This window comes from Anser cygnoides, chromosome 17 (genome assembly GCF_040182565.1).
Source record: "Anser cygnoides isolate HZ-2024a breed goose chromosome 17, Taihu_goose_T2T_genome, whole genome shotgun sequence".
NCBI lineage: Eukaryota > Metazoa > Chordata > Aves > Anseriformes > Anatidae > Anser > Anser cygnoides.
In genome coordinates, this window is record NC_089889.1 from 15789691 (window position 1) to 15927530 (window position 137840).

The 137840-nt window shown below is 44.5% G+C and overlaps 6 long non-coding RNA genes across 18 annotated transcripts; 5 read left to right on the forward strand and 1 right to left on the reverse strand.

The window, feature by feature from the left end:
- The first annotated feature begins 19047 nt into the window (after positions 1 to 19047).
- On the forward strand, positions 19048 to 24319 carry LOC136786577 (uncharacterized). Its single transcript, XR_010825598.1, has 2 exons — positions 19048 to 21678; positions 22130 to 24319. It is a non-coding gene; the product is annotated as an uncharacterized lncRNA (long non-coding RNA).
- A 790-nt stretch (positions 24320 to 25109) lies between these two features.
- LOC136786575 (uncharacterized) lies at positions 25110 to 30381 on the forward strand. Its single transcript, XR_010825596.1, has 2 exons — positions 25110 to 27740; positions 28192 to 30381. It is a non-coding gene; the product is annotated as an uncharacterized lncRNA (long non-coding RNA).
- Positions 30382 to 31171: 790 nt separating this feature from the next.
- Positions 31172 to 35125, forward strand: LOC136786576 (uncharacterized). The gene is made up of 2 exons (XR_010825597.1): positions 31172 to 33802; positions 34254 to 35125. It is a non-coding gene; the product is annotated as an uncharacterized lncRNA (long non-coding RNA).
- An 18930-nt stretch (positions 35126 to 54055) lies between these two features.
- LOC136786579 (uncharacterized) lies at positions 54056 to 62669 on the forward strand. The gene is made up of 2 exons (XR_010825610.1): positions 54056 to 54860; positions 60341 to 62669. It is a non-coding gene; the product is annotated as an uncharacterized lncRNA (long non-coding RNA).
- A 12839-nt stretch (positions 62670 to 75508) lies between these two features.
- Positions 75509 to 115306, reverse strand: LOC125180551 (uncharacterized). 13 transcript variants are annotated; one of them, XR_010825602.1, is made up of 8 exons: positions 114297 to 115306; positions 111358 to 111448; positions 110401 to 110991; positions 109740 to 109848; positions 98206 to 98372; positions 96657 to 96765; positions 89121 to 89262; positions 82180 to 83516 (listed from the first exon to the last, which is right to left on the reverse strand). It is a non-coding gene; the product is annotated as an uncharacterized lncRNA (long non-coding RNA). The 13 variants fall into 13 exon arrangements; XR_010825605.1 differs by lacking the exon at positions 114297 to 115306 and having other exon boundaries at positions 110401 to 110516; positions 110869 to 110991; positions 111358 to 111718; XR_010825604.1 differs by lacking the exon at positions 114297 to 115306 and adding an exon at positions 75509 to 75707 and having other exon boundaries at positions 83367 to 83516; positions 110401 to 111718.
- LOC136786578 (uncharacterized) lies at positions 105979 to 107924 on the forward strand. Its single transcript, XR_010825609.1, has 2 exons — positions 105979 to 106125; positions 107066 to 107924. It is a non-coding gene; the product is annotated as an uncharacterized lncRNA (long non-coding RNA).
- Positions 115307 to 137840: the final 22534 nt, after the last annotated feature.

The window sequence follows — 137840 nt, forward strand, 5'->3', positions numbered from 1 at the left end:
TCCAAACACTGCCCACCAACCCCAGCACCTCTGCCGGCAAGGGCACGTGTCCCCAGATGGCTCGTGCCTCCTGTGCTCCTGTCACCACAGGGCACACCCAACCCCAGGACAAGGCACGGTGCCCCTAGAATTCATTCATAATCACCAAATGCCTTTCACAGAGCACACAGTGACTGTCACTGGGACCCCAACCCTGCCGCTGTGAGGTTAATTAGGGATGTCCTCCCCACCAAGCCCTGCTCAACCCCACAACTGCAGGTCTGACCATGAACCTATTGCAGTTTTGATGAGACAGATCCCACTGCCTTCAGCTGTCAGGTCCTGCTTCCTTTCCAGTTCATTGAGCTCAGGATCAAACTTCGGTGCTTTTTCTGTCCAAATCCATGGTGTGGCAGATTTCCTACAGAAGAGCAGAATTCTGCTGAAATAACTCACTTTTGGAACAGAAGTTTCGGGTCATTATATTTTTTTTTCAGTCCACTGGGAGTACACAGCACAGAATCTGAAGTCCAGAGTTTCATAACAAACATGCAAAGAAATGTGTAATTATTGTCTAGAGAATTACATGATTATATTACAAAATGGAGATTTCCTTGTCATTAGCAAATCTCTCCATAGGCACTTTTTTACTGGGAAGCTTTGAAACTATTAGCATAATAAGCTGTTCCTCAAATCCTGATTGCTAATTAAAGCCATATATTATTGTCAGCTCCCCTATTGGTATGTGAGCTTGGTTTTACCTCATTATAGTGTAATAAATGCTTCTTTTTTCCTAGTCTTTGTTTTTTGTTTCCTTTCTTCTTCCTTTTTCTTGCAAAAACAAAGTTGCAGAAAACTGGCTACCACATAAAATTGGACTTTTTTTTCCCTCCTCCCTTATGGAGAACTATACAGTTTATTCTGCATATTTTTCATGTCTTTTTCACAAATAAAGGAAGCCCAATGGCTGTATTGACTGCTCCTAAAGATATCACACAGCTCTGAAGCTAATTAAAAGTCAGTCTCTGTGCAATTGTGATGGAATAGGGTAAGCACAACTGAAGTGAGCAGCAAAACGCTCAAAAGATTTTTCTCTTTGAAACCCAGCCCCAGAACTGCACCATGCAAACACTAAATGAGGAAGTTAGTTCAAAAAAGCAAGGAAATAATGGTTGTTCTCCTCAGCACAGAGCCTATTTAAATATCTTGAGAGTCCCAGAAGGGTTACATGACCCAAAATTACAAAGACAAAAGAAGATCTAAGATGTCAGACTACAACTCAAGTGGGACAGGCCTAGAGCGGCAGAGCAGCTTCCTGAAGTGGCACTACAGCCTGGTAAATGTCGCTGGAAACAATCATGAGCTTTGCAGTCAGAGGAAGTAGAAAAGACAACAAGAAGCCATGAAGTGGTGCAGAGCACAGTAAATGCATACTGGCCAGGCTGGAAGTAGTCTCCCTATGCTACAAAGAAAGATGTGTGCCTGCCCCACATATCTATGACAAAAAATGCTCCCTGATAGCTACAGAAGGTATTTCAACAAAGCCCTGAGGTTCCTGGAGAGAGGATTAACCCTTTATATGTATGCATGTTATATTGGGATACAAATCTAACACGAAGGTAAATCCTTGCAAAAGAGTCTAAGCGTCATCCTCTGCTCACTGTCTCGCGTGAGACAAGTGAGACAAGTACAAAAGGGTAATAAAAATTCCAAAGAGTAGAGAACTGGCCTCTCTGTTCCTAACAGCAATGTGCATGCCATGTTTCGGATGCCCTGGGGCTCAATTACTGGTGGTTTTGTCCTTCTCCTACACCTGTTCACCAAGAAAGAGAGCTTCTTCAGACTGTCCTAGGAGTCCCGAGAGAAGATGCAACTCTGCACCATGGTTAACATACTGGTACAACCCATCTATTCGCTGGCTCCATTCTTGAGGAGTCCCAGCATCTTCACTGGAGATTTGTTCCTCACGTTGCAGCTTGTAACTTAGGAGTATTTTCTCAGATGCAATAAGGAATACACAAGGACATCCCTGATTTTTGTTTACGTGAGTTGGCAGGAGTTGGCAGGGCTGATAGATAGGGCTTTAAACTAGAGTCGAAGGGGGAAGGGGCTAAAACCAGGCACGCCGGTGAAGACCTAAGGGAAGGTACGCTAGAATCAGAGGGGCTGGGTGCCAGTGAGGTCCTTCGGGCAGATCCACAAGGTGCTGAGTGTAAGGAGACGCACCTGAAGTGCTTCTACACGAACGCACGCAGTATGAGGAATAAAATGGATGAGCTAGAAGTCCTGGCCCAGTCCTGCAACTACGATATCATCGGCATAAGCGAAACCTGGTGGGATGAGTCCTGTGACTGGGGTGTTGCGATAGATGGTTACAGGCTCTTCAGGAGGGACAGGCAGGGTAGGCGAGGTGGTGGGGTGGCGATATATGTGAAGCAGGGGCTGGACTGTGTGGAACTTCAGGTCGGCGATGGCAAAGTTGAGAGCCTCTGGGTAAGGATCAAGGGACGAACGAATAAAGGGGATGTCGTTGTGGGAGTCTATTACAGACCGCCTGGCCAGGACGATAGCGCCGATAAATTATTCTTTACAGAACTAAGAGAGGCCTCGAGATTAACTCCCCTTGTCCTTATGGGGGACTTCAACTTGCCAGACGTTAACTGGGAGTGCCACACGGCTGACACGAGCAAGTCCAGGAGGTTCATGAAGCACCTAGATGATAACTTCTTGGTGCAGGTGCTAACGGAGCCAACTAGGAAAGGTGCCCTCCTAGACCTGTTGCTAGAAAACAGAGAGGGTCTGGTGGGAGATGTGGTGATTGGTGGCCGCCTTGGTCAAAGCCACCATGAAGTGGTTGAGTTCAAAATTTACGGTGACAGAAGGAAAAGTGCCACCAAAACCTCATCCCTAGATATGGGGAAAGCGGACTTCAGGCTGCTCAGGGAACTAGTCAGCAAGGTCCCCTGGGAAACTGCTCTTGAAGGCCTCGATGTCCACCAGTGCTGGTCATTCTTTAAACGATGCCTCCTAGAAGCACAAGATCAAGCAATTCCTAAATATCGCAAGTCAGGCAGGCGGGGCAGGAGGCCGGCGTGGCTGACCAGGAACATTCTAATGGAGATTAGGCGGAAACAGAGAGTGTTTCGCTACTGGAAGGAGGGCCAGGTGTCATGGAAAGAATACAGGGATGCCGTTCGTGTTTGTAGGCAGAAAATTCGTGTGGCCAAAGCACACCTAGAGTTGAAGCTGGCTGTGTCTGTGAGAGAAAATAAAAAGGGCTTTTTCAGATATGTGAATGGAAAAAGGAGAACTAAAGAATACATAGGGCCGCTCCTTGATAGGGAAGGTCTCCTCACAGACAATGACATAGGCAAAGCAGAGACGCTTAACGCCTTCTTTGCCTCTGTCTTCAACGCCGATGATGGGCTTCGGGACCCAGGGTGCCCTGAGCTAGAGGACCGGGATGGTGGGGATGACAAACTCCCAACCGACCCTGAACGTGTGCGGGATTTGCTACTCCACCTGGATCCCTACAAGTCCATGGGTCCGGATGGGATTCATCCCCGGGTGCTGAAAGAGCTGGCGGACGTCATCGCGGAACCTCTCTCAATTATTTTTCAATGATCCTGGGAATTTGGAGAGGTCCCGGTAGACTGGAAGCTGGCAAATGTTGTGCCGATTTACAAGAAGGGTCAGAAAGAAGACCCTAGCAATTACAGGCCTGTCAGTCTCACGTCAGTGCCTGGTAAAATCATGGAGAAGATGGTTCTCGAACTTATTGAGGCTCACCTGGGGGACAAAGCAGTCATTGGTCCCAGCCAGCATGGGTTTGTGAAGGGCAGGTCCTGCCTAACTAACCTGATTTCCTTTTATGATAAGATCACCCGTATGATGGACCAAGGGAAACCAGCTGATGTGATTTTTTTGGACTTCAGCAAGGCTTTTGACATGGTTTCCCATAGGATCCTACTGGACAAAATGTCCACCATACAGCTAAATAAAAACATCATACGATGGGTGAGCAATTGGCTAACGGGCAGGGCCCAAAGGGTTATGGTAAATGGGGCTGCGTCAGGCTGGCGGGCGGTCACCAGTGGGGTCCCTCAAGGCTCCATATTAGGGCCGGTACTTTTCAATATTTTTATAAACGATCTGGATGTAGGAATAGAAGGTATTTTGAGCAAGTTTGCTGATGACACCAAACTTGGAGGAGTTGTGGACTCGAATGAGGGTGGAAAGGCCTTGCAGAGGGATCTGGATAGGTTGGAGAGCTGGGCGATCACCAACCGCATGAAGTTCAATAAGAGCAAGTGCCGGGTCCTGCACCTGGGACGGGGAAACCCTGGCTGCACATACAGACTGGGCAATGAGACGCTAGAGAGCAGCCTAGAAGAGAGGGATCTGGGGGTCGTGGTAGACAGCAAGTTGAATATGAGCCAGCAGTGTGCCCTGGCGGCGAGGAGGGCCAACTGTGTCCTGGGGTGCATCAAGCACGGCATCGCTAGTAGGTCAAGGGAGGTGATTGTCCCGCTCTACTCTGCGCTGGTGCGGCCTCACCTCGAGTACTGTGTGCAGTTCTGGGCACCACAGTATAAAAAGGACATGAAACTGTTGGAGAGTGTACAGAGGAGGGCTACGAAGATGGTGAAAGGCCTGGAGGGGAAGACGTACGAGGAACGGCTGAGGTCACTGGGCCTGTTCAGCCTGGAGAAGAGGAGGCTGAGGGGAGACCTCATCACAGTCTACAACTTCCTCGTAAGGGGGTGTCGAGAGGCAGGAGACCTTTTCTCCATTAACACCAGTGACAGGACCCGCGGGAACGGGGTTAAGCTGAGGCAGGGGAAATTTAGGCTCGACATCAGGAGGGGGTTCTTCACAGAGAGGGTGGTTGCACACTGGAACAGGCTCCCCAGGGAAGTGGTCACTGCACCGAGCCTGTCTGAATTTAAGAAGAGATTGGACTGTGCACTTAGTCACATGGTCTGAACTTTTGGGTAGACCTGTGCGGTATCAAGAGTTGGACTTGATGATCCTTAAGGGTCCCTTCCAACTCAGGATATTCTATGATTCTATGATTCTATGAGTTCTTCTAGTGGCAGCATCAACTGGAGTGAGATGAAGCTGGGAAGCATCTTTCAGGCCATACAGGAAGAAGAAAGCTCTTCTCTTGTGCCATACCTGTTGTCATCAGACCCCCAGCCAAAAGCAGATGGAAAAACAGTGCCTTTTACAGAAAATGACACAATAACTCCAGAACAGCCCACACACACTGAAATTTGTAATCACAGAAATGCACATTTTTTGTATGGTTTGTATGCAGACATTTTATGCTCCTCTGTTATTATATTAAATAAGTTCATCTGATACAGCTAAACGAGAAATTTGTTGGGATTCCTTCTCAAAATAACCATCTGGAAGCCCCCTGCCAGGGGTGATGTCTCTCGGAGGGAGGACTGCCTTTTATAACTTGCAAATCCAGTAAAACTAATGCCCCTAACAAAATGAAACTCACATCAGATTTTAACTCATTTTGAAATCCCAGGTAAATGTCAATTTGAAAATAAAATACTGACACACATTACATTTTATGCAGGAGGGAATAGCAATGCTTCTTGAGGGGACTAGGAGGGTTATGCATAAAGGAGAGAACGAAAATTAATTGAAATGATTCCCAGCCTGGGGGCCTACTCAGAAAGACGCCATTCATCAGAGAAACAATAGAGAGACTCTTTGAAGTAATCTCTAAAGATTAAGTGTGTTTGGGAGGAAGAGTATAGATGCCATATGAAAATTTACTTGGCCTAAGTAAGGGAAATTTCACAGAAGAGGGTTGGTCAGCAATGGAGCCTTATCTGCTGGCTGGGGTCAACCCACCACACCTGCCATTTCCAAGACCTTTGGCAAGATATCCTCCTGGACATCCCTGTGGTCCCCACTCCACCATTGGAAAAGCCCCTTTGACCGATGCCTTGTAACAAACCCTGGTGTGCTGAGCCTCAGCTCCTTCGCCTCTGCTACCCCTGATGTCAAGAGGCTCTTTCCAACTTGCACTAAATGCATTCCCTGAGCACTGCTCCTCTTCACCCTTCACCCTCAAGACAACGTTTCTGGTGCTTTATTCTCCTTCCTGGAGACGGATGGTATTATGTGTGCAATTTGTCTGTCCTAACTTGGATGCTGGGAGTTGGGCAACGTGGCTCCCGAAGGCATGCGTCAGACTTGGGCAGAAGGCTTTGAGCTGTTTGTGGCTGGGTGAATACAGCACGGGGGATGTAAGGGATGTCTCCTTTAACATTGACAGGATTGCAGGGGTCACATCCAAATGTTTAAATACCTGAATGCTATCAGTGACTTCTGTCCTGGCTGCTCTCACCAGCTACCTGCTGCGGGTGTCCGCCTGCTGCCACTTGGATGGATGCCCAGCAGTTTCAGCCCTGTGTTTTCCCTCTTCCTGGGTCTCATTTTCCTTCATGAAATGCAGCTCAGTTTCCGCTGAAAGGAACATCCCAACCGAAACAGCCAGGATTTTGGAGTATCCCTTTTTGTCACTGGGAAAGAATCTCCCATGGCAGAGCAGGAAACAGAACTGAAATCTTTCCCATCCTGGGATTAAATACTCTTCCCATTCTCAGCAGTGCTCCTCAGACATTAATACCACTTTATCAGAAAGACATGATCCCACTTCACTGCTTGATGGAAGCTCCTTGGTTGGTGCAACGAGGATTTCAGTCCACGAATCCCACTCCTCTTGCTGATCTGAGCATTGTACCTAAACCATGGGGGATGTTCAGGACAAACCCTCATCCCAGGGTTTCCCTGGGATGGGCTGTTCCTACCCAGGACACCCTCTCTCCCACCCCCAGTTAGAGATACCAGTCTCCCTTGCAGCACCAGGGTACCAATTCCTCACCCTTGAGCTAAAAACTGATACTAAGCTGTATATAACATTGCAGATTTAAGCATGTCCTCTTACAAGTGTACGGCTGGTGCTGCTGCATCCCAGACCAAACTAGGGACCGCAGCAGTGCCCTGCCATGCCAGAGGGCTATGGGGCTGCAAACATTCACAAGTCTGGGAGGTGTCAGCAATGCAGGGACAAACACAGGAATTGAGTGATTAACGCAACCTTAACCTTAAGACAAAAGTTGAAGATTCCTAAACTGAGAAATGCCAACAATGCTGTGTGTTTTTATTTCAATTCCTCACCTCACCAAATTAAATTAATTAAAAAGCATTAACTGGAGTTATAAATCTTTAAGTAATTATTACCTCAATGATAACAAATTGATTAATGGCTGCGCTAAGAATTATAATATTTATTATTAAAATTTATACTATCCAGTTATTACTAATACTTATTAAATGCCTGCTAATAGGTGGAATACAATCATTGAGCTTTCCCTCTGGGAGATGGGAAAGTGATACAACTGACAAAGTTTTTGGAAACCATGGGACTGACTCCAGATGGGTGTTCTTTGCTCCAAACCGCTCCTGACCTTGGTGCTGCAGACAGCAGTGGGGAGTGCGCATCGAGGGACGAGATATCTGAGACACAAGGGAGTAAAGACCTTGCTACTTGGCCATTAGGAAGATGCTCTCTCAGTGCACTCCATATCTTCAGGGCTTTTGCAAATTGCTTTTATTTAGTTCTGTTTCACAGGAGGACTCAGCTGGCTTTGGAAGCGGGCTAGTGAAATGCAGAGGAAATCTTTCAGGCAGTGCTATAGGCATGTTTGAAATTCATCCAGATGGCAAGACCACTCAGTTTGGGGTGTTTGGCATGGGGTGGATTTTTCTGGAGATTTTAAGGAAACAAGAAATGCACTAGTCTTATTTCTTTAGCAAAGAGTTACAAACAGATTGCCCCAAAGGCAGAGGAACCACAGAAGCTTTTCAGAGGCTCGTGCACTTTGCCTCCTGCTCCCATCAGGGTCCCCCTTGGACATCTCCTCTGGGCGAAGGCAGCAGAACCACGGCTCACCTGGAATGGTTCTTCATGAGGAACAAGGCAGTACTAACTGGCTTTAAATCAACATTTCACTGCCACTTTCTCGCCCTTCCTATACTGCTATAAACCACTGAACCTGAGGCATCTGGTGAAAATTAGACTGTCTCTTTAAGTGGACTTCTGCTGAAGACCTAGAAGCCAGGCAACTTTTTAAGGCTCAAAGCTGGGTAGTTAAGCGTGCCTAAAATGAAAGGACTCCTCATATGATCATTTTAAACTTAATATTTAATAACATTTCTAAAAATACCTGAATGGGCACAGTGATGCAGCATCATGGTGCAAGCCCCATGAAAGCTAGATTACAGAGCCTCCAAAAGGCTGTGAGAGGAAAGCCCAAGAAGCTATTATTTGTTTTCTAAAAAACTGCAGATATCCCCTTAGGGACAGTATTTCTAACAGACAGCTCAGGTGTCCGTGTCATCCTCTTGCTGCAGTCAGTCTTAGCATGCAAGGGCTTTTTCTTTACCTCATTTGCCCATGTTAGAAAATACACATGGCACAGTTCAAATAACATTAAAAACATGGTATTTGTACCATCGGTGTTGTAAAACATGAGTTTTCCTTTCCACTCTGGATATTCTCTATGTGTGGCAGGTGGAGAGGAAAAGGCTGCATCCAGCTGGCCCAGTTCAATCCTTCATGGTCTTGGGTTGGATCTCCACCCTGTGCAGAAGGAGACGGAAAGCAGCCACTGTGCCATGAACTTCAAGGCTTCAACAGTTGCTGCTGAAAGGCCAGACACACTGCAGAGGGTCTCCAGCTGCCTTGTAGCAAGAAGAAAAGAGCACATTTACCCACCTTGAAAGAAAAATGAGGCCCTGTTGCTGTTATAGAGCTATAATTTTTCTTGTAAGGCAATGTCTCACAGTCATGCTACCTTCATTAGCCTTTCCTGTCTTATCAACGTAAGTGTGTCACTAAAGCTTTCCCTGAGCCCTGGGAGAGGCTACAGCAGAGTCATTTTTGCCTGTCTCTTTAACAGCAGAGAGTCCAGCAGCACTCACAGTGCAGCCCTTTTCCCACTGATTTTGTTCAGGTTCACTCTAACACTTCAGACCTGTGCCAGTGCTGGTTTTCCCCAGGATTTTCACCTCCATGTTTTAGCATTCCTTCCAGGTAGGTGAGGAGATGGCCAGTCTGACCGCTGCGGAAGTGCCCAGCATCTGTATCAGGCAGATTTTTTTGTTTTTGTTTTGTTTTGTTTTTTTTCTAGATTGCCAAGTAACTCCCCTGCAGCCTAACACGATGAAGTCCTACCAGATGGTCACAGCTGAGGTCCCCATGGGAACTAGGCCCAAAGAAATGGGAGGTATTTCTGACTTGTGCATGCCTTTGAGAAATGTGCCTGGTTTAGCCACATTCTCTCCTTTCTCCCAGAGAAATCAAAGACTGTAAAGATTTGGGACAACCCTCCATCTGGCTTGTTGCCTCAGGCACGTCACCAGAGCCAAGTCCTCCACCCTCTTTGCAGAAGCCCATGTCTCTGCTGCCATCCCATCGCTGCCTATTTTCAGATGCTGTCCTCAGGCTGAAGAGATTCCCTGATGTAGAACCACAGGGCAAATCCTTTCCTTTCTGGTGGCACTGGGGAATCCACACTGCTGCAAATCTTTCTGCTCTTTGAAGAAGGGAGGAAAGATGAGGACAACAAGTAGGAGAAAGAATGGAGTGAGTAAATGACAGAAGAATTTCAACCTCTGCTTCTTCCCAGGGGTGACACCAGTGACAATAAGGTCCACCCTAAATGGGGATTTCCTACATGGCTTCGTGGACCACGGTGTATAGGTCAACAAAAAAAGAGAATTGGTCACCCGAGGTCATCTGGAGGGTCTTCAGGACTAGCACAGGCTTCACGAATAGATGATGGCTATGAGCATTCATATTGATCTCCCAAGGCAACCCCATTCATTTTAGGCTCCAAAAGACAGTTAATCTTAGTTAAGAATAAATACACTCAATTATCGGGAAGGAAAAGATAGCAGTGTATTTATTGTGAGGAAATCGAAAGTAATTACTCTGGAAAAAGTTGTGTTGGGCCTGGAAGCGCAATACATTAGCTGTCAGGATTTTTAAAGCAGTCGGCAAAGACCATTCCAGCGTGTCCATCCCTGTGACCCAGGAGGGGCTGAAGGAGCGGTCTAGAGGAGACAGCACTGCCTGGCACGTTATTTGCTGGTTAGCAAAGCCCCTCGGGCTGCAGGGAGCCATAGGGACCCCCGTCCCATTGCTTCATGTGCCATGGCAGCTTTCAGAGGCACTTGCACCACTTGGGCAGAGGAAAACCTTGCTACCTCTGGGCCACTAAGGTGGGGAACCGGGCAGTGGTGTGGTCTCCTGGTCCTCTGATTTTAGGGCTCCTTGATATGAGCCATTTCCCTTAAAATGAGCCCCAGTTCAAGCCAAGATAAAAGAAAAATGAACAGGAATATTTGATAATGAAATTCAAAATACATGGCATAATTCTGCTGGGATTATGAAGAATCTGGTAGCTGGACTGAAGGTAGATTATATTTATCTCACACTTAATAAGCCAATACATTGCTGCACCTGGGTGTGCTCAAGAGCAATGTACTAGGTGTCCTAGTTGGAGCGTGGCTGCACAGTTAAGTCCCGTCTGTCCTCACAGAAGGCATTTCTGTACTGCTTTTCCATTTAATACTGCAGGCCCATCCTTGAGATGTATCCAAACAAGACCTTCTGAAACTCCCACCATCCCTCCACCTGTGCCCCCATCATCCCAGTTACTTTACTGCAGCGAAGAAGACTTGCCTTTCCTGTGACTACAACGTTGTCTGCTCTTGATGGCTTTGAACATGCCCATGGCCCCTGAGCCTGAGCTGCTGCTCTTCTTATTTTCTCTGAAAACAATTGGTAAGACTATTCCCATACTTTAGTGAGGTCTTAGCAAACTGTCAAAGAAAAACACTCTTTCCAGCGGTTGTGGCAAGCTTAATCTGATTTTAAAATGCTTGCAACCACTTGAAACTCTTAGGAAATGGTAAAGCTGATGTTCTAGCACCCCTTGTCCAGCCATCCCCCTACCACCAATATCACCCACTAAGCCATGTCCCTAAACACCACATCCAACCTTTCGTTGAACATCCCCAGGGACGGTGACTCCACCACCTCCCTGGGCAACCCATTTCAATTCTTGACCACTCTTTCTGAGAAGAAATTCTCAGTGTAATTCCTCTGATCAGTTGTCTCAGGCAAGTCATTCACCGAAAAAAAAAAAAAAAAAAAGTATTCTCTTTCTTTTCAAGCCACAAAATAACACTTGTAAGATAAAGCTTTTCAATGTACCCATCAACCACTCAGGATAACATTTGCAAATTAGGATTTCACTCTTTGACTTCCTCTAGGTTTTCTCAAATTTCTGCTTCATAATTGAACTTCCAAATAATTACTAGAGGGACTGCCTTCAGTCCTCACTCACTGTGTCAAAGTTAGCACATAACACATGAAGCAAAAGAAACCCCACAGATAAAATGACCAGGAGGCCCACCATGATCATCTATAAATGTTATTCCAGGGTATTATCTGTTCTTGTTCCTCTTCAAGTGCTGGTGAGCCCAAACCAGCCTTTGATAAGGTACTGTGGTGATGCTTACATCAGCTTTTTCTCTTCCACAGGTGTGAGTCTCCTCTGCACTGATCCCCAACCCTGTTGTGCATCCCGCAAGGATGACAGTGGAAAACCTGTGTGCCATCACCTCACTGTCAGCCTCTTTACTGAACTATTTCACTGTTTTCTATTAAACAGTGGTAATTATCCTGTCTATGAGCTTTAATCAGTGGGACGAGGACAGAGGCCACCTTTGCTTGCTCCCCCTTCAAGCATGTGGAATTGCTGTCCCTCACCCCAGGATGCAAACGGTGGGTGCTGTTACTCTTGCAGGACAGTATTACAAAACACCAAGTCAAGTACTGTCCAGAAGGGTCTCGTATCAGCACAGTGCTATTTGTTCCATCAAAAGAAAAAATATTAATCCCAACCAAATTTCTATAAACCAGAGCCCATCATCGGTTATGATTAGTCCTCCTTAACTCTGCATTACTCAGCTCCCCTGTTGCTTGTTGTGGTTTTCCCCATGGGTGGAGTTGGCTGTGTCATTCATTTAGGCTTTCCCCCAGCTCTCAGGAGCTTCCCCCTTGCTTTCAGTTTACTGGAAAACTCCAGCAAATTCCTTGGCCCAATCTTGTTAAAGCCTTTGATGCAATTATCTGGAAATGCTGATTTTAAAAATAACTGCATTTGGCAGTCGCTGTTAAACAACACCTTTAACTACTGCTGGGATAGAGTACAATCCCTCTTCAGACAGTGATTGTTGTCTGGCATTTCCAGACCACGCTGAGAGAAATGCCCTCCGTCCCCAGAGCCATGGTGCAGGTATCGCCATCACCCCACCACGGACAGTGCTGCAGATGGGCTCCTCTGCCCCGCTCTGCCAAAAATATCCCTGCGCTTGGCCAGGGGCGGTCCATCAGCATCTGACCAGCAACATCTGTCCTCACAACCCAGTGTTTGAAAGCAATACCCCACATTTATACCAACATTTCCAAGAAGGGGCTTCTCGAGGTTTAAAAGCATTCAATGTGCAGGGAAGGCCTTGGAGCTGCAGGCTCTGTGCATGTCTTTGGAAAGGCAAATCTTAGCCAGTGTTCCTGCCATTAAGGGAGTGCAGTGGTTTTAAAGGTTTGTGTCTCTAACGAAGGCAGCAGCTGAACACTACAAAATTTAACTCATGTTGAGGAAAAAGCAGGTGCTTTTGTGGAAACAACACTGTCCTGCCTCAAGGATGCTGCCAGGTTACCCCCAGGTTGGGAAGCACAGCAAGAGAAATAATTTCAGACCAGCTCACAGAGCTAAAAGTTTACACAGCGCCTCGCCAGGCATTTACTCACAGCTCACATTGCAGGCTAAAATGGGCACAACCACAGACACAAAATGGTAAGGCAGTTACAGCCAGCATTAAGTCACACCATTATTACGGATCTGATTTAGAGCAATGCCAATGGAAAGTGGGAATTGTGCCTGGCTCAGTGCTTTGCATGAGCACTGCAGGTAGAGCATTATTCTCTGAGATAGCTCATATCACGCAGTCTGGAGCAAGAGTCACACAAAACCAGGAGCCATCCAGGTTGGAGGGGAGCTCATGAGGTCTCACAACCTGGTGCTTTAAGCAGGGGGAACACTGAATTCGGACTAGGTTGATCCAGGTTTTGTAATTCCCGTGCCTAATAATACAGCTGTGAGAGCACCAGCGTGCTGAAAGCTTGGCTTCTGCATACGGTGATTAGTTAATTTAGTGGAAAGTCCCCTTCAGGAAGACCCCATAGGAATAATAATTCCATGGGACAGTGTTGGAACAGTAGCTATAATCAACATTTAGGAACGGTGCAAAGCAGGGTAAAGTGATAAATGAGTAAACTGCTATGCTTGGTGCAAGGAGCTATTCCACTGCAAAGACACGTTCATAAAGCATGAAGGATAGCATCTCTGTGTGATGTTAGTGTCATTGGTGAGACAGTTAGTTACAGAAATATGTGTCTGGGAAATGCAATACCTACATAAGGCTTCAGTGAATAAAAGTGTATATAAAGGCTGTAATATCAATTTTCTTTGGATTAGATTTTAAAGCTATATTCTCCCCCTGGTTAGGTAATGCGATCACCTCAATTGTCATGCTAAGATGAACATATCTGACTGTATCGTTAATGCAAGTTTGTGCATTTGCATCACGTTGCCGCAGGAGCTGGCCATGCCCCTTGGAAGCACCAACACACTGCTGGAACAGCTCTCAGTGCCAATATCCCCTAGTTGTGAGGGGATCTTGGAGAATTGAATTAAAACTTTGTGCCAGCTCAGCGGTTCTCTGCTACCTGAATGCGTACACTCACAACGCCTCAAAGTGTGTCACTTATCGAGCATAGATTATTTTTAGTAAATTGTCTGAAGACTGAAATCTGGGGCTGCTTGCACACGGAGGATTGCATCCCCCTTGAGTGCTGTGCTGCCGTGCCTGGCCTCCGGCCAAAGTCAGGGCACTGGCCACGTCCCTGCTGGGTGCAAAGTCCACCTACACCTCCTGCAGTGACAGCACCTCGGAAACAACTGGCTGTGTGGATGAGCTCTTGCACCGAGCCAAAATTCAAATCAATTGGCACCCCTCCTGTAGACATCATGTTTCCTGCTCCTTTCAGTACAAAGATAAGTTCTGGTAAAGAATGATGTCTTTGCAGAAACTCAGCTTCTGAGTGGGTCTTGCTAGCAGTGGTGGTAGGGGCAGAACTTCCCCTCAGGTGGACCTCATGGAGCTCAGCGTTTTCACATACTGAAGCAGTATTTTTGCAAAGGTAGCAGAGGCCTGACAGTTGCATTGTGTGTTTCCATACTCTACAGAGATACGCATCAGCATTCAACTCTGGGACCCAGGGTCTTCTGGAGAATGATATTGTGATAGAAAACACTCCTGGAGCCCCAAAAAATAACTTGCAGGCTGTACTAAAGTATATTAGAACAGTAGCTCTGCCGTTCAACATGACCAGATTGTCATTTGGGAGGACCACCGTCTTTTCCTCAATGTAAACACCTCCAGCAGAACAGAGAATTTACGCCTGTTAACGCATTTCTTTCAAGTTTAAAATTTCCCTGTGGGAGAGGTTTCTCAGTCCCCACTGCACTGACCGCAGGCCGCCAGAGAAGCAGATTGGAGACATCCCCTGGGTGAGGGGGAGATGTTCAGCCTGCAGAAGAGGAGGCTCCAGGGAGACCTGATAGAGGCCTTCCAATACCTAAAGGGGGCTACAAGAAAGCAGAAGAGGGACTCTTCTATGAGGGAGTGCAGTGATAGAACAAGGCATAATGGCTTTAAGCTAAAAGACGGTAGATTTAGATTAGATATTTGGAAGAAATTCTTCATGATGAGGGTGGTGAGGTACTGGAAGAGGTTGCCCAGAGAAGCTGTGGATGCCCCATCCCTGGAGGTGTTCAAGACCAGGCTAGATGAGGCCCTGGGCAACCTGATCTAGTGGGTGGCATCTCTGCCCATGGCAGGGGGGTTGGAACTAGATGGGCTTTGAGGTCCCTTCCAACTCAAACACAAAATCTGTGATTCTATTATTCTGTGAGCCACATGGATGGACTGTGAAACAGCTGGGTACTGAGCTTTGTCTCTGCATAAATGGGGACAGCACTGAGTCACCACCCTGGGCTGGGACATGATCAGAACTGGGTAGGCAAAGCATGTATTGCAGCACCTCTTAGAAAAAAATGTAGGTTTTAAAATGACTAAAAGCAGAATCATCTTTATTGTCATGACTGCATGAATACAAGCCTGCCAAAGTAGCCTCTTTCCTCCAGTCATGCTCCAGGCCTTAGGGGTTACCTCTCTTCCTTTGCTCTCATTATAAGGAAATCACATGCTGAAAACCATCTTAGACAAAGTGTGGCATTCTGATAAACATCTGCTGTAGAAACGCCTGAGGTCACAGACTGTTTGGGGCAATGCATTTAGCTGCAAATCTACTGATTTGAAAGATCCACAAGAATTCGTGGCAGTTTCCTATTCCACAGATCTTTTTCTTCTACTCTGGCACTCCAAATCCTGTTCCTTTTTTTTTTTTTTCTTTTCTTTTCTTTTGGCTGCTCCAGTGGAGCTGCTGTCTGTACCAGCAGCGGGTACCAACTACTTAATTATTATAGTAGAACACAAAACTTCTTCCCAAAATTGTTTGCTTGGCCTAGGGTCTCCTCAATGCTTCCCTGCTCCTGAAAGTAGGCCTCTGGCTCTGAGTCTCCTGGAGCACATCCTGTCCTCCCAGATAAGTGCTGTGCCTAGACAGTATCCATATGGATCAACAGAGATCAGACCAACTGGGGGTTGATTCAGGTTTAATGCTTACCCATGTGTTGTTTATTCAATTAATTTGCCCCTCTAGCTCTTTGCAAATCATCTCTCTAAGAGCTCCATGAGTTTTACAAATATGTTCATGATTCAGAGTTGCTTGACAATTCAGTTGTGCTTCCCAACAGTCAGCCTTAAGGATGCATGATAATTTTCCAGATTGAGTATTAGTCTAATCACTCACTAAAAGTTCATTCATTATCTGCCTGTGTTACAGAACGCTGCCACATTTCACTGTATTTCTGCTGGTAGGGCAGCCCTCCAAGTCACTACCATATGTCATCTCCAGGCCTCTTTACAATCCTGACTGCTGTAAAGACTTCTGCAAACATAATATATATGCTTCCGTTGGGGTCATCAGGCTGGTGTGGTGTTCAGTGATTAAGCTATGGGGCATCCTTTCTGCAAACAGTTTTACCTTTTTGCTAGAAAGTCCAGCCACAGCAGTCACTCCTGGAACGGACTCCTGCCTCTCCTAACACTGATGTGTGTGAAGACCGCCACAGTGTCCAGTCTCAGGTTTCCTTTTAGGATTCGATGGCCCCAGCTCTTCAGTCCTCCCTGGTAGGCTGTGTTGCCCAGACCTTTAATGATTCTTGATGCTTTCCTTTGTATTTAGTCTGGCTGATCCACATTTCCACAGTATGGTGCTGAGTGACAACACTAACAATGGGCTGTGATTCAAAACTCCCTGGAGTCACTTGGTCTTTCTGGTGATACTGAATAATTTATTTTATTTTGTAGGGTTGTGGGTCTGGGGTTTAGGGGTATTTTTGGTTTGTTTATTTTCTTTCTTTTTTTCTTTTTCATTTTTTTCATTTTTTTTTTTCTGAAAGAATCTGTATTTTTATACGGAACAAGGGATTTCTGTGATCACTGATGTCCTATGTTCCCATGTAGGGGAACTTCTGTGGATAAAAGGATTAAATGCTGCTGAACTACTGGATCCTGGAACAGCCTGTTCTGCACAGGAGCAAAGAAGAACAAGGTTTGTAAAGTATATAAACAGCATTACCCCAGTAGAAGATGAGGTGGAGGCAGACACCCAGAAACTTCAACTGTGATAAATTAGCGGGTGTTTGTTCATTGTCTTTAAAAGGAATTCAGAGGATCTGCTGAGAAGATAAGGTTTTGCAATTTACGACCTTGTTAAGGGGGAAGACTAAGCAAGTAGATAGTGGGGTGGGGGTGTTGGATAAACATCCTTGGTAAAACAAAGACTCTGTGAAATACTGTTTCCCGCTTCACTACCCTCCCCCTTGAACACGAGCACAACGCATGATCATTGAAAGAAAAACAACGACCCCCAACAACGAACTGCACAGCTTCAGAAGGTCCAACAAGTCCTGACAAGCCGAAACTTGGATGCTATAAAACGGCGACACTGAAAAGGGAAAGTTGCGTGCTGTGGTGGAGCGGAGACTCCCCAGCCGCCCAGCGCTGTTTTGCTTGTGCCTGCTTACTTAATTAATAAAATATTTCTGATAGACCAAGAAATTTGTATGGTCTCACTTATAACAAATTTGGTGCCGTGACTCGGATGAAGACGGATTGACTGGGAATCCCTCTAGGGGAGGCGCCCCGCCGATTCTGGTGGCCCCGGGAACGGGAAATCCCGCTCGAGCCCTTCACCGACGAACCCAAAATTAGGCACAAGCAAATAAAACCGGTAACCCCAAGCAATCTTTGTGCACGAAGACCGAACGAAGACCCACGGGGTGGGTAAGTATAGGCCGGTGATCCGTTCGGTTGGGGTTGGTGATCCCGGAGTGCGTCTGTGTGAGACGTCCAATTGCGGACGAAGTGAGTGCGGACCCCTCAGTAGTGCGGTTCCCACATCCTGCGAGGGACTGGGCCACGACCAGGGGGAAGCGGCTGTGTGTGTGTGTGAAGGCACTCCGGAAGATGGGACAGAAGAAGAGTAAGCCTTCTGGTCCCATGGGTGGGGTAATGCCTAGTGCTAGGTTGCCCCCTATTCCCCCAGATAGTCCACTGGGGTTAATGATTAAGAATTGGAGTGATTCCCCTTTTAGGCGGGGAAAGGATAAAGTAAAAATGATTCATTATTGTGTTGAAGTTTGGGGAGGTAGGCAAATTATTGGCCCATATTTGGGTCGTTTGAAGACTGGGTTTGCCAAGCCTTAAACATTTATGTAAATGCAAAGGAACCTTTTTGTTTAGAGGGGAGCGAATATGCGAGCCTTTGGATTGGCTCAGAGAATCGAGTTAATCTGTACCCTCTGTACCCTTTAAAAGAAAAAGGAGGGGCAAAATTACAAATTGTGGAGCAAGAGATAAAGTACCTGGGTCACCAGTTAAGTAAGGGGACTAAGAAGTTAGACCCAGGCAGAATCAGTGGAATATTGGCTTTAGCGTCCCCGCGAACTAAAAGGCAGGTACGGCAACTGTTAGGGTTGACCGGATACTGTAGACAATGGATAGAAGATTATAGTGGAAAGGTTAAATTTTTATATAACAAGCTGAATAAGGATGGATTACTCAAATGGACAAAAGAAGATGAGGAACGACTGAACAAGTTAAAGGAGGAACTAGTACGCCCCCCAGTGTTAAGCTTACCAGATTTAAGGAGGCTGTTTTGTTTTGTTTTGTTTTTTTGTGAACAGCGCAGCAGGCACGGCATACGGAGTGCTGGCCCAAGAATGGGCAAGGAGTTAAAAAAAAAAAACAAACCTGTGGCCTATTTGTCTAAATTATTGGATCCGGTTAGCCGGGGTTGGCCAAACTGTTTGCAGGTAGTGGTAGCTGCTGCCTTGTTAGCGGAAGAAGCACAGAAGATCACTTTTGGGGGGGAAATCAAAGTAATATCTCTACACAATATATGCGGGGTACTGCAACAGAAGGCAGAGAAATGGATCACTGACGCCAGATTATTAAAATATGAAGGAATTTTGATTTCCTCTCCAAAATTAACATTAGGAACAACCTCCCTACAGAACCCTGCTCAATTTCTTTATGGGGAACCAAATGAGTCCTTAGGACACGATTGCCTCCGAAATATAGAAGAGCAAACGAAATTGAGACCTGATCTAGAGGAGGTGGAATTACCCATCGGTGAACAGATATATGTGGATGGTTCCTCGAGAGTAGTCGAGGGAAAGCAAAAATCAGGATACGCGTTAGTAAATGGGAAAACATTTGAGATAGTGGAATCTGGACCTTTGAGTCCTAGCTGGTCCGCCCAAGCTTGCGAGCTATATGCCATATTGCGGGCCCTAAAATTGTTGAAAAATAAAAGCGGTACAATATATACAGATTCAAAATATGCTTATGGGGTAGTACATACATTTGGTAAAATATGGGAAGAAAGGGGGCTCATCAATTCACAAGGAAAGGGTTTAATACATCAGGAATTAATTACCCAGGTTTTACAAGCTATCAGAGAGCCCAAAGAAATTGCCATAGTACATATAAAAGGGCATCAAAAAGGCCTCACCCCTCAGGTTAGGGGTAATAATCTAGCAGATCAGGAGGCAAAAAGGGCAGCATTAATGAGTATAAGAATTAGAAGAACGAGGGAAGATTGCCCAGACTGTGGGAAATACTTAATACTTATACTTAAGATATAGTAATTAATATAATAATAATATAATAATATATAATAATGCTTAATATAATACTTAATACTGTGGGAAAGACTTAAAGGAATTTCCATGTTATGATTGCTGGAGTGAATGGGGAGTTGATGGGATTGAATGCAATTGTTCTGAGGAAGAAAGCCCGCCTTATAAAAACTGCTACAAGTGCGGGCCGACTAACTCCCTGTGGTCGAATGGACTCATTCCCCTCCCCTTACTCTGTTTCACTATTACAGAAGAAGACAAGATGACACAAATGGGGGTTCGAAAAAAAACGATAAAGGGAAATGGGTACTGCCTGATGGACGGGAAGTGTTACCAAAATCAGTAGCTATGAGGGTGCTACGGAGATTTCATGAACAGATGCACTGGGGAACCCAGGCATTGGTGGATCAATTTGCCACAAATTATATGTGTATAGGGATTTATAATATAGCAAAGAGGATCGTAAATGATTGCATAACTTGTCGGAGGGTAAATGCTCAACACATGAGAAAAAGGGTCCCGGGAGGAGGACGAGAATTGGCACATCGACCTTTTGCAAAGATTCAATTAGATTTTACTGAACTTCCAAAAACGGGGCGATATAGATACTTGTTAGTTATTGTAGACCACCTCACAAACTTTGTTGAAGCATTCCCTACGGCAAGGGCCACAGCTCAAACCTTGGTAAAGATATTATTAGAAAGCATCATACCCAGATACGGGGTAATAGAAGCAATTGACTCTGATCGAGGCCCACACTTTGTGTCAAAGGTATCCCGAGACACGATGAAGGCTCTGGGAATTAAATGGGAATATCACACTCCCTGGCATCCTCAGAGTTCGGGAAAGGTAGAACGAATGAATGGTGAAATTAAAAAGCAACTAACAAAGCTTATGATAGAGACAAAAACCTCCTGGGTGAAATGTTTACCGCTTGCACTATTGAATATCCGGACATAGCCCCGAGCCGATGTCGGAATCTCACCTTTTGAAAGGCTGTATGGTATGCCTTATGATTTAGAGATGCCATCTGATCACCCCCAGGTACAGGATATCCAATTAAAACCTTATTTAATACAGCTTATGAACCGACGGAGGGAGTTGCAAGCGAAAGGCTTGGTGGCTAGATATAGCAATCCATAGGATACAACCTGGAGATAGGGTTCTAATTAAGACATGGAAAGAAACGTCTTTAACACCACGGTGGGAAGGCCCCTATGTTGTTTTACTTATCACAGAGACGGCTATCCGGACGGCTGAGAAGGGGTGAACGCATGCCAGTCGCGTGAAAGGACCGATCCAGACAAGCGAATGGGAAGCGGTCGCAGGCCCTGATGACTTAAAGCTCACGTTGAAACGAACTCGATAAGTATGTTCTAACTGTCTATGTATCGTAAAAAAAAAAGGAGGAGAGGGGACCCTGTTTGATCAGAAAAAGGTCGCGGTTACCTGAGAAACTCCCCTGAAGAACACTGCTGCTGCCGAGAAGAACCTGCACCTTGTAGTTCGCTGCAACCGAACTGACAAGCGAGGCAGAGAGTGAAACGGTGGGGAATTACGTGGCCAGGTAAAGAACTCTGGAAAATGGGCCCTAGCCATTTTTTTTTTTTTTTTTTTTGCGATACATAGTAATGGGTACGATTGTTTACACTGTTCCTGGGTCTGCGCACCCTTACAAACCTTTTAAATGGAGCCTGATTAGATGGGAAGATCACCAAGTTGTTCAGCAGATAACTACTGCTGGGGGACTGATAGGGGAGGCATCATCTATATAAAGAAGGAAGAGACTAAGAGTCCCCAACGGGTGGGACCAAATCAGAAACTGTCGGGGAGTGTTTTGAGGATTCAGCCTACACAAGCTTTTAGAATGCTAACTCCTAATAGCCCTAAACCACTGGAGGTTGCTAATAAATCAGTAAACCCGGAGTACGGGATTAGAAATGAAGGGGTGACCGGGAATAACATATGGAGAATCATGAATGCTAGTTATCAGTTGTTGAATCAACCAAATCCAGACGTGCCTAGACCTTGCTGGTTATGTCTTGATATAAGGCCCTCATATTACGACGCCATTGGGGATCTGGGAGAGACCACCCGTTCAAACGAAACCGATCCCCCACAATGCAATTGGGGAAGGGATGTAGGAATAACGTTAACGGAAGTAACTGGGAATGGCAGATGCGTAGGCACGGTCCCTGGTGATGTGGGAATAGAAATGTTGTTTTTGCAGTGTTGCATTGTTTAGAAGGAGGGAATGTGGTATTGAGATATGCTTGCAGTGATGGGAGGGCTCAGCAGGTGACCTCGTGGAATGCAGACAACCAGACTCCTTGGAGCAATCAGGTGAAGATCGCTGTGTTGGGTCGGGCCAGATGGGGGGAGAGGACATTGCCATCTCGGGAGCAGGCCGGCGGCTGAGGGCCGGGCATTGTCTGTGGGGCATCGGATGGATTGTGAACCTGGATTGCCCACTCCGGTGGGGAGGCGGGGGAGGGTCCTGTCATCGGGAGGTGTATGGACTGTGTTTTTGGGGCTGGTGGGTGCGCTCTCCTGCTTGTGGGGCGCCCGCCATTGCAATCGCGAGTGGATTGCTGCTTCGCTGAGGTCCCCGCCTGGGCCTGGGTTGTTGGCTGCGGAGTGTTTCTCACAGTAAGAAGTTCCATCTATGCAATATTACAGAAAATGTTACACAATTAGACAAAGAAAAATGGTTAATACCAGCAGATAACACCAGATGGGTATGTTCGTCTCTGGGGGTAACTCCATGCTTATCTTTGAAATTGTTCAACTCGTCTCATGATTTCTGTGTACAGGTAGTAATTATACCTAGGATTCTTTACCATTCTGAGGAGTATATGTACATCCAACATGCTATGGCAAAAAAAACACTTAAGGAAGAGAGAGCCTATTACGGCTGTCACTTTAGCCACTCTGATGATTCTGGGGGCTGCAGGAGCCGGAACTGAAATTACCTCTCTGGTAAAACAAAGCCAAGAATTTACCTCTCTACGCATTGCTGTAGATGAGGATTTGGCCCGTATCGAGCAATCTGTATCAGCTTTAGAGAAATCTGTACGACAAAATCGTAGGGGATTAGATGTGATTTTTCTACAACAAGGAGGATTGTGTGCAGCCCTACGAGAGGAGTGTTGTGTATATGCAGATCATACTGGAGTAGTAAGGGATACAATGACTAAATTGAGAGAAGGGTTAGAAAAACGAAAAATAGAAAATGAAGCCCACCAGAACTGGTATGAATCCTGGTTTAATTACTCACTTTGGCTCACTACACTGCTATCAACTATAGCAGGACCTTTGTTGCTGCTCATATTAACACTAACTTTTGTACCATGTATATTCAATCGAATAATCGCGATTGTAAAAAAACCGATTAGAGGCAGCTCACCTTATGCTTGTGCGTGTGAAATATGAATCTCTTGAACAGGAGGAGGATGAAGCAGAAACTTTAATATTGAGCAAACAAGTGCTTCAAAAATTCATCAATGAACAAAATATGTTAGAAAAAGAAAAAGGAGGGATTGTGATAAATTAGCGGGTGTTTGTTCATTGTCTTTAAAAGGAATTCAGAGGATCTGCTGAGAAGATAAGGTTTTGCAATTTACGACCTTGTTAAGGGGGAAGACTAAGCAAGTAGATAGTGGGGTGGGGGTGTTGGATAAACATCCTTGGTAAAACAAAGACTCTGTGAAATACTGTTTCCCGCTTCACTACCCTCCCCCTTGAACACGAGCACAACGCATGATCATTGAAAGAAAAACAACGACCCCCAACAACGAACTGCACAGCTTCAGAAGGTCCAACAAGTCCTGACAAGCCGAAACTTGGATGCTATAAAACGGCGACACTGAAAAGGGAAAGTTGCGTGCTGTGGTGGAGCGGAGACTCCCCAGCCGCCCAGCGCTGTTTTGCTTGTGCCTGCTTACTTAATTAATAAAATATTTCTGATAGACCAAGAAATTTGTATGGTCTCACTTATAACAAATTTGGTGCCGTGACTCGGATGAAGACGGATTGACTGGGAATCCCTCTAGGGGAGGCGCCCCGCCGATTCTGGTGGCCCCGGGAACGGGAAATCCCGCTCGAGCCCTTCACCGACGAACCCAAAATTAGGCACAAGCAAATAAAACCGGTAACCCCAAGCAATCTTTGTGCACGAAGACCGAACGAAGACCCACGGGGTGGGTAAGTATAGGCCGGTGATCCGTTCGGTTGGGGTTGGTGATCCCGGAGTGCGTCTGTGTGAGACGTCCAATTGCGGACGAAGTGAGTGCGGACCCCTCAGTAGTGCGGTTCCCACATCCTGCGAGGGACTGGGCCACGACCAGGGGGAAGCGGCTGTGTGTGTGTGTGAAGGCACTCCGGAAGATGGGACAGAAGAAGAGTAAGCCTTCTGGTCCCATGGGTGGGGTAATGCCTAGTGCTAGGTTGCCCCCTATTCCCCCAGATAGTCCACTGGGGTTAATGATTAAGAATTGGAGTGATTCCCCTTTTAGGCGGGGAAAGGATAAAGTAAAAATGATTCATTATTGTGTTGAAGTTTGGGGAGGTAGGCAAATTATTGGCCCATATTTGGGTCGTTTGAAGACTGGGTTTGCCAAGCCTTAAACATTTATGTAAATGCAAAGGAACCTTTTTGTTTAGAGGGGAGCGAATATGCGAGCCTTTGGATTGGCTCAGAGAATCGAGTTAATCTGTACCCTCTGTACCCTTTAAAAGAAAAAGGAGGGGCAAAATTACAAATTGTGGAGCAAGAGATAAAGTACCTGGGTCACCAGTTAAGTAAGGGGACTAAGAAGTTAGACCCAGGCAGAATCAGTGGAATATTGGCTTTAGCGTCCCCGCGAACTAAAAGGCAGGTACGGCAACTGTTAGGGTTGACCGGATACTGTAGACAATGGATAGAAGATTATAGTGGAAAGGTTAAATTTTTATATAACAAGCTGAATAAGGATGGATTACTCAAATGGACAAAAGAAGATGAGGAACGACTGAACAAGTTAAAGGAGGAACTAGTACGCCCCCCAGTGTTAAGCTTACCAGATTTAAGGAGGCTGTTTTGTTTTGTTTTGTTTTTTTGTGAACAGCGCAGCAGGCACGGCATACGGAGTGCTGGCCCAAGAATGGGCAAGGAGTTAAAAAAAAAAAACAAACCTGTGGCCTATTTGTCTAAATTATTGGATCCGGTTAGCCGGGGTTGGCCAAACTGTTTGCAGGTAGTGGTAGCTGCTGCCTTGTTAGCGGAAGAAGCACAGAAGATCACTTTTGGGGGGGAAATCAAAGTAATATCTCTACACAATATATGCGGGGTACTGCAACAGAAGGCAGAGAAATGGATCACTGACGCCAGATTATTAAAATATGAAGGAATTTTGATTTCCTCTCCAAAATTAACATTAGGAACAACCTCCCTACAGAACCCTGCTCAATTTCTTTATGGGGAACCAAATGAGTCCTTAGGACACGATTGCCTCCGAAATATAGAAGAGCAAACGAAATTGAGACCTGATCTAGAGGAGGTGGAATTACCCATCGGTGAACAGATATATGTGGATGGTTCCTCGAGAGTAGTCGAGGGAAAGCAAAAATCAGGATACGCGTTAGTAAATGGGAAAACATTTGAGATAGTGGAATCTGGACCTTTGAGTCCTAGCTGGTCCGCCCAAGCTTGCGAGCTATATGCCATATTGCGGGCCCTAAAATTGTTGAAAAATAAAAGCGGTACAATATATACAGATTCAAAATATGCTTATGGGGTAGTACATACATTTGGTAAAATATGGGAAGAAAGGGGGCTCATCAATTCACAAGGAAAGGGTTTAATACATCAGGAATTAATTACCCAGGTTTTACAAGCTATCAGAGAGCCCAAAGAAATTGCCATAGTACATATAAAAGGGCATCAAAAAGGCCTCACCCCTCAGGTTAGGGGTAATAATCTAGCAGATCAGGAGGCAAAAAGGGCAGCATTAATGAGTATAAGAATTAGAAGAACGAGGGAAGATTGCCCAGACTGTGGGAAATACTTAATACTTATACTTAAGATATAGTAATTAATATAATAATAATATAATAATATATAATAATGCTTAATATAATACTTAATACTGTGGGAAAGACTTAAAGGAATTTCCATGTTATGATTGCTGGAGTGAATGGGGAGTTGATGGGATTGAATGCAATTGTTCTGAGGAAGAAAGCCCGCCTTATAAAAACTGCTACAAGTGCGGGCCGACTAACTCCCTGTGGTCGAATGGACTCATTCCCCTCCCCTTACTCTGTTTCACTATTACAGAAGAAGACAAGATGACACAAATGGGGGTTCGAAAAAAAACGATAAAGGGAAATGGGTACTGCCTGATGGACGGGAAGTGTTACCAAAATCAGTAGCTATGAGGGTGCTACGGAGATTTCATGAACAGATGCACTGGGGAACCCAGGCATTGGTGGATCAATTTGCCACAAATTATATGTGTATAGGGATTTATAATATAGCAAAGAGGATCGTAAATGATTGCATAACTTGTCGGAGGGTAAATGCTCAACACATGAGAAAAAGGGTCCCGGGAGGAGGACGAGAATTGGCACATCGACCTTTTGCAAAGATTCAATTAGATTTTACTGAACTTCCAAAAACGGGGCGATATAGATACTTGTTAGTTATTGTAGACCACCTCACAAACTTTGTTGAAGCATTCCCTACGGCAAGGGCCACAGCTCAAACCTTGGTAAAGATATTATTAGAAAGCATCATACCCAGATACGGGGTAATAGAAGCAATTGACTCTGATCGAGGCCCACACTTTGTGTCAAAGGTATCCCGAGACACGATGAAGGCTCTGGGAATTAAATGGGAATATCACACTCCCTGGCATCCTCAGAGTTCGGGAAAGGTAGAACGAATGAATGGTGAAATTAAAAAGCAACTAACAAAGCTTATGATAGAGACAAAAACCTCCTGGGTGAAATGTTTACCGCTTGCACTATTGAATATCCGGACATAGCCCCGAGCCGATGTCGGAATCTCACCTTTTGAAAGGCTGTATGGTATGCCTTATGATTTAGAGATGCCATCTGATCACCCCCAGGTACAGGATATCCAATTAAAACCTTATTTAATACAGCTTATGAACCGACGGAGGGAGTTGCAAGCGAAAGGCTTGGTGGCTAGATATAGCAATCCATAGGATACAACCTGGAGATAGGGTTCTAATTAAGACATGGAAAGAAACGTCTTTAACACCACGGTGGGAAGGCCCCTATGTTGTTTTACTTATCACAGAGACGGCTATCCGGACGGCTGAGAAGGGGTGAACGCATGCCAGTCGCGTGAAAGGACCGATCCAGACAAGCGAATGGGAAGCGGTCGCAGGCCCTGATGACTTAAAGCTCACGTTGAAACGAACTCGATAAGTATGTTCTAACTGTCTATGTATCGTAAAAAAAAAAGGAGGAGAGGGGACCCTGTTTGATCAGAAAAAGGTCGCGGTTACCTGAGAAACTCCCCTGAAGAACACTGCTGCTGCCGAGAAGAACCTGCACCTTGTAGTTCGCTGCAACCGAACTGACAAGCGAGGCAGAGAGTGAAACGGTGGGGAATTACGTGGCCAGGTAAAGAACTCTGGAAAATGGGCCCTAGCCATTTTTTTTTTTTTTTTTTTTGCGATACATAGTAATGGGTACGATTGTTTACACTGTTCCTGGGTCTGCGCACCCTTACAAACCTTTTAAATGGAGCCTGATTAGATGGGAAGATCACCAAGTTGTTCAGCAGATAACTACTGCTGGGGGACTGATAGGGGAGGCATCATCTATATAAAGAAGGAAGAGACTAAGAGTCCCCAACGGGTGGGACCAAATCAGAAACTGTCGGGGAGTGTTTTGAGGATTCAGCCTACACAAGCTTTTAGAATGCTAACTCCTAATAGCCCTAAACCACTGGAGGTTGCTAATAAATCAGTAAACCCGGAGTACGGGATTAGAAATGAAGGGGTGACCGGGAATAACATATGGAGAATCATGAATGCTAGTTATCAGTTGTTGAATCAACCAAATCCAGACGTGCCTAGACCTTGCTGGTTATGTCTTGATATAAGGCCCTCATATTACGACGCCATTGGGGATCTGGGAGAGACCACCCGTTCAAACGAAACCGATCCCCCACAATGCAATTGGGGAAGGGATGTAGGAATAACGTTAACGGAAGTAACTGGGAATGGCAGATGCGTAGGCACGGTCCCTGGTGATGTGGGAATAGAAATGTTGTTTTTGCAGTGTTGCATTGTTTAGAAGGAGGGAATGTGGTATTGAGATATGCTTGCAGTGATGGGAGGGCTCAGCAGGTGACCTCGTGGAATGCAGACAACCAGACTCCTTGGAGCAATCAGGTGAAGATCGCTGTGTTGGGTCGGGCCAGATGGGGGGAGAGGACATTGCCATCTCGGGAGCAGGCCGGCGGCTGAGGGCCGGGCATTGTCTGTGGGGCATCGGATGGATTGTGAACCTGGATTGCCCACTCCGGTGGGGAGGCGGGGGAGGGTCCTGTCATCGGGAGGTGTATGGACTGTGTTTTTGGGGCTGGTGGGTGCGCTCTCCTGCTTGTGGGGCGCCCGCCATTGCAATCGCGAGTGGATTGCTGCTTCGCTGAGGTCCCCGCCTGGGCCTGGGTTGTTGGCTGCGGAGTGTTTCTCACAGTAAGAAGTTCCATCTATGCAATATTACAGAAAATGTTACACAATTAGACAAAGAAAAATGGTTAATACCAGCAGATAACACCAGATGGGTATGTTCGTCTCTGGGGGTAACTCCATGCTTATCTTTGAAATTGTTCAACTCGTCTCATGATTTCTGTGTACAGGTAGTAATTATACCTAGGATTCTTTACCATTCTGAGGAGTATATGTACATCCAACATGCTATGGCAAAAAAAACACTTAAGGAAGAGAGAGCCTATTACGGCTGTCACTTTAGCCACTCTGATGATTCTGGGGGCTGCAGGAGCCGGAACTGAAATTACCTCTCTGGTAAAACAAAGCCAAGAATTTACCTCTCTACGCATTGCTGTAGATGAGGATTTCGCCCGTATCGAGCAATCTGTATCAGCTTTAGAGAAATCTGTACGACAAAATCGTAGGGGATTAGATGTGATTTTTCTACAACAAGGAGGATTGTGTGCAGCCCTACGAGAGGAGTGTTGTGTATATGCAGATCATACTGGAGTAGTAAGGGATACAATGACTAAATTGAGAGAAGGGTTAGAAAAACGAAAAATAGAAAATGAAGCCCACCAGAACTGGTATGAATCCTGGTTTAATTACTCACTTTGGCTCACTACACTGCTATCAACTATAGCAGGACCTTTGTTGCTGCTCATATTAACACTAACTTTTGTACCATGTATATTCAATCGAATAATCGCGATTGTAAAAAAACCGATTAGAGGCAGCTCACCTTATGCTTGTGCGTGTGAAATATGAATCTCTTGAACAGGAGGAGGATGAAGCAGAAACTTTAATATTGAGCAAACAAGTGCTTCAAAAATTCATCAATGAACAAAATATGTTAGAAAAAGAAAAAGGAGGGATTGTGATAAATTAGCGGGTGTTTGTTCATTGTCTTTAAAAGGAATTCAGAGGATCTGCTGAGAAGATAAGGTTTTGCAATTTACGACCTTGTTAAGGGGGAAGACTAAGCAAGTAGATAGTGGGGTGGGGGTGTTGGATAAACATCCTTGGTAAAACAAAGACTCTGTGAAATACTGTTTCCCGCTTCACTACCCTCCCCCTTGAACACGAGCACAACGCATGATCATTGAAAGAAAAACAACGACCCCCAACAACGAACTGCACAGCTTCAGAAGGTCCAACAAGTCCTGACAAGCCGAAACTTGGATGCTATAAAACGGCGACACTGAAAAGGGAAAGTTGCGTGCTGTGGTGGAGCGGAGACTCCCCAGCCGCCCAGCGCTGTTTTGCTTGTGCCTGCTTACTTAATTAATAAAATATTTCTGATAGACCAAGAAATTTGTATGGTCTCACTTATAACAAATTTGGTGCCGTGACTCGGATGAAGACGGATTGACTGGGAATCCCTCTAGGGGAGGCGCCCCGCCGATTCTGGTGGCCCCGGGAACGGGAAATCCCGCTCGAGCCCTTCACCGACGAACCCAAAATTAGGCACAAGCAAATAAAACCGGTAACCCCAAGCAATCTTTGTGCACGAAGACCGAACGAAGACCCACGGGGTGGGTAAGTATAGGCCGGTGATCCGTTCGGTTGGGGTTGGTGATCCCGGAGTGCGTCTGTGTGAGACGTCCAATTGCGGACGAAGTGAGTGCGGACCCCTCAGTAGTGCGGTTCCCACATCCTGCGAGGGACTGGGCCACGACCAGGGGGAAGCGGCTGTGTGTGTGTGTGAAGGCACTCCGGAAGATGGGACAGAAGAAGAGTAAGCCTTCTGGTCCCATGGGTGGGGTAATGCCTAGTGCTAGGTTGCCCCCTATTCCCCCAGATAGTCCACTGGGGTTAATGATTAAGAATTGGAGTGATTCCCCTTTTAGGCGGGGAAAGGATAAAGTAAAAATGATTCATTATTGTGTTGAAGTTTGGGGAGGTAGGCAAATTATTGGCCCATATTTGGGTCGTTTGAAGACTGGGTTTGCCAAGCCTTAAACATTTATGTAAATGCAAAGGAACCTTTTTGTTTAGAGGGGAGCGAATATGCGAGCCTTTGGATTGGCTCAGAGAATCGAGTTAATCTGTACCCTCTGTACCCTTTAAAAGAAAAAGGAGGGGCAAAATTACAAATTGTGGAGCAAGAGATAAAGTACCTGGGTCACCAGTTAAGTAAGGGGACTAAGAAGTTAGACCCAGGCAGAATCAGTGGAATATTGGCTTTAGCGTCCCCGCGAACTAAAAGGCAGGTACGGCAACTGTTAGGGTTGACCGGATACTGTAGACAATGGATAGAAGATTATAGTGGAAAGGTTAAATTTTTATATAACAAGCTGAATAAGGATGGATTACTCAAATGGACAAAAGAAGATGAGGAACGACTGAACAAGTTAAAGGAGGAACTAGTACGCCCCCCAGTGTTAAGCTTACCAGATTTAAGGAGGCTGTTTTGTTTTGTTTTGTTTTTTTGTGAACAGCGCAGCAGGCACGGCATACGGAGTGCTGGCCCAAGAATGGGCAAGGAGTTAAAAAAAAAAAACAAACCTGTGGCCTATTTGTCTAAATTATTGGATCCGGTTAGCCGGGGTTGGCCAAACTGTTTGCAGGTAGTGGTAGCTGCTGCCTTGTTAGCGGAAGAAGCACAGAAGATCACTTTTGGGGGGGAAATCAAAGTAATATCTCTACACAATATATGCGGGGTACTGCAACAGAAGGCAGAGAAATGGATCACTGACGCCAGATTATTAAAATATGAAGGAATTTTGATTTCCTCTCCAAAATTAACATTAGGAACAACCTCCCTACAGAACCCTGCTCAATTTCTTTATGGGGAACCAAATGAGTCCTTAGGACACGATTGCCTCCGAAATATAGAAGAGCAAACGAAATTGAGACCTGATCTAGAGGAGGTGGAATTACCCATCGGTGAACAGATATATGTGGATGGTTCCTCGAGAGTAGTCGAGGGAAAGCAAAAATCAGGATACGCGTTAGTAAATGGGAAAACATTTGAGATAGTGGAATCTGGACCTTTGAGTCCTAGCTGGTCCGCCCAAGCTTGCGAGCTATATGCCATATTGCGGGCCCTAAAATTGTTGAAAAATAAAAGCGGTACAATATATACAGATTCAAAATATGCTTATGGGGTAGTACATACATTTGGTAAAATATGGGAAGAAAGGGGGCTCATCAATTCACAAGGAAAGGGTTTAATACATCAGGAATTAATTACCCAGGTTTTACAAGCTATCAGAGAGCCCAAAGAAATTGCCATAGTACATATAAAAGGGCATCAAAAAGGCCTCACCCCTCAGGTTAGGGGTAATAATCTAGCAGATCAGGAGGCAAAAAGGGCAGCATTAATGAGTATAAGAATTAGAAGAACGAGGGAAGATTGCCCAGACTGTGGGAAATACTTAATACTTATACTTAAGATATAGTAATTAATATAATAATAATATAATAATATATAATAATGCTTAATATAATACTTAATACTGTGGGAAAGACTTAAAGGAATTTCCATGTTATGATTGCTGGAGTGAATGGGGAGTTGATGGGATTGAATGCAATTGTTCTGAGGAAGAAAGCCCGCCTTATAAAAACTGCTACAAGTGCGGGCCGACTAACTCCCTGTGGTCGAATGGACTCATTCCCCTCCCCTTACTCTGTTTCACTATTACAGAAGAAGACAAGATGACACAAATGGGGGTTCGAAAAAAAACGATAAAGGGAAATGGGTACTGCCTGATGGACGGGAAGTGTTACCAAAATCAGTAGCTATGAGGGTGCTACGGAGATTTCATGAACAGATGCACTGGGGAACCCAGGCATTGGTGGATCAATTTGCCACAAATTATATGTGTATAGGGATTTATAATATAGCAAAGAGGATCGTAAATGATTGCATAACTTGTCGGAGGGTAAATGCTCAACACATGAGAAAAAGGGTCCCGGGAGGAGGACGAGAATTGGCACATCGACCTTTTGCAAAGATTCAATTAGATTTTACTGAACTTCCAAAAACGGGGCGATATAGATACTTGTTAGTTATTGTAGACCACCTCACAAACTTTGTTGAAGCATTCCCTACGGCAAGGGCCACAGCTCAAACCTTGGTAAAGATATTATTAGAAAGCATCATACCCAGATACGGGGTAATAGAAGCAATTGACTCTGATCGAGGCCCACACTTTGTGTCAAAGGTATCCCGAGACACGATGAAGGCTCTGGGAATTAAATGGGAATATCACACTCCCTGGCATCCTCAGAGTTCGGGAAAGGTAGAACGAATGAATGGTGAAATTAAAAAGCAACTAACAAAGCTTATGATAGAGACAAAAACCTCCTGGGTGAAATGTTTACCGCTTGCACTATTGAATATCCGGACATAGCCCCGAGCCGATGTCGGAATCTCACCTTTTGAAAGGCTGTATGGTATGCCTTATGATTTAGAGATGCCATCTGATCACCCCCAGGTACAGGATATCCAATTAAAACCTTATTTAATACAGCTTATGAACCGACGGAGGGAGTTGCAAGCGAAAGGCTTGGTGGCTAGATATAGCAATCCATAGGATACAACCTGGAGATAGGGTTCTAATTAAGACATGGAAAGAAACGTCTTTAACACCACGGTGGGAAGGCCCCTATGTTGTTTTACTTATCACAGAGACGGCTATCCGGACGGCTGAGAAGGGGTGAACGCATGCCAGTCGCGTGAAAGGACCGATCCAGACAAGCGAATGGGAAGCGGTCGCAGGCCCTGATGACTTAAAGCTCACGTTGAAACGAACTCGATAAGTATGTTCTAACTGTCTATGTATCGTAAAAAAAAAAGGAGGAGAGGGGACCCTGTTTGATCAGAAAAAGGTCGCGGTTACCTGAGAAACTCCCCTGAAGAACACTGCTGCTGCCGAGAAGAACCTGCACCTTGTAGTTCGCTGCAACCGAACTGACAAGCGAGGCAGAGAGTGAAACGGTGGGGAATTACGTGGCCAGGTAAAGAACTCTGGAAAATGGGCCCTAGCCATTTTTTTTTTTTTTTTTTTTGCGATACATAGTAATGGGTACGATTGTTTACACTGTTCCTGGGTCTGCGCACCCTTACAAACCTTTTAAATGGAGCCTGATTAGATGGGAAGATCACCAAGTTGTTCAGCAGATAACTACTGCTGGGGGACTGATAGGGGAGGCATCATCTATATAAAGAAGGAAGAGACTAAGAGTCCCCAACGGGTGGGACCAAATCAGAAACTGTCGGGGAGTGTTTTGAGGATTCAGCCTACACAAGCTTTTAGAATGCTAACTCCTAATAGCCCTAAACCACTGGAGGTTGCTAATAAATCAGTAAACCCGGAGTACGGGATTAGAAATGAAGGGGTGACCGGGAATAACATATGGAGAATCATGAATGCTAGTTATCAGTTGTTGAATCAACCAAATCCAGACGTGCCTAGACCTTGCTGGTTATGTCTTGATATAAGGCCCTCATATTACGACGCCATTGGGGATCTGGGAGAGACCACCCGTTCAAACGAAACCGATCCCCCACAATGCAATTGGGGAAGGGATGTAGGAATAACGTTAACGGAAGTAACTGGGAATGGCAGATGCGTAGGCACGGTCCCTGGTGATGTGGGAATAGAAATGTTGTTTTTGCAGTGTTGCATTGTTTAGAAGGAGGGAATGTGGTATTGAGATATGCTTGCAGTGATGGGAGGGCTCAGCAGGTGACCTCGTGGAATGCAGACAACCAGACTCCTTGGAGCAATCAGGTGAAGATCGCTGTGTTGGGTCGGGCCAGATGGGGGGAGAGGACATTGCCATCTCGGGAGCAGGCCGGCGGCTGAGGGCCGGGCATTGTCTGTGGGGCATCGGATGGATTGTGAACCTGGATTGCCCACTCCGGTGGGGAGGCGGGGGAGGGTCCTGTCATCGGGAGGTGTATGGACTGTGTTTTTGGGGCTGGTGGGTGCGCTCTCCTGCTTGTGGGGCGCCCGCCATTGCAATCGCGAGTGGATTGCTGCTTCGCTGAGGTCCCCGCCTGGGCCTGGGTTGTTGGCTGCGGAGTGTTTCTCACAGTAAGAAGTTCCATCTATGCAATATTACAGAAAATGTTACACAATTAGACAAAGAAAAATGGTTAATACCAGCAGATAACACCAGATGGGTATGTTCGTCTCTGGGGGTAACTCCATGCTTATCTTTGAAATTGTTCAACTCGTCTCATGATTTCTGTGTACAGGTAGTAATTATACCTAGGATTCTTTACCATTCTGAGGAGTATATGTACATCCAACATGCTATGGCAAAAAAAACACTTAAGGAAGAGAGAGCCTATTACGGCTGTCACTTTAGCCACTCTGATGATTCTGGGGGCTGCAGGAGCCGGAACTGAAATTACCTCTCTGGTAAAACAAAGCCAAGAATTTACCTCTCTACGCATTGCTGTAGATGAGGATTTGGCCCGTATCGAGCAATCTGTATCAGCTTTAGAGAAATCTGTACGACAAAATCGTAGGGGATTAGATGTGATTTTTCTACAACAAGGAGGATTGTGTGCAGCCCTACGAGAGGAGTGTTGTGTATATGCAGATCATACTGGAGTAGTAAGGGATACAATGACTAAATTGAGAGAAGGGTTAGAAAAACGAAAAATAGAAAATGAAGCCCACCAGAACTGGTATGAATCCTGGTTTAATTACTCACTTTGGCTCACTACACTGCTATCAACTATAGCAGGACCTTTGTTGCTGCTCATATTAACACTAACTTTTGTACCATGTATATTCAATCGAATAATCGCGATTGTAAAAAAACCGATTAGAGGCAGCTCACCTTATGCTTGTGCGTGTGAAATATGAATCTCTTGAACAGGAGGAGGATGAAGCAGAAACTTTAATATTGAGCAAACAAGTGCTTCAAAAATTCATCAATGAACAAAATATGTTAGAAAAAGAAAAAGGAGGGATTGTGATAAATTAGCGGGTGTTTGTTCATTGTCTTTAAAAGGAATTCAGAGGATCTGCTGAGAAGATAAGGTTTTGCAATTTACGACCTTGTTAAGGGGGAAGACTAAGCAAGTAGATAGTGGGGTGGGGGTGTTGGATAAACATCCTTGGTAAAACAAAGACTCTGTGAAATACTGTTTCCCGCTTCACTACCCTCCCCCTTGAACACGAGCACAACGCATGATCATTGAAAGAAAAACAACGACCCCCAACAACGAACTGCACAGCTTCAGAAGGTCCAACAAGTCCTGACAAGCCGAAACTTGGATGCTATAAAACGGCGACACTGAAAAGGGAAAGTTGCGTGCTGTGGTGGAGCGGAGACTCCCCAGCCGCCCAGCGCTGTTTTGCTTGTGCCTGCTTACTTAATTAATAAAATATTTCTGATAGACCAAGAAATTTGTATGGTCTCACTTATAACACAACCATCTTCAATCATCTTGGGTCTGCCAGAAGGGTGGAAGAGGCTGGGACTTGGAACATGTCACTGACTTCCCGCCATGCCAGGAAACCTCCTGCATTGCCCGCTGCTCATTATCAGTTAAGCCTTGATATTTAGGGCAGAGGAAACCATCCACTTCCAGCACTTTTGATTGGCACTTATAAAGACAGTATTTTTATAGATGAGCCTTTACCAAACCTGTGATCGTGTGTCAGTTCATTTCAAGCCTCTCTACAAGCTAGGGTTTTGCTCTAAAAATGTTCACTTTACTTAGCCTACTATTACTGTTTATGCTCTTAAACTTTTATTGAAAAGCAGTTTACCACCTCCTGTAAGGGCTTTGCATGCCCTAACAGGCACTACAAACACAATTTGCATGTGAGCTGGGTCCTAGGTTCCCACCAGGCATCTGATGTATGACAGGGAAATTTGTATTTCTGTGCCTGATGCACATCTGATGCTTCTGCTAAAATGAAGCTAAGAAAACTTATATAAAAAACCTACTTACAAACATCATTTTAGAGCTGACCAATTTTCTGTAAATTCTAGTTTGATTAGGAAAAAGGGAGAAGTTAAATGAGCAACCCTGCTAGCAGCTGGTCTTGGGAGCAGTACGAAGCAAGTCTGCCGAGCAGAGCAGGGAAGGCTGGAAGGGAGGCATCAGGCACCCAGGGCTGTGCTGCTCCCACTGTGATGCGCTTACCCTCAGTGTTTATGCTGAGCATTTCCAAAACAACGCTGCAAAGAGTGTGCGTTCCTCAGTCAGAGCTTTTCCAGAGGAGACTTCAAATGTGGGTCAGGTTGACAACGGGGTCCCAGCTCTGTGAAGAGCTGTCTTTGGGGCTGTTATAAATGACTGGGTCCCAAATAGGATTACAATCAAAGTTTACAATTTATTAAATGAATAGAGGCAAGCAAACAGCGCTGGGTGCGCCGGGAGTCTCTGCTCCACCAGGACGCACACCTGTTACGTAAGGCGGCTGGTTTTTATGCTCCTAGGCTAATACATATTCATTACTACTTCTAGAAGAGGCAGGGTTATTATAATTGGTTTCCCGAATCCGAAGTCCTCCCAGGTGCGCCTGCTTATCAGTCTCTGTTAGTTTCTCGGGGGCCGCTCGGACAGGGAGGCTCATATTCTTCCTCCTTATCTAGTGGTCTCTTGGCCGGCTGTCAGAAGTTACTGCATGTCCGTGCAAAGTCAGCAGTTTTTCTCTGAAGAAATCCCTTTGTTCTCTTCTCGCCTAAACCCAGGCCTCAATGTTAACCCTTCACACCCCTTAGTGGCACGAATTGCTGGACTATTCCTTACAATTCCTCCCTTTTTTTTTTTTTTAATATCATCAATTCGTGTCTCTTCTTCAGCTTTTGTTAGTAGCAGTTGGATTTCATCAGTCAGTTCTCGGGGTGTCCATTTCTTAAGCATCATTATCGACACATCACCTTTTCTCTCCCAAAGTCATCACAAACTGGGTGCTATTTATTATCCGCCGTATCAACAACGTAAAGCAAGGTATCATACAAGGTATAAACAATAATGTCATTACACCACATAAAAATAAAAATAGCATCCTTTTAACCCATGGTCCACCGGGCAACCATGAAAAGAAATCCCAATCCATACCCTTCCAAGTTTGTACTGGGACGTGGGCTAGCTTTTTAATTTCTTTTGTTATCTGCTTAACCACTTTTCCATTATCATAAATTTGTAAACAACAATTAGAATCGTTCAGTTTTCCACACACTCCCCCTTCTTCTGCTAGTAAATAGTCTAAGACCATTCTACGTTGAAAGATAGCATTCCTCATCTGAGTGGATTGATCAGCCAGAAGATCCAAGGTCGTCGCTGTTTAATTGGTTACAACTTCGAGGATAGCTTGCGACCTAATTATTTGGTTCAAATTATAAATAGGTTCTCGGGCTCCTGATACCAACTCATTCGGGTTCCAGGTAGCTGGCCCATAATGCTGTATGATTCTTTCAGGAGGCCATTCATCCTTTCCCCATTTTTGGGCACTATCCCCGGATAAGGAAGTATCAATAGATCGTTTTACTCTGTTCAGGTCATCATATAATCTTATTCCTAAATGATTTCCTTGTGTTTGTGACAATAAAAAGAACAAGGGTCTTATGTACCCCCCATAGCATATTCCCGACCAGTTTCCAGGTAGCCTCTTGTAAGCATGTTTGCCACACACCCAATAATGTCCCTTTAGGGCCCACGTCCCGTTTGGAAAATGACCATCCCATCCATCTTTACCCTTCGGGGCGTGATAATACAGAGTGTCCTTGTTACCGAGTGGTCCTGTTACAATGTCTGCCCCGTTTGTACTCGTATATGCACGCTTCCAAGCTCCCACGTTGGGTTTCCACTTACAGTCACAATTCAGTTCTCTTTGGCGACCTGTCATATTATAAGCCTTTTTCGCCGTCCAATCTTGAGAGTGTGGGAAGCGCCTTCAATCATGGGGTTGGGCCCGCTTTCAGAGCTTGTGTTACCATTCAGCCCTTCGGGGTGATCCAGCTCCTGGAAAAACTAATCACAATTTTATTATGGGTTTAAAAGGTTCTCATGTTATTTTTCTCAGGACAAACTGATCTTGGTGTGGGAGAAGTCCGGTTGAGGCACTCTCACTCGGCGGTCAATACCCATAGGGGTTGCCTCCCTCGGTAGACCATACACGCTGCAGTGGAGGGTCCTACCCCGGTCTTGCCTTCTCCCTTTCCTCCCTTCAGCCTTGTCCTCTTTATCCAGTGCCCTTACTTCATGCAGAACCTCATTGCTGGGATATCAGTTCCTCTTTAGTCTCAGTTTCAGTTCCCCAGGAGTGGACTCAACCCTCCAGGCTTCCGTAGTTATTGGTCCTTTTATTCTGGATGCGTGGGTCCAACCCCTTTCTGCTGTTCTCACAGCTGTTTCAGTAGTAAGTAAAACAAGGTACAGTCCCTCCCATCGGGGGTTCAATGATTCTTCTCTCCAGGTTTTTATTAAGACCTTGTCTCCTGGTTGTATTTTATGAATAGCAAATCCTAAAGGTGGTGTCTGAGTCATCATCCCAATTTCTCTTATCTCCTGTAATCTCCTTCCAATGGTAATTATGTATTTCTGGATACTACGATCCTCAACTACATTGTTCCCTAGGGGCATCCCTTGAGAATAAGGCATACCATATAACATTTCATATGATGATAATCCAGTCTCACTGTGTGGTTTAGTTCTTATGTTTAAAAGTGCCAATGGTAAGCATTTCGTCCAGGGCAGCTGTGTCTCGATCATTAACTTAGCCAATTGTTGTTTTATTGTTTGATTCATCCTTTCTACTTTCCCTGAGCTTTGTGGGTGCCACGGAGTGTGGTATTCCCACTGAATACCTTTCAAGGGGTACATCCTTCAAATCTTTGTGGCTGGCGTATGTTCGATTATTTCCACACAATTGTGTTCCAACGGTCCTTCTTCTGGAACGGTTCCTAGAAATACTGCTGGATATAACAGGTTAGTCGTTTTCAAGGTTATGTCATCTTGTTCAGTTAGGATTGCCTGATATTTCATCATCCAGCTGGGTGATAACCAGTGCCCCCCCCCCCCTTTGTTCCAAAACGGTTGTTACCATATGTGGTCCAAAAACTTCAATACGTTTTCCCATTTGAAGGCAAATAATTTTCTACTATCTTTATCAAGAGGTATGCAAAAGAAGGCATCCTTTAAATCTATCACGGTAAACCATTTATATTTCCCTTTCACAGATGTTAACAATGTGTAAGGATTAGCTACTACCGGGTGAATATCCTTTGTTATTTCATTTATTGCTCTAAGATCTTGTACAAATCTATACTCGCCATTCGGCTTCTTTACTGGAAAAATTGGAGTATTGTATTCCCATTTACATTCTTCCAGAATCTGATATTTGAGAAATTTGTCAATAATTTTCACCATTCCCGTGCCTAGCTTCTATCTTAAGTGGATATTGTTTGATTCAAACAGGTTTGGCTCTTTCCTTTAATTCCACCTTTACCAGTTGTGCCAGTTTCGACTTCCCTGGTACATCTGTTTCCCGTACTGTTGCTATAACTGCATTTTCTACTTCTCTTGGAATATTAACAAAGGGTTTATCTTTGATCATTAGGATTTGGCCTACTTTGGACTCAGGTACCTTCATTATTAATTCTCCATCCTCAAAGGTTATTGTTGCATCTAATTTGGCTAATAGATCCCGTCCCAAGAGTGGCATCGGGCATTCTGGTACATACTAAAATTCATGGGTTAGTTCCTTACCCCCAAAACGCAAATCAAGGGGTTGTAAGAATGACCATTCCTCCTCTTTCCCTGTGGCTCCAATTATTGTAGTTGTCTTAGTTCCTAATCGTCCTTTTAAACTATTTAACACTGAATATGTTGCTCCTATTACATTTACAGCCTAATTAACACAGAGAAAGAAGCTCCCATAACCAACAAAAAATTCAAGCCTCTGTCTTCATTTCCTAGCTTTATTTCAACTAGTGGACCTGCTAGGGTAGATGCCCCAGGTCCCCATCATTCCTGACTGTTGTAAGTTTGTCCTGCAGCCTAAGACAATTTCTTTCTGATATCAGGGGCTGATTGCCCTGGAAAGAGGCTAGCCAGTTGCCTCTCTCTCTCTTTTTTTTTTTTTTTTTTTTTTTTTAAGCCAGGTCCATTTTTTTTTTTTTTCATTGCATTTCAAAGTTGGTCCAGAAATTCAAAAATTCCATAAATTCCATAGGGGTTTCTTTTGGACCTTGTTGGAACAGATTCTCAATTCCCAATAGCCAATTTAACCAGATTTTAGTATTTACATAATTTCCGGGGTGATTAGGGTCTCAGTGAGGGGGTCGGTCAGGGGAATGCAATCGTTGAAAGTTCCCTGAGCGGTCCCATTGGCAATCTGAGCTCACACAGGAACTCAGGTTGTTTCAAGAGTTAGCTGCTTTTCTGTTTCCACGACAACTCTCTCGGACCCATCACGGTCCCCCTGCCCCAGAGGGCTCACACCCGCGATTTAGAGATCTCAGCCTCGGGTTGAGACGGAACTATTAACATTCCTACATCCTCTTTCCCTGCTCATTCAACTTCAAACAGCTCTGTTAAATACTACATGCCACACAACCTTTAACACCTTCAACAACCCTTTTAACACTTCCTTTATCTTTCTCCAGCCCGTACTTTTCTAATGCCAACACCAAAGGCTCAGTCAGGGGCCAACTTAATTCCAAACCTTTTCCCTCCAACATGCTGAAACAACATATCACTATACAACATTTCATCCTATTTTCCTTCTCTCCTCAAAAACATTAATTGTAAGACACTGTTATAGTCGATTGATCCATAAAGTGGCCATTTAGTTTATATAGTGGCCACCATTGATTGCAATACTTAGTGAAAGTCCTCTTGCTTTCTGTGCCCCCATTTCTAACAATATCCTTCCAATGTGCCAATATGCACCCAAGGAGGCTTTTTTTTTTTTTAGGACGTCTTTTTTTTTTGGATTTTCCCCTTTTCCTTGATTTCCCATTCCCTTTTATTTATTTATATTAGTTACTGTCCCTTGTTTCAATTTCCACGCAAACCTTTTTATTGCAGGTTTTTACTATCTTTTCCTAATCTTCTTCCCAAATGTCCCAATTCTCTGGGATTAAACTCTTCTTTCCACATACAAACTTTACTATTTCAGATTATTAATGAGCCCCATTCCAATCATAAATCCACAGGACTTCGGAAAAACACCTGAAGCACTCAGCCTTCTGTCTTCTAGACAAACAATAACACCTTTTCCACAAAATTTACATTTCAATAAGACCGAATTTCAAGCCAAATGCTAATTTTTCTCATGCACTTTGTTAGTAAGCCTACACAAAACAAGGAATCACTCCTGTGTATCCGTCAAGATGGGGGTTTAAAAAGGTACTGAGGCCTAAATAAATTCGCTCTCCCCCTTCTTACCAAATTCCCAGAGCTCAGGCCCGAACCACCAAAGAAGTGACTCTCCGTTCTACCACTTTGATAATCAGTCAGCCCCGCTCCCCCGATACTTGGGAAACTGACCGAACACCACCGCGAATATACACAAACTTCTAAACTGTTACTTAGATAATGCTCCCACCTTCCTCCTTGACACAGTCAAAACATTTAAGAACAAAACAGGATTACAAGATGCACCACCGGGGGTGGATTGTTAGGATATAGAGGTGGTAGGTTATCCAATGACTCCCATTCATCATCTTTTTCTTTTTCCTTTTTTTTTCTTTTTTATTTTTTTGTTCTCTTCTTCGTCAAACTTCTCGTCTGCTTTTAGTGTAAATATTGAGGCTGGAAAAGGACGTGAGATCCTGATCCATAATCCTGCATAATCACTTTCCTCCTGGCTAAAAGGTTCCTTTGAATTAACATGTATATTTAAGGCCTGGCAAACCCAGTCTTCAAAGGATCCGAAAACGGGCCAAAAGACATGTGGTCTTAAAGGCTCCTTTGGCCATTCTGTCATACAATACTGAACCATTTTTAATTTACTTTTTCCCTTTTCTGGGGCCCCTATCGTTCCAATTTCTAATCATTATCCCTAATGGACTTTCTGGTGGTATGTCTGGTAATTTGCTCCCTTTTCTCTGGTCCCGGGTCTTCAATTTTGTCTGACCCATCTAGGAATTTTACTGTGGCAATTCCTACAGCCCTTGGTTGCCTTAGTGAGAGTGTCTTGCAGGGGGTTTAGGACCTATCACCCACCCACGAATCCTATAGGAATCGCTTCGGTCCTTCACCGGCCAAGTCCCTCGCGGGAGATTGGAACCGCGGTTAGAAGACCTCCACAATCGCTTCGGAACTACGTTCCGTCTCAGTCACACTCTCACACACACAGGCAACCGAATCCCACCCAACCGAACGGTATACGCCTTAAATACTTACGACTCCGTCGTCTTCGTTCGGATCTTCGCGCGCAGAATTACGGGCAAAATATAGTGCTGCAGCCGGCAAAGGGAGCTCATAAAAAAATCTAAATCTTTGCTTGCCCTTATTCAGGTTCAAGATGGCATTAGCCCCGACCTGACTCGAACAGGAGCCACCAAATGGTGGGGGCGCCCCTCCTAGATCAAGTCAGAATTCAGGAACCAAGACCATCCCGGACGAGCCCCCAATTGTTATAAATGACTGGGTCCCAAATAGGATTACAATCAAAGTTTACAATTTATTAAATGAATAGAGGCAAGCAAACAGCGCTGGGTGCGCCGGGAGTCTCTGCTCCACCAGGACGCACACCTGTTACGTAAGGCGGCTGGTTTTTATGCTCCTAGGCTAATACATATTCATTACTACTTCTAGAAGAGGCAGGGTTATTATAATTGGTTTCCCGAATCCGAAGTCCTCCCAGGTGCGCCTGCTTATCAGTCTCTGTTAGTTTCTCGGGGGCCGCTCGGACAGGGAGGCTCATATTCTTCCTCCTTATCTAGTGGTCTCTTGGCCGGCTGTCAGAAGTTACTGCATGTCCGTGCAAAGTCAGCAGTTTTTCTCTGAAGAAATCCCTTTGTTCTCTTCTCGCCTAAACCCAGGCCTCAATGTTAACCCTTCACACCCCTTAGTGGCACGAATTGCTGGACTATTCCTTACAGGGCCATGCACAAGCCACTGTCAGGAGACTCAGAAGTACCCTGAGCTTTGAATTAGGAAATTTCTACCGCACAGAAAGGGCTTGGGGCTTTGTGGAAAATGCTATCTAAGGACAGCTTGGATAGTGCATGGCAAGATCCTCCCACATGTACAGGACATTTCTGTTCTCGGGAAGGCTTGTTCTGCTCTATGAGCACTGTTCTGAGAGAAACCTCTTCTCTTCCCAGATGCTCTGAGTTCAGATGAGTAAGTAAGTAAGTGCCATTCCTGGTAAGTGGTGTGCTGTAAGGACAGAACTGTGAGGGGCCAGGAGTGAGTGAAGTATGGAGTTGGCAAATTCTCACTCAGAAGACTGTGCATACGTACAAAGCATGTAATCCATCTGTCAAAGCTCAGAAACTGGGGAACTCCAGCCATGAGTTGCATGCTAAGGCCTATTTCTAATTTAGTTATTCAGAGCTTAATGTGGCCATGTAAAACACATGTCAATAGTGTAGGCCAATACAGCTGAAAAAAAAAAATGAGGTTGCTAAAAATGTTTTCCAGGGGCTTTGTTGCTGGAGTGCTCTAGTTGGTTGTCCTTGCTGCATTCATCACAAGCTGAGGACTGCACACACCTCAAAGAAATCAATATGAAACCTGAGTGAGCAATGCTTTGAGCAGGCCCTCAAGTGCCTAGTGGATCAATGTAGGGCGTACAGTTAACTAGTCACTCCAGGTGTCTGCTTGCTGTCAGGAGGAAGAACCAGGGTGGATAGCAAAGAATATGTCATTTTCTGTGATTTTCTTCAAGTAGAATCTCAAGACTAAGAGCAAAAGCAAATTCTGATTTCAGTTGGGTTCTTGATTTCCCTTTACTTCCAGAAATCAAGGTCCTAGAAACTGGGCTTATACTTTGGAAAATAGAAAAAAAAAGAGAGAGAGAGAGAGAAAATATTATTTTTAGTGGTTTTTTTTCATCTAGAGATTATAAAAAAGTGGGGATGAATGAGAACAAGTACATAACAGATGTTGCCTCATAATTGGTTCTGAACTGGAGAAAATTTTGAACTGGAAAGGTGGTGCTACTTTAAAGTAGGAAAAATATATTTTGTAGATATGAAAATAATATTTTTTCCCTCCCACTTTGTATTATCAAAGCAATATATTTTTTTTTTCATACAGGAAAGGGTGCAATTTTAATTCCTTTCATTATTTCTCTGGAAACTATATAGTTTTTTTTTTAAGTGTTTTTCTGGGAAACTTTTCATGCTGGAGAGGAAAGAGAGCTTGAATCCTTTCTCCCAGTGCTTCTCTGAGCACAACCATTTGAGCTCGTAACTTGGAAAGAGGATGGAAAACACTGGTTTTACCTCAGCTACCAGCTGGGCTCCTCACACGTACATAGGCAAAGAGACTGCTCCTGCAACAAGGACTGTATTTCAGGGTGAAGCAACTGAACCTGAGGTGGAGGCCAAGGTGTCTCACCCTTTCACCCCTCTTAGCATCTGCATTTGGGGCTCCCTTTGTAGGCACCTGAGACTGACAGGCAGACCCAAGGAGCTGAGCTGCTCTCTGGATGTGCCTGCTCCTTCCTTTGGTTGCACAAGAGGACAGCTCAGAAGTGGATGTCCAGCTGTGTGAAGTGGTGGGCCGGAGGAGATTGCTTTCACCATGTCTCCTTATGCATAAATCTCAAATCTCTTCTAGTAGGCTGATGATGTTCTGCTTAAAACATCCTATCTTCTCCCATCCCCTGGAGCATTACAAGAAAAAGGAGCAAGAGGTGCTCGTAGATGCTTCCCAGCCGTTAACCATCACAGGCTCCACTGCCTCTCTGGGAGCTGGCAGGGTAGGGATGCTTAGATCTTTTCCACCATCTAGGAGTGACTCTCACACACAAGTTTTGTTAGTCTTATAACTAAATATGATCTGGCATTGTTGTAATTCTTTCTCATGAGGATGAATAAGAAAGCGGCATATAAGATGATGGCAGATTTATTAAAGGGAAACATTTCAACAACGACATTGTTGCTGTAGAAGTATCAAAAAATATATGTGGCTTTTTTTCCCTAAATGCATGAATTTTTCCTAATAAGACCAAATTCTGTCTGTTCTACTCAGAGAGAAATGTAAAAAAGACTACAGAGAAAGGAAGCCTCTGAAATATCAATTTGTGGAGTAGGTTTGTGTGGTATTCTAAAGCTTTTAGTATTTCTAAAGGAAGATCAAATTTCTGTTCAAGCAGCTTTTCCAACAATGAAAATAATTTGCTACAAAAATCAACCCCTTCTGAACTTTCTCTCAGTTCTGGAGTTCTGTCATGACATGACTCAATGCTATTTTCAATTATCTCCCTTTGACAATGAAGCACAGCATTGTCCTTTATACCAAGGTTTTGACAAGAGCCTTCACGCTTTCATGCAGCAGTTGCAATTCAGATGTTTTCTTTTGCTCCTAATGTTTTAATAGACCCTTCCACTGAGCCCATCTCAAAATGAAATGAATTTAATTTAGATTAAAAGGAATCAAAATGGGACTTTAAAGCCTTTTTTTCTGAAGAAATATAGTATCAAGAGAATCTTTGAACACAAAGGAATCCCCAGGTGAGGAGATAATTTGGGCAACAGATTGCACCGTGCTCAGAGGACAAGGCCCTGGGGATGGGACAATCTAATGCTTCACTCTCTGCTGATTGACGTTGTGGAAATATCCAAAGCAACTGTCATTCTTTTGATCTAGGAATAATCACCTTTTTTTTCCAAGAAGGCCTTCAAGTGAGATAGACCAGGAATTTATGTCTCTGATTCCCAGTTCCAGCTGAGTGAGCCATATGTTGAGTCCTCAGCTAACCTGGGGAGAGGTCATTCTGATGAGAAATTCAAAATACCTCCGCTTTACATGATCCAGACCAGGGTTGCATTGTTATTACTGCAGCTTGCAAATACTTGAAAAACAGTTACAAATATGATGCAGCAGACCTATTCCCAGGAGTGGCAGATCATTTAAAAAAAAAAAAAAGATGTGAAACAGCCACAGCCTGGGAGCTTCAGTTTGGACGTTAGGAAAAGCTTCTTTAACAGGACTGTGGTGCAGCACTGGGAGAGTGCTTCGAAGGGGCAGAAGAGTCTCAGTCCTTGAACATCTCTAATTACCTCTGATCTTTGGCAATACTCCCAGTTAGAGCGAGAAGCTGGGCTAGAGATCCCCAATGTTTTTTCCCAACAAGCCTTTCCATGCTTCTGCAACACCTGACAAGCCACTGGCAGAGACAAGCTGAGAGAGCTCAGCATAAGGTAAGGGAGAAATGTCATGCGGAGGCACTCTCAGAATTCTTCATGCATGAAGACCTGTGGGCCCTAATTGTTGGAGAAACACCAGAAAGCCAGTCCAGGTGGAAGCTTGGCTCTCAAATGGTTAGAGAAAGGCTATTTCTAAAGCTATACACCAGTGTAAGCCATGGAGCAGCAATGTTTCCCAGGATAATTACATTATGTCATCCAAGAACTTTTACTGAGCACCAAATGTAACTGCAGGGTGCAATCTGCCACGACTCTCTGCAGATAAATGCTTTGTAAATGCCAACCACAAATATCCCACTTGTTTGGGCTGTGGATGTGATTTCAAAGGCTTCCCACAAGTGAGAGAGTAGCAGCTTGCTCAGGAGAATCCTGGAGTGCTGCAGAGGTGACAAGGAACATGAGCTGGTCTTCTGCTCAGCCTGTCACCTCTGACAGACACAAATACCCCCAGAAAATGCAGATTCCCAAACACAGAAGCTAACTAGGAGCTACTTTATGCCTCTTCTTCTGTTGCTGGGGCAAACTGCTGACACTGCAATTAATTCTGTGTAAAGAACGTAGGTTGAGGTAGGAGACCAGAGACTTCCACAGCTATTCCTCCACGGTATGCTTTGCCTGCTGAGCACACACAAAAGTTTTGCTTGGCCACCCAGGCTGTGCCATGGTCCTCACCTGCTCATTTATTGGGCATGTGTCAATCACAGCATGTTATGTCACTGGGAATGGCATCAGAAATAGCTTCTGGTTGCTCCATGATTCAAACACGACGCTGGTGGCATCCCATTGTGTCATAGGTGGTGGTGACAGCATATGCAGGAGATGGCAGCTTTGGGAGGTATGCCTGGCCATGCCAGCACTTGGCAGCATGTTTCTTTAAGAGCTGAGACAAGCTCATGGGCAGAGACATGGAGTCTCTGAATGCTCTTGAGACCCTTTGTAGTAAGAGAAAAGGTGATTTATTATGAAATGTGAAACCCAGTAAGGTTTGGGATTTCTCACCAAAGACGTTTGTTGTCCAAACTGTCTTGTGCTCTGTGCACACACAGCTTGCTTGAGCCCTTACTACTATCCTCCTCTCTCCCCTTCTCCCTTCCAGTTTTAGGGTCTCCCTATCTTTGTGAGCATTGCTATTATCTTCACGCTTCATAATTGGCACTTTAAATGCAGATGAATAGCAGCAGAGAATTGCATCACAGGTCTCTGAGAACAGGCAGCATTTGATGCATCTTAGCTCAGCAGAACTTTGTCATCACTGTAGGAGCAAAGCTGAAATCATCTGCTAAAGGATGGGTACAAATGCCTTATGCAACAGAATCTTCTCCACTATCCTTTACAGGTAAAAATGGCTTGAAACTCACTCACTTGCCTGTTTATTCTTCCAAGGATCTTTGTTCTGCAAGGGACCTTAAAATGATCTGCTATTGGCAAAGTCATCAGAAGAAAATTTTAACTTTTCTAATAAAGAATCAGCAGTTATGGAAATTGACTGTTTTCAGTGACAAAGTGCTGATGACAAATATAATTTTGCAAATAATTATCACATTGAGGCTTGATGTGTTATGATGAAAATCTTCCACATTGCAGAGAAAGGGACCTGTCAGGTGCATTTCAATTTGACCACATTAAAAAAATAGAAATATTGTCTGTAAAATGGTTACTTACATTTAATGACCTTTGGTTATCCATTTAGGGTCTATGACACCCAGTGAAGTATTTGTAGTCCATGCAGTAACAGAATCATAGCAACACATTAAGAGGGAGCAGAAATAATTGAGGTCTGGAGGGGCTGGATGCAAGGAATGATTAAAAGAGATGCTTATGCATAATGACTCGAGAGGGAACATAATAAGTTTCTTGGAGGGTGAACGTGACAAAAAGATGGGATTTGTTTAGCACTGCACGCTGGGGCATAATTAGAAGTAATAGGATTAAATTTATGCATGGAAAAATAATCTGATTATCAAGAATCATTTGTAACTGTGAGAAAGAAGTTGCATCTGCAAAGGGTTAAGTGATACTAACAAGTCTGCAGCACCTTCCCTCCAGGCATACTCCTGCTTCAGTGGCTTTAGGACTGGAGCACTTCCAGCAGGTTGTTACAGGCCTCCTACAGCACATCCCTTGGGCAGAGATGCTCAAGAGGCTCCCTCTTTGCCAGTGCTATTTAAACTAGTCCCTTTCCTAGGAACATAACTGTTCCAGTGGAGAGAGGATGCTGTTCCAATGGGCCTCTTCCTCCACAGTCTCCAGGGATCGCAGGCTTCATCAGCAGGGGTGTCCTGGGAGTGGGGATGGGCACAGGAAATGAGGAGGCACCAGCCTCGCTCAGGAGAACAGGGGCCAGAGCACTAGTGAGGCTGCAGAGCTTGGTAGGATGAATCCATAACTGGATTCAATCCATAACAGTACAATGAATCCATAACTCAAGGCACACAACATGTTTCTATTAGGAGGTGGATCAAAGCTCTTTCTCCTACTGAAAGACCTTGTGGAAGAAGGGAAGACAGTTGAAACTAAATGTAATGGTCTCATTAAAGTGCTGAATGATTTTTATTCACCTAAGAATTATGTCCTTACTGAAAGACATGATTATTTCCAAGACCGCAGGCAACATCCAGATGAAGAGATGTCTGAATCTATAACAAGCCTGAAAGGCTTAACTTCCACGCACACATCCAGCCTGACAGCAGAACAATAGCTGACTGTTTGGTGTGTGCGTGCATGCATTAGTAGCGAAATGGCAGCAAATCATGCTGTGCAGACAAAAAGGGAATGAAAATGGACATCCAGTGAAATTTAGAGAAATGTGGACATAGCAGGAAAAGAACAATCTGGTCTACACATCAGATCTTGAGACCGTAACCACTGAATAGCCAGAATGCATCCTGCAGGTGTAATGCTTTGGTAGTCTGAACCTCCAAACTGGGAGCCCCACTGGAGTGCACCAGACTTTTTGCTGTCTGAAGGCAGGCAGGTAAGAGGAGGAGGGATGGTGTACTCCAGAGCTCTCACCCTGTTACGAAACTGGGATGTCACACATCTGAACCTGTGAACTGGAAAAACTCACCAGTTCGGGATTGGCATGGGGGATTCTGTTCCTGAGAAGCTGAATCCAAACCGCCAGAGGCTCCAGGATACTGAACAACCTGGAATGACCATCTGGATCCCTGGTCTATTCATTGCAAAAGAACCTACCTCTCGGACCTGGAATCATTCCCTCAGTTCACCAATGTTTGCACCACCACTGACCTTGTGATCATGTCTGAATGATGTTCACAAAGTGCCTGCAGCTGTACTCCAGAGTTTGTAGTTTTCAACACAGCATATGCCTCATGCTAGGCTTTTATAGCCCATGCTAAATTCTCTGCCAGCAAACTCCCCACTGTTGATGCTTGAACTAGCTCTGTTGGTGATGTCTTTCCTTACTAGATGGAAAAAAAATGCAACCCAAGGTCATCTGTCTTCTATAATCACATCACCTCCTTGTCCTCCTCCTAATGAGCCAAACAGATTGAGCTCTGAAATCACTCTGTGTAAGGCATTTTCTTTAGTCTTCAAATCACTGTTTCCTACAACCTTCCCCATCTTTTTACAGACATTCAGAAGGTCAAGGCTGGAACTGAGGTGCCTCATAAGACCCCTTCTCTCCCTTGTGGAAGGGGAGATGCTCTGGAGCTGTGGTGACACTCATGTTGCAACAGGAATATACTAGGTTAATAGTAGTAACACTAATGATCTACATAACTGGAATAATTGCGTATCTTCAGCTTACAGATGTCAACAGGAACAAAGTAAAACAAAATGAGAATGTCCATTGGAGAATATTGTCTTTTTCATGAATATGCGCATATTAGTGTTTGATGCTCGGATGGATGTGGTTCCAGCAGGCAGCCTTACAGTAAGGAATAAGCAAAAGTGACATGAAGTCTGAAAGTGTAAAATTAAGTTCTTAATGACAAGACAACTTCTTGCCTACGGTATGCCTGAGAGGCCACCGGGCTACTGTTCCCACAGAAGCCATATTAGAATTTTATAATCACAAATGATGACTACGTAAGAGACAACTACCTATTTTTGTTATCTTTCAATCTTACATGTTTCTCTATGGCAAGGATGTCCCATATTTTATTAAATCAATATCCCAGAGTGGGGAGTATGGATTTTGCTGGCTTCAAGCAATAAGAGCCTAGAAGCAATCAAAAGAAAACAAACAGGGGGATTTACCTTCTCTTGTGGGGATTCATTTTTAACTCCTAGCAGCATGTTGGATACATTCTGTTGAATGTTATGAGTAATATTTTTTGATCTATTGTTTCGCCTTCTCTAAGGCATATTTTATTTCAGAACAACCTTCTTCTGATGCTTTAGAGGTCCTTCTGGAAGATTCCTGAGCTGAATCACATCTTTGTCTAACTAACCCTTTAAGGACAAAAAATACCCATACTTTTCTTGGGTGAAATAGCACCATGATAATCTGGGGGTAATATTTAATTCATTGACATGCTGGGGAGAAAGCCTTCTGTTTTGTGTCCCAGTTTTAGTATTCTCATGTACAAGGATATAAAATAGCTTTCAGTGTCTTTGTTGTTTGTTTTTAACATGGGATCTGACCACTTCTTCCAGGAATTACACAACAACCATGGCTAGCTCCTCAAGAACAACTCAGTCTTCTGAATTTTCCACATTGTAATTCCTGGGCAGAGAGCAAACTCTTCCACCACCCAATATAGTCTCCACATACTAATTGCCTCTAAACAAAACCTTCTCTCTACAAAACAATTCCTACTACAGGGCATATCTGTTCAACACTGAACATTTGCTCATACACAAAATCAAAACAAACAGAAAAAGAATAAGGAAGAAGAGATGTAAGAGTGCCATCTGGTGACACCTGCCATAACCTTAGACCAGAGACAGCTTCTTCTCTGCAGTGCAGAGTGGAAAAATTTAGGGACAAGATCCAGAACACCAGAGGAACCAGTTTTACAAAACCGATCCATTTTCTCCAAGAAATCAGTCAACTTATGTAGGCAACACAAATTGGTAGCTGAGGTCTAAACTCTTCAGAAATCTAGCCCCAGATGTGTAAATATGACTGCACAGTGCATGCGTAATAATCACGGCCATGCATGCAAATTGAGTAATTGTCCTTGTAAATGGCTAATTAGATACATTGGACATGGAATTGGGAAAACTGTGCACACAGATTAAGCCTGCACTTTTGTGCTGAAGTGGGTTGAAAAGCTGTCTCTGGGTTTCTTACCCTAATTTACTTAGATATTAACATCTTGTATTTATGCAAATGCTTGTCATGCCTGAATGTTTTGAAATGCAATCATGATAATTTGAACATGACCTAATGTCATAGTATGACATGGAACTGGCTCTTCTTGTCCAAAGGAGGTTAATTTCTATCGTTGCCCAAATTAATCCTTTTTTCTATTGGTAATCTGCTCTATTTAAGAATACAGAAGTCCAGGGCATATTTGAGAGAGAAGCTGCTTGGAGTTGTCTCTCATTTGATGCATATCTTCACATTGTCCCCACCCAGCTGTAGGGACAGCTCAGGATGAAAATTCTCATTTAAAAAGGGCTTGAGTGGAACATCATCTCTGCTTGCTGCACTAGAACTTCACTGGAGCAGATAAGACCTTGTGACTATTATGCTGGAAACTGTCTGGTAGCCATAAGGAATAGCACCACTTATTAAGGGTAAATTATAAACCCCTGCAAGAAGAAACTTGGGAAAATTAAACCAGGGGTTAGGCGTGAAGGGCTTTTTAGGGGTTAGGGCTTTTGTGTGTGTGTGTGTGTGTGTGTGTGTGTGTGTGTCTGTGTGCGCACGCACGCGTGCCCGTGCGTGACTGCTTTTGTCCTTTACATATTCTCCTCTTTAGAAAAGATGAGACAGAGCTCACAGAGCTATGCTCCCTGGCATGGCTTTGATATGGGCCAAATGACACTGGCCCAAACCAGTTTGGGCATGGTTTGGGAGTAGAACTGGTCCAGGGACCATTCCCAAAAGGTTTTCAGCATGCAACCACTCTGTTCAAGAGGGAAGGAGACTTTGTTAGCAAAAGCACAACTCCTCTGCTCCAGCTCAGCTGCTGGGCACGTGCTGGGGTGCTTGCAAAGTCCAGGACATCGAGAGCCACTGGACTGAGCTGCTGAGATGCTCTGCTGGGCACCAGTTCAGGTTGCTGCCTTCCTGAAAACACAATCTGGGGCTTTGGGAAGTTATTCAAGGTGAGGGCCAGGGCTCCCATTCTGGGTATCCAGAGCAGGTATCACAATCTCTAAGGTACCGGAGGATAAAAGGTGACAAAGAGGCTATGACTATTTCAGCCCCTAGAAAGTCAGTAGGTAAAAATGCTACCTAAATCAAACTGCCAGATAGTCCTGTAGCAAGCCAAGGAGCAACCTCCCATGACCCATGAGCGCTCACATACATGACTCATACACAAAGTGTACCAGCCATCCCAATGCAGAACACAGTACTCACCTGAGAATACACCCTTCCAGGATGGTGATACACTTGTTTCAAAATACAGCCCATGGAGAGGAAGATGGTTTAGCAAGACTTAGTGCACCTCCCTCTCCCTCCTTGCTCCAGCACATAGTTATGCCTCCTCCTTGCTGTGCTGTCATATTTAGGACAGCAAAAGGGCTTAATGGAGAAGTGTGATACTACCCAGACTTGCCCATTTTATCTGTGTCTATCCATATTTTTAGGCAACTCAGTGACTCCATGAGTAGTAACAAATCCTGCTCAGTCCCCCCAGAACTACAGAAAGCTCATTGCTGCCAGATGTGAGTCCTCATGCACAGCTGTGCATTCCTGACAGTCTGTCCTTCTGCCAGACAAACAGAAACCTTCTTACCAAGCCTGATCCCTGCTTTTCTGCCAAGAGGAGCATAGTGTATAACCCAAGGACAGACAGCGCTGGGGACGCTGCCCACTGCACAAAGCATCCCACTTGCACTATATTGCACACCAGTCTGACTTTACCTTTAATGCACTAACTCCAGTTATTCACTGCCAGTGTCACTCACCTCCCACACACCTTGCCACACATGATTTTGACAGAGATCTTGGCTGTTATCTCTGGGCATTTTCCTCTGGACTAATTTAGCCCTTCTATCACTAAGTTTTGTTAATGATGATAAACAACATGGTGTGCTGGCTGAAATGGTTTTCTGTCACTCTGGAAAATTTAGGACACAGGGATCTGCAAAATATGACCTCAATTTAAGTCCATCATTTTCTCCTCCTGGAATTGCTCAGCTGGAATAAATATCATTACCCAGACCAGAGCAACTGGCTGAGCGAGTGGTTTGCAGCACACGTACCTGGAGTGGAAGAAATGCAGCGAAAAATCCTACCTCTACGATAGGAACTGTGAAAAATTGAGCTGGTGTTCCCAGAGGCCCACTGAGGACCCTGAACAGTGGCTAGCTGAAATTCAACCTTCTTTTCTCTCAGTTCAGGAAAAAATTTCATGGTTGGCCTGACAAATGACACTGACAAAGCATTTGGTGAAATAGATTATTTCCAGAGAAAATAAACACAACCAGTCATTGCCCCGTCCACTATCCCCCCTCCCCCAAAAAATCCACGTTAGCTTTAATATAAATTGTAAGAAATGGTCCAGCAATTCGTGCCACTAAGGGGTTTTGAAGGGTTAACATTGAGGCCTGGGTTTAGGCGAGAAGAGAACAAAGGGATTTCTTCGGAGAAAAACTGCTGACTTTGCACGAATGTGCAGTAACTTCTGACAGCCGGCCAAGAGACCACTAGATAAGGAGGAAGAATATGAGCCTCCCTGTCTCCCTGTCCGAGCGGCCCCCGAGAAAGTAACAGAGACTGATAAGCAGGTGCACCTGGAAGGACGTCGGATTCGGGAAACCAATTATAATAACCTTGCCTCTTTTAGAAGTAGTAATAAATATGTATTAGCCTAGGAGTATAAAAAATTAGATGCCTTACGTAACGGGTGTGCGTCCCGGTGGAGCAGAGACTCCCGGCGCACCCAGCGCTGTTTGCTTGCCTCTATTCGTTTAATAAATTGTAAACTCTGATTGTAATCCTATTTGGGACTCAGTCATTTATAACAATTGGGGGCTCGTCCGGGATGGTCTTGGTTCCTGAATTCTGACTTGATCTAGGAGGGGCGCCCCCACCATTTGGTGGCTCCTGTTCGAGTCAGGTCGGGACTAATGCCATCTCGAACCTGAATAAGGGCAAGCAAAGATTTAGATTTTTATGAGCTCCCTTTTGCCGGCTGCAGCACTATATTTTGCCCGTAATTCTGCGCGCGAAGATCCGAACGAAGATGACGGAGTCGTAAGTATTTAATGTGTATACCGTTCGGTTGGGTGGGATTCGGTTGCCTGTGTGTGTGTGAGAGTGTGATTGAGATGGAACGTAGTTCCGAAGCGATTGTGGAGGTCTTCTAACCGCGGTTCCAATCTCCTGCGAGGGACTTGGCCGGTGAAGGACCGAAGCGATTCCTATAGGATTCGTGGGCGGGTGATAGGTCCTAAACCCCCTGCAAGACACTCTCACTAAGGCAACCAAGGGCTGTAGGAATTGCCACAGTAAAATTCCTAGATGGGTCAGATTAAATCGAAGACCCGGGACCAGAGAAAAGGGAGCAAATTACCAGACATACCACCAGAAAGTCCATTAGGGATAATGATTAGAAATTGGAACGATAGGGGCCCCAGAAAAGGAAAAAGCAAAGTAAAAATGATTCAGTATTGTATGATAGAATGGCCAAAGGAGCCTTTAAGACCACATGTCTTTTGGCCTATTTTCGGATCTTTTGAAGACTGGGTTTGCCAGGCTTTAAATCTACATGTTAACTCAAAGGAACCTTTTAGTCAGGAGGAAAGTGATTATGCAAGATTATGGATCAGGACTTCACGTCCTTTTCCAGCCTCAGTATTTACACTAAAAACAGAGGAGGAGTTTGAAGAAGGAGAAGAAAAACGGGAAAAAGAAAAAGAGGATAAATGGGAGCCATTAGATAATTTACCACCTCTATATTCTAACAATCCACCTCTGGCAGTGGCCCCACCTCCGGCAGCTGTGGTATCTCCACCGCCGACAGCACCGGAATCAGACCGACCCCCGGCTGCATGTACGAGAAGTAGGACTGCCACATATGAGGGAGCTTCTCTATATCCCTTAAGAGAGGTACCCCTGGGAGGCAATCAGGGAGGCATTGGGTTTGTGGCAGTCCCCTTAAATACCACAGATGTAAGGAATTTCAAGAAAGAAATGGGGGCCTTATTAGATGACCCCCTCGGAGTAGCTGAAAGACTGGACCAATTCCTAGGTCCCAATACTTATACCTGGGAAGAAATACAGTCCATTTTAGGGATCTTATTTACTGTCGAGGAAAAAGGAATGATTAGGCAAGCTGGAATGAGAATGTGGGAGAGACAGAATCAGGCAGGACCCCCAGGAGACCAAAAATGGCCAAACGTGGATCCCCACTGGGATCATCAACAACCCCAAGGAAGACAGAATATGAGGGATTTGAGAACATTAATCATACAGGGAATAAGGGAAGCTGTTCCCCGAGGGCAAAACATTAATAAAGCATTTAATGAACAACAAGGGAAAGACGAATCTCCAACAGAATGGTTGGAGAGATTAAGGAGAAGTTTACAAATGTATTCTGGAATTGACCCGAATACAGTGGCTGGAACTGCACTCCTTAGAACGCAATTTGTAGCTAAATCCTGGGGGGACATAAGGAGGAAATTAGAGAAGCTGGAAGATTGGCAAGAGAGGGGATTAGAAGAGTTACTTAGGGAAGCACAGAAAGTATATGTTAGGAGAGATGAGGAAAAACAAAAAGCAAAAGCTAAGATTTTTGTAGCAGCAGTAAGAGAAAGTCAGAGAAATAAGACTCTGTCCGGAGAAAGGAGGGAGAAGGGAATAGAGAAAGCCCCTAGGGGGCAGTCTTGTCGAGAGAAATCCACCATTCCCGCTTGTTACTATTGCAACAAGAAGGGACACATTCAGAGGAACTGTCGTAAGCGGGAGCAAGATGAGAAAACATTCAAAGAAGAATAGGGGTGTCAGGGGCTATATCTTCTGGGGACGTCAACATCAACGGAGCCCTTGATAAAACTACTAATTGGTCCCCATAAAGAGGAAGTTTTGTTTTTAGTGGACACAGGAGCTGAAAAATCTACTATTCAAAAACTTCCAAAAGGAGTAGAGGAAGGGAACAATTATATGTCAGTGATAGGGGCAAAAGGAGAGCCTTTTAGAGTGCCTGTCTTGAAAAATGTAAAAGTAGAAACTGGGAAGAAAACTTATGTTAATGATTTTCTTTTGCTCCCTGAAGCGGAGTACAATTTACTGGGGAGAGATTTGATTTTAAGATTGAATTTGAGCATTCAGAGTCAAGGGGACGAATTGCAGATTAAATTATACACTTTGACACAAAAAGATGAAGAAGTCATTAACCCTTTAGTATGGTATAAGGAGGGGGAGACTGGAAGGATAGAAATGGACCCCATAAATATTCAAATAATGGATCCCCATCGTCCAATCCGAGTCAAACAATACCCTATACCAATGGAGGGTCGAAAGGGGTTAAAACCTGTGGTTGACAGACTTCTGGAAAAAGGAACTTTAGAACCGTGCATGTCGCCTCATAATACACCCATCCTCCCCGTAAAAAAATCGGATGGGTCATACAGGATGGTGCAAGACCTGAGAGCTGTAAATCAGCGAACACTCGCTAAATTCCCTGTGGTGGCAAATCCTTATACTTTATTGAGTCGCATATCTCCCAAACATACCTGGTATAGTGTAATAGATCTGAAAGATGCATTTTGGGCCTGCCCTCTGGATGAGAGATCCAGAGATTATTTTGCCTTCGAGTGGGAGGACCCCGAAACGGGACGAAAACAACAATTAAGATGGACTGTGCTACCACAGGGGTTTACAGAGTCACCAAATCTATTTGGACAAACTTTAGAAAAAATTTTACAAGATTTCACGTTACCTAGGGGGGTCAAATTATTGCAATATGTGGATGATCTATTAATAGCAGGAGAAACTGAAGAGGGAACCCGAGAAGCTACTATTAAATTGCTAAACTTTTTAGGGGAAAGGAGATTAAAGGTGTCTCGATCGAAATTACAGTTTGTGGAACAGGAAGTAAAATACTTGGGGCACTGGCTGAGTAAGGGGAAAAAGAAATTAGATCCTGACAGGTTATTAGGGATTCTATCTTTAAGACCCCCACAAACTAAAAAGGAAATTCGGCAAGTATTGGGATTATTAGGATATTGTAGACCATGGCTTGAAGGCTACAGTGAAAAGGTCAAATTCTTATATGAGAAATTAACTAATAACCAGCTTAAGTGGTTCACAGAGGATGATCAGAAATTTGAGGAAATAAAAAGGGCTTTAATACAGGCACCTGTACTGAGCCTTCCAGATCTGGAAAAACCTTTCTATCTCTTTGTAAATACATCGAACCAAACAGCATATGGAGTTCTCACTCAAGATTGGGCAGGGATTAAGAAACCTGTAGGGTATTGCTCTAGGTTGCTTGATCCAGTAAGTAGAGGGTGGCCTGCTTGTCTTCAAGCTCTGGTCGCTACAGCATTACTAATAGAAGTTAGGAAGATTACCTTTAGTGCTCCTTTAAAGGTGTATACTCCACACAATGTTAGAAGTGTCTTACAGCAAAAAGCAGAAAAATGGTTAACGGATAGTCGGATCCTAAAGTATGAAGCAATACTAATTGACTCACCTGACTTAGAACTGAGGGTAACCTCTGCTCAGAGCCCAGCACAATTTTTGTTCGGAGAACCACAGGAGGGAGTACAACATAACTGTTTAGAGGTAATTGAGACTCAGACAACAGTGAGGCCGGATTTAAAGGATGCTGAGTTGGAGAAAGGAGAGGCACTGTTTGTAGATGGCTCCTCCCGAGTAGTGGAAGGAAAAAGAAAATCAGGATATGCAATAATTAATAAGAACTTAGAACCTGTGGAATCCGGACCTTTGAGCCCATCATGGTCAGCTCAGGCTTGTGAGCTGTATGCCCTATGTAGGGCCCTGGAACTATTAAAAGGGAAAAGTGGGACGATATATACAGACTCTAAATATGCATATGGGGTGGTCCATACTTTTGGAAAAATTTGGGAAGAAAGAGGTCTAATTAATACTCAAGGGAGGAATCTTATACATCAAGAGTTAATAATAAAAATTTTAAGGGCATTAAGAGAACCAAAGGAGATAGCAGTGGTACATGTAAGAGGACACCAAAAGGGATTGGATTATCGAATCAGAGGAAATAATCTAGCAGATAAGGAGGCCCAGGAAGCAGCCCTGAGGACTCAGGTTGTTAAAATCAATGTGATACGAGAGGAAGAAAGGCGAGAAAGAGAAGAAAAGAAATTCACCCCTGAAGAACAAGCAAAATTGGAGAAAATAGGGGCTAAGTTAGAACAAGGAGAATGGACACTGCCTGACGGGCGAGAGATATTGCCAAAAGCCTATGCGAGGCAAATACTGGAACGTTTACATGCACAAACACATTGGGGTATGAAGGCATTAAGCGATCATTTCCTTAAACAATTTGGTTGCATTGGAATTTTTGAAATAGCGAAACAAATTACACAAGGTTGTTTAACTTGTCAGAAAATAAATAAGAAAGTGTTTCGACAAGCAGCTATGGGAGGGAGAAAAACAGCTTATAGGCCTTTCGAGAAAGTACAAGTTGATTTCACTGAATTGCCCAAGGTAGGGAGAATGAAATATCTATTGGTAATCGTAGATCATTTAACACAATGGGTAGAAGCTTATCCTGTAGCACGAGCTACTGCACAGACAGTGGTAAAAATTTTATTGGAACATTTAATACCAAGGTATGGGATAATCCAGTACATTGATTCTGATCAGGGCACACACTTTACTTCTAAAATAATAAAATTGTTGTGTCAATCATTAGGTATTCAGTGGGAATACCACACTCCCTGGCACCCACAGAGCTCAGGGAAAGTAGAAAGGATGAATCAAACAATAAAACAACAATTGACTAAGTTAATGATCGAGACACAGCTGCCCTGGACGAAATGCTTACCATTGGCACTTTTAAACATAAGAACTAAACCACACAGTGAGACTGGATTATCATCATATGAAATGTTATATGGTATGCCTTATTCTCAAGGGATGCCCCTAGGGAACAATGTAATTGAGGATCATAGTATCCAGAAATACATAATTACCATTGGAAGGAGATTACAGGAGCTAAGAGAAATTGGGATGATGACTCAGACACCACCTTTAGGATTTGCTATTCATAGATACAACCAGGAGACAAGGTCTTAATAAAAACCTGGAGAGAAGAATCATTGAACCCCCGATGGGAGGGACCGTACTTTGTTTTACTTACTACTGAAACAGCTGTGAGAACAGCAGAAAGGGGTTGGACCCACGCATCCAGAATAAAAGGACCAATAACTACCGAAGCCTGGAGGGTTGAGTCCACTCCTGGGGAACTGAAACTGAGATTAAAGAGGAACTGATATCCCAGCAATGAGGTTCTGCATGAAGTAAGGGCACTGGATAAAGAGGACAAGGCTGAAGGGAGGAAAGGGAGAAGGCAAGACCGGGGTAGGACCCTCCACTGCGGTGTGTATGGTCTACCGAGGGAGGCAACCCCTATGGGTATTGACTGCCGAGTGAGAGGGCCTCGACCGGACTTCTCCCGCGCTAAGATCAGGTTGTCCTGAGAAAAGTAACATGAGAACCTCTTAAACCCATAATGAAATTGTGATTAGTTTTTCCAGGAGCTGGATCACCCCGAAGGGCTGAATGGTAACACAAGCTCTGAAAGCGGGCCCAACCTCATGATTGAAGGCGTTTCCCACACTCTCAAGATTGGACGACGAAAAAGGATAAGAAATGCTATACTTTCTGGTATTGTTTTTACAGGGGCAATTGGGCCATGGGCAAGAATGGAGGAATAACTTTTTCACTTTGGGGGAGGAAGTGGCTAGGGCCTTTAACCTTAGTAACTGCTGGATTTGTGGAGGACCGGGGGGAACTGAAAGTTGGCCCTGGGTAGCAGGCCCAGTTGAACCCAAGTGGTGGGTCAGTAATCTGAGCGAAGTTCATAATGGGACGCAATTTTGGAAAGAGGAAGGAGGCCCATGGCAGTTACACTCATCAGCTCGGGGTGTATACTGCTTGAACAGAACAGGAACAGTGGCGGTGGGAAAAAGCATTTGCAATTGGACTCTGTCTCCTGGATATGATTGTACCGATCCTGGATGTAGTCCTATAAACTGTACAGCACGTAGTGGGAAATGGAACACCACACATGTTCAGCTGAGAAATGGGACTTGGCTGAAATGCTCATACAGAGAATTTTTTGGATCTGGATGTAAAACTGTGGCAAGAGCACAAGCAGGGGGACAATTTGATGGTCAAATCTTGAGCTGTCAGCGCGATAACACCACTAAGGAACAGCATGTGGTGCGGGTCTATCGCTGGAGATGGCAGAATGAGAATGGGAGGCGAGTGTTCTTTAAGCATTTCTGGTCAGCTTATAATATAACTGGCCACCAAGGAGAACTGAATTGTGACTGTAAGTGGAAACCCGATGCGGGAGCTTGGAAGTGCGCATATACGAGTACGAACGGGGCAGACATTGTAACAGGACCACTCGGTAACAAGGACACTCTGTATTATCACGCCCCAAGGGCTAAAAAGGGATGGAATGGTCCTTTTCCAAATGGGACATGGGCCCTAAAGGGACATTATTGGGTGTGTGGCAAACATGCTTACAAGAGGCTACCTGAAAATTGGTCGGGAATATGCTATGTGGGGTACATAAGACCCTTGTTCTTTTTATTGTCACAAACACAAGGAGATCATTTAGGAATAAGATTATATGATGACCTGAACAGAGTGAAACGATCTATAGATACTTCCTTAACCGGGGGTAGTGCCCAAGAATGGGGAAAGGATGAATGGCCTCCTGAAAGAATCATACAGCATTATGGGCCAGCCACCTGGAACCCGAATGAGTTGATATCAGGAGCCCGAGAACCTATTTATAATTTGAACCGAATAATTAGGTTGCAAGCTATCCTCGAAATTGTAACAAATCAAACAGCGACAGCCTTGGATCTTTTGGCTGACCAATCCACTCAAATGAGAAATGCTATATTCCAACATAGAATGGTCTTAGACTATTTACTAGCAGAAGAAGGGGGAGTATGTGGAAAACTGAACGATTCTAATTGTTGTCTACAGATTGATGATAATGGAAAAGTGGTCAAGCAGATAACAAAGGAAATTAGAAAGCTAGCCCACGTCCCAGTACAAACTTGGAAGGGTATGGATTGGGATTTCTTTTCATGGTTGCCTGGTGAACCATGGGTTAAAAGGATGCTGTTTTTATTTTTATGTGGTATAGTGACATTATTGTTTATACCTTGTATGATACCTTGCTTTACGTTGTTGATACGGCGAATAATAAATAGCACCCAATTTGTGATGACTTCAGTGGAGAGAAAAGGTGACGTGTCGATAATGATGCTTAAGAAGTGGACACCCCGAGAACTGACTGATGAAATCCAATTGTTACTGACAAAGGTTGAAGGAGAGACACGAATTGATGATTAAAAAAAAAAAAAAAGGGAGGAATTGTAAGAAATGGTCCAGCAATTCGTGCCACTAAGGGGTTTTGAAGGGTTAACATTGAGGCCTGGGTTTAGGCGAGAAGAGAACAAAGGGATTTCTTCGGAGAAAAACTGCTGACTTTGCACGAATGTGCAGTAACTTCTGACAGCCGGCCAAGAGACCACTAGATAAGGAGGAAGAATATGAGCCTCCCTGTCTCCCTGTCCGAGCGGCCCCCGAGAAAGTAACAGAGACTGATAAGCAGGTGCACCTGGAAGGACGTCGGATTCGGGAAACCAATTATAATAACCTTGCCTCTTTTAGAAGTAGTAATAAATATGTATTAGCCTAGGAGTATAAAAAATTAGATGCCTTACGTAACGGGTGTGCGTCCCGGTGGAGCAGAGACTCCCGGCGCACCCAGCGCTGTTTGCTTGCCTCTATTCGTTTAATAAATTGTAAACTCTGATTGTAATCCTATTTGGGACTCAGTCATTTATAACATAAATGCTTTTGCAAGTTCACCAAGTGGTTCTTGGGTATAAGTGTATAAGGACATGGCTTCGTGTTTCCTGAGAATAAAGCTTTTAATGTAGTGAGGAGGAGGGAGGGAGTAACATGGTCACAGAGAAAAACAGGGTGCAAAGAATAATTAAAAAAAAAAAAAGCATTTAAAAGGGTTTTCTGATTGTGGTGGTTTTACTCAGGTGGGCAGCTGAACTCCACCACAACTGCTCTCTCACTCCCCCTCCTCAAAGAGAAAGGGGGAGAAAATACGATGCAAAGAGCTTAAGGTTTGAGATAAGGATGGGGAGATCACTCAGCAATTATCATGACGGGCAAAACAGACTCAGAGTAGGGAGATTAGTAAAATGTATTGCCTATTACTAACAAGCTAGAGTAGTGAGAAACAAAGGAAAGAAACTAAAAACACTTTCCCTCCACCCACCCTCTTCTACATACCCCCCCCAAATGGCACAGGAGAACAGGGGAATGGGGGCTGCGGTCAGTCTATAGCACTTCATCTCCGCCACATCTTCACGGTCACGCCCTGCCCCTGCTCCACGTGGGGTCCCTCCCATGCGATGCCGTCCTTCCCGAACAGATCCTACGGGGGCTGCCCACAGGCGGCAGCTCTTCAAGAACTGCTCCCGCATGGCTCCGTACCACGGGGTCCATCCCCCAGGAGCAAACTGCTCCAGCACGGGTCCCCCACGGGCGGCAGCTCCCCCCAGGCCCCCTGCTCCTGCGTGGGCTCCTCTCCACGGGCTGCAGCTCCGGCCCGGGGCCTGCTCCTGCGGGGGCTCTCCGTGGGCCGCAGCCTCCTCCAGGCCACATCCACCTGCTCCACCGGGGGCTCCTCCACGGGCTGCAGCGTGGAGATCTGCTCCGTGTGGGACCCGTGGGCTGCAGGGGGACAGCCTGCTCCACCAGGGGCCTCTCCACAGGCCGCAGGGGAACTGCTGCTGTGTGCCTGGAGCACCTCCTGCCCTCCTGCTGCACTGACCTTGGTGTCTGCAGGGCTGGTTCTCACTCCTCCCTCTCCCAGCTGCTATTGCACAGCAGTTTCTTTTCCTTTCACAGAGGCACAAACAACATCACTTACTGGCTCGGCACTGGCCAGTAGCGAGGCCCTTATCCAACATGGGGCAGCTTCTGGATTCTTCTTGCAGAAGCCAACCCTTTGGCCTCCCGCTACCAAAACCTTGCCATGTAAACCCACTACACCGTTTTTCAAAAGGCTTCAACAGCACGATGGGTGTCAGTGGAGGCACACATGGACTAAGCCCAGCACCAACAGCTGCTCCCCAGGGAAGCAGGTAATGCAATGAACAGAAAGCATTGCTGCTAGGGCAGGATTGTGCACATCTGGAAAGAAAAATTGAGCAGTCTGTGGCAGGGATTTAGTGCTTAATTTGTAACAAAGGGTGGGAGGGAAGCTGATGCAGGTACCTGCAGAGAGCTATTGCATAGGTCTGGTCCTGCAAAGTGCTGTGGGCACTGCAGGGGATGCAGTGGGAAACCCTTGGAGGATGGACAGAGTTCAAGAAGGTGAGGTGGGGGTGTGCATTCAGATACAGGTGGGAAATGGGAAGAGTTTAGGAAACATAATCACCTGCTATAGGTGTCTTTAGCAGGAAAAAGTTTTGAAAGTGCTGAGACAGAAGGGTAGGCAACCCCTCCAGAGGGAGAAAGAGGTTCACTGGGAAAAATGTCACAGGCTATTAGCCTCTGCAGAGCAGAGACAGAAAAGTGTCATTGGCATTTGTATTACAGGAAAGGGTCAATAGGAACAAGCTGAAAATGCAGTGTCTCCACTGCGTCTGTGATTTTCAATCACCAGTAGAGTTATGAAATTTTAGTTCCTACATTCTCTTTGTGAAGGTTTCAGTCTCTTCTGAAGACTGGGACAGAAAGGTCAAGGATGAAGTAGTCATTCTGTGAAAAACTGTTCTCTCAGTAGTAACTGTTTTTACCTTGACTTTATAGATTGTTTGTATGAGTTCATTCTGGTAGGTGCTGGTTGTATGACCTCAGCCTAAGGGCTTATGGGAGAGCATCTTGTATGCAAGATAACACGCATCACTTTTGGCAATGGCATATGTAGGTTCCTTGGGTTTTGATCTGCTTTGCATACATGGATCACAGTAATTGTGGGGAGAGATATTGATGGCTTTTATGTATTTCTATGTTTACTGCATTATCAAACTTGGTTCCATTTTCTATTTCTTGGTATACAGAAAATTTGCTCCTAGAAAAAGGGGAGAACAGGAAATAATTTTGTAGCATAATATTCTCGTGGCGTAGGCTGTAACTGTTCACAGCCATATACAGCTGCCTCAGACCATTATTTTCGATCATGGACTCCAGTACAGGACTGTGTGAGTGAGAGAGCTGTGTGCAGTTGGAGGGGTGGGAGCTTCCTTTTCTATTGTAATAAGCTCCCCTGAAGTGTCTCGGTAATTTGCACATAAACATGATGTATTTCCTGGGAGACTGTCTTATGCACTGAAAATCATCTTCACTTTGGTGAGGTCTTGTTAATTCTTCTCTGAGCAGATGTGGTGATGTCTGAAGGCCTGGCTGTACATCACTGTTCTGGGTGATGTTTGCAGAGTTATAGGTTTTACGAAGCATGTAAATGGACTTTTTGTAAAAAATAAGTTGCAAGACAACATTTTCATACATCACTTTTGTATAAGGATATGTTAGAAAAGCATTTCCTAGGAGCGCAGTAGCTGTTGGATCTGTCCTGGAGAAGGGTGAGAAACCAGATCGTTGGACCAAGGAATGTATGGGCTCTCGTGTATGGTCTGTAAGCAAAACATCCATCTGGTGCATGGAGATCTCATGATGAATACAGTCCAAAAGTACAGGCTGAAAACTCAGCATTAAGTTTCCCAGTCCCAGTTTTGGTTTTACAGCTGACATGTGGCTACACAAGTTGTCCCAGTCTAGTTTGGGGGAAAAATAATTATACAAGAAATAATCCCAGTTTTGGTGAGGTATTTCACATGGCCAACATTACTTTGTCTCTTGACCGTGATATCAGGGACCACCCATGAGGTTCTTCCAGTCCTCTTCCCTCTGGTAATTATCCCCCTGATTGTGTCAGGGTAGAAATTACACCTGGCTGCATGGGGGACGCACTAATGCTAGTGGAACTTGGGTGGGTAACAGAGGAAATAACTCCCTGAACAGTGACACCGAACATTGCTGCAACACATGCAGGGGCTACAGAAGCCTGAAGATATTCTTGTGGGTTCAGATCCCAAAGGGATTATTGAAAGATCAGAGCTGGTAGATCATTCTTATAATGAAGAGCTGATGTTGATATCTATGGCTAAGAAATAGTCAAACAAGCTGCTTTTTATTTGCAAAGCTCCACATTCATCTACTGGTTTCACATTCACTTAAGGGCTTTTCACTCTTTAAATTACTGTATGGAGGGTATTCTTTCCTGTCAGAAGCACTCGCAGGAAAAGGGGAACAAAAGTCGGAGTATGATCTAGTGGGTGATAAAAGCAAGGAGAAACAACCCTTTTGCAGGTGAAAGGGAACACACAATATACATGGAGCTAAGAATACACTGGTAGTCTAATTAATGTTTTGCCAGACTAATAGTTCAAATTATCTAATTATTACAGAATAGTCTCATAAATAATATAGTCAAAATCGTTATATATTAACTTCCTGATACATTCCCCTTCTGTCTGGCACTGTGGCCTTACTTATTATGCCTCCCTTATTATGCCTCCCTGGGCCCAGCCTTCCTTGAGACCAATGTGGCAGCTGTGACACATTATTAGTGTCCTGAGTCCTCTACTGGGACAAGTCTGATATTCATGGTGGCATTTCTTTCTCCGTCAATATGGACTCCAGTTACTGAATCATAGCTAAAATTTGAAAGCTGCAAAACAAACCTACTTAACATAAAGTGCTATTGTTGACTGTCTGGATTATGTCTTTTACAGATGTGATATTGCTCAAAATATTATTATATTTGGTATTCGCATGAGTTATGCAACCGTCACTTTTCCCCTAGGCAATTGTAATCACAGCTAAAACTAAAACCAGTTCAGGTCACAGCAATCCCTTGGATGTCTTCTCTATCTAGATCCTATTACTTCATCTGGTTTTAGGATCTCAGAAAGGGCACAACAGACACAGAACAAATATTTGGGGAAAATCCTTCCTCAGAAACACAAATAAAGCCTAAGAAGCTCACTAAAAGTTTGCAGATGCACTTGCAGCTGTAGAAAATTCATCTTACAGATCATGACATCTCCCTAAAAACTGTAGTACTGTTTGGAACAGTTGCTCTTGCATACCCAGAGTAAATTGCTTTGATACACCCCATGGCTTATCACAGTTTTGGATCTTCTCTCGGACTATATGAAATCTGTAAATTTTTAAAAAACATGTGGATGAACAAGATACAAGGTTCAAGGCTGCATTTGTTGAAGGCATTGTGGACTGTATTATACGAACCACCTTGACGAGATGTCCTTGGCTACATTGGGATGATGGTTTTACCTGCTAACCTGCTTAAGAGATGGAGCACTGTGACCAAGTATTTAAGGTACAACTAAGGAATGCCAAACCCTTAAAGGCAAGGTAAGACTGTAGTACTCTATCTCTGACACCAAAAGACAAGTTAAAAACTTGTTTGAGACTAACCAGTGATGCTAGGGTTTCCTACCCTGTACGGTGCAACAAGGCAGTCCAGAGAGAGGCTGGTGGGCTCACCTGCTTGTAGCTGTCAGGATAAAGCGCGTCCTTTGTCCTGTTACTTACATGTTTGATGTTGGCAAGGACTCGATATAACTACCTTTCTGGACAGGCTCTTGATGGAGATGTGAAGGCTGGAGATGATCTGACTGAGATCATGAGGCTCCTTGTACCCAGGCAGGATTACTGCTGGGGCCCCGAGTGCACCACTGGGCTCTGCAGCCACTTCGCCTCATCCCCGGCTCTTGGTGGCCCCTTCCATGGATGCAGCAGGGATGAGGCTGTGGGAAAGGCCTGGGAGAAGCCCAGTTAATGGCTCCAGAGCCATGCTTAACCTCAGGCTGTTGCCCCTGGACTTCAGACAAGCTATGTTGTAGGCATACCTATGCCCACCGATCCTGCCCTGATGACTTGAATCAGCATTGACCATGGGCTTGTGTGTCATGTCTCACCACTGCAGGCTTTCCTGGCCATCCCTGGACTGTTGGCTGACCCTTCTGTCATGGGACCTGCCCTGCTCTGCTTGCACGGGTGCTATGGGAGTGCAACGCTTGCCAGGAAAGCCCTTGTCTTCCACAACCTTGGATCCCGGCTCACCTCCCTGTGCAGAACATCCCACTCTTGCAGTGATACTATCCCTACCAAGCAGATGGGCATGTGAAGCTTTTAGGTACTGGTTTCTTGGAGCTTATTAACACTTGGGCTCATTTGTGCCCTGGTTAAATAGCTGCAAGCTATCCAATAAACAAATCGCAGTCCAACCTGCTGAAAACTTGCATTTTAGCTTGTGCTATTTACAACACGACTGGTCCAGGACCATTATTTTTCTCATAAACATGTACAGATTTAATGTATGATGAGAGCATCTCTGCCTCCATTTCTGGGAGGCAAAAAGCAATAGGAAATACATGACTTCCCAGGGGCCATTAAAAGTTGGGAAATCAGGCACATTGCTCCATAAGGAAGCAGCATGCTGGGAGTCAGCTAGGAATCATGAGTCCCAGGGGTGGGATGCAAACAGGAGTGCAGGATAGCACAGGATAGCAGTAGGGGTTGAAATGAGAAGGGGGGGAGGGGCACAACACAAGAGACAAAGAGCTCTGCAGGCTGGGAGAAGGGGTGTACACTTTATTTGGTTCAGAATAAAATGTAATGAAGGTTTGAGCAGACCTACTCCACCTGATCAAAGTAGAAGCAGTGATCTTGTTTAAAAATGTATACATACATAAGCTTATCTAAATGTGAGAGGGAGATTTTTGAGCGCTGAAAATAAAACCAGATTAGCAGATAGGTCAGGATGGGTCAACTTATTTGCCTGTGCTGGATGACAAAACAGCAGCAGTGGTGAGCAGCCTGACTGTGCTGCTGGACGGGGCAGATTTAGAGCCTGGAGGCCTCAGGATCTCCACTTGGTAGCTCTCAGACAGAGGAAGGCAGAGCATGTTTCTTTGTGAGACTGCTCAGAAATAGCAGAGCTCTGCCTCAGTTCCTGCTCTTGAAAACCTGCAAGGCTAGAAATACAATTTACTAAAAATGTTACATGCTGCAATAAGCAATGGGTTGGTGTGGAGAGCACAGAATCTGTCCCACGGAGCAATACATCACTGTGAACTTGGCATCCCGCTGCACTGAGGGGAATAGATTTGTGGAAGAGATGTTTAAGGGACTCTTAATATGTTTCATGAATCACAGAAAGGGGAATTTATATCTTTTGGGGATCATGACAATTTAACAAGGTTTTGGCTGAGATTCTAATGGCTTATAGCTGATGTGTAACTATTATAACATAAAATTTAAAGGTCTTGTCCAGGTGAAGTGGCTGAATTTAGCAGTACTCTAGAACCATGGATCTGAAGGTAAAAGCTGCTCTCATGTGCCCTGGTGTGAGTCTGGAGTCGCTGTGCCAGGCTGGGTGTTAGGGGATGCAAGAGCTGCTCCGCAGCTGCTCTCCTGCCCAAGCAGGGCTGCAGCCTAGCGAACTGAGCACAACTTTGCCATCCACTTGACCTCCCAGGTCACACAGCATCCACTCCACCACCTCTCCTGCATTTTGCGAAGCTTTCCCATTGTATAGGATAGCTTTTGTGCCTTACAGAGAAAGCCTAAGGAAAGAGATGGGTTCTTGGCCACACAGCTTTCAGATGAAGGATTCATGGGAGGTCAGAGCAGCATTTTTTAAAGAGCTTTTTCTTGGAAGAACTACTGCCTCCCTAGACTAAGCACATTTATTTTTTCAACAGAAAGGGAGATTAGTTCCTGGTAAAGGGAGTTCTTTCATATGTGCAGGGCTGCACCGTGGATATATGCATGTCTCTCTGTAGATTTTACTGTGGGTACACTGCTTTTCTTTACGTGCCTCTTTGCCTATGATGCTACTCATGCTGGAGGTATTAAGCATGCAGCAGTGATAGTCCAGGCACCTGAACCTGAATGTCCTGAACACCAAGACAATGATCAACATTTCTTCTGGGAGCTACTTCATTGGGTAACCAGTTCTGTATGGATTTCATTCATTTTGTAGCTGTACTACAGGCCTGGCACAATTTTGCATTATTTATCAGTTGGCCATGTCTCAGGTGCAAGCTTATCAGAATATTCTGGAGTGTGCCCAATTCTACCAGCTGGCTGTGAGGACGTGTAGTAGGAACTAAGTCTTTTAAGTGCTGATATAGAAAAATCATCATTTTCTAGGGCATGGTTTGTTTTATCTTAAGATAGATCTCCAGAACAAGTCAGATGAATGGCTCCAGCAATGCCCGTTTCTCTCACTGCTTGCATTCAGGAGCCTAAATGATGAGCTGAGGTGAAGACCTCTCTACTGCAGACATCTCAAGTTAAGTTATTCCTACTCAGCACCTGCCTTTGGTTTTTAGAATCTGATTTGAGAAATACAGTTCAGGGAGATGTCTGGGTGCCTGATGCTGGCATGGGTCAGTCAGGGAAACACAACTAAGGGTGGGTGGGGAAACAGGGTGTCTGGCAGCTGTGGGCTTGCCTGTGGGACCAGAGCTGCACCCAGATACAAAGAGGAGGAAAATCAGTCATTCAGGGCTTGGGAATCTACTGGGCATGACTGATGAGCACCTCTCTCAGCTTCTCCAACACAGAACCAATTCAAACTAAAGTATTATTATTGTTATTATTATTGTTGTTGTTGCTCTAAAATATCCTTTTCTCTCTGTCTCTGGGCTGAGACAACCTAATCAAATCCAGGAGTAGTGCAGAAAGGGAATTGCTGAGGGGTCAGGGTATGGGAAAATGAAACCCTGTATCCCTGATGGAGCAGCACAGTACAGCTGACAGCTAAAAAGAAATTAATTTAGAATGCTTTTACTGCTTATTTGCTTGCTTGTCATCCTCACTGTTGCTGTAGTTGGTTTAATTTTTCATATTTCTCCTGCTCATGATATAATTTATGTGATGTTTTGCCTTTTGTTGCTGCAAGACCCAGGTCCTGGATTCAGGCGTGCAGCTTCCATCAAGGCAGAAAAAGAGAGCAGGGAGGGGGGAGCCCCCAAGATAGTGCGCCTTGAGATGTGCTTGGAAAGGGAAAAAAAAAAACTCAGAATGTGACCCTAGTATATCTTGAAGGGACAGAAAAGAGAAGGTAAGGAAAATGAAACTAAAAAGTATTATTAAAGAAAAAAAAAATCTTGAAATGAGTCTGGGCTTCTCTCTGAATTCTAAATGCTGGCGACACTTGAGCAGTCTCTTCAGGAAAAGTACCATCTCCTCTTATCTCTGCCAAGTGTTGTTATCAATAAATAGAGGAAATCTGAGCTGGGCTTGTAGTGGATCCTACAACTGAGCTTGTGCAGAGTGTCCCAGGAAAGCCTTTTGCTACATCTTGCTAGGAAAATGGTCAGAGAAAGTCAGTACGAGGCAACCCCATGCTAGCAGAATTACTGCTGACATATCACAGCCTAAAGACACTCACCTGCAGCAGCACAAAGCTGCAACCACACCATGTCTCACTGGGATTATATTCCCAGCACACACTGCAAAGGGGTTGTGAGGGTATTTCTGAGTGCTTGTGCCTGACAGAGATCAACCCAGTAAAAACTGGTTACAAAATAAGAGAGACAGTTAGTAGATCTATCTGAGCCAAGCAAGCTGCTTGCACAATTTTAGCATGAATTACCCCCTTGGATAGAGTAAAGCCTGGAGCAAGTGTGCTGGGGTGAGAGGAGAGGTTCATGGGGCTGAGACGTGCATGCAACAGGGTGCATCAGGAGTAGGGGGCCGTGTCTGCATAGCAGAACACACCCGTGGGGGCAAAGACCCTCTCTCCTCTCGGGTGTGTGTCTCTGTGCGAGCAACAGCCTCATCCCCTCTGTCCACTTGGATAGGATCTCCCAGTCCTGGATAACACCGCAAGGTTTTCACCTGGATCAGTGAAATGCTGTCACCCAAAAGCGAACTTTTTCCTTTCCACTCAGTTCAGCAAAGCCTCAAGTGAGTTGATAGTAGCAAAGGTTGAACCTCCCAGTCCTTGCTGCATTCCCGAGCCATGCAGCCCTCCAGCACAGGCTGCATCCTCACGCCATCCCAGGCCTGGGGAAAGGACACCCCTCTCATTAAACAAGTGCACTTTCCTTTCAGCTCTTCTGAAAACCTATTGATCAGCACCGCTGAGCCCTGGCTAAAGGTCAGGTCGGATGCAAAGGCATTTCTGGAGCAGGCACCAACCTGCCCTTGCTGTGCCCACAGCGCTGCAGGGCCCCCACCCCCAATCCCACACCACCTCCATCAGACTCAAGAAAACCTTTCATCTTCCTGCTCCGCAGCTCACAGCCACCTCTGCTCTTCTTGTGGGCTTGTGGGTTTGGAGGGGCACACCACTGCCCCTGTAGCCAGGCCATGTGCTTTGCATGTGCTACTGTATGGGAGAACAAGATAAAAAATGGTTTGTGTCTTATCATAGCAGTCCCAGGAGCAGGGAACACTTGGGGAACCCCTGGGTCCCATCGGGGCACCACACAGTGCAGCTGCTCTGTGGGCTCATCCCTTCTAAGCTCATCCAACCCTGCCCCTTCCTTACCAGAGCCAGAAGATGCTTCTGTCAAAACAAACGAACAAACAAAAGAAACACCTCAAAATCATGTGGGCTTCATACCTCAGTACCCTTTACTAGAAGGTTATTCCAGGAGCTCATATTCACATCTTTCTAGCAGTTAGAAAATTTCTTCTGACAAACCTCAGGCTGGATTCCCTGGTCCCAGGGGGTGCAACTTCCAGGTCTTTTCCCACTCAGGCAGGTCCCAGCCCCACAAGTCTCAACACCAAAAGCTTTCTCTAGTATTTACCTTATTTTTCCTTTCTTAATATTAGACGGTTCCTATTTAGTTCCCTGATACTACCATATTGACTGGTCTTCCTATTTGAAGCAGGACTTCATCTCCAAGCCATCTTCCCTCATGCATCTTCAAATCTATTTAACAAGCATTGACAAAAGCAGAAATGTCAGCACCACAGTGTTGGGATGATGCTGTTCTTCCCTTCTGAGGCCTCCAGTTGTCTGACAGGAGTATTCTGAGTTATAAATCAATTTGCAAAAAGTCACTGTTTTCTTCCCCTGGCTTGGGAGAAGAGCCCACTGGCTTGGTCTCTATCCAGGACTTCATTTCCTTGCTCTGTCACAAAATACATGCGTCCCTTTCTCCTACCAAATTTGCAAAAGATAATTCCTGGTCTTCCCTGTACATGGGCCAGGCTCACCCCTCTGCAGGGCTCACCACAGGCACATCCTGTGCTTCCTCCCAGAAAACTTTTGTGCATGCATCTGTGTCTGAAGTCTTTTTTAACTCTACACACACACACACACACACACACACACACACACACAGACACACAGACACACACACACACACACACACACACACACCAGTGAAATCCAGCAGGGAGTTAAAGTTCTTTGTATATGGAAACATCACACTACGCTCTAACTCTAAAGTGCTTTGGGGATCCTCTAGGATAAAAGGTAGCAGAGAAATGTAAATGTAAATGCATTCTTTGGATGAGCCCTCTGGATTAGCAAGTGAATTTTCAATTGCATCTCCCTGGCAAAGCTGTGAGCTGCAAGGGTGTCTGCTTACATTAATTCACTGTAATCTCCCCGACCTCCTCTGGTACGAGGGTGGGGAATCCCACGTGCTCCCCCTGTGAGCCCAGACCTTTGCATCAAGGCGGGGGCTTGTGGCTGGCAGGGCACCCGCTCTTGCACGCTGCCCTCAGACTATTTCAGAAAGAAAAAAATGAGAGAACCATTTTACGTTTGTTCTCAAATGTAATACACGCTCAAGTTTAAGCAAATAAACAAAGCTGGCTATTATGTAATCTGCTTTTTCTCAGCATCTGCGTTTCAGGATGCAAATCTTGGGAAGGCTTTGATTACAGAAACTAGGGCATTCGCAACCTTGACAACAATTTCATACGTGAGCTGAATGCAGTGCACATGAATGTGAGCAGAAAACGGATCCCAGAGGACTCTTTGACAGCCCCTCCGGGTTCCCAAGCTCCTAGGGTTATTTCTGGGTACAAGACCTCTTGAGACATCTGCTTGAGTCATGTTATACACTTATAATTTTATGAATAGAAGAGTTTAAACCAAAGCTCCTGTTCTGCCTGCACAGAACATGGTCAGAGCAAATACCCAGCCTGGGCTTCCACCTTTAGCAGGATTACCACATATAAAAGTATAAAACTGATCTTGCAGCCCGGGCGATACAATGCAAATATACATCCCTCCCATTCTCAGTGACCAAAGGCACTGGGTCAGCTTGGGCAAGCTTTCAGGAGAGCCCTGATGAGGACAGAGCCCTGTCCTGTCCAATTTTGTGTTTTCCACCTCTGGACCAGAACACTATCAACTTGCAAAGTAACTTTGTTTACTTTTTACCAGCACCATTTCCCACTTTCCCCTGTAATCATATAATTACCATACTTCATCCATCACCTTTACACCCATCATCCATCATTGTTTAGCTTGAAGAAGGCCTCACACAGAAGCATTGCACACATTAGCAAATGCTGATCAAGGGGAAACGTGTCCAAGTGTGAGAAGTCACTGCACACAAAGCCAGGTTACGTGGAGTAGCCGTGGGGCTGTTTCACACGCAACATTTTCCATGGACATAAATGTACCTCATTTCCCAAACAGGTGAGCTGAGCTGTGCCCCAGAAATGTCTAGGTCTATTCCAGAGACAAGTCCAGTTTCTACATGTGAAAATTAATTGATGTGCAGAGCACTTAAATGACCTTCAGTCTGCCCTGTTGTGATATCAAGCCATACATCTAGAGCCACGATTAGGCTATTTCAGTGCCTGTGGTACCAAAAGAAACAAATGAAACTTTTTTTTCTTTTTTTATCCTGTGGTGCACAATCAGGACAAAAAAGCCCTCCTGGGCTGTATAGAAACCAGTCATAGTATCTTTCCTTGCAAAACGCTGTTCTTACTGCAGCCACAAACATATTTCATGTTTTCTTCTTCTTCTGATTATTTCCCCTCTGGCCCCAAACTGTCTCTGACCACTAACACAGCTTGATTAGGATTCACCTCACTAATTACTTGCTCACGCTATTTTCTCACCTTGAACACCCCTTCCCAAATGTGGGTCTGTGTGTTTCGTCACCTGCCAGTGCAAAGCAGCCCCACTGTCCCGGCTGTTCTTCCAGGAACAACCAAAGCCCAGTGCCCCGCGACGGCCACGAGCCCCTCTGATCCTCAGGACCTGTTAGATGTGGGTGCTGCCTCATTGCACCCATCACTTCTCTTTTGCAGCACCTTCATTTTGCTCTCATACCTTCTGTGGTCCTTTCCCAGGTGCTGTCATTTCAGCAACTTCTTGAAGCTGCTGCTTCGTTGTGGCAGCTCCTTTGCTTGCCCGCTCTGGCTTCCAGCATCTCCATCCCAGCCACGTGCCTGCAGCACTGAGCTCCCCAGCCTGCTCTGCTGGGAAGGCTGTCAAGGGCTCTTCATTCCTTTTGAGAGACCGTGAGCTGTCTTCCTATCAGGGAGGTGCACACTTCTCCCACAGAGTCCCTGTTATAACCCGCTCGGTAAATGAGGGAGGAATACTACAGCTCTTTTATATTCATGGCCTGATTTATTTAGCTAGAGCTTTCCTGTGTAGAAAATTCTGCATCTCCCTCACCCATAAGACATCTTTGTTCCTGTCACCCAGCATCAGAAATGTGTAGAGGCAAGCAGGAAAAGGATGTTTGCTTGGTTCTTTCTGTACACCCTTCCCTCGGTATTTCTGGGATAAATTGTCTTCTTCACAACCTGAAAGCAAGAGGGCAGTGGTGGGCTTCAGGGCTGCATCTGCAGAGATGCTTCCTCTTCTCCAGGCTCCTGCCCCAGTCCAGTCCCGGGGGGCTGCTGAGTGAGACCCAACACCAGGTATGGGGCTGGAGGTGGCTGGTGGGGAGCATCCCCTGCAGGGAAGGGGAGCAAGGAGAGATGAGAGACACCTTTCCCTGCACAGGGAGCTGGTGGGCCTGTGATCTGCTGCATGCACAAAGGCTTGCTACAAATGTTCAGCTGAGTCCAATTAAAAGGAAGAAAAACAGATGCAATGGGGCTGAAGGAGAGAGGAAGAAGCCAGCCCAGGTGTACCAATGGGCTCCATCAGAGGGAGAGGAGAAGTGCCCACAGAAAAACAGGAGGACTGGAGAGGAAAAGAAAGGAAGAAGAGGCGTATCCTTACACATGCTCCTTGTGTGCAGCAGGTGAGGCTGCCCTGGGGCAGAGGAGGTTACACACAAAGGATGAAGCACTCCAAGCAGGAGGTGGAGAGGAGACCGAGACATTCCTCAGAGCCACACTGCAGCACACCAGGAATGAAACCAGAGGATCTCTGACTGTTCCCACAGACATCAGCCTTGGCTCTATGAATGTTTGCTGTGAAGGCAGCAGTCTCCTCTGCACTGTCCCTTGCAGCTTAACAGAGGCTCTGCTTGGGGCTTGGGGAAGCAGCAATATTCTGCAGCCCACAGCCCCTCTTCCCAGGGGAAGGGAAGGTGTAGGGGAGGTGGAGAGTCCTCTCCCCTCTGCTCAAGCTGTGTGGAGACCCTGGCTGCAGCCTGGGCATGTGATACCACATGTAACTGAAATGTAAAAAAAATACAAACCAAACCAAAAAAAAAAAAAAAAAGAAATTTAAAATAAGCGACGGTGAATATTTCATGGAAGTCTGGATTGTGGCTGTGTTTAACAATTTGTTTGATATGGGGACAATGATAACATTAATATTACAAATTAAGAACCCTGTAAATCCCTGAGGTTGAATACTAAAGCCTGCTTGAGAAACCTTTAGATAGGCAGTATCGTTCCTTTGCCTATTGCTACCTCATTTGATTCACCAGCTCAACCCACACAACAGCATGTGGGCTCCCAACCAGTCACCCACCCAGCTGACAAGGGTAGGTTCCCTTCCAAAGATGATGGTGATGGAGATTCCTCTGGTTGTCACGTCTCCTCGCAGAGGACTGAAAACTCCTCCGGTGCTGCTGGGGCTTTGAGACTCTTACAAAGTGACCAGGAGGGGAGATGTAATTACAGGTGCACAGACTGTGAGCAACTGTACAGGCTTACTGCTTTGCTATTCTCTGTCTTCTTTGTTGTTCTGGCACCAGTCTGCTGTCATGCATCTTTATTTCAAATGGAAGTGTTTGGAAAAAGGATGTGTTTTTTGAAACGTCTCTTGAGTCCTTAATATGTTTTCATGTGCTCTAAAGTGAATAATCTTAATAATGGAAATGATGCCCTGTTACAAAGAGTGTGAGTAGTAAAAGCGTCATCAGAGCTGCTTGAATAAATCACTAGTGATTTAGTGATTTAGTGAAAGCTGTAATATGGACCTATGACATGCATGGTTTTGATTATTACAAAGTCCCACTGCACTGTTATGCATAAGAAGTATGTGCATGGAAGGCAGATCAGAGAGGAGCATCCATCCCCATGCCTGCTCACAGAGCTGCCCTGGCAGAAAGAGATAAAGAGACAGGACTGGAGGCTGACTGCCATCTCTGGGACAAAGAGCATGGGGTGAGGACAGGCAGAAGATCCTGGGTGGACTCATGCCCACTACAGTTCATGGATTTAAGAGTGAGACAGTGTGTCTGAGCCCATTGCCAGGTGCTCCATTTAAAGTCCATGGAAGAAAACAGGCTCCTCTGGGCAGGAGTCTGTGTGAGCTGGTTGCAGATGGGATAAATGACCTTCCACTTTAGTACAGAGGAAACAAGTAAGTTTTGTGGACAGAGCTGTCTAACTTTAGTTCCCGAAAAGGGGCAAAGGCATTCTCTGACTTGAGCCTATGTGGACAGTGCAAAGCTGTCAGGCTTTGTGTGTCCCCTCCTGAGCCCTCAGAGAATTGCCCATTTATCACCAGCCCCCTCAGGCCTTTACAGCTGGACTGAGGATGGGTTGTTTCCCATGTTAGATGTGTCTCTGTGCCTGGATGGCTATGTCACCATTCTTGGTAATTTCAGGGGCAGCTGCTGCGAACTGGGGGAGCCCGAGCATCAGTGCACCCTCTGAGGGCAGCGTCCCTACCCGCAGGTACGCAGTGTAGTTCCATATGCCAATTGATGTGACTATTTAATTAAAGACCAGGGATCTCTAGATCTTCCAGATTTCTCCACCGTATATACTTCATGCATGTAGAAAAACTATTTTAGGAGCAGGACTGTGTAGTATTTTCCATCCACAAAGAGCAAGACGTGACTGTCTCTGTTATTTTAGAATACGGGAAAATACCACCAAAAGAGCCTGGAACATGAACATTTTGGTTATAGCTGTGTGTGTGTGTGCATGCACAAGCATGTGTGTGTTGCTATATTGAACCAGACACAAGATGGCAACCAGTGCCATCTTCAGCCCAGTCGAAGATACTCAGCTTGCAGCGTGGAGTGAAGGACTGACACCAAGCAGGCGGCTGCACAGGCTGTGTGACACACGGGGAACGACAGCCAAATGGCTCAGCCTGTCCTGTTCCTTGGGGCTGCTCGTGGCTTTCAGTGCTGGATTCCCCACAGTCCAGATACAGCTCAGTCCTGCAGTTTGCTTCTCTGCTGACAGCGATCCTTGCTGCAGCAAGATGAAAAAAAAATGTGGGTGAAGGAAAAGAGAGATTGATGGAGATCCCTCTATAGACAGACGTTTGCCCAGAGCTGTGCTGTTAATTGAACTGGACTGTTTTCAGAAGTACTTAATGCACAGATTCGAAATTAATGCACAATATTCGAAATATGAAGGCAGTTCATACACTGGATGTGAGCACCAGAGCCTAACGAGATCAACTTTAAGAAATGCACCTACCAAGCCCCCAGACAGGCTGTACAGACAGACTCAGAGCACAGCCGCTGGATTTGCAGACAGAAGACCTTGCTGAAGCGTGTTGATAATAGAAACAAGAAAAGAGTGTGATAAGGAGAAGCTGAGAAGGGATAAAAATGAGACAGCAAAAGTAAGGCTTTTGTTATATTGTCAAGGAACAAAAACTAGAGGGAGTGAGAAAACTCTGTGAGGAATAATAGCAAAGTCACTAGACAAGGTAATAAATATGTCTGATTAACAACATAGCTGCAGCCAGGAAGAGACAGGAGAAGGATACCATTCTCAGTTTAAAACAAAACAAAAGCAGGAATAGAGGTATAGGTAGTTACATCGGAGTGCAAAACTCTTGGCATCCACATCTAACACTGGAAGTGGAAAAGCTTCCTTATTTAAAGATGAGATAATTGTTGGACATGTAATCTTGCCTTTAAAGTGGAAGTGGTTTGGGGAAGCAAATATAACTCCGGGTAAGTGCACCTGATTGCAAACTACAGCAAGACAGCAGTGGTTTGCCTGGGTGTCCTCCAGTGCAGGACAAAAGTACAGGCTGCAACAGCACAGGAGTTGGTCACAATCTGTCCCTGTAAGCATCAAGGGCACAGCAGGTATTGCAGAAAGTATTACAAACGGAAGGAGGACACGCACCCTATTTCATGCCACTCAATTCTGAGATGACAAAGCCACACAGGAATCTGGGTTTCTGTTGGAAGAGTTTTTCAGAGCGAGTTCAGCAGATCCAGAGACAGTCTCCACAAGGCACCTGCCAACCACGCATTTCTCAGCTTTGCTACTAACTGATGACAAGTCCTGTACCCGCCGGGGTGCCGAACCAACTGGGATATAATTCCCGCAACATTGGCAGATGGGAGAAATGTGAAGTACCTCAAGCATATTTCTAAAGACCAACTCTGTGCATTGAGTATTTTTTCCATGAAGAAGCCACAAAATAAGATGTGATCTTGCCTACGAGGTCTTTGGACAAGAGAAAACCCATCCTTGGACAGGAAGCTGTTGGTAGCCAGTGCTCTTATTGCAATGCAGGGTAATAGAAACATACAGAAGGGACCTGGCAGTATGCAAACCAAATCTATGGCAGTATTCTAGAGGTGGGTGTCCAGAAGACAAGCAGAAGGTGGAAATAGACCTCAGTGCAGCCTACAAGGCAGCTGGAATGCATCACTCCATGAGTGCTGGTGGAGCAGGAACTGGTGAGTCTTCAGCTGGAGTCCTCATTCCTGACAGGGAAACTGTGCAGTCTGCAGCAGCTGAAGGGCAGTGAGAAAATGTCAGGTGAGCTGGGGATCTGGTCGATTAGAAATTACTGAACTTTACAGAAAGCTGCTCTTCATCTCCTGTGCCTGGAGACCTGCTTCACAGGGGTCTGCTTCCAAGCAAAAATTTCAAAGTGGCCTAGGAGGAATCCTGTCAAGCGTGATCTAGGATTGTGTTTTATTGCTTTCATCGCATGTCTGGTCTTCATTTCACTTATCTATTTCAGCTGTCTATAAATTAGCTGTCCGAGTCTGATTTTGTTTCCCTCAGGCCCCTTCAACGGGGAGAGGCAGACATCTTTGCAGGGTAACTCATCTGAGCCACCCATTGCCCCTGACTGTAGAAGCCTGTCTCTTAAGTCTGGATCCATTTTCTGGGGACACAGGAAACACAAGAAAACCAGCACCAGCAGCATGGCATTCCCAAGCGGGCAGTTAGCTCTGCTGCTCTGATGCTGACACAAGAGCTGAGCTTGTGCTGGGGCCAGGTGGGGGCTACGTATGGACAGTGCAAACATACCAGCAGCTGAAGCACTCAGGCTGGCGGCTCCCCAGGGCAGCTCAGCCTGTGCCTGAACTCCAAGCTGTGCCCCAAACTGCTCCTTTTCACCAGGGAATGTGGCCAAGTTGCCCCTGGCTTGGATCTGGCACTCGTGTACTGGCTGTTTGGGATCCACGCAGCCCTGCAGCCCTGGCACTATTTCCTTCAAGAGAGACAGGGTTTGATTCATGAACAGCATCTCCTCACCAGAGTTTCCATATGCAAAAGACTGCCAGCAAATAGCTTCTGCCATTTTGTCTCTTGGCAGCTGTGGATCAAAGCACATTGCTTGGCTCCCAGTGTGCTAAGCTGTAGTGAAGCCTCAGCTGCCCATACCATGGGCATGGAGCCCGCAGACAGCACCAGCACAGGGACGGCATCTCTTGCCTGGATGAAAGAACAAACTCCAGGCATAAAATCATGGTATGTCAGCCCAAAGACCTTGCCTTGAAAATCAGGACTTGAAGTCACGTCCTTGTCAGCCTGACCACTGGGCCTGTGGTCAAGGAAAGAAAGATTTCAAAGTTACACATTTTAAAAAAGCAAGACATAAGAAACCACAAGACTTTTGAGCTATTAGGCTGCCAGGCAAGTCAGAGAGATAGCCCTTAAGATTTATTAACATTATCTGCTATGCAACTCCTGATACAGCTTCAGAACTTGTGGGAAGTCTTATTTATCAACCAGAGGGAAAGGACAAATGTAAGAACAGGCCATGACAGATAATAATTCAATGTGCTGGGTGAACCTACAGAGACTGGCATTTTTCATTTCACTTCTCTGTTTGCAAAGAACTTGGCACTGGCGTTGTTTTCATTTAATTTCTCTGTTTGTAAGAGATTTGGCCATTCATTTTGGCTGAAGATCTGATAAGCAAAGCTAAGGAAACACAAGGCACATGTTGTTCTTGAGAGGAACAGAGTTAGGGAAGCCGAAAACAGCTTTTTATTAACAACTCAAATATTGACTGGATGTTGCAAGGAGGGAGGGAGTAAAAACTTGCTCCGTAAGTAACCTCAGAAGAATCCCAGACTGTTGGTGGGAAGTCTTTATTTTCTGGTTTTTTACCTTCATAAAGATAGTGTCACACTGGAAAATCAGGTCTCGCATTGTGCAAATGTCAGTAGTCAGTGTCTGTGTGTGGGGAGGATGCACAGGCACATGGACATTGGCATAGATCTGCAGGAGCTGTCATGTACGGAGCTGTATGGACTGGTCGGGTGTAATTGGATGGGGACACACCAGTGCAGCAGCAGTGCACCAAGACAGATGCAAGAGCAGATGCAGAGGTGTGAGAGCAGTAAAATGGTTGTGCCAGAGGGGCTTGAGCTTGTGTGGAAAAGCAGTGCCATCTGGTGTGAAACAGTAAGGGGCTGGCCATGCCAGCATACCATTAAGCTGGAAACTCTTCCTTCTTTTGGAAGTGATAGGAAACTAGAGCTGAGGAGAGAAGACACAGCCTGTGAGGCACTGCCAGATACACTTCTGGGCTGATGCCTGACAGTGTTCAACAGAAATACCTGATCTCTCAGCTCAGCCCTCCGGGAGCAGTAGCTGGTGATTGACAGGGTGGGGAATAAGGATGGGATGTTCTGGTGTGGAGACTGATGGAAAGCGAAGTGCCCTGAAGATGGGAACTGGCAGGCTTTGAGAGACAGAAACAGGGAAAGCAAAGGTTATCTTCTGTGGGAGCAGCCACACCAGGATAAAAAAACTGGCCATCCGGCTTATCTCATTCCCATAAGATCTGCTTATGCATCCTGCAGAAAATTCAGAAGATGCTCGTCTTTTGGGAGAAAAAAAAATATGGTCTATGAGTCAAAACACACGAGACACAGTCCATCAAAAGCACTTTTCTGCCCTCCATTTCCACTGATGTGTGATGGGAGTGGGGTGGAACAGCCCCTGCAGAGAGCTCAGCGGGGAGGGATGCCCTGGGGAGAAGGCTCTGCTGGGAACGCAAGACGAAGGGAAGTCCTGAAACACCTGCAGATTACGTGTTCTTTTTTTGTTGTTGTTTGCTTGATTTTTGCTTGTTTGTTTCTTTCTGCTCTGTGGGGAAAGTTTCTGTTAAAAAACTGGGCCTCACAACTGGGAATGCAATGACATGGAAATCTGGCATGGGAAATTCTGCCCATGGGTGCTAGAGGTCCCTTAATGGTAATGCCTTCCCTGGGGTGCAGAAATCACTAAATTAGGCAAGGACAGGAGATACAGTTAAGCCTCCTGAGTGGAAATGCTGCACAGCTGTAATTGGTCCTGAGGTAACCACACAGTTTGCCATGGCCATGCTTTAGCCTTTTCTAACAAGGACACTCTCCTTAAAAAGGAGTGAGTAAGTTTAGAAAGGTAGGTTTCATATGAACAGAAACTGGAAGAGGTGTCTTTTTAAAGGAGAGACAAGATAAGGCAGAATAAGAGTGAAAAGAGGATGGAAATAGATTTGTCTCCTGCCACTGTGCCCCCACGTGTACCTCCAGCACCTTCCTCCAGGTGTCCACACCAGCTCCAGGCAGGCTGATAGGACCCCAGGAAGAGCTGCTGCTTCTGCCACCTCAGAGGGTGGCCACCACGTGTGCTCTCCAGCCACCGGTCACAGCTGTCCCTGGGCTACTGCCACTCACAAGGGCAGCTCGGGGACCCCAGCAGCTGCTGGTGCAGAAGTGGCTTCTCCTTCTTCCCCAGCTCATGTCTGATCCCCATTTCCCAAGGAGCCCATCCAACCAGGGAGGGGTGTTCAGTTTGTGCATCAACACCCTGCTTATCCTCCTGTCATCTTCCTTCGCTTACAGCCATGGTGGAGTGTCTGTAGCTCCAGCTGACAACCACTGCTGGGTCCCTGCACTGCTGAGCCAGTGTCTGAATGTCCCATTCCCTCTGACCAGGCCTCCAGGTGGGGGCTTACTCCTTTACAATTGCAGCCAGGTCCTGGCAACACTTCTGAAAAAGTAAAAGCAAACAGAAAAGCACAAAGATGACCATAAGAACAGCCACAGTTTGCTCAGTTTTGCTGGACTGAATTTATTGATATGTTAGGTTTCATCAGAAATGTGTTTTCTGTATATTTTATTTAAAACATTTGTTCAGCTGCTTGGAAAAATGAAAGTGTTTTAGTCTCCCCCCCCCACCCCTCAGAGATAATAAGTTCTTAAAGGTAACAGAAAGGAAAAGCAAAAAGCAAATGGAAGAAAATGAAGCATACTTCTGCCGTTTCTGTTGGTTGCAAAGCCATTTCCCACTGGAAAAACATATAAAAAGAATATTCCACATGAACTACAACAAAATAAATTATTCTCAGCTGCTATTCTAGGGATAGGTATGGGCTAAGGTGGTCAACTCCTATAAAACCTTTTTTAAAAAAATTTTTTGCAACTTTCCCATTTTGTCTTACATAAAAATACTGTTAATCCTTTTCTCAGACTGAATACTTTATTTTCTCTTGCCTAAAAAAATAAAAATTACAGCCTTCCTTTGAGTGTCCCTACAACCCTCCTGGTTTTCAGCCAAACCTAGAGATTTGCAAAGGTGTTATTCTACTGTCTAGCAGGCACTCTGCAGCATCCGTGGACAAATATGCCCCTTTTTGGTCAAGTTAGAGCCTGCTGATGGGATTAAAGCGTTCTGGAAATTGCAAAAAGATGGGACATGTTTCATGAAAAGCTTGCTACCTGGGAGCCTTGTGACTTGGTTTTACAGAATGATGCCTGTAATTTTTTGACACCAATGCATTTGAAGACATTAGGCTTTTGTTAATTGGATACTTAGACAATAAAGCCTTGGAATGTGTTAATTTGTTGGACTGGATATGATTAGACTCTGTGATGAGGCTATTTTGCTAAGATATTTCTGCTATTGGCTAGCCTGACATCATGGATTCTGCTGAAATACAGAGTTTAGTGGTGTTTTGAACGTGGTAGTTATGTCAGTACACATTAATTCATGATGGACTACAGGAATATGGTACTCCAAATGTATTGCATGATTTATAGTCATTTAGTGCTCAGAGTAAATGTGGGAATAAAATGTGCCGGGTTGTGAAGGGACAAGTAAGGAAATGGGTCTTTGGAGACTCCTCCACAATGATAACTTCACTCTGTAAGTTTTATTCTGCTGGGCCAAGGCAGCAGTGAGCATGGAAGAGACACAAGCTGTTCACAAAGTTTTGCTTTATACCACGACCTCATTGAGTTGATTAGTAAACAACACCAGTTCTCCTCTTGTTTTCTGCTGGGTTAAATGTACCCAGGATAACCACAATCGATTCAACAGCCAGTAAATCTTCACTCCTGCACACTTGGTGGAGATGTTAGTGCTTGTTCTTTGAATTCCCCACAAGCCCCACTGCATTCAACGTGGGCAGATGCACTCTCCCACATGAGCAGGTGCTGTCCCTTGAGAGGCTCTCAGGGCCACCAGGTGTTCCCCAGGGAATCTGTCCCTGGCAGGTGGTCCCCACCATGGTGACAGCAGGCTGTCCATCTCTCCTGCATGCAAATGCATCTGTTCTCCCTTCCCTGCAAGGAGGAGGGGAAGGAAATTGGAAGGAATACAGAGGTGGGAGCTGGGTCTGTCTGGGTGTCAGCATGAGGCTCCCCAGGAAGGGACAGGCAGGTATTCTGCATAGTTCTTGCAGTTCCTTTGTTCCCCTTCTTCACCGGAAGGATCCGCCTTCGGGGCTCCCTTTACTGGCCACATCCCAGCAAAAGCAATGAAGCAGATTCCTCCTACATCCACGTACGGCTGAGATTCCAACTCTTTTTTTTTTTTTTTTTTTTTCCCTTCAGTTATCCATTTGCCATCTGATTGCCTCATTTCCACCGTCCTGGAAATGCAGACAGTTTCTGCCAGCTGGTTAATTTATGCCCTGGGCAACCACACGCAGATCAGATCACAGTGGCCTATTAGCATTTGGCAATACATGATTTTGGAGCTGTCTTATCAATATGGATTATACATAATAAAAACAGGAGGTAAAGCAATCAATAGCAACACTTTATAAGAGGAAACAGAACTGTTTGGACAAGAATGTACATGTGTTCTATGCTTTTTAATGTCTGTGTCACCAGCGATGCAAGATGTCCTATCTGCACAGCACCCAGCTGAATGGAAAAAAAGGCGTTCAAGTGTGTAATTGTTCCAAAGCTTGTGGAGCATTAGAGGGATGTTTGGTGTAGGCAGATACTTCACTTGTTTGTGTGTGAGATTCTACAGCGTAAACTTTCACAGCTTCACCACTGGAATAAAAATGACATCCAGGATGACTCACTTTTATTTATTGGGAAAAGGTAAAGATGATGCCACTGTGGGAAGCAGGTTTGTCTTGCTTCTGCTTTGGAAACAAACTTCCCAGCCATTTCCAGTCAACAACTGTGATCCAAGCAGTCAAAGCTGGTCCTTCATTAATCAGCCTCCAGCTTTGCTTGGGGCTTGTTCTAATTGATTTAGTGCAGAGCTTATCTTCTCCAGAAATGAAAAATAAAATTAATTTCCCAAGTTTAACTCCAGTGTGTCAATCCAATTTCCAATGGTTTTATGGTTTAATTTCCTTGGACAGTTTTCTGACTCCCTCAGCTTGGTAGTGGAGGAGCACATTCCTAAAACAGTACTCCTGAACCTCCTAATGTGTGCAGAAATGCAGGCAGGTCTCGATTTACCCACTTCACTCTGGTCTAACTATTTGTGGGACGATAGCTTTTTATAAGTTACACCTTCAATTAACGGTATGATCTAGTTCCTAGATCAGATCACTTGTTAGGCCATTATAGGTTGTTCTCAAGGTTCTGAATGAATCATTCTCAGACCCTGTCTGGCTTAGGAGTGCTGCAAGCTCATTTGTAATTTAGTTTTTGTGGGCTGCGAGATTCCAAAGTTCCTGGCACATTAAACTCCCTGGCAGATATGTGAGAAGGATGGTCCTCTGAGCCCACCTAAGGAGAAGGATAGGAAAGGCAGTGGAGATCCTTGCTCACCTCTTTGCTCATGCCCTGTTATGCAGATATGGGCAGGTTATGTAGGGGAGCTCTCAGAGTGAGCGCAGCTGGGACTCCTTCTCATCTGCACTGTTTGCAGAAATCCCCGCAGACTCTGTTATTGCATTGCCCACTACATCGCCACTGCTGCAAGGCTGGCTGGGGTACTTGCTGATGTGAATCTGGGTGGGAAGTCATGGGGACCAGCGTATTATCGAGGTAGGTGGAGCAAAAACAAAGCATGAATAACGGACACTGCTCTTCTACAGTTCATCAAAGGTATGGATGCTTGTGCAAGTTATTCAGGAGCTGGGAGGTTGGAGGGGAAAGTTACACAAATGTTATTAAATATGTTATGATTTAAGAGAAGCATCAGTTCAGAGTAAAAGTGCATGTTGGGGATCAGAGCTTTGAAACATCCATTCAGCTGCTCTGAAATGTAACTTTTGATAATGTGACCCATAAAGATTTCCTTAAAGTTCACATCTCTTTTTTTCCCCCCACTATTTTTTTAATGCTGCAGCCTCTGAACATAAAATTCATCTGTTCATTTCTTTTTTGTAATAAATGTCATCTCATTCATGCAAGAAGCAGAATTTCTCACTGTCCCTGATTCTGCAACAAGAGCAGCAATTCTCATACTAACTCATGATATAGGATCATTTACAATGAGGCATTCCTAGTTTGCCTTCTGAATCTCAGAACACTGGGTAAAATTGAAAGTGCTGGGTAAGAATGAAGTGTTATCAGTGAGGACTAAGACCATCTATAATCCTTCTAATCCAAATTGGATTAATTATTTGCAAAAAGTGCTAGAAGTACGTGTATTAGATCGAGGGCTAAGTGGGTTGAAGTGGGTCATACAATTTCATGGAGGAGTAGGTTAAGCAAAAAGGGGATTTGTCAATGAGAAAAACTTTATTAAACAGCTGCTAATTGAAAGCAAACTTGCTAAAAAGGTGTCTATACACATTTAAAATCTGTATAAATCACAATTTAATAGAGTCCCTTGGAACTCCTGACTGACAGTACATAAAAAGCGACATCATATACAGTCTGTCCTCCTGCAGCGTGGGTGGACAAGGAAGGATCTGACAGACAGAAAGATCACTTGGGATCCTATGCTGCTGTTCCACAAATAGCATGGATGCAGATGCTGAGATACTGGCAATTAGGCAGTAAGATGGAGAAGTCCATCTGGAAGACTTCCAGCCATACAGCTTCATTCACATAGGGTTTGTTGCAAGGCAAACATCATGCAAGTTATCAAGGAGACATGCAAGCAGCCTGGGACATTTATATGACCCACAGTAGTCCAGTTTAACCCTGAGTTTCCTTCATGGTAAGAACTGTCTGCTGTGACATTAGCAGGAGCTGTCACTACAGGGGATTGGCTGTTGTCATTCAATCTCCACAGACTTTGTTTAGGGTGCTTTTAAAAGGGTAACGCTGGTAGGAACACAACCATTAGGAAGAAGATCATACAACATTACAAAGAGCTAGATTTGACCCATCACTTTCGTGTACTACACCCTATCCCACTTCAAACCCCAACCCTCATACACTGTTCTTCATTTCTCCACCCTATAAATATCTGCTTTACCTGTAGTGCACTTGCAGCAGAGCACACCAAAGGCCTTTCAGTTTCTCGATGCTCCCTATTGATGCAGTGAAAGTTTTAGTTGCCAGGTCTTCTTAGAGCATCTTCTCTTCACCCTTTTCTCCTTTCCTCAGCTTTACCAATTTTCCCTGTATTCACTCCTCATTCCAGTTCCTCCTCATGTACTCTGTTCTTGACTCTTTTCTCATGTAATTTCATTTCTATTTACTACAGCTGTAACGTAAACCTACCCTTCTTTTTTCCCCTCTCCCAGTGAGGTAGACCTTCCTCTAAATCTTCCAGGAGCACAGCAGCTGCAGTCATCACAAAGCACATGCCAGCTGTCCTGCCAGGTCATCTCGACTTCTCCGACCTCTCTGGTCCTGAAGGTACATTGCTCTACTTTCCCAACTAGCTGACCAGTGCCATCCTCTTCTATCTCCTTCCTCACCAGCAGCCATTGGTATAAATATCAGTAATGATGAATTATGAATTGGCTTACTGCTACTTAATAATTTACTCAATAAAGTTCTTCCAGCAGACTGTTAGAGCCCAATGCTTAGGTAAAGAATTTAGCTTCAGAATTTCTGAATATTCTCCACTGTGTTAAAACAAACAAACAAACAAACAAACAAACAAAAAAAACAAAAGAATGGAAAACTTCCAAAAATAATCTAACATTGTTCTGTGGAAGAAGTAACTGCATTTAAGAAGTGTGACTTAAAGTTTTATCTGGGAGAAATAATAGAATGTAATAGATTTCACAGACAATAATCAGGGACTTATCTCAAAGTGCCAATCTTACCTCATTTGCTATTCTGGGAGAATGACTATTATCAGTAATGAAATGAATTGGTTCCTTCATTTAGACTCTTGCTAATACCACGTAGACTCTTCTGTGTCCATCTCTGCAGTAGTCTTAACTAAAAATTAATTCCTTGGATAAAACTAGTAATTTCCTTAAACATCAGTTACCTCAAACATTGTCTTTGGGGCAACAAGCAGCATCCTGTTCTTCCCTTGCTAACACGCTCTTCAGAGTGCGTCAAAGGAAAGGAGTCCTTTGGGACTGCAGTCCATCAGGTCCAGGGCCAAATGCAGGAGTCTTGGGGGAAAGCTGTCAACCAAGAGAAGAAACTATGTCCCCTTTCCAGGTAAAAACAGCTTATGCCTAAAGCAGGAAACTTCCCTTTTGTATAATTTAACCATACCCCACATAATGATGGGAGAAAAACATCATCAAAATTTTCGATTCTCCTTTTGAAAACCACTCAGCACTTTGGCTAGGTGACTTCCTGGCTCCATACTAATTCATTAAAATTGTGACACGTAATTGCATTGTCCTACATTCAACTGTATGGTGGTTTTACTCAGTTGAGCAGCTGAGCTCCACCACAACTGCTCTCTCACTCCCCCTCCTCAAAGAGAAAGGGGGAGAATATATAATGAAAAGGGCTCAAGGGTTGAAATAAGGACAGGGAGATCACTCAACAATCATCGTGATGGGCAAAACAGACTCAGAGTAGGGAGATTAGTAAAATGTATTGCCTATTACTAACAAGCTAGAGAAGTGAGAAATAAAGAAAATAAACTAAAAACACTTTCCCCCCATCCACCCTCTTCTACTTACTCCCCCTGAGCAGCACAGGGGAATGGGGGCTGCGGTCAGTCCCTGATGCTTTGCCTCGGCCGCTCCTTCACGGTCACTCCCTGCCCCTGCTCCACGTGGGGTCCCTCCCATGCGATGCCGTCCTTCCCGAACAGATCCTGCGGGGGCTGCCCACAGGCAGCAGCTCTTCAGGAACCGCTCCAAAACAGGTCTGTACCACGGGGTCCATCCCCCAGGAGCAAACTGCTCCAGCACGGGTCTCCCATGGGCAGCAGCTTCCCCCAGACCCCTGCTCCTGCGTGGGCTCCTCTCCACGGGCTGCAGCTCCGGCCCGGGGCCTGCTCCTGCAGGGGCTCTCCATGGGCCGCAGCCTCCTCCAGGCCACATCCACCTGCTCCACCGGGGGCTCCTCCACGGGCTGCAGCGTGGAGATCTGCTCCGTGTGGGACCCATGGGTGCAGGGGGACAGCCTGCTCCACCAGGGGCCTCTCCACAGGCCACAGGGGAACTTCTGCTGCATGCCTGGAGCACCTCCTGCCCTGCTGCTGCACTGACCTTGGTGTCTGCAGGGCTGGTTCTCACTCCTCACTGTCCCAGCTGCTGTTATGCAGCAGTTTTTTGTTTGTTTGTTTTTTCCCTTTCTTAAATCTGTTCTCACAGAGGCACAAATAACATTGCTTATTAGCTTGACTCTGGGCAGTGGCGGATCCCTTTGGAGCTGGCTGAAACTGGCCCTTATCTAACATGGGGCAGCTTCTGGACTCGTCTCACAGAAGCCACCACTGTGGCCCCTCCACTACCAAAACCTTGCCATGTAAAGCCAATACAAACTGCAAGCTATTGCATTTTGTCACAGCGATAGCCTGTTCTTAACCTCCTCTAGGTTACCTAGCACAGGTTGGCATTTGGCACTCAGAGATGTCCATTCCGAGGACCTCTTAGCCATTCATGGGTCAGAGCCCCAGCAGCTACTCAGAAAGGCCAGAGAAAGTTTTCCTGTTCATTGTTATTAAACAGAGTTCTCTAATCTGCATTAAAAATGATTACACTGCATGTAGGGTCAGACATCCATGTGTTTGAAGGACTGAGGACAAGTAAGATTCTTGCCAACGTGCTGCATTGCTCCCTCCAAAGGGGCCTGAGGCAAGAGGCTGGATCAGACCTCCGTGGTCACTGGCTCGTGTCTTCCACAGCAACAAACATACCATAAAGCCTCTTCTGTAAGGTGGCCAAGCTTCTCATGGAATCAGCTGGATATCCCCTCCCATTACCCTTGGCCACCAATGCAGCCTGCAGGTAGGTGTGAAGAGGTAAGCAGCATGGGAGGGAAGCTATATGAATCAGCAGTTTTCAGCGTCTTGGAAATGTCCACTTTGAATAAGCTGATATAGCAACTCAGTTCATCAGATGAGCAGATCCTCCCCTCTCTGTATCTTTCCAGTAAGAGATGCTTATTTTCACCATAATTGCAAGCACACGCTCAGACTGCTCATTAATCACCAGCTAGGAACACGATATGGCACCAAGCAGATGTAGTGCCTAAACAGGAGCGCATCCTGAAGCAGAAGAGTGAGGATGCGGTGAGGAGACAGAGCAGCTCAGCAGATCAAGGACTGGAGCATTCCAGAAATGAAAAGACAACTAGGAGAGATTCAAAGAAGTTTGTTTTTTATCAGTCAAGTGAGCTACAAACGTGAAGAGGAACTACTTTTCATTTTGGAAGATCAAAAGCACAGGATTTGTTTAGAAGTGTACACTTGACTGAAAAAGAGAAAGCTGGTTATCAGATGGTGAGCAGCTGAAAAAGAACTAAGTACAGATATTCTGCACAGTAAAAATAAAATATTTTTCTTGAAAGTACCAAAAGTCATTTAGTGACTTTCACATCACCTTCAGTGTAGATAGGCCCAGGTGTGCACAGTAATGTAATATCCAAGTTACAGCAGTAGATTTAAGAGAAAAACTTGTCTATTAAACACAAGCTCATAACACTCATCTTTCCTATATTTGCTTTTTTTTTTTTTTTCCTTCTCTGTGATGCAAAACAACACAAACACTAGATCTTGGTATAGGAGGACAGGATTCCCCAGAAATAAACTGAAAGCAGAGCTAAATGAAAGTGTAGAAATAACAAATGGAAACAAACAACAACAAAACACCAAACAACCAAGCCCTATGTAAGAGACAAAAAACATAAGCAACTAGGATTATTTCTTTTTTAAAGAAAGAAAAAAGCCCATTCACAACCAACTCCAAAACTCAATGCTGGCATATAAGCAAACTAAAGGAAACAGTTTCAATTAAAGGTTGCTGGATTCTGGCTTATACCTGACAAGACTCACTGCACTGCAGCCTCTAAACCAATAAGCCTCACATATAAAACAAACACTTGTTACACTACCTCAATGACAGACAACAGAAGCACAAATTAAGCATGGAAAGATTCAATAGTTTATATAAGGTTACCATTTAAACTAACCTGAATCCAGGAATTAAATAGTCATGTAGAATAGAGTGCCAAAGAACGATGTCAGAAATAGGAAAGACAAAGAGCAACAATTCAGTCTTTCTATGGGGAAGCCAGTTTACTCTACAGCACCCTTGAAACATGAGTGGTCTCCAGACAAAACAGTACGCAATACAGAGTTCCATGTAGGACCTGCTGATTGTCACAGCAGTGAGTGGCTTCCTGGAAAGAACAGGAATCCTGAGGGTGGGATTCACCTGCTGTGACTCAGACACATCCAGGTTAATTGTCTGTGCCGACACTGCTTGCTGCAGGTTCCCTTTACAACCAATAGAGAAAAAAAGATGGTGTTGGAACATCTGCAGAGGCTCAAGGCTCTCCAGTGGTTTTAGAGGGCAAGACTAGCTGTGGCTCAGATTTTTCAATCTGAGTTCAGAGCTAACGTCTTGACATCTAAAGCCTAAGGTTAAATCCTTCTTCAATCCAACACTTCCGGAGGAAATTAAGGCTGAAAGAGCTGAAGTATTAGCAGTGATGTATAATTTCTCCCTTTTAAACTGCCTCAGTAGTAAGAGTACTGGAAAACAGGAAGTATGATCCAGATTTTAAAAAAAGTGTTCCTGAATTGTCAGAGAAGCACACACCAATGGGATCTGGTTGAAACTATTCTAAAAAACGGACATACGGAGAATTATGATATGTGGGTGAATCAAAGAAAAAAAATATGCCTTGCAGGTCTATTAGGATTTTGGGGAAAAATATGGGGGATGGGGTGCGGGGGTGGCAAAGATCCCCTAATACTCTCCTTGCATTTCCATAGCTCTCCCAGGAGGGCTCCTCACCAGAGACAATTGAAGAAATGAAGCCACCTCGGGATGGAAGGGCTGTCCTGACATAAACAGGTAGATGCTTAAAAGATGGGAAAATAACATACCAGATGCTAGAAGTCAGCAGTGGCTTGGGATACGTGTAAATGATCGGAAAGGACCATGAATGGCAAGACAACAGCGCTGCTGGTATTAACTGATTCAGAGTTTTAAAGAGACCATCACAGAGAACTCTGCAAACCCTGACTAGATGAGAAAATGATAGTTGAAATTTGGCATAGTAAACATAGAATTATGCAACATGAGGAGAAAAACCCCACATTTACATCCATAATGATAGCTTTTCAGATAGCTATTACTGCTCAGGAAAGAGTTCTTGAAGACACAGTGGATGAAGAGATTTGGTGTTTTATAACACATGGTCTCATGAAAATATCAACTCAGAGAGAAAGGAAATTGATGTTGGAACGTATTAAGGAAGGAAAAAAGGGCAAAACTGAAAAGAGAGTTATGTCACTGCATACATCACTGGTGTATCTGCATCCCATCCTCAACACTGAGTCAGCATCTCAAAAAGGATGGAGTAGTGCTGGAAAAGGGTCAGGGACAAGGCAACGTATATGATCAGAAGTCTGGAATAAGAAGCACAGTAGATCTCTTCATTTATATAAAAAAAAAGTGAGGGGAAAATAATGAGATTTGGGAGTGGACTAGAGAGGGTAAATAACTCATACAGTACAGGAAACAAGGGGCGTTGGACTAGCATAGATGGTGGCAAACTAAACCAACAGAAGATAATTCACCATCACCAAATGCAGCAAAGGCTAAAATTGGACGCGAATCCTCAAAAAAATCCACTGATGAAAAAACTATCCAAAACTATTAAACACAGGGATACCATCTTTTCTCATGGGGTCCTTGTGCTGCAAGTCACTGGAAGCTACAAGGAGATATTGGGGAAGTATCATTATGTTTCCTCTCTTTTTAGACTCTTCTGCATCTGCGGCGGCTACTACTCTGAGCAGAACCATCTTGTGGTCATGCCTTGTCTCCAGGAAAGCCATTCAAACATAAAGCCAAAGTCAGAGACTGCTGCAGGTAGTGAGCAAAAATAATTGTAAATCATATCATTTCAAAGAAGCTGAATCCATCATCTGCAAGGATTGCATATTTTATTTTCTTCTTTTGAGAAGGGCTTGTTTTATTAAACTATTTTGTACATATTTGATCTCTTCTACTACTTCAAGGGGCTACTAGACTCACTTAACAGTTATTTATTGCAGAGACGGAAATGGAAGGAAAGCTGATTTTTAACACTAGAGTATCATTTACTGTCTGGATGTGCATAACCATAAGAAATTATTAGGTATGGACATAAGGCTGTAGAGTTCGAGCCCAGGGATCATTGAAAGATGCCTATACAAAAACAGCCCCAGTATGTACGCCATGAAGGCAGCCTGCACAGAAGATGAAGTATACCTTTTGGCAACTATTCCTCCAATTACTCACTGAGATGGAAACATACCTTCAGAATAAAATCCAGATCCTGGGTAAATGTTGCTTTTGTATACCATTGGACATTCACATTCCATATGTTTCCATCAGACTCCCAAGTCCTTTTCATACTTAATATTTTACAAGTTCCCCCTTTTTCCTTCCCCTGCTCCTGCCTATCTGCTCATCATGACCTGCACTTGTCGTTTCTAAATGAATAGTCTCAAATTGTCAGATCTTTGTTCAGCCAGGTCATTAATCAGTGTACTAATTCACATAACAATCTCGGCACTAACAAATATTTTTCAAATAACAATTTTATGAAATATTCACAGACAATTGAACCATTAACTGTGTACTTTGTGACTCACATTTATTAAGCATGCATACTTTCGCAAAAACTCCGAACAAAGCTATGCCACACTTCCCATGCTACCACTCTTCCTACATCCTAAAGAGTCATGTTGGGTTTGGGGTTTGGTTTGTTTTTAATATACTCATACAAATGTCTAGGGATATTCATTTCCAATTTACGATGAGCTGCAGGCAGAGATCAAACCTACTTTATCATTGTGGCCTAGGAACAAACATATTTTGTACAGGAAGTTGCCTGCTTTTACTTTGGCAAATATCCTTTTTAGGACTTCCTCTTGCTTTGTTTTGCACTGGTTTCTCTCCCCAGGGAGTGTAGATCCTACTGTGAAGCATGTCACATTCAACCTCAGAGGCTTTCAGTATGTTTTCGTACTGCTTTATGCCAAAAATTTACCTCCATGAAAACAAGAGGAAGATTTTGTTTTTAACGTGTACCTGTAAGAAACTGTATGATGCTGAGAGTGATAGGCTATAATTTTCTGAAGAACCCAGTTTGTACCTTCTTTTGATCCCTTTACTACTACCAGAAAATTGGTCCAGGATCTCAAGCTGCTGCAAAGCAAGCAGAATTACAAAGCTGCAGTGCTGCTTGTCAGAGCACAAACCTCCTCATCACAGATTTGTGCATCAATTAGGTGGGACAGGTGGTGTGTTTAGGCTGACGGCTCTCAAATTAGGGAGAAGCAGAGGAATTCTCATTCTGGAGAGCTGAATCACATTCTGGTATTTGATACTTCTCCATATACAATTCATCACCAGATTTCATTGCTTTCCCTGCAGCGTCTCCAGTGGCAGCATCTTCTACATTCTCTCAGATTGTCAAGTGAGGTTGGATCTGTGATGAAGTAAAGAGGTGGTCCACAGGCTTAAAAGGGCACTGATGCTTGTATAGAAGCTCAAAACCCTCAGAGCAGACAGTTAAGCACGATGTGGGAAAGATCCACCAGCTTCTAGCTTTTCATGAGCAAGCTGTATGTACAGAAGGAAGAGCTTCCAAGAAGGGAGGACTAGAGAGTTTATAATGACACCTCTGCCATTTCAGGCAGGATTTGACTGTCATTAAGCAAATATTAGATACTGAATAACTTTGCTGCTTGGGTGACTGGCAGGAAATCTTTTCTTCCATTCTTTCTTGCACACTGCTGGCCTCTTCTGGGTCTCAGCTAGAAGCCATGGAAGGACCTGAATCATTTTAACGTTCAAGGTAATGAACCATCTCCACCTCTTCAGTTCCTTGAAAGACGGTGTTGCACTATGCAATGAGAGTCATCCAGAGATTTGGGAAAGGAGAACCTCCAAAAGTAGTCTGAAGGCACAAAGTAATTTAGTAACTGAAGATCTGGAGCCCAAGCAGCACTTTGGCAAGCAGAAGGACTGTCCAACCACATGTAGGACAAGTCTATTGATACATCAGTACTGAATGCTAGGAGTGAAAATCGTGATGTTTGCTAAAGACATTGTGATGTGTAGTTAAAAAGAAACAGCTCCCCAGTGGCCAGAAAGGCTGTCAGTTTTAGAAAGGGGCTGGGCTGTTTACAGTCATGTTCTGCTCACCAGCAGACCATAAATCACTTGGCACAGAGAGAACAGGGATGGGGAAGGCAGATTCCCAAGGCCTCCCTGTAGAGTTGGAGTGAAAAAAGATCCAGGCTTTGCTCATTTTTAGCCCAGAGCCTGCTGTAGTGTGGGGTGAGGATGGCAGGGCACAGTCCCAGCCTGCAGGACCGAAGGTAACACACCTCAGACCTGGTGAAAAAAAGAGACTTCTCGGAGGTCCTTGCTGGCAACTGTGATTTTTACACTTGGAGAAGTTTCTGGAGTGGTAGCAGGGCTGGAGGAAGGACCCATCTGCAACATACAGAGTAAGAGGCAGTTTGGTTTGCAAAGCTCTTCACTTCCATCTGTGTAGGTTACTCCTTACAAACATTTGTCATTCTAAATTGTTTTCAAAGAACATTCACACGGGATATTTTAGATTCTTCCGGATGACTTTCTGGATACTAATATTATCCTTAACCCTTTAAAAGCCACTTGTGAATGGAAAGTCCAAGAAGCAAACTCAAGAAACTTAGAAAATATGATTTAATGGGAAAAAAGCATAAGAGAAAAAGGAATGAAAGATACCTAATAATGAGTTTTAAAAGTACAATGAAAAACAACCCTAATGCGGGAGATAAACAGTAATTGTACTAGGAGAAGCTTTTGGTTGAATTGTGTAACTTTCAGTGAGTTGGAAACAATAAAGGGAACATAACACAAGTAGAAACTAAATGTGAGAATATATTAGAAGAAGGTCAGTATGTGAGAGAAGTGAATGAGAAAGGGACAAAAAAAGTAGCAAGAAGATAAATATTTAAGAATGAGGAAAATTAAATAAATTCTTGGATAGTTTCACAGAGTGTAAATAATACATGATACTGAGAAAGCTTAAGTATTCAGTGCATCCTTCACTTAAAAATATATATATTTTTAGCAATTATTAATGCAATTAATTTTGAGAAAGGAAGAAAGAAAAGGGGATTTCATCCTGCTCCATGAAAGGAGCAGCCTCAGCAGTTACCAAGTCATTTGCCTTTGCCTGTGAAAGCACATGGAGGAAGAGAGGCATCTTGGAAAATTAGAGAGGAACCTTTGCCATTAAAAAGGCGGTAATTGAGGAACCTAGGGAAATACAGACAGGTCAGTCTAACCTCAGTACCTGGAAAACTACTGGAACAAGCTGTTAAGCAGCAGTTTATAAGCATCTGGAGGATAATAAGGTAATAAGAAAGAGCCCACATGGATTTGACAAAAACAATTCATGTCGAACCAATCTAATTTCCTCTCATTGGCAGGGTAAGTGGTCTAGAGGATAGGGAAAAGTGGTAGATGTGATATTTCTTGGCTCTATGAAGGCTTATGACACAGTCCCACAGGGCAGTCTTGTAAGTGTACTAGGGAAATACAGTCTGCAGGAAATGACTATGGTGGCTAAACAACCCTAAAAATATTACTTGGGCAATTGCTGTAGGCAGTTCACAGCTCACTTCAGAGGCTTTTTCAAACAGGGCTCTGTCTTGTGCTGCATGCTAGTTGATGTTTTCTTTCTTACCTTTTATACTACAACAGAATAAAATTAACACAACATATTCTGGCAATGCAGGCAGTTCCCTGGCAGGTGAGATAAACGCCTGATGCCTGCTCATTGGAAATACAGTTGATTTGTGCTTGTGTCATCCACAAAACAGGCAATTATCAGCCCAGACCTTGTCCTGACCTTCTATGGATAGCCAAAATACACCTCCTCACCCTGCAGCGCTATGACCTCTTCCTCACAGTCATCTCTTCAGAGTGTCTGTACCTTTCGCAGTGCCCTGGGTTTCCAGTTCAGCAGCAGCAGTGTCACTGGTCAGATGGGCTCCTAACAGTAAACATATCTAACTTCAGGGGGAGGTTCAGAGGAGTATTTATCAATTCTGGAAAACAGCAAAAAAGACTCGTGAAATAAAACACAAAGCACAATCAAATTTGTATCACATTACAAGAGGAACATCTAATTTATCTCCCACATAGTTCAGTCATGATGAACACTGGAGTTACCACCATAGGAAACTGGTAGATGGCAATATTCTCCAGCTGGCCCATCCCTATGATAATGCTTTCTTTCCTCCCCCCACCTTGGATGCTTCAATAAATTTTCTTCCTCCACTCTTTATCAAAGGTATTTCCTAGAAAAAATAGTCCCGGGAAGGAGCTGGAGGAGTTGTGTGCATACCCTTGTCCCAGAGCAGGACGAGCCACTCCTGGCACTGTTCTCCCAGACCTCCTGTGATAGAATTCCCTCAGCCTGCATCTCCTGTGAGCACCTCCGTCACATCGGGGTACCACCTCTATTCATATTCTTAGCAGGAAGATTTGTATTTCAGGATAAACTGTTCCCTGTCTGCTTCTGCAGATGATTTGTAACCTTAACACCTTCTAAGCTTTGTAAATATACAAAACATTTTACAGTATAAAAATACGAATTGCACAACTTTTTTCCACGTTGCGATTTCTGTCGTGGTCTCAGCTTTCATCAGAGTGCACTCACAGCCTCTCTCAATAGCTCATAAGGGAAGTAACAAACAGGAACTGTGGGATTCTGAGACACAAACCCTGGGAAGTTTTTTAAGGACTCGAGGATGGGATCGGAACCGAACATGATCTTGATGAATTGGAGACATGAACCAAAATAAATGCAATCAAATTCTCTAGAGACAAATGCAGACACCTTAGATTGGGATTGAGGCAAGTGAAATTACCCTTGCCAGCAAAGCTGGTCTGAGAATTTTCTATCCCTTTCCTCATCTCTCATCTACTCACTTCTGCCTTAGCAGAATAAAAATATCTATTCCTTATTTGCAGAGTGTTACATCTAACCTAGTTCACTTCTCTGTTCTGGTTCAGAGCACAGCCCTATAAACAGTAACTAACATCATACCTGTGGGGGAAACGATCTGCAGTAGGGAGAAACAAATGAGCTGCCCAGACTGCAGAAGCGGAAAAACTCCATTGCTGAACTCAAGTTTCATGCACATACATTTTGAGTAAGGAGAAATCAATCCATGAATACAATAGCAAGTTCGTAGCAATGCAGCACAATCTAAACTTACTTCGGTTGAGTCAATGGTGGGATACTTTTGCAAAAATCAACAACAATAAAACAAAACAAATGAACAGCAGCCAGCAACCTAAACTTGATCTTGGAATGTAGTAACAACAGGCATGTACCAAAAGGAGATGGGAGGCCAGCAGCTTAATGCTGTGGCTTTTCTTGGTAATGCACTTTAGTAATCATGCTGGTAGCTTAGAGGGAAAGCAGGAAGAGAGGTCCGATGCCTGAAATGGGAGAAATTCTCCAGAAAAGAAGGGAAGTGAGGGAAGACAAAGCAGTCCTCCACAAGGTAAGAACAGTTTCAAAGACAGCAGCAGCAATTTGCTCTCTATCTTGCATAGGGTGAAAGAGCAAAAAATGAATACCTGATTGTGCATCAAAAAGATTTCAGCAAGGTAAGAAAAAAAAAAAAGAAAAAAAGAAAGAAAACACACACACACACCACTGCCCATCGAGAGAGAAGCAAACAGGCTAGGGACAGCTGTACTGGTACAACAGCAGGAGAGAACCCCACTAAACATCTATTAAGGGCTGATCCTTGGCTCTGCTTCAGTTCAAGTGGTAGATTAAATGATCTCCTGAGGCTCCTTTAAGTCTTGCGTCCTATGATCTATGCAATTTTTTTTAGCATCATACAACATTGTTGCCAAAAAAAACCAAAAAAACACAAACAAAAGTAAATAATACTTCAGCAATGACAACGCATCTACAAGCAAGGCGACCTTATCCTGACCTCTGCTTGAAAGTGAACTTTTATAAAAGAGAGAGTAAGAATAAGAGAGATTAGAGACTTGGAAAACAGCAACGAGATTTTCATGACATGGCTTAAAAGATGAAATCTGGGGAATAAGAGCACATTAGGCAAACTGGAGGACAATTGGGTGTACTCAGAGTCTTGACTTCCGCTCGTCCAGAATTACACTTTATTGACACACATCAGATTGAAGACTAATGAGGAAAGCTGGGCAGAAGCTGCAACAGGATTTTGTTTGTTTTATTGTAATTGGTTTCCACAATAGATAATTAACTGTGAAACTCATTGCTATAAGACATGTCAGTGACTGAGAACTTATCAAGAAGAGAGAGAAAGGGAGCGGTGTTAACAAGAACATGAGATAGAATATGTATTTAGGAGGAAAGAATTGTTCCTGCTCACAAATTATATCAGACATTAAGTCCCACGGAGAGAAACGATGTAGTTTTGTAGCATGCCATTGAACATTTGCTCAATATGGACATCATCTATTCCATATGGTGCTGTTCACCATGGCTGGCAGAAAAAGTCACCAGGTAGATCTACGTTGTCTTAGCTGTAGCTGTGTCCTCAGAGCAGAAATAAAACACCTGTGTGGGTATCTATAGGCTGGAGGTTGGCACTGGCACTGCCGGGCACAAAAGAAAAGATCTTCAGATTTTAATAGTATCAGTCAGGGGCCAAACTTGAATTATATTTGGGAATTTGGCCCCTGAAGGAGAGTTAAGACAGACTGAAGTTCCCCTGACACTTGCAGCACCTAGCATCTCTTGCAGATGTCCCAACCAATTCAGGGCCTCACTGAAGTCCTCCGTGGAGCAGCAGAAAGAGACTAGGGTATATGATACAGAGTTAAGACCTGCTACATAAAAGCTGTGCATAAAGGCTGTTTAACAATGCCTTTTTTGCAGGACAGCTAATGACAGCATTGGAGGAACTGTGGGGGAACACTGATTTTCAAGGTTGTGTGAAAAAGAAACATATTGCTTAATGCTTAAGTACACTACCTACAATAAATCTCTCTTCATGTGAAAAAGTACACCCACCACCTGCTTCCTAACTTAGCTTTATCACCATGAAATTGAAGCAGAGATCAGCTCCATCGAGATGGGTCTTTTATGAATTGGTGGTTTGAATATGATGATAATAAGTAGCCATGTGACAGCAAAGAAGCTTCTCAATTGAATAAATATGTGTCTTAAAATTGCATCCAGCAAAACAGTGGGCAGGAAAAACAATAAGATCCCAAACCTTTCTTTCCAATACATGTATTTTATTTTTGTTTTAGGTCTTCGTGCCCCTCTAGCAAAGGTCATAAATTATTTAACTGCTGCAGCTCAGACTTCTCTTTTTTACTGTCTAATAAAATCTGAGAAACATAAATCTATTTTAGGTTCTTTTTTAAAATAATTGAGAATGGTGACAACCAAAACAGGAATTGAAGCAACAATTCAAGGCAGGGTGTCAGTGAGTTGCGAACACACCAGGAGATTTCAGCAGAAGGCTTATTAGGAGGCATTTTGCTTATTTCTGGCCAGAGATGTTTCTTTCCTTTTTTAAATTTAATAATTTATAGATCTGATGCTTGTTTTTTGTCTCCTGGCTGCATGCTTGCTATTAAACACATAAGTCAGGTGTTACATTATTATATGCTGAACTGCTTACATTTCAGCCCAATGATGGCTCAAAGAGGCAGTGATAACTCTGAGGGTATGTATCATGCTTTGGAATTATTAAAGATGGGATCAGATCATCATCTGATTTCATTGGTGCTCTTTCACCGCAAGATTTTAAATAAGTGGCAATTTCTTGGATATGGGTCAGCGATCGTTTGCCACCTGGAATTACTAACATTTAAGTTCAGCTATTGCAGAAATAAAAGGAAGAATCAAGGTCAAGGAAAATGTAGGCAAAGGTACAAAATGAGAGCAAACACGGAGAGGACAGAGGGGGAGCAGCTGGATGCTTACGGGGCGGAGGAAGGCAGATGTATGGATGGTGCTGGGTCCCAGCTGAGCTGTAGGAGGCTGGGAAGTCCTGACACCTCTCAGGGTTGTACTTGTGTACCAGTGCCAGGAGAAATGGCTGTGCCAGTCTGCCTTTATCAGCCCCACTTCGTCTCCTGGGTCCTCCTCTACACAGACATGCTTCAGGAATCTCCACAAGAATAACGCTAACTTTTCAGACCACAAACCTGCTGGAGTTTCTGCCCAACTCTCTCACCCAGTACTGATCTTTTTCATGTAAGAAAACATGAATGGTAAGAGGTTAGTTTAAGTGCACAGTAATAGATTATTTCTATACAAAAATAGATTGCCTCCTTACGGATGAATTGCTTCAGCTTCCTCATCATTTCTAGCTGAGCAACATTAATGACTCCCATACACAGCCCTACCAGATCTCTGACACTTCCACATCCCTTCTACAGGGGAGGATGCTGAATCCAGAGGTCACAGAGGGCCCTTCTTCCACTTTTTCCACCATCTTTCACAACTCTATCTGAGCTGGAAACAAGGCAAAAGGATTTTAAAGGAGCAGGTAAAAGGTTAAGTGGGACACAACTGACATGAAACCTGCCTTAAGGTAGCAGATGAGAGACATGGGCAGAATGGATGCATAGATCTGGAAGGAAGAAAAAAAAAATGACAAAAAGACCTTTACAGCAGTGTAAAGGGGGCTGTGCCATCTAAAAAGAGTAGCATTAAAAAACAGAAATTCTATCTGTGATGGCAGGGGCTCCAAAACTGACAGAAGGTAGCTGAGGGTGGAAGGGAAAATGTACTTTGATGCCAAGATTATACTTTGTGTTAATTGCTGGGTTAGGTAATAAAAGCTCATCTGCACCCCCACAAAGGGCACAGAGATATGATGAGGGGGGAGCGCAAATCACCTGCCCCAGCTGCTCCCAGGCCATCACAGGGGCCACCAGCACATGCAAGGCCCATTTCCACAAGCCCAGAGGAGCCTATGGGGTGACAAAGTCAGATGGGAACCCAAATTATGGACTCAAGGGATGGGACCCCCTGTCCAGGCCCCCCCCTCCTTGGGCTGTTCCAGGCCAGCCTCAGCCACACCGCCCAGGTGTGAAAGCCATCACGATGAGTAATGCCAGAGAACCTTTGGGCCTGAGGGCACGGGGGCCTGAGGGTATGGGGCACATTAACGGGATACCACGGAAGAGCATTTGGAAACTGTGTGGGACTTACATTGGGTGTTTAGAGAGGAATCAAAGGCAGGGAAAAGGGGGATCTAGGTGTTCTAGGGAGGAATAACTGTGGGAAAATAGAGGAATAAGGGGATAAAAAGGACTGGTCTAGGAATCTACACTCGGCCTCGCCGCTGGTTGGACCTGCAACACAGAGCTAAAGCAGCCTTGCCTTGTTCATGCTTGTCAGATCTGGTGTGATACCCCTAATGTTAATAGTGTTTCAAGTGGGAACCTTTTGTGGAAGAGCTCATGGGCAGTTTATGCTTTGTTTTTCACATGACTTACGAAGTTTCTTAACAGCCATGGAAATGTTGTAAGTCTCAGGAAAGGCTAGTTAATGTAAAAGGGAATGCACTGATCGTGTAGCAGAGTAAAAGTATCAAATCCACAAAGGATCAGGAAGAGCATAACACTCATTTGCTGTATTTCTGTTTCATAACTAAGCTCCATGAAACATGGAAAGAGGAGGAATTCCAAACCCAGACAGCAAAGGGTAGAAGAATATTCAGTTATTAAAGCTCTATTTGATAAAATACATGCACTCCTGGCAAATATAATAAATAGTGAAAGAGCTGAGAGGAGACAGACTCCATCTTGATCAGAGGCACAGGGTAGATGGGGCCTTGCAGGAGGCCAGGACTCAGGGCACACTCCATCCCCACCTCCACCATGGCTGGAGCAGCCATGGGGGAACAAACTCACACCCCATTTCCTCTGTTTGGTTTTGAGTGAGATTGATTTCACCATCTCAATTGGATTCATTTTCACTACATGTCTCATCTGAGCTGCCCAGATCCCCTCTATACACAATGGAGAGAGAAGTGTTTCCAGAGCAGCCTACCCTATCCTAAGACTGGTACCCAAGGATGAGTACACTGCCTTCTGGAGGGTCTCTCCTCTCTCTGCAGATGGTAAAGGAGCCCAGACACCAAACTGAGCCAGTCTAACTATGATTTAGGCCACCAGAGGACTCTGTATTTCCAATTTTGCAATCAAGAACTGAATTCTTTACCGGGACAAATACTTTTCTTTAAGCTCGCCTGGTGCTGAGAGATGGCAGATAAGCGGCAGGAGAATACTCTTCTGGAAATGATTTGGACAGGAAACCTTTCCATTCCTGCAGTTTGGAGTGAGTTTGGGGCCCTGAGGTGCAAGGGAGCAGCTCTCAGGACCTGGAAAGACAACTTCCCAGGGGCTGTGATACTGCTGGCAGTATCAGTAGTGGGCCACAGACAGCCACATCAAGACACCTTCCCTTCTTCCACCCTTGGAGCTGGGTGGCAGATGGAAAGACCTTCCCAGCAAAGCCATCTTGACAATCCTCAATGCTAGTGGCAAGCCCACCCTGTAACTGTGCCCACCATATTTACAGTTCCTCTTCTAAGTGTGCTTGTCTGTATTTGTGTTTTACATCTATCCATCAAATCAAACCTAATTGTTCTGTATCTATGATCTGCCATCTTCATTGTATATTATTATTACAATCACTGTGTTAACTATAAATTTATTAACTATAATTTTACAGTTGTCATCCCAAATCAGTGCTGAATAAGACCAACAAGAAACTGGAGGACTAGAAAGAGGATCATTGCATGAGTATTCCTGCTGACTGCTATTTTGTCAGCCAGCTGACCATTAATCCATGCAAGAAATGCTCTGAAGATGATGTGGTGCTCACTTTCAAAGAAGAGGTCTACCTCACAAAAGCTAAGATAACATCTACAACACTTCTCCCTGGCCCTGATACTTTGCATACAGCTTTTTTGTTTAAAAAAAATCATTGTCCTAAAATTGCATCCACTGCCAGCCACTCCTTGTGAACAGATAAATTGTAGGATGAAAATCAGCCCCAAAGAAAGGCAGCTACATTTCCTCTTCTGTCAAGGGTCACTGCTTGAGGGTCAATGCAGTCATTGCCAGTGGTGTTTTAGGCTACAGACAAGCAAGGGACAGGCTCCTTTAATGACTGCCACTCTTGTTAATCTCTCCCTCTAAAAGAAGTGCTAACACAAAGCCTACTGATACCAAGAGAGCTCTTCATTAAGGATTTAAAATGAATCCCAAATTTAAGAAAGAGGTTTTCTGGCTAGAACAGCAACCATCCAAAGTAAAAAAAAAAAATACCTGACAAGGTTACAGCCCATTCTCAGTTGAACACAGCATTAGGACACTCTGATTTGCAGTGAGATGGGAGCAAAGTCCTCTGTGAGACAACACTTCCCGCTGAGGCGATCAGCTCCGGTGCAGACGCGTTCTGCAGCAGAGCGGGGGGTGGGGGGGTCGAGGCAGGCAGGGCTTTTTTCCCGGCATCGAGGCCACTTGAGGCAGCCGCGGGAGCCGCCAAGCCCCGGCAGCCCTCACGAAGGAGGCTGCCGAGCTGTAAGCGGAGCCAGGAGCGGCAGCGACGGGCCGTTTTTACGTCGGGCGTCGCCGCCATTTTGCAGCCACTCGCCGGGGCGGGTGAGTACTCCCCGAGTGTATAAAAGCGGGCCCTAGGGAGCGGCGCGAGCAAGGAGTGCCGCAACCAGGATGTGTGGGGCAGGGAGGAGCGCAGGGAGGATCCTCTCACTCTGCTTTGGGAACTCTGTCTCCTATAACGTGTAATTCACTATGGTGGGTACCCGTTGTGGTGGCTGGGCCAAGGCAGCAACCCAAAGTGAGGAGACACAGCTTCTCTGGGCTCATGGGGGCATCCAGGTGGATCCCCTTTGGGGTGACATGGCAGTCCAGACTGGTGACTGTGGGGAGCTCTGGAATCTGGAGGCCACCCTGGGTCCTGAGGGAAGAAAGAACTGTCATGGGTGCAGGTGTGCCCTGCTCAAGGAACTGCTTGAGCAGATGGCTGGGCTGCAGTGAGAAATTGGCAGCCTGAGGGGCTCCTGGAAGTCTCTGAGGGAGACAGACAGGAGGTGTGAATCTATCCCTACTGAAGCCCAGCAGCCCCCTCCTAAGTCCCTGCAAAGGGTAGTAGCTGATCCAGCTGCTCACCTGCGGGACAGAGGGCTGTATCCAGTTCTGGGCTCCCCGGTACAAAAAAGACAGGTCTCCTGGAAAGAGTACAGTGGAGGGCCACAAAGATGATACAGGGCCTGGAGCATCTCCCCTGGGAGAAAAGGCTGAGAGACCTGGGTCTGTTCAGCCTTGAGAAAACAAGGCTGAGAGGGGATCTTATCAATATTTACAAATACCTGAAGTGTGGGAGACAAAAGGATATGGCCAACCTCTCTTCAGTGGTTTGTGGGGAACAGTACAAGGGGCAATGGCCACAAAATGGAGCACAGGAAGTTCCGCACCAATATGAGAAAGAACTTCTTCATAGTGAGGGTGATGGAGCACTGCAACAGGCTGCCCAGGGAGGTTGTGGAGTCTCCTTCTCTGGAGATACTCAAGAGCCGTCTGGACGCCTACCTGTGCAATTTGCTCTAGGGAACCTGCTTTGGCAGGGGGGTTGGACCCGATGATCTCTGGAGGTCCCTTCCAACCCCTACAATTCTGTGATTCTGTGATTCTTTGATTTCAGTTTTACAGCGGATTTCACTGTTTCCCCCACCAGGTGTTACCTGCTGTTCTCCAGGTGAACAACACAATGAACAGCTGCAGTCCCATGGAGTACATGGCAGCATATTGGACAGCGCTTCTGACTGCATGGGGCCAGCTGCATGTGCCCCACAGAAAGTCACTGTGATTCTTCTCATCACTTTCTAGCCCTCTATCCTTGAGCTCTTTGCCAGGAAACCCAAATATTAGCATAAAAAACTGCATCATGAGCAAAGCAAAAGTACAGCTAGCTGGTGCAGTGAGATGCCACCCCCCCAGCCTCCCCAAGACAGTCAAAACATGGGACAGATTAGCATGGTTGTCTCCTCAAGGCACAGTGATGAAGGACACTGTGGGTTATTCTGCACATCGTCTTTTCCAGACAAGTCTGCAGTGAGAATAGGCAAGGGGAAGTGAGCATTATATCACCCTCCTGGTTGAGATGAGAAATTAGATACAGACTTGTCTGTCCCTCACCCCCATCCCCTGTCTCAAAGCATCTCCTACCCAGTGGCCTTCCATGCTGCCTGCCCCTTGGAACACCGTGGGACAATAACCACTCTGGTTTGGCCACCCAGGGCCATCTTACCTCCATGTGCACAAGCACCCACACATAGCTGACAGTCTCAGCCTTGCAGATCTATCTGTGCTCTTTCCCTTCTCCCCATTTGCCTGTGGGAATCTCACACCGGAGAGATCCATCTATCTCCTTCCAGCCCACCCTGCTAGCCTGACATGTACAGCTCCTGCAGCCGTGACCTCAACAGGCTAATGCATGCCCTGGCACCACTGCCAGCATCTCTATTACACACTTCCACATGCTATTATCTCAGTACTTGGTTTCAGTTTCCAAGCCAAGTGCAACCCAATTGTGTCATAGCTATCTTGCTTTCAATTCTTAAATGCACGGAAGTAGGGTAAATATTTACAACTGAGAGCTTAATCAACCACCAGAGAGATACACAGATTGCTTTCCTGGCAGAACAAGTTTGTTCACATACATCATCCTGTATTATTTCTCTTGAGTTTCTGAGTCCCAGACCCCAATTCACGACATGCTTCCTGGATTAATCTGTCTGTACCTGCACCTGTCTTTATTCTTTCTGTCTTCCTGCACAGCCTCTATGGAGTTCAGGAGCCTCAAAACGTGACCACCATCACTTGACTCAATTTTTCTGGCACATCATACAAATACAGATTCTATCCCCATCTCAGTGTCACATGAAGCTTATCCCTGAACCATCTGAGTTAAATAAGTTGACCAGTTGCACAAAGTACAGTTTTTTTTTGTTTTTTTTTTTTTTTTCCCTTAGAAAATGTGTTACATAAAACTGGCTGATCAAACTTTTCAGCAGAAAAATAACTAGCTCCCACAGAAGTAGAAGTGTCATCTGTGGCAGTTTGTGTGGGTCTCCAGGATGGGTAAGCCTTGCGAAGCCTTGGTTAAAACTAGGGGTCTCACGGTTTTCAAGCTCTCTTCACACTGTTTCTGAACATGCTCTGTAGAAGACTGGTCTTTCTTTACCTAGGCATGGGTCCCCAGGCACAGTAAATGAAAAGCATGTTTCACAAAGGTTCAGTAATTTGTGCTGGATGCAGAGCCTCACTGCTGACATTTCCTCACTGCTGTTTGGATGCTGCTCACTCTGCAAAATTTCCACAGGAGAAAGGAGGACTCTAGTGAAAGACTCACCAGTCCTTCCTCCACCAGGACTAATGGAGCAGTGTGTTCCAGCTGTCACGTAGGCTGCATCAGTGTCTACGTCTAACTTCTTGCATGCTGCCTAAACCTCAGCATAGCTTCTGCCCCTATTTCTTTACATGGGGAATGCCACAGTACTGCTTGGCCTCATTGCCCTGCTGAGTACTAGCTCCCTTGTTCCCTAGGCAATAACACCTTCTGCTTCATAGCTTCTTTACCAATGGCCTAATTATGCCCAGTGTTGTTAGGATGGCTTGACAGTCCTTGTACAGGGACGCCTTTCTTCAGTCTAACATTGCTGCTTACCATTATTACTGAGTTTGTATTTCCACGTGTTCAGCAACTCAGTGGTAATAGAGTTGGTGACAGCTTTGCAGAATTAGAAAGTGAATGTCTGGCAGATGCCTTCTGTACTGCAGGCATCCTGACAGCCGGGATCAAAGGAGTTCACACTGTGGATTCTTCACTGGACATTGCTGGACACCTCCAGTCCCTGCCTGCACTGATGAGTTTCATTTTTTATGAAGGCTGTGGGCAGCTGCACAACCAGAACATTTACAGCTCTCCCTTCCACTATTCCCTTGTCCTACTTTTGAGAGAGCAAACATTGTTCGTTCTACCTTTTGTATTTATTGTTTTCCGCACAAAAGTAACTGAATCATTATGCTTGCATTTTCCCTTATCCATCTGTAAATTTACTTCCTGCATCCCTTTAGATTGAGCCTTTATCATGGTTCTGCTCTAGTGGGTGCACAAAGGGACCCAGGGTAGCCACGCTTTCCCTGCTGTTAATCCTGTGCAAGGAAAGTTCATCTGTCCTTGCTATTTGGAGGCATTTCCTTAGGGAAAGATCTGTTGCTCTGAAAAAAACTCTCTGGTAATTAGGAGTCACATGCCTCATTCATCCCAGTCGTCTCTCTTCTTTCCCACAGTGAAATTATAAAAAAAGGCTATATTGTTTGGAAATCCACCATTATCAGCCACTTACATCTGTCCACATTCCCTGCTTGTTCTTTTTGTAGGTGATACTTTGTTTTCTTCCCTGCTGTGGGTTTCATTAGGCTTAACAGCTGCCGCCATGTGCATTTCATAATGCGCTGGGAACATAAAAAAAAAAAAAGTGTTCCTAAAATTAAACTGGTTCTTCAGTAAGAAAAACATCTATAGAGACTCCAAAACCATGACTAGGAGCTGCAGGATAGAACTGGCCATTTGCAGAACGACTGCAGCATTCAGCTCCTGCAAGCTGTTGCCCCTCTCCAGCTGGATGTGAGGTCTGAGTCCTGCTGACCTGCTCCGCACACCATCACAGGGCCACGGGAGCTCACTGCTAACTGGGGAATCACTGATGCCCCCTCAAACCATGTATACTGAAGATGCCTTGCTGGAACAAATTCTCCAACTTCTTATCCGTTAATTTGACTCTCTCTTCAATGATATATTTGGAGCTAATTATTCGTGACAGCTAAACTTGAAATGATTTTCCAACTCAGCTAAGAGTGGGGAGTTGATCTTTGGTCACTGAAATATTTCCCTTAGCTAGAAAAACAGGCTTCCTTGTTTTTGATTCTCCCTTATCATCACCACCACAGTGCTTTACCTACTGTTGCTGTTGTTACTACTAAATTATTATGGATTGCTGTTAGTACCAATGAGTTGGAAATTTTTCATCTTGAGAGAGATTTTTGGCTCTCCAGATACAGATGCAGTGGCCAGCCACAGAGTCAGCTCTGCAGGGGAGCTTGGAGGATTCTCCAGGATGCATCTAATAACAAACGGAGACAGTTAAATGGCCTTCAGGAGTCTGTTGTTGCCCTTGCTTGAGTGTAAGAAACCACCAAACATTTATAAAAATATCTCAAAGTACTTGAAGTGTCCTCCATATATTATCTATCTCAGCATTTAACCAGGAAAATAACTCCTTCTCCAAAGGAAACAGGAAAAATGTTACTTGATGTCAGATATGTCTAGACTGCCGCTATTAGATCCACCCATGGCCTTAGGGGCTCCACCAGTTACCAGCATACTGGGCTTCATCTGGCACACACAGGGGTGCAAGCACTAAACCACAACCCACTCCATCCTCCCGCTCCAGGCCCTTCCCACATGCATGTCACCTTGTTCATGCCAACCATCACTCCAGCACACTTTGTGTAAAGGGCCACGTCACAGCAGACATTCAGCTTTTCCATATATTCACCAGGCATCCAGGCTGCTGTTGGAAGGCCTTAGGAATAAACCTGTAACCAGAAGACCAAATTCAGGCCCTCCCTGCTCTTCATGATTGAGCAAAGGGCTTACGCTGTTCCAGTCCCTCCAGAACAGACGCTGGAACAGCGCAGGAAGGCTGTCCCTACCCTTTCTTTTCTGAATCCTCCCCCAGCAAGGGTTTGCAATGATTTATTCTCATTCCCTTGGCTGATATGCATTTGTCCTACCAAAGCAAGATGCATCTGGAAAGGTATGCTGGTTCCAGAGCAGTGGGGCACTACAGGAGCAAAGTTTCCTAGACACAAAGAACTGGTCTGACAGAGGGGACACTATCCACAGCTGGCAGCCCAGAGGTTCTCCTCTAACCCTTCAGAGATGCTCCCTGAGAGCTGTACCTGCTCCCTCTGCTCCCAGAGATGCAGCCTTGCTGGCACAAAACTGTAGGCCATGAGAACAAAAACAAAGTGTCACAAGCCTTGAATATCCCTGAAAAAGAGAGAATACATAGACATTGAGCATTTCAAACATCTTCCTATTAGCTCACCCTACTGAAAGGCCAGTCTGTCTTCAAATGGAAACAGTGCATGTAAAAATAACAATATGGGGCAGAAGCATGAAGAAAAGAAATCATGAATCAGAGGTTTGATCACACATAACTTTCCTGCCTCCACAGAACTGATGAACCACTAATCACCACAGGGCATAGCTCAGCTCAGTGCACAGCTGCATATACATTTTTATTCAGATGAATCTCACCAAAACTTAGAAAAATCAGCTGCACTGACAATGCCTTACAAACACTTGCAAGTCAGGTCAACAACCCCAACTTCAAATATTCCATCTTGGCCTGGGTTTGTTTGTTTATGCAATGTTTTATCAGCATGTTCTTCATGAAACAGAAAAAAAAAAACTTTGTGCTTTCACTTCTTCACAGGCAGCAGTCTGCAGAAGACTGAATTTAAGAAGTTCAAAATACCTTTCAATTGCTTTTCAGCTCTTCACTGAAGTCCTCAAAGGACCTCTTTAGAGACAAGAGCATACTAAGCTGGAGCAACTTCTTCGCTCCATTGAATTTTGGTATTGCCCCATGTTTTGGGCAGCTGACAGATATTCTAGAAAGTAGTCCTGGATTTATTAATGGTTCTCAAAACTTGCCACTGAAAAATAATTTCCATGGTATGATCAGCATGGTAATAGATCTGAAGGTAAATGCAGGTTTTGGACCTTATTGGTTTCTAATATTCAGCTTTAAGAATCAGATTACATGTTTGTTCAATAGCAATAAACTTCCAGAGTTTTATAGACTCATAAAAACACTACAACTGCTTCCATTTATGGCCTGTATATAATTTACTTGGGTAGGTTTCCTCTCTAATGGTGCAGTGCAAGTGATTTGAGTTCTAGTAGCTGGAAACAGTACATCTACATTTGCAGAACTCTCATAAATAATTCTGCCTGATGGACAGCATCCCATCCAGACTGTTGCAAGGGGAGGAAGGGTGGGCAGAGGAGTAGGGGAAAGAGAGGAGGAAGAGATGGTAGGAATAAAAAAGGGATGCTAGGACACCACAGAAATTGGGAATTCAAGGATCCTCCTTGTGCTGGTAGTATCAAAATCCCATTTTCCTTCTTAATTTGTGTGATGCTTTGAGCTTGAAATGTATTCACAGTTCATGCCAGACTGCAGGCTGAACTCATTCTGAGCCTTGCAAAGGCTCATTTGAAATGGAATCTCCCAGGACACAAAGAATTCCTGAGCACTCAGAGGTGCACTCATCTCCCAGGAAGCTTTACAGCAAGAAATGAATTGTTAGACTGACTTACAGCTAAATGAATTATTTGGTCTCAGGTACAAGAACAGGAGAGCAGTATCTCAGCTTTAAGACCCTTCAGCCATAGCAGAAGGGTCAGCCTGCAGTGGTAGAGGGAGGATGTATAACTGTGCAAACACCCAAGGCAGAGGCAATGCCATCTTTTATGTCTGTACAGCACCTAATGGTTAAATTACTGTGTCAAGATACTGATTGTAAGCAGGGCTGTCTGCCATCTATCACTATAAATGACATTAATGGTAATGACACTTGATTTTCACAGGAAAACAAATCAATTAAATAACATCAAGTCCTTTTTGATAGAATTATAAAACAAAGGGTTAGCAATTGTGGGTCCCATTTTTTAATGCATAACTGGAGGACACTCAAGGCTAATAAAAGAACCAGTATAGAATTGCTATTATTTAGACGGTCAGCCATGTGACTCCTATGTGAAGTTCAGTGGTCTGATACCACTTCTGTGACATACAGCAGAATAAAAATCCCACTGGCTTTTAGACATTGCTGTGTTGGCTCTGGCTCCAATGACTTCACAAGTTCCTAGACCTATTTAACCTAGCAAAACAATGGCTCAGGGTTGATATGATTCTTTAAAATATACTGGGTAAGTAAATAACAAGGACCAAAAGGAATATGTAAGCTAGAGAATAATAAGATTGAAGTTGTCATAAATAAATTTAGACTGTAAGGCAGAAACAAACTAAAACATCTAAGGAATTATCTCATGGAATGACTTTTCAAACAGTACAGGGAGGGCAAGGAGCTTAAAGTAAAAAAAAAAATTAAAAATAATAAAAAAAAAAATTAGGAAAGCTTGTAGAGCGGTATATGGGTCAGCCTAGAGTAATAAATGAAATGGGCAATATGAGTTCTTACATGACTCACTTGCCACTCTACTAGAGGAAAGTGGAGTATGGAAGCTCTCTTGCTTGTTGTTTTTACTTTGCTGATTGTATTTATTTGTTTCATATTGATTCTGCACTGAGCTGTCCTGACAGATATTTTTGTAACCCCACCTACTCTTTTCATAACAGTCAAGCTTGTGTAATGGAAAAAGGATTTATTTCAAAGGAATTTTATGTCAAAAATGGAATCAGACAAGGACTTGTGGACTTGTAACTATTTTGTTCAGCTTTCAATCCTCAGGAATGCTGGCCATAGCTGTCCTGGATCGTGAAAAAGAAGTACCTGTTTGCTAATGGCAATTGTTACATGCTAGAAGGCCCTATTTTTTTCACAGCCACAAGCATGTCTTATTATCAGAAGCCAGAGGTCATTTTCTTCTTATTCTAAGCTAGCCTCACAGTGAATGGCATTAGACTCATAGAAACCAATAAACTGATATTGGTACTGTTCTCTTTCAGCTTTATTCACTCAAGTGTATTGGATAAATGTCACATTACAGCACGATGCCATGTCAAACAGAAAAATTACTCAAAGAATCTGCAAGAGTAAAACCAATTCTTAACTTGGTTGCATCCAGCACAACCAATGCACAGTACCTGACTGAAATGTTATTGTAGAAAGTCATCTGTAATAGTTGTCATGAAGTGCTCATATTCAGCACCTATGCTGGACTTTCAGAAACAAGAAAAAAAAAAAAAGAAATTTACTGCAGTATGTTTAGCTTCAAAAAGGGGCACTAAATTAAAATTCTTCTTTATTATCTCTCCTGTTTAAAGAGAGAATAAAAGAAGGTTAGAAAAGTAAAATCCTTGGGTATGGTGTAAAAACTCAAGATACCACACTGGGGCTTTGAACAAATGCATATCACTAGCCAAAAGCATTTCAGAAAGACCAAGGGAAGCCAGCATGACTAAACACAGAGGCAAAAAGAGTACTAAAAATACAAAGGGACAATCAAGGTTTAGAAAAATAAGTGCACTGCAGAAAAAATAATACAATTTTTGCAGCTGTTTTTACTATGGAAGAAGTCGAGAGACTCCAGCACAGGATCTCTCTTATATTGAAGGAGGTCATGAAGTATATCAAAAGGTATTATAAGAAATCACCAAGACCAAAGGATATTCTCCCAAGAGCACCTAAGAAACTCCACTGTGAAACTGCTGAATTAACAATTGGTGTGCAAGCTGAAATGTAAAAATGTCTCAATGTCAAGACGCTTGAAGATAGCTAATGTGGTCTCATTTTTTTAAAGAGGATACCATGCTAAATTCAGAAACTACAGGCTGGTAGCACATCTGTACTAGGCTAATTGATAGAAATTGTAATAGAAAAGAGAATCCATGGATAAATAAAATATAATGGGAAAGAGTCCATGACATTTTGTAAAGGGAAATCATACTTTACAGCCTAGTATAGTTCTTTGAAGGCGTCAGTAGAAAGAGGGGTAAGGCGGATCCAGCTGATAGTGTATTTTCATTTCTAAAGATGTTTTAAAAAGTTACAAAAAAAAAAAAGAAATTAAGATATCGTGGAAACAGGGGGAAGGTCCTCATAAAAATTGTTTAAAGTATACAAAACGTGTTGGTAATTAAATGACCAACTTTCATAGGTGATGGTGATTCCTAGTGAAATTAACAGTGAAAAAAAAAAAAACAAACAGAAATTATGATAACAAAAGACAGAGTGTCACTGTGTCAACAAGCATGATGCAATTACCAGTGGATCTCTGTGATCCTCAACTCAAAAAGGATAAACCAGAACTTGGAAAAAAAAAAAAAAGGCAGTAAATGTGATGAAATGTTCAAAGTGATTTCTATTCACAGAACAGCTACATACACTATAATTCTTCATCCTGAAAGATATCTGGACAGGAGGAGGCAGAAGGGAGAGATGAGATAGATATCTGTAAAAGCATGAGAGGAAGGGAATGGCCACCTAAGGAATAGTTTCTCAGCTATCAGATGGCAGATTCAAAACAAACAAAAGGTTTGAGGGAGGTTCTCAGTGTAACACAGAGGTACCTTGTGGAATCTGCCACAGGCAATTGTGCAAGACAGAAAGTACTTGTATTCAAAATGAGACTGGGCAGGTTCATGCTCCAATGAGGTCTGCAAAATACTCGGTACCTCTTTGGTCTCAGTAGTTCTGTTTAACTATTAACTATTAATAACTGTTTAACTAGTAACTATTTAACACTGAATATGTTGCTCCTATTACATTTACAGACTAATTAACACAGAGAAAGAAGCTCCTGTAACCAACAACAACAAAAAAATTCAAGCCTCTCTCTTCGTTTCCTAGCTTTATTTCAACTAGTGGACCTGCTAGGGTAGATGCCCCAGGTCCCCGTCATTTCTGACTGTTGTAAGTTTATCCTGCAGCCTAAGACAAATTCTTTCTGATATCAGGGGCCGATTGCCCTAGAAAGAGGCTAGCCAATTGCCTCTGTTTGTTTTCTGAAGCCAGGTCCAAATTTTCTGTCTTTTTTTTTTTTTTTTCCATTGCATTTCAAAGTTGGTCCAAAAATTCAAAAATTCCATAGGGTTTTCTTTTGGACCTTGTTGGAACAGATTCTCAATTCCCAATTTAACCAGATTTTGGTATTTACATAATTTCCGGGGTGGTAAGGGTCTTGGGGGGGGGGGGGGGGGAGTCGGTCAGGGGAATGCAATGGTTGGAAGTTCCCTGAGCGGTCCCATTGGCAATCTGAGCTTACACAGGAACTCAGGTTGTTTTAAGAGTTAGCTGCTTTTCTGTTTCCATGACAACTCTCTCCCGGACCCATCATGGTCCCTCCGCCCCAGAGGGCTCACACCGCGATTTTGAGATCTCAGCCTCGGGTTGAGGCGGAACTATTAACATTCCTACATCCTCTTCCCCTGCTCATTCAACTTCAAACAGCTCTGTTAAATACTACATGCCACACAGCCTTTAACACCTTCAACAACCCTTTTAACACTTCCTTTATCTTCCTCCAGCCTGTACTTTTCTAATGCCAACACCAAAGGCTCAGTCAGGGACCAACTTAATTCCATACCTTTTCCCTCCAAGATGCTGAAACAACATATCAGTATACAACATTTCATCCTATTTTCCTTCTCTCCTCAAAAACAATTGATCCATAAAGTGGCCATTTAGTTTATATAGTGGCCACAATTGATTGCAATACTTAGTGGAAATCCTCTTGCTTTCCGCGCCCCCCCCCACTCCCCCTTCCGACAATATCCTTGCAATGTGCCAATATACACCCAAGGAGGCTTTCTTTAAAACGTCTTTGTTTTGGATATTACCCATTTCCTTGATTTCCCATTCCCTTTTATTTATTTATATTAATTACTGTCCCTTGTTTCAATTTCCACGCAAACCTTTTTATTGCAGGTTTTTACTATGTTTTCCTAGTCTTCTCAAATGTCCCAATTCTCTGGGATTAAACTCCACATACAAACTTCACTATTTCAGATTATTAATGAGCCCCGTTCCAATCGTAAATCCACAGGACTTCGGAAAAACACCTGAAGCACTCAGCCTTCCGTCTTCTAGACAAACAATACCACCTTTTCCACAAAATTTACATTTCAACAAGGCCGAATTTCAAGCCGAATGCTAATTTTTCTCATGCACTTTGTTAGTAAGCCTACACAAAACAAGGAATCACTCCTGTGTATCCATCAAGACGGGGGTTTAAAAGGTACTGAGGCCTAAATAAATTCGCTCTCCCCCTTCTTACCAAATTCCCAGGGCTCAGGCCCGAACCACCAAAGAAGTGGCTCTCCGTTCTACCGCTTTGATAATCAGTCAGCCCCCCTCCCCCGATACTTGGGAAACCGACCAAACACCACCGCAAATATACCGAAACTTTTAAACTGTTACTTAGATAATGCTCCCACCTTCCTCCTTGTCACACTCAAAACATTTAAGAACGAAATAGGATTGCAAGATGCACCGCCGGGCCCGTGTATTGGGCACCACCAATCAGCATTTGGATAAAGCAGCACTTCTTTTCGGTCTGTCATGCGCTTCGTTCATCTCCGGCCGCTCCCCTCGCGGAGAATACGGAACCGCGGATCGGAACTCCGCACTCGCTTCGCAGCGATGCTGCGTCTCACTCACAACACAATCACGCAATCACACAGAGAGGCCCCTTGCACTCTCGCTCACAAAATAACATTAATTGTAAGATAGTATTGTACTGTAAGGTTCCGTTTTCTGGCCAACTTTCTTGATCTTCTAGTTCATACTGTGGCCACCAAACATTACAGTAATCAACCAGTTTACCCTTTCGTAACTCCTGCCCGAAACACCCCTCCTTCCAGTGTGCTAATAAACAGCCCAAAGGGGAGGATCGCGGTACCGAAGCATTACCGCCCAGAATACTTTTAAGTTTTTCCATTATCAGCTATAGCTTTTACCGAACCGAACCAGATGCTGAGCCTGCAGCAAAACCAGACCACTGATGCCGAACCTGCAGCGCTTTCGCGACTGTCTGACGGACGGCGCCTAGGCTTACCACGGGAATTCCCTAGCCCAACCGTGCGTGGCTTTCGCCGCGTCTGACCGGCAGGCTCCCAGACCAGATCGGTACCGATTACCAGAAAGCACCTTTTTCTTACCCTTTCAGAGGTACGTTGTGAGCAGCGGGGGTCGGTCGCGGCCGATGGCTCCCCGAGAAACTCCCCGGTGCCGGCTGGAGCGTGATCAGTTCGCGAGCCGCCTCAGCAGTGCCCACGAGGTCCCATCTGGGTCGCCAAAATGTTAGCGTTCATGAAGACACATAATCCACAAAGTGATTATATGAAGGTGCTTTATTAGGTGCCGGAAGTTAGGGGCATGCCTGCCCAAATCTAACTTCGTCTGATTTGTTCTCTTAGTTCTCTTTTATCTCCTAAGATACTACATATGCATTAGGTTTCACAACTCATCTATGCATATTCATTTCCTAGCTCCGCCTAGCCTCGCTTCGTATGCTAATTATCTTATCAGTCCTTCTGCGCTTGCGTATTACTCTCTGGTGGTCGTCCGGGTGGTCGTCGGGATGAAGTAAGATGTCTTCATCAGAGTTGAACTTTTTAACCTTTCCTTCTCACGCATGCTCTCTGAGCCCTTGGTCTCAGTCCAAACCGCAAGGTTGGTTTGACCCAGTTCCCAGAGTCCAAGAAGCCCCAGTTATCTAGATGTCTTGCAAATTGAGCATTCTTTTAATCCTCCTTACTCCTCATCATGAATTGGTGCATTCTCATGTTACCCTTGCACATATATTTTGTATCTTCCAAGCGCAGCCTCGGAACAGTACATCACAAATGTAACATACTAAACAATATTGTATTATTTCTTCTTCTATTACTAACAGTTCTAGAGCCACAGGTAAGGAGAGGCTTGCTCTACTCATACCTGTTCCTTAGCATCAATCGTAACCCCACTTGGAAAGTATGCACTCACCATTCAGACCATTCTGAAACACTCACATCTTTGTGTTAGGTGATTATCAGCAGCAATAGGTGCTTTTCAGAGCAGATTTATCTGTCATGACTGTCAAAATTGTCTGCAACCAGGTATTTGTACTGCTGTTATCTATTTGCTGTCTTTTGTGGGTCAAGGCTTTGGATATTACCTATTATTATCCAACCAGCTGAGGAGTTCAAGCAGTTTTGTCCACACTGGAGAGGGGGGTGCCTAGCAGTGTAAACATTTAGCAAAACTCTGAGAAAATGTCTTGCAACAGCCTTGCTGACCACACCTTTCTGCAACAGTCTCATCATCACAAAGATTCATAGAATCATAGAATCATTAAGGTTGGAAGAGACCTTCAAGATCATCTGGTCCAACCATCACCCTACTATAAATGTCACCCACTAAACCACGTCCCTAAGCACCACATCCAACCTTTCCTTAACCCGCCCCCCCCCCCCCCTTCCCCCCCCCCCCCCCCATGGATGGTGACTCAACCACCTCCCTAGGCAACCCTTTCCAACGCCTGACCACTCTTTCTGAGAAGAAATGTCTCCCAATTTCCAACCTGAACCTCCCCTGGTGCAACTTGAGGCCATTCCTGCTTGTCCTATCACTAGTAATCTGCAAGAAGAGGCCGATCCCCAGCTCCCACAACTTCCTTTCAGGTAGTTGTAGAGGGAAGTTGTATAAGGTCTCCCCTGAGCCTCCTCCAGACTAAACCCCAGTGCCCTCAGCCACTCCTCATAAGACTTGTGTTCCAGACCCTTCACCAGCTTCGCAGCCCTTCTCTGGATACATTTCAGGGCCTTGATGTCCTTCTTGTAGTGAGGGGCCCAAAACCAAACACAGTACTCGAGGTGTGGCCTCACCAGAGCTGGTACAGGGGGACAATCACCTCCCTGGTCTTGCTGCCTTCACTATTCCTGACACAAGCCAGGATGCTGTTGGCCTTCTTGGCCACCTGGGCACACTGACGGCTCATATTCAGGCAAGCATCAGCCAACAGCCCCAGATCCTTTTCCTCTGCACAGTTTTCCAGCCACTCTGCCCCAAAACCTGTAGTTTTTCTCTGCCCCAAAACCTGTAGTGTTGCATGGGGTTGTTGTGACCAAAGTGCAGGACCCAGCACTGAGCCATGTTGAACCTCACACCACTGGTCTCTGCTCATCGATCCAACCTGTCCAGGTCCCTCTGCAGGGACTTCCTACCCTCTGGCAGATCAACACTTCCCCCAGCTTGGTGTCACCTGCAAACTTACTGAGGGTGCACTCAGTTCCCTCATCCAAGTCATCAATAAACATATTAAAGGAACTCCAGAAAGTCCTTTACAGACTTGCAGTAAAATTCTGCTTGGAGACAAATCCTCCAAATGGTTATTAGTTTAACAACATACTGTAAACCTTCATTAATGTCTTCCACAACAAGGAGGAGAAAAAGCTTTAGATCAAGACATTTGAGTCGAATTTATTTATGATGCTCTCAACTCCTCTAAGGTAAAATTACCCATACCATCTGGGAGTCCACAGAGAGTAAATTACATTACATCACAGAAATCTCCATCAGCTGTGACGGACTAACTTTATTGTATGAATCTTCTACTTCAGAACTTCCTTTGGTTGCCTGCCAGTTTCAGGAAGGAGTGATCTCTTCATTCATAACCTGGCTCCTGAGAATGTATGCTTTTCTCCTCCCTTCTTCTGAAGCACTGAAGGCTAGGCAGAGAGAGACATGCAAGTACATAAGGGATCACATTAAGAGTAGCATTAACATCTTTAGATTCAAGTTCAGTGTTTCTCTCTCTTAGGTTCAGGGTTAAAATCATCATCATATATGGAGCTTTTGGGAATTTTCCTTAAGATTTTAATTCTGGACACTTTTTTTTTTTTTTCTCCTATTTGTCCTGATCTGTAGGCTGCAGTCCAAATTTAAGGATCATATAAAAACAGTTCATAAGAGTTTCCAAGCTGCAGCAGGGGACTAATTAGCTGTGGCTTGTGTTTCCCTGCTTTGAAGTACTGGACAATGTTACATGGTGTTTGAAGGACTATGCGACAGAAGCATGCTGAGGATCATTCTGAACCACCACATGGATGCCTGAGCTGGCCCTTTGAACCAGGTTTCAGCCAACCCTGGTTTCAGCCAACAAAGAGAGCAATACCAAAGAGAGCAGACCAATGGAAGCTCTTGTTCTGAGTTATGTGATCATTAAAGACGTATTAGTATCTGCTGATCATTTTATCCGTTTAACTCCTACAAGAATTACTAATGAAGAAGAATTTATAAATCAAGAGATTAAAATACAATACAAATTGCATATTAAAACCCTACAAACAATACTGGTAATCTTGACTGGGATTTTTCTGTTGAGACTGGGACATTTCTGGCAATTGCTGCCACTGTAGCAGCCCTAGCGTGTCCCAGTGGTAGATGTCTTATTTCATCATTAAGTATTTCAGTATTTCAGCACGATGAAAAATGGAAAGGTATGAAAAAAAAAAAAAAAGAAGATACACCACAGTTTTTGGCAAACATGAAGTGAAATCAGGCACCTGTGACAAACCTCTGTACAACATAACAACAAACCATCACAGTGGCCCATCAGCATTGCTGCTACCCTACCAGCAAGGGGTGCAGTTTTGTGAGGTTACACTGGAGCCCTTGCCAAGGAGTACAACTCTCTGTGCTAGCTGCTGAATGAGTACTCGATGCAAAAAAATACCCTTTCCCCACTTAACAGAGAGCATTTTGACACAGTCTACCCAGGGCAATGATAAAATGATTTGTGTGTGATCTGCAGATAGATAAACAAGGGATTAGTGAGTTATTGTACATCTATACAAGGCATACAAGGCATTGGTGGGACTAATGTAGGAACAGTACATTTAGTCAAGTGAAAAATTGAAGATAGCAAAATGAACAGTGATACTATTATCTGAAGGCTGGAAAATGACTTTTCATGAAACACTGAATGTGTTCAATACCTTCTGACTACCAAAAAAATATTGCTTGTTTGCTATATGCTTGTTTGCTATATGGTGTGAAAATAGCGTCTTAAAGGAGAGAACACAGGAAATTAAAATATGAAAATATGAAAAGCACCAGAGGAAGTGACCATCAGTCAGAAGGTAAAGCTGAACAAATTCCAGTTAGAAATAACAGTATTAGCAACTGGGAGAGCCTCCTGATGGGTCAGAATTACAGACTCCACTGAATAAAACCTGGATGCTGTTCTGGATGATGGTTTGGTTAAACATAAGCTATCATGCTCATTCCACAGCCAACTGGACCAAAATCTTTCAATACAAAAAAATCAGACTATTATAACGGTTCTTTCAATCCCATTGCTTGCAAGGTAAAAGCTATGCATTTTAGATCCAAATGTTATCCTGAAGGAATACTAATACAGCTACTTCAAGCATAGAGCATTTAGAAAATGCCAGAAATGGAAAAATATTCTCTGCAACATCACCTCAGTCCTCCTGAGCACATGCATGAGCTTTAGCAACATGACCGCTCTGTTGTTTCTTTCCCATACTCTTGCTTTTTTCCCCAAACATTTTACTTTCTTTGAGGGCAGTGACAGGTTTGCTGCCCTTGGAGTGAGTAAGGGCCAGACAGCTTAAAGCCTGCCACTGCCTGTTCCTCTGGCAGCATCTTCAGTTTCTGCCCAGTGGGAAATTCTAGTATTTCATCTTCTGTTTTGTCTCACTTGGGGATGAAGTTTTAAAAGGAAAGTTTGTGTTGAATGAAACACTGCAGAATCACATGAACCTTAAATGCAGAAACATATTGGATGTGTCTGATGAAAGTAAACTTTCCAGCACACCTGCTGCAGACTATTTTTTTTCCATCTGGTTGAACTATATATATTAAAAAAATGTCATTATCCAGTTCAACATTAACTTAAATTTTCTGTCTTGTGGAGGCTGTATTGTCCTCTGTGCAGCACACCTTAAGGGGCAGAATAAAGAACTGCACACTATACCACCATAAGAACCTGTAGTATAAAAGGGAAATATAAATTCATATTAAATGAGTCAAAAGCAGTTCTTTGGGAAATAAACATTTCTTTCAGCCAAAAATATCTTCTCCTGCCATATACTTTGACTTTGTGGAAATATCCCTTGATCATCTTACATAAAAGGGAGCAAAGACTAGTACAGTCTAAAGCCAGAATGTATATAGAATTAGCTAAATGAATCCGTCACTGGCTGTGAAGGGAGCCTGTGGTGATCAAGACTCAGCTGATCTACAGATGTTTAAAGCAAGAGGCAACTTTCATAGAAAGTGGGCACTGAAAGAAAGCATAATAAAAGGTTAAGGCATGTTCCCTGAGCACTGCCTGGGAATTCTGAAGGACCTAAAATTGTCCACTGTTTGTCTCATTGACTCTCCCAGCTTTGAGCTTCTGCAAATATAAGGCTGTAGAATTGCTTGGGATTTTTTGTTTATTTATTTTACAGAAGTATGGGATTCACCTGTAAGAGTGAACCTAAAATTAGTTGCCAAACTCTCAGCTATTTGTTTTGGGCTCCCTTATTCCACATGAAGAAGGCATGTTAAGGGAAAGATAGTAGGATCTGGTTTTGATATCTATTTTGTGTTAAGATGAATCCTACCCTAAACTCCACTGACTCTATTAACTAGCTCTCTGCTGACTTAAAAGCGCTTCAAAGTAAGATTAATAATATGTAGGTTGGTACTTCTGGATGCGGAGAAGCAGTGACCACACAGCTATGAAAAACATTAGCGTGACCTTCTCTGGAAGCACACACATAACTAAAAACATCAAAGTGCTCAGGAAAGTCAGGTCAAAGAATCAAAATGTAAACCAAAAACGATTTGAAAATTTGGCTTATTTTGACTTCAATAATTTTCTGTGCATCATTTACCCCTGGGTAAAATGAAGGCATTACCGTCAAGTTCAACCATCAGCTATACTTTGAAAATATATTCATTAAACTTTGTAAAGAAAGAAGATTTTATGGTGAAGCACCAGAGAAAAGCCCCGTAAGAAATTAATAATTCTGTATTCAGTGCTGTATGCAGTAAATAATGCATTGAGCCACACGCTGAACGATGAGACTAAATGAAATATTGAAGAGTTGCTCTTTCAGCAAGCAAGTCCATTCTGTGCGGCAGGGATTCTGTCTAAAGAGAAGAAGTGATCGCATATTTAGGACTGTATTACAGTGCATGCACACTGGGACACTAAATTAAAACTTTGCAGGTATCCTTAAGTCTGACATTTCCTAATTTTTGAGTACTTGACTTTGTGACCTTGAAAATGGGTTATTAAAATGATGCTAGTCTTTTTTTAATGCTATTTCCCTGTTTTGTTTTGTTTATTTTTTATTTTTTCAATAGGCATCAGACACCTGTTTTACAGATGGTAGAAAAGACAGGTAATCCCTAGCTGGGACCTGAAGGGCAGCTCAAAAACTTGAGCTGGCTGGGGAGTATATAAAATTGGACAAGAGAGTGACATAGGTCACACAGAGGGGTGATCTTATTCTCTGTATTACATATGGATAACTTATCTGACCATCCTAGTCCAGCATCAGTGAAAAACAGAGGCTTGAAAGCCAACAGAATCATAGCACAGAACCACCAAAATTCTCAATCACAAACAAATTTGCTTTTTGTCTTAAACATATATAAAGTCCAGTCTTCCAAGAGTACACAAAGCCTGACAGGCTATAAAGACTGATTTTTTTTTTCCTCTGAAGCTCTGTAGGCATCACAGCTTCAGGATATGCTCATTTTTAAAACAAGTGCAAGCCTAGTGCTTGTTTGGATTGTAGAACATTAGGTATGCTCAGTACTAATCTGAATGCAATTTACACGAATAACCAGCCAGAGAACTGCACACTCTCCTGCCTTTCCCTTCCAAGGTGATAAATGTTCTTACATGTCTCAGGGATTGCTCTTCATTTTTTAAGATAAATAAAGGTTTATGAAGAAACATCAGTTTTACATGAAAAACTCTATTTTGCCTATAACTTTTGTCATTATTGTATTTGCACTTCAACTTTGCATTAAGCCCCTGCATTACCACACCATGGCACATTACTCATCCTCCTACATGTCTAACGTGCAGTTAGAAAAGCAAGAATCCTCTCTGCCTTCTGCATTTCCCCTCCTCTCTCCTTTCTGTCTTTTCCCGTGTTCTCCATTGTGTGCTTGCGGATCTCCCAGTTCTTACCCCATTCTTCATCGCCTTCCTCCTTTCCCTTCTGATCCTCTGCAGTTACCATTCAAGCCCACACTGCTGAATCCACTTCTTCCTGACTGCCACCTGATCCCATCTGGAAATCTCTGTGATGGAGCGGCATTGATGGTAGGGTCCTTGGCTGCATTAAAGACGTAGGAAGAGACCCTGGTATTAAGCACAAATAAAGAGGCAAGGTGATTCTTCCTCCCAATCCTTTGAAGGCCTTAGGTGTATACAGATCTCCTGCCCTTCCTCCCTCCAGATGTTCTGCCAACCCACTTCTACCTGCCTTTCCTTGCTGAGCTTCTAGGCCCATGCCCTCTGCCCGATGGCCTCCTCCTGTGGATTCCACCAGAAGGCTTCCAGCAGCAACTGTCTAGACTTGGGTGTGGCAGGTGGATCCTGCAGGTGGCTTTGCTAATCAAAACACAAGAGCCTTCTGTTGCGGTTTAACCCGGCTGGCAGCTAAACACCACACAGCCGTTTGCTCACCCTCCCCCCTCCCTCTCTGGGATGGGGGAGAGAAACGGGAAAGTGAAGCCTGTGAGTTGGGATAAAGACAGTCTATTAAGACAGGAAAATAATAATAATAATAATAATAATAATAATAATAATAATAATAATAATAATAATAATAATGTGTACGAAACAAGTGATGCACAATGCAATTGTTCACCACCCGATGAATGATGCCCAGCCTATCCCCAAGCAGCCGGCCCCCCACCCCGGCCAGCCACCCCTATATATTGTTCAGCATGAGGTCAGATGGTATGGAATACCCCTTTGGCCAGTTTGGGTCAGCTGTCCTGGGTCTGTCCCCTCCCAGCTCTTGCTGCACCCCCAGCCTGCCCGCTGGCAGGACAGAGCGAGAAGCTGAAAAGTCCTTGGCTTGGTGTAAGCACTGCTCTGCAACAATTAAAACATCAGCATGTTATCAGCCCTCTTCTCATCCTAATCCAAAACATAGCACCCTACCAGCTACTAGGAGGAAAATTAACTCTGTCCTAACTGAAACTAGGACACCTTCACAAGGTATTACTCTGCCAGGACGACTTGAAGTCAGGCTCAGGGGCCTGCCTGCAGAGCCTTCCCACAGGCCACAGAGGTGGCAGCAAAAGCCATCGGGTGGATGCCCTCAGCAGCCCAGCCCCTCCACCTCTCCTGTTTCAGTGACAAGCCAGCAGGCCACCTCAACACTGTCAGCTTGGTGTTCTTTGCATTTGGCTCCTCAGACCAGGTTCCCCAAACATCCACATCCTGGTTCACGTCAGCTTGGCACTGCCCTGTCGCCCTCAGCCCCACGTCTCCACCTACCAGCACAGAGACATGTCCGCAGCTGCCTGTTACAGAAACACACCTCTACAGGGGCTCGTTTTCCTTGATGTGATGTGTGGGGGAAGATGTTCCTGTGGTTACAAAATTAGTATCATAGTCAGCAGCCAGAGTGTGCTTCTTGTCCGTGTCAAAAATATTTCCTATAACCCTGGAGAGGGAGATTCAAGCAGGACTCATTATAAGAACCTTATCATTTCCAGAGACCAGAGAGGAGTGTGAGCAAATAGTCTGACCTAGCTGCCAAGTTGCTAAAAGTGTAAAATGAAGTAAAAGGGGTACAGCCCTTAACATTACTGTGGCTCAGCTTCCTGTTCCACGGAAACAAGCTTTATAGCTTTGCCATGGTTGAGCAGTGGAAGTTTCACTGTTAGGTACCAGCTCCTGCACCCAGTAGGCCAGACTCAAATAGATGATCTTTATCTAGATCCACACTGAAATCCATAACCATTAATCTAAAAAAGAAAAATATCACATATTCATTATTTTTCCTGTCATGTTTCTCTTCCAATACACATTCATAAATAGAAATGAAAGAACAACTAATGTGCCTTTAGTTGCTGTTCTTGTCTGTTTTCCAATCATAATTCCTGACCTGCTTCAACAAACAGGAGAACAAACATATTTGCTTTTGATAAATTAAAATGGTTTGGTGTGTTTCTTTATTACAATCTTTTTTATTTTTATTTATTTATTTTTAAAGTGTTTTCCTTACACTGATTCTCTTTGTTTGTGGCTCAGTGGTGATCTAATCTGGTGCAAGAGTAACTGCCCTACAGAGGATTCAAACTGTGATTGTAATCTGGTGTTTAGCATCTGAAAGTGAGTATAGACTTTATAAACCCAAGCACAACTGGCAGAGAAGAACAGGAGCCTGCAGTGATCCAAGGGGAGAAGGTAAGGAAGCTCTCCAGTGGTGATGTTGGCAGGCTGGACAGAGGGATGCAGTTCTTCCAACACACCTACCAGGAACTGATGGGCAGGAACCACCCAGCAGCATGCCTCAGCAGAGTGGTTCAGACTAACAGGATGCATATTGCAGGTGAGTAGCTGGGTCTCCAGTACTCAGAGGCTTTGTTTATGAGATGTGGAAAAGCCTGGGATCATCAATATTTGATGTGGAAAGAGAACATATAAGAGATTTCATGTTCGATAGAGACAGAGGAAATAATCTGTATCATGGGCACTCAAAATGGAATTAATTTCTACTAATTTGTCTACTATGAAGACACCTACAGCTAAACTGGTCTTTATTGAATGCTTTGAGATCCAAGGAGGGAAATAGGCATTTTTAGGATGTGAGGCAACTGCTTCGTATGCCTCCTCTAGGATGAGTTCCAGAGCCCACAGTTCTGACCACATCCATTGGCCAGAGTGAATCCCTTGGAGTCAGCTGCGCTCAGTGGGGTCTTGATTCAAAGTCTGTTTTACCCCTCACACTAGTGCTCCACCAAGGCTAGAGCAGAAGCTTATAGAAAAAACAATATCTACAGAATTGCAAGAGAGAAAACTGGACACTGGATACCTTTCCATGCCAAAAAAAAATCTGTTAGACTCTTCTCCTTGCATCAGGGAGTGGTTCTTTTTTTTTTTTTTTTTTTTTTTTTAATTAAGCAGGCATAATTCCAGAACCATTTCTAGCATTTCTTCAGTAAAATTAATCTTGCAGATAAAGATGAAAGATGTCTTCTCTACTTTGTCCCAGAGAAAAAAAACTTAACTGGAGCTCATATTGGTTGCAGCTATCACCAGTGCCAAAAATAAAATGAAAGCAAGGAATTACAGGACGAAGGTTTAAGAAAGCCATGTGGCTAGGGCGGTCACTTCCTACCTGGTAATGCTGGAGTGCTGAGCTCATCTTGCACAGTGCAGGTCTGCAGCAGTGGGACTGATGTCGAAGAGCTGTACTGCAGGAACAGCAGTGCACATAAGTGCCACCCAAGGCTGAGTCAAAAGTGTAACAATGCCAGGACTAGTAACTGGACTGGGACATCAGGCTGGGTGCAGGTAGACTGAAAGTGCATTAATACACCTAAGCTCTCTTAAAAGTTAAAAACTGCTGACAAAATGCCTAAAGCAAGAGCACACAGACATCCCAACAATATGTGTGGTCCATTCCCCAGGCTCTGTACATATGTTCTGATGTTTGTGAGATCTTAACAGTCAGCATCCAAGATACTTCACAAGATGGACAAAAGCCCATGTATAGTAAAGAAAACCCCACTTGGGACAACTCCTCTTGGGACAACATCCCTAAATACAGGCCTGGGGAGCAGTGCCAGCTACATAGTATCTCAGCAGAAGCCAGCATGGCAGCACTAAGGCAGGCTGCATCATTTGCTCCTTAAGCAAACTCAAAAGAAGGCTGTGCTCTGCTAGGCAAGGAAACCTCTCCCCCTCCTTGGAGCAGATCTATTTCCTGAGTTGCCTTTGGGAAAAGCACTGATTATAAGTCAGTAGGAAACACCATGGAGAGGAAATTGCTAAGTGCACCCAAGTGACTGCAGCACATTACTGAAACTGCAGCACTGTGCTGTGAGACTGAGACAGACAGGGAAGTCACCATGCAGAGGGGGATTCCCAGCAGAAGCACAGGCTAAACAGGTAATGAACGCTGCAGTGCGTGCAAACTTGGAAAGATACTGTTTGGCATGAGAGACTTTGCAGTCCATGAACTGTCAGCTGGGCACATGGAAATACCTGAGCAGACTTGTCCAGTCCTAGAAGTGGGAACCACTTGGGCATGACCCTGGATCTGGGAGCTGTGGTCTGGAGGACACTCAGTGATAACAACTGCAGGTGATCAGCTGCAATAGGGCAGCAGTAGGTCTGATGTGCAGGGTGTGAATATGCTGCCCTGAAGTGCATACATAAAAATGGATGTTGGAACATTCCTCCACTGGATAATGCTCATTTCTTTAAATTAACATTTTTGGAGGTTCATAGAATCGTAGAATATCCTGAGTTGAAAGGGACCCACAAGGATCATTGAGTCCAACTCCAGGTTGGAGGTTTATTAGCTTCAGAAGAAATTGTTTTCTCAAGTCTAGGATGGCATTTTTGCACTGGGAGAAGTTTCTATTGTGGAATTACTAATGACACAGTAGTGAGGGCATTCATGCAGATTAGAAAGCCTGCAAGGCCAGATCCTCACAATTACTTTGGTCATCGGCCTGGGACTCAAAGAGAGCTCGTGAGTCTCTGAAGCAGAAACAAAACAACTAGGTCCAAAGTAGGAATCAGCATAAGATGCTGCTCCTTGGTATCACAAACCATCAGGAGCAAGTCAGCAGGGCAGAAAGCAAAGAACCTTTTATGAAGTAAAGTGAGTGGAAGCAATCCCTTCCTGCCAGATCTGGACTCACCTTTGCAGAGGATAAGTGGAAGATACAAACAGGGACTGAAGGGTTTGACAGGCAAGGCTGGACTTACTGTGCAACAGAGAGCCACTGGCATCACCCCACAGTCAGGAGACCCCAGGAAGTTTTGCATTGAGCAGTGCAAATCCCAGCATGAACAGTTCTCAGCAGAGTGAGAATGATGAGTGAGCATTGTTTTCAGCAAGCTTACCTGGCCAACCACAGCTTGCCAACATGGCTCAGAACAGCAAGTAGTCTGGAAGACTGCTGCAGATAGGACTTAGGAGGTGAGGAATCTGTGGAATAATTTTCAGTAATGGGCACATCTGAAGGACACCGTTGTCCAGGAGCCATCATCATCTTGCCAAACACCAGTGAGACTCCCACTACTGATCATCAACTTAGACAGAATAGAAAAAAAATCTTTTTTTTTTTGTGTGTGAAAAAGAGAAAAATAAATCATAACAGCAACAAACACACTCCCATCTAACATATGATTACATTTCAAATGTAATTGCAGATGCTTCCAGAGTATGCAGATGTATTTAGTCTCAAAAAGCAGAGCTAATTTATTCATAAGCAGATCTGCAAGGCTGCACAGGCAGAATCCACTCCATATTCAAGGGGATTATTAAACTGGTGGGTGTAGAGGGTTTCTCTGCAAGAGCCTCCAGTGCACAGATACAGCAGGCAGCTGAATGACAGAGACAGGAATGACAGGCAGGCAAGGGGACCTATTTGCATGATGAAGAAATTGTCACAATGACAGCCCCAAGCTGGCAGCATTTCAGAGGGGAGAATGGCTGCACAACAGTGCAAGGGAAACATCTCTAGACACAGGGAGGCAGCCCTGCAGAGATTTACACCATGACAGAGTACATCTGTGCTCTCCGTCAGGCTGTGGTCTCAAATCTGTGGGATGTCTGGCACGTCTTCCTGTTGGAGCCCTTCCGGTACATCTGGAAGCCACCCAGGAACATACAAACAGCGGAGAGTCAGAACCTCCAGGCAAGTTGGTGCTGCCACCTCTATGCTGCTTGGGCAGCCAGCAAAAAAAAGAGCTGTGAGGTGATAAGGAGCTTTTTTAACTGCATCTCAGCAGTTCCTGACCCCATGCATGTTCCTAATCTGCTCCAGTCATCAGTGATTTCAGGCGACTTGGTTGATTTTGTATTGGAGCAGAATAATGGAGACGTTTGAAGGTGTAGGGGAAATAAATGCAGAGTGGAAATAAGTGCAGAGAATAAATGGCTGATTGGCCCCGCTGACTCTGTTTGCTCACTGGGTCAGGGCTAGCTGCAGGGAGATGAGAAGCTGCTTCTTTCCTCCTTCCAGCTCTGGGCTGCTGCTTCCCTGCTGAGTGCCAGTGGTACATTGATCTGAGCGCAGCAGCAGCAAGTAGCAATAAAGGCTAAGGGAGCTGGCCAAGGTGAAATGTAACCTCAGCAGCCCCAGATCAGGTGTTCAGAAGGGCTTCTCTCCCACCAACCTCAAACATCGAGTTGTGCCGAGACAGGCAGATTTCCTTTTCTTGTCTTTACAGATGAATACAAGAAAAAACGGTATTTTTTCTTTTTTCTTCCATTTCCCTCTTTTTTTAAACCTGAAGATTCTCGAAACTTTCTCAACTTTGGAAAAGTGATGGAGCTGAAAAATAAAAGTGAATTTGTCACAGTGTCACTTTCATGAATTGAAAAAATTTGTAAAGTTACAGAGTAGAAAAGGTGCAAAAAGGGCAAAAACCATGCTTAATATTCTTCATGAAACAGAAGGAAAAAAAGAAGAAAAATCTTAAACCAATGTGGTACATATTGAAAGTATGTCCTGTTGAAAAAGGTGACAGAGTGAAAAAATGGATCTAGCCCAAATTTCTCAAGGGAGAAACAACTGCTGATTCCTGCTTTCTTACAAACCTGTTCTTGCATTCCCCAGAGCTCTCTGGCCAGCCAGGAGCAAGAGTTGTTCTGCATGGTTCCCATTCCCCCTAGTAGGGAAGGGGGAGGAAAATCAGATTCTGCCGATGGCTACAGTGCTGTGGTGAAGCCAGGCAGATCTGCGGCTCAAAAACATGACTTTGACCGCCCAGGTGGACATAAGAGGAGTTTTCCTGCTACCTGGTGGAGGGCAGATGGGAACATTTGCACACAACGTGAGATGCATTTTGGAAGTCTCATCTTTTGATGAAATACTGCTAAAAGTTGGTCCAGAGGGACTTAACACATGTAGCCATGAGTGGCTGAAGAGCTGCTTAAGGTGTATGAGATGATGAACTCCTCAGGCAGCAGGGATGGGGAAAGGGCCGTCAAGAATAGGAGAAAGGAAAGAGATATCACCGTGTTTTTCTCTCTTTCAGTGAATACAAGGCGATGGTTTTATGTTTGCTGAGTGACTCTGTGAACATGGACTGCTGGAAGGACAAGCTTTGCAGGACAGCCAGCAGCAGTGGATTCACAACAATGCTGCAGCTGGTGAAGGCTGGCTGTGTTAAGACTGCTGTGAGCAGGGGCTGGAGCCAGCCCTGCTGTGCCTGATGATGGGTGGTGCTTCAGGCTGACCCTCAGCAAAGACAGGTTGGAAAGCCCTTGGGAACATCCTGTAAGGAGAAGAAACCTAGAGCCTAACTCCCCAGGGGTCTGCAAAGAGCTAGCAAAGCACAGCAGGGTAGGAGGGCATGGACTGGTCCCTCTGCAAAGTGCACATAGACAAGGGAGTAGGGCTGGATGACTGGTGCTAGGGCAGCACTGTTAGCCACTGCTGATCCATCAGGCATGCAGGTATTTGATTGTTGCCACCCTTTCTGAAGAAATAATTTATTGATTTTGATCAATCTTGATTTAAAACTTGTTTGAACTCTTGATTTAAATCCCCCTTAGTTTAAATACCCTTGTTGGAGAGGGGAAGAATTGAATGGTCTTGACCGCATGCTGGCTGGCTTCCTTCCTTCGCCAGGCTTCACAATTTCAGTTGAAAGGTTACAAGCACAAGGTTACATGGCAATGGGTGTCACGGTGCTGGATACGCACGGACAGGAGGCTGTCTTGCTCCCCATGGTCCTCCCAACATCTCCTGGGGACACGCTCGCCCAGCTCCTCTGCCACCGATGCCTGAATTAGCCACGTTTACTTTGCCAAGCTACTGAGCAAAGGTTCTTGGGGAAAACTCTGCTCTCTCTGAAGTAATTATACGAACTAGAATGATAATTTGCATACTCTCCACTTTGACTGAACAATGGAACTAAGTCTATGTCTTATTTTGCCCTTTCCAAGTAACACAAGAAAGCAGTCTGGAAAAGCATAGCCCCTTTCTGGCACACACTGCAGCACCGTGATCCTAAAACACAAACATGGACCTGAAATTTCCCCTCAGTGTGGGGTATTTCTGGTTCAACTCAATTTATGAGTAGTGGCCAGGGGCTGAAAAGCTCAAAGGGCTGCATCTTCCTGGTAGGTCCTGGGTACTGATGGGTCTTCATTCCTTGCAATGGAGATTTTTTTGTAGTAGGAGCAAGCCCCCAGGATGGCAAGGAGAGAGGTGCACAAAGCATTGAGACCCAAGAGTCCCAGAATGCCTTCACCTGCCATCCTTGAACTAAGAAGATATGTGAAGCTATTGCTGAGCATTTCTGCAGGTAATTCCAGTACTGGGAAGTGTGCTGAGTACTGCTGTTTGCTTTTCAAGAAGGTTCAGATGAGGTTCAGACTGCTGCAGATAGGACTTAAGAGGAGGTGAGGAATCTGTGGAATAATTTTCACTAACGGACACATCTGAAGGATTTACCACCTTTTTTCTTATATTCCCAAAGCAAAAAAGCCACTGTGTTTTTCACTATTAATCATTCAGACTTAATTCAGCTACATGCATTGAAATGGGTAAAGCTTGCCCTGCACTTTCAAAAAGTTATTTGCCTTTCCTGGCTCCAGTTTGCAGGAGTGACTTAGGATTTCTGAAACGTCTGCAGTTGAACAGGGAACATGCAACACTACCTGGTTTGCAGAGATATGGGCTGGCTTTTGCCAAACATTGGCTCTGTCAAGGTCTATCTAACGGAGCTCTGATTCATGCAAGGCTCTAGTCACAATTGATAATCTGGTGAATTTTTTTCCATAACTCTTTGCCCATAGTTTCTGCCTACCACCCTCATTCTGTCTGGAATTACAGCAAGGAAACTATAAGTACAGGAGACACGCAACTGCCTGCATACCCCCAGAAATACCATTGCTTTGCTCACTGAAGTATTGTCTGTTGTGATGCCTTCTCGTGCTGCAGAGGTATAGCTCAGCAGCCACACATCAGCAGCCTTCAGTGATGTTCACTGCATCCTGCTGAGCTAGTACTGTCATCAGAGAAGTGTCCAAAATAACTGCAGTTTTCCTTGCTTTCATTTTGTAAGCTGTCAGCCGATCCCAAATGCAAGCCCAAAAATGTCAGGATCTTTTTGACAAAGAGAGGAGACAATAATTTGACTTGCAGCTCTCAGCCTTGAAGTAATTGTGTACGACAGGGAGACCCTGCCTTGCCCAGGCCCAACTCCTAAGAAGGAGAAGGCAATAATATTACTTACCAATTTGATCTAGATGTTAATTGATTTGAGAGTTCTGTCCCTTCTCTCTGCTGGAGCAGCTAACAAGCCCGATCAAGCTCTGCCTGCTGGTTACAGATGACTTGGTGGGGATAATTACATTGATGAAACTCTCAGACTCTAAAGGGAGGAGGCCCAACCTCAGAAATAGTTGAAAGGCTTCTAAATACCAGACATTGGAGCCCAAACTCAAAGCAAGCGCATGAGCTGTAAACACTTTTCCTTACATTTGGCCAAATCCATTTTAAACAAACTAAGTTGCTGCTGGATTGGAGTCTGAGCTGTCCCATGGTAATGAGAAATGGAAGGGTGGAAATGAACAGGAAAAATCCTCAGGAAATAGTAATCATCCTCATTTCGAGATGCTCAGAGGCCAGGGTTTCAGGCATACTTCAGTTTGTATTTATCACATGGGAAACCAGAGAGAAAAGTAGGGCAGGAAAATACGTCCAAGATTGCTGCAGCTACAACTTAAGGGCATCGTGTTAACAGGCATCCAGGGTACATGTGCTTCCCAACACACCACAGTTGAAAAGCAAGGACAGAAACTCAAGGACCACAAAGCCTTGTGTCCCCTACAGAAAGAAAGGGCAGGTCAAAAGGTATTTCCAACATCTTAATCCCAGACGCAGAAAGTCAATCAAATAGGTAAACAAAACCAGCAAGGCTCTCCATCAGTCACAGAGGAAGATTACTCCCTAAACAGAAGTCTGATCAGCAAAGTCTTGAATAGGGGACCCAGATCCATCACAGACATTTCCAAGATTCCTCAGTTCCCTGGGAACACCAGGGTACCACGCCCATCTTTCCATCCTTTGTTCTTGCCCATCTCCAATGCTGCCGCTCTACAAGTTGGTTTTAATATTTGTTACAGTAATGGCAGCCCTTAATCACTCTTTCAAGTCTCTCACAGAGGTGTAGAAGCAAAAATCAGCATCCTTACCTCTGTTTTACAAGTGAGCAAAATGAGCAAAAAAAAAAAATCAGCCAGAGGCAAAAGAAGCCTCTTGGCATGCACCTCCCTCAAAAATTGGCCCAAGTTCTCAGGTACCTAGCCTGAAGGGTTCTGCGGTGAGAATCCACAAGTCCCTCTCTCTCTGGAAGAGGCCAAAAAATTTCAGAAAGTATGCCTGGGCGGAGGAACGGGTAGCTACTGGGCATGCACATAATTCCCAATTTGGCCGAAATTCAGGTAGCCAAAAGACAAGGGGCAATGTCCATAAAATGGTGCACAGTGAGTTCCGCACCAATATGCGAAAGAACTTCTTCATAATGAGGGTGATGGAGCACTGCAACAGGCTGCCCACGGAGGTCGTGGAGTCTCCTTCTCTGGAGATATTCAAGAGCTGTCTGGATGCCTACCTGTGCAACCTGCTCTAAGGAACCTACCTTGGCAGGCGGTTGGACCAGATAATCTCTGGAGGTCCCTTCCAACCCCTACAATTCTGTGATTCTATAAGCAGCTGGTGGAAGTCGCACAATCGCCAGCACTTGTTGTGGGTGAAGTCAACTTTCCGGACACATGCTGGAAATTTGATACAGCTCCGAGGAAGCAGTCTAGGAGGTTCCTGGAGTGTGTGGAAGACAGCTTCCTGACTCAGCTGGTTAGTGAGCCTACTGGGGGGATACCCCACTAGACCTGCTGTTCATGAACAAAGAAGAGATGTTGTGGGAGATATGACATTTGAGACCCTGCTGTAGCCAAGGCTGTACAACCCAGGTCATTATATTCCTTGTAGAATTTTGGTTTGAACTCTGGCTTGGGCTCAGTGGTCTGGAGCTGGCAAAGCCACTGGGGAGGCTTGGGTGGTTTCCTAGTGGTCGATTCTGACCCAGCCCATAGAAGACCCATAATTCACTATATCTTGCACAAAGTCACCCCAAGTAGTTACAGGGACCTGCTTCTGTGGAAGCCAAGTGCCATCCAGGGCAGCATTCCTAGCACAGGCAGTTTGTATGTGGTCTTGGACACTAGCTACGTGTGTCTTTATGCTGTCTGGGAGGCCACAGATAAGGGGGAGTTAACCTTGCCAGATCAATCAGGGCTAGCTTTGGGGATCTCCGTAAGAGATCCTTCTCCTGCATCGCTTGTATGCAGGCTGGTTTTTGAACAGATGCAGCCAAATGGGAGAACCCTGAGGTCTTCATGAGAAGGGATTCTCCTCTTTCTTGTGGGTCTATTCCACTGACCCGATAGGCAGCTAAAATGAATCTATGCCACTAACCCTATAGGCAGTTAATACATTTCTAAACGTATAAATGCTACCGCAGGTATTCCTCACCAAAGTGAAGGTGAAGGTGCAGAGCTTACCAAGGAGGTGTCCCTGTCTTGGTGGAGAAGGAGCACAGAACATCGACTGCCTCTTGTAGGTTTTCAATTTTTCTTCTCCCCCCCAACCCCCCAGCTCTCCCTTTTTTCCTCACTCTAGGGTTTTGCTGTCATTAACATTTTTACCACTACCTCCTAACACTTTTATATCCTAAGCTTATCTGTCCCACCCTGGGATGACAATGAGCATATTTTGGGCAAAAAGTTGAGTATTATAGTCTTCTATGTTTAGCATGTACTTCCTTAATCTCATTATCTACTTAAGGGTTAACTTTAATGTTCATTTTATAAAGAATGAAGAAAAAGGTTTCACTTTGGGCACCGCAGACTTCAAGATTCTGTTCTGATGCCCAAAGAGGCTTTGTCACAGCCTGGGTATGCTGCTTTTGTTCAGAACTAAGGCATGTAGGCCCAACTTTTCCAGTGTGCTCCAGGCACCTGTCAGGACCCCCTGGGGCAGGACAGCCCAGCCGTGAGCTTGAGAGAGCTGGGCCATGGACGTCCTGGCTGTGGAGCTTCTCAGGGGCACAGGTATGGTGGAACCAAAAGAGAGTGTTCAGCTCCAGGGGAAAGAGAGAGAAGTCCACCCTGTGGCACTTGGGGACTCCTGGACTCACACATCCAGCACCTCGCTCAGGACCAAGCATGGGGACGCAGCTCCTTGGGAAGCCAAGGACAGGGACTGTGACCACATGGCAGCCCTGTGCTGTGAGGGGCAGTGCATATTGTGACCCGGAGTGGTGCTAGGCAACCGCCATGTCCCAGTGCAGGGCTGACAGGCACAGCCTCAGTCACCCCCAAGGCAGAGCTGGCCCCAGCCCAGACATGCAGCTCCCAACAGGGTCCTGGGGCACCAGTGCAGGTGGGCTCGAGCTGGAT